This window comes from Diabrotica virgifera, chromosome 1 (assembly GCF_917563875.1).
Source record: "Diabrotica virgifera virgifera chromosome 1, PGI_DIABVI_V3a".
Classification (NCBI taxonomy): domain Eukaryota; kingdom Metazoa; phylum Arthropoda; class Insecta; order Coleoptera; family Chrysomelidae; genus Diabrotica; species Diabrotica virgifera.
Window position 1 is genome coordinate 295,845,160 of NC_065443.1, and position 108,694 is coordinate 295,953,853.

General features: G+C 32.1%; 5 protein-coding genes, 2 long non-coding RNA genes and 1 pseudogene across 9 annotated transcripts; 4 read left to right on the plus strand and 4 right to left on the minus strand.

Moving 5' to 3' along the window:
• Positions 1–11,469: 11,469 nt before the first annotated feature.
• LOC114340355 (39S ribosomal protein L19, mitochondrial) lies at positions 11,470–30,783 on the minus strand. Its single transcript, XM_028291093.2, has 6 exons — positions 30,619–30,783; positions 30,328–30,546; positions 30,103–30,236; positions 18,796–18,955; positions 15,767–15,944; positions 11,470–11,629 (listed from the first exon to the last, which is right to left on the minus strand). Exons 1-6 carry the CDS (start codon positions 30,662–30,664, stop codon positions 11,503–11,505), a joined length of 864 nt encoding a protein of 287 aa, XP_028146894.1. The 5' UTR covers positions 30,665–30,783; the 3' UTR covers positions 11,470–11,502.
• Positions 30,784–31,000: 217 nt separating this feature from the next.
• LOC114340354 (cAMP-dependent protein kinase type I regulatory subunit) lies at positions 31,001–47,978 on the plus strand. Its single transcript, XM_028291092.2, has 2 exons — positions 31,001–31,606; positions 37,417–47,978. Exons 1-2 carry the CDS (start codon positions 31,153–31,155, stop codon positions 38,079–38,081), a joined length of 1,119 nt encoding a protein of 372 aa, XP_028146893.1. The 5' UTR covers positions 31,001–31,152; the 3' UTR covers positions 38,082–47,978.
• On the minus strand, positions 39,402–45,461 carry LOC114340351 (transcription termination factor 2-like; annotated as a pseudogene).
• A 10,409-nt stretch (positions 47,979–58,387) lies between the features above and the next one.
• On the minus strand, positions 58,388–79,515 carry LOC114340352 (histone PARylation factor 1). Of its 2 annotated transcripts, none has more exons than XM_050652147.1 (6): positions 79,317–79,515; positions 78,921–79,233; positions 73,528–73,743; positions 70,678–70,906; positions 67,552–67,752; positions 58,388–58,755 (listed from the first exon to the last, which is right to left on the minus strand). In XM_050652147.1, exons 1-6 carry the CDS (start codon positions 79,434–79,436, stop codon positions 58,416–58,418), a joined length of 1,419 nt encoding a protein of 472 aa, XP_050508104.1. In that variant the 5' UTR covers positions 79,437–79,515; the 3' UTR covers positions 58,388–58,415. The 2 variants fall into 2 exon arrangements, with proteins under 2 accessions (XP_050508104.1, XP_050508097.1); XM_050652140.1 differs by having other exon boundaries at positions 73,528–73,749.
• Positions 79,516–85,888: 6,373 nt separating this feature from the next.
• On the plus strand, positions 85,889–88,589 carry LOC126879296 (uncharacterized). The gene is made up of 3 exons (XR_007696035.1): positions 85,889–86,682; positions 87,309–87,466; positions 88,409–88,589. It is a non-coding gene; the product is annotated as an uncharacterized LOC126879296 (long non-coding RNA).
• Positions 88,590–91,111: 2,522 nt separating this feature from the next.
• On the plus strand, positions 91,112–93,225 carry LOC126879297 (uncharacterized). Its single transcript, XM_050642365.1, has 2 exons — positions 91,112–91,502; positions 91,586–93,225. The coding sequence occupies exon 2, from the start codon at positions 91,870–91,872 to the stop codon at positions 92,770–92,772; it is 903 nt and encodes a 300-aa protein (XP_050498322.1). The 5' UTR covers positions 91,112–91,502; positions 91,586–91,869; the 3' UTR covers positions 92,773–93,225.
• A 469-nt stretch (positions 93,226–93,694) lies between these two features.
• LOC126879298 (uncharacterized) lies at positions 93,695–94,829 on the plus strand. Its single transcript, XM_050642366.1, has one exon. The coding sequence runs from the start codon at positions 93,754–93,756 to the stop codon at positions 94,801–94,803; it is 1,050 nt and encodes a 349-aa protein (XP_050498323.1). The 5' UTR covers positions 93,695–93,753; the 3' UTR covers positions 94,804–94,829.
• A 2,626-nt stretch (positions 94,830–97,455) lies between these two features.
• Positions 97,456–100,155, minus strand: LOC126879299 (uncharacterized). 2 transcript variants are annotated; one of them, XR_007696036.1, is made up of 3 exons: positions 99,376–100,155; positions 98,580–98,737; positions 97,456–97,636 (listed from the first exon to the last, which is right to left on the minus strand). It is a non-coding gene; the product is annotated as an uncharacterized LOC126879299 (long non-coding RNA). The 2 variants fall into 2 exon arrangements; XR_007696037.1 differs by having other exon boundaries at positions 97,456–98,737.
• Positions 100,156–108,694: the final 8,539 nt, after the last annotated feature.

The window sequence follows — 108,694 nt, forward strand, 5'->3', positions numbered from 1 at the left end:
TCTTCGAGTAATTTGTTAAATATGTTTTTTAAATATTTTTTTAGTAAAGAAAAAAATCCGGACATTTCTCATATCCGGACGCCAATCCGGACATGTCTTTCAAATCCGGACTGTCCGGACGAAATCCGGACGTATGGTAATCCTACCTATAGGAACAAAACCTACCTGTTTCCTGCCTAAAGTTCGCGTCCGTTTTTTAATGATTAACAATTTAGTGCAAATATAAATAATTTTTTCGATTTTTTGCACCCCATTCAAAAACTAAACAGTTGACATAAAACTTCAAAATTTAATTTTTTAAAACATTGAAATACCTTCAAAATGCCGATTTTTGAAAGTTAAAAAGTTAATTTGTTGCTACGCAAACTGCAAAATAAGTGAAAATTGTTATTTGTTAACAACTTTTACTAAAACTACTTTAGAACTTTAGGGTTTCACCCAAAGTTGTGTATTATTGGGGTACTTAACAAACCCTTAAAATTTGAGACTGATCCATTAATTAGTTTAAAAGTTATTCTATTTGTTTATCCCAGAGACCTTTATTTTGCAATAACATAAGACAGAAAATAATGAAGATAGAGCAATTCTGCGTATGTCAAATGGAAGTAGAAAAGTGATACTATCAAAATGTATTAAAAAAAAAGATAAAAAAATGTATCTTATATAGTCAAAAATAGTAATGCCAAATTTTTGAAATTTTGTAGTTTATAAACAATTAGAACAACTTTAAAAATATTGTCCATAGAAAAAATCATTTTACATATTCGAAAAGTTGGTATTCTACACGAATTTTTAAAAATGTTCAGTTGGTGACTGTGACTAGTCGTGGTAAGTGAAGGGGGAGCTGGGAGCCGACAAATGCACGAGTTCAAAAACTAAAAAAGGCAACTTAAAACTACTATCATTTTCTATATCTCGGGATCCACTGAATATATTTTGATCTTTTTTTTTTAATTTGTATGTAATTTTTCTGTACATTACAAATATGTAATTTGTCTGTTTGCAATTTGACATTTATTAATTAATAAACAATATAATTTGTTTAAACAATTTTTGAATAAATAATTTTTTTTCCAAAAATCCATGTATTTAATCAGACTATCATTATTAATCATAGAAAAAGTTAAGTTATACTTGAATAAATAAATTATCTTCAATAAATAATTATCTAATAAAAATAATTTATTTATTAAAGTGAACTTTAACGTTTTTTATGATCATTAATGATACTATGATTAAAAAAATAAATTTTGTAAAAAAATATTTTTTCAAGAATTGTTTAAACAAATTAGACTGATTATTAATTAATAAATTTATAAACAAATTGCATATTTGTAATGTACGTAGAAATTACATACAAATTAAAAAAAAAAAGATGAAAATCTATTGAGTTGATCCGGAGATACAGAAAATTGTATTAGTTTGAAATTGCTTTTTCGGTATTTTAACTCGGTGGATTCGTAGGTTCCCCCTAGTAACCGTTTGAACTACAAGTTTGAAAAATCGTAGAGGGTGCTGTGAAGATACAATGTTTATGCAATTTTTTTAACAAAAAATACAAATCCTATTATTTAAAATGGCATCAATGAAATTCCTTAATTATGAATAAATTAGCTGTGAATTAAAAAAAAAAACAAATGGCTAACTTTGTCCCTAAGGAACCCAGGCTAAATTTTTTTATATGAAAATTCGTGTTAAAATACTATCTTTTCGAATATAAAGAAGATTGTTTCTACGGACAATATTTGTCAAGTTATTCTAAATGTTTATCTTCTTCTTCTTAAAGTGCCTATCCGTTCCGGATGTTGGCGATCATCATGGCTATCTTGACTTTGTTTACCGCAGTGCGGAACAGTTCAGTGGTAGTCGTGTTATACCACTTACGTAAATTTTGAAGCCAGGAAATGCGTCTTCTTCCCGGTCCTCTTTTACCATTTACCTTCCCTTGGAGAATCAGTTGGAGAAGGCCGTAACGTTCTTGATTTCTCATTACATGTCCTAGATATTCTAATTTTTTGTTTTGATGGTTATGAGAATTTCACACTCTTTCCCCATTCTACGCAGGACTTCCACATTAGTAATTCGGTCAACCCAGCATATACGTAAGATGCGCCTATAACACCACATTTCGAAAGCTTCGAGCCGATTCATAGATGCAACAGTTAGTGTCCATGCTTCCATTCCGTAGAGCATAACTGAGAATATGTAACATTTCAACATATTGGTATTTTGTTTTTAATGCTATGTCTCGACTGTTGAAAATGGGTCTCATTCTAACGTATGCTGCTTTCTCTTTTATTATTCTCTCTTTAATTTCTGTTGAGTGGTCCCATTGGCTATTTAAATTCGTGCCCAAATATGTATATTGCTCAACTCTTTCGATATTCTGTTGGTTGATTGTAAGTTGAGCGTTTATTATTGGTTTCTTACTAATTGTCATAAATTTGGTCTTCTTTATGTTAAGAGCTAGTCCGTATCTGTTGCTGACTTCAGTTATACGATTTGTTAATATCTGTAAATCGTTGAGATTATCGGTAAAAACTATTGTGTCATCTGCATATCTAATGTTATTCAACCATTTATTAATACTCCTTTGGCACAACCGTCTAAAGCTTCCTTAAATACCCATTCAGAGTAAATATTGAATAGTAGTGGAGATAAAATACAGCCCTGTCGTACTCCACGTTCTATTGCAATTTTATCAGTTAACTGGTCTTCTATTTTGATTTTGGCAGTTTGATTGTAATAAATGTTTCTGATAATTCTTAGATCTTTGTTGTCAATTCCAATTTCTTGCATTAGAGTGTCATGTTTTAGTCTGTCAAATGCTTTCTGGTAATCTATAAAGCATACGTATTGTTGTGATCTCATTTATTTATATGTGATGATATTCTTATATGTAATTTAATTTAATTAATGCATTAATGATAATCTAATTAATCAACCAGATCACATATCAATATGTTTTCAATCTCAGGGCGAATTATAAAATTACTTACTTACTTTCGTGACTTCTAAGTATTTCTCAGTGGTTCCTAATCGGGATAGGAAAAAATAAAATAATACACACATATGGATTACAATTATAAATCAAAATTTTGTTTATTTTATATAAATGGCAATTACTGCTTAATATTTGTTAGATCTTATATTTATTTAATACAAACATTTAAAAATGGGAATCTTATTTCCTTTTGATTTCCAATTTAAAACTTTTATTAATAATGAAACTATTAGGATTTATTAGCAACAAATTGATTTAAGTTTGATGAAAATCTTCTGATATTAGCGATTATGTTCTTCAATTTTTAATGTGGTATTTAATACAAAAACCCATACATTCATGTCTTGACAAATGAGACTGACCTTTATCTGGTGAACTGCGAATGTCCTCACACAAAACCCGTTTCCTCCTACCCTTGGTTGCGATGAAAAACTCGTCCTGGCCTCCAGTAATGTTCTCCTTTGAAAACTACCTCGTATCGCTCGCGTTCCTGCTTTTCTCGTGATGCAGTGTTCTACCTTTTTCGAACCACTTCAATCAGCCACCGGGACACTCTTTGCTCAAGGAGATTCTTTTCTCTCGACTCGGCCTACCTCTCGTTCCGATGGGTACTCAACACTCACGGAACTATACCGGCGTTTTCACTCTTCGTACACTACCGTCCACCACTGGACTTCACCTCTCTACCGCCCAAAACATTCTGATCTCTCATCCTCATTCATTTCCCTACTTTCTAAATATCCCTTCCAGATTCAAAAATCAACATTCCACCACAAATTTTAATTCGCCGTATTCCTCAATACCAACTTTTAATCTTTCTAAATATGTTTAATGGATTTCAAGAAAAAATAATCATTTCCCAATTTAAACTTACTTTCTACTTTTTACAAAACTTAATGACCTATTATCTATTTCACTGAGTCTTATTTAGCGTAGGCTAATGATCGAATCTTCCGCGAACACTATAATGGCCCGCGTCACTCAAACTTGTTTATCTTAGGCGCATTGTTACCGAGTTTCGTACGCTTCTTCGAATCACTTTCTTAAAAACTAAATATAATAATTTGTTGTATACAGGTTGTTCTAAATTTACATGCCCGTGGTTGAGAAAATTGAAGATCTTTTATATTAATTTGAATTTTGCTTATAATTATAAATTTTTAATTCTCCTATCAAATAGGAATATAACAGTATATATCACAGTTTACACCTGCATCTCTGAAATAGCACTTGCACAGCAAAAAGGGCCTCCCGTGTTCCTAGAGCATCACGAAATCCGAATTGTGTTCTTGTTAGTTGTTCCTCGCATTTTGTATATATTCGTTTGTGAATGACCTTTAGAAATGTTTTAAGTAAATGGCTCATAATTCTATAGTCTTCGCACTTTCTCGCATTGGGTTTTTTTGGAAGATTTATAAAAGTTGATTCTAGCCATTTTTGGGGAATTATGCCTGTATCATATATATTGTTAAATATATTTGTCAACCATTTTATGCCGTCGTAGTCCATAAGTTTTAAGAATTCGGAATGAAAATGATCAGGGCCTACTGTTTTACCATCTTTGGTACTTTTAATGGCATACGGCATACGTTACTTCTTCAACTGTAAGTGGAGGTCCAGATTCGCAATTGGTGTTTGTTGTGATGCCAGTGTTACTTCGTATATATTGAAAAGTTTTTTCCACGTATTTAAATGTTTATAAACTACAAAATTTCAAAAATTTTACATTAGGATTTTTGATTATATTAATTAATTTTTTTATCTATTTTTAATACATTTTGATACTATCAGTCTTCTACTTTCGTTTGGCATACTCAGAATTGCCCAATATTTATTATTTTCTGTCTTATGTTATGGCAAAATAAATGTCTCTGGGATAAACAAATAGAATAACTTTTAAACTAATTAATGGATCGGTCTCAAATTTTGATGGTTTGTTACGTACCAAAATGTCCAAAATAGCCAACTTTGGGTGAAACCCTTATAGCGATACGCTTTAATTACTATTTTCGCTAATTTTAATTTTAATATTTTTTCTCAAAAGCGAAACAACTTAGTCATTCGAAGTGCACATTCAAATATAAAAATGTTAAGAGTGACATGGCTTTACTCTGTCACCATCTGTTTTCTCACCCACATAAATTAGTTACCATATCAGACCATTATGTCAACAACTCACTTAATGCATTAGAAATTGTTTTCTTAAAACTGCAAAAGTGTACGCCAGACCTAGTGATTTATTGACAGCTGGTCAGAGTAAAAGGAACACAAACATATTATCGTTTGTGGTTTTTTCTTCAATAACAACTCGGCAGGCATACGTATCGGGTCACACCCCTTGGCCGTCGCTAACATCGACCCTTTCGTCCGAGACCAAAGCGAAACAGATTTTTTGTTACTCCAATAAATAAAATATTTACCGTCGTTTTGTGTACAGTTATTACATTCATTTCAATTAAATTCCAGCAACACACCTACCGGAATACCCTAAAATTCTAAGTTAAATTTAGTAAAAGTTATTAACAAATATCGATTTTCATTTATTTTGCAATTTGTGAAGCAATAAATTAACTTTTTAACTTTAAAAATCGATATTTTGAAGGTTTTTCAAAAAAAATGGAAAAAACTTGGCCCAACGGTGGGAAATTTTATTCTGCGCAGCACCTAGTTAAGTTGGTCGCACTGCTTGTTATGTTAAAACATGTACAGCTGGTTCCTAAAAAAACTGATACGACTCTTAGTAAGATTTGATCAAGTTGAGCAGTGTATTTGGTTGGTTTAACATTATATATTATATTTATTATGATAGACAAATAATAAAATAAACAAACAACTGATTACATATATCTGTGGCTTGGTTCTAAAAGGGCCAATGTCCAATTTTTGTTTTTTTGGACAGCTTTCTTTTGAATTTAATATTGACCAAACAAAATGCAAAAAATTGACTCTGGCCCTTTTATCATTAAGCCACATTATGTGACTTGGTGTTAAAATGGCCAATTTCAATTTTTTGCATTTTGTTTGGTCAATATTAAATTCAAAAGAGTTGTTTTGAATTTAAATGAAAAAAAACACATTTAAACCAAAAATTTAAACAAAAAACACATCAATGAGTGTTGTTTGTCTCGTTAATTTATTGACTAGGTAATATGAGATCTGGTCTATTATGCGCCACTGTTTGGTCTGTGAGCACAGTGCGGTCCCAGTATAGCTTATAGTTGTCATTTTCAAGCATATTCTCAGGAACGTATTGATAATATGGGAGATGGTCCGTTTGGAGAAGTCCCAGTTTTATAGCTATCTCTTGATGAAGGATCTTTCCTACTGAGTCATTCGGTTCCTTGTATTCAGTTGCAGCAAATGCCTGGCAACCCCCGGTAATATGTTGGATGGTTTCTTGGGCTTGACATCCATATCGGCATCTGTCGTTTTGAACCTGCGGGTCTTTGATGATATATTTCAGGTAATTTCTAGTTGGTGTAACCTGATCCTGAATGGCCAGTAATGATCCTTCCTATAGGGTTGTTGTTATTATTTTTATTGTTATTGGAATAAAACAAACGACTTAACTCAACAATATATTAAAGCAAGAATTGTAACCAAATTAAAAGATAACAGGGCACTATCACAGGCAGCAAAACATTTTAACATAAGCAAAAACACAGTTTTTCTATTAATAGAAAATGAAGGGAACAAGAAACTCTCGAAAGAAAGTGAGGGTCTGGAAGACCAAAAATATCTACCGCTCATGAAGATCGTACGCTTTTGGAGAGATTAGAAGAGAATTCTTTTGAAGATGCTAAAAAATTCCAAGAATTATGTCACAGTTTGGAAGACCAAAACTATACTAAATTTAGGTATATAAAAATAAAATTAATATTTTGTAATATCTAATGGTTTAAAGCAAATATAAGTCTTGATTGCTTTTGTTCTGGTATAAAAGCTTGTTTTTGCTGCAGTTCGGTACCTAAGACGCGATGCTTTAATTCTGCGCCAAGTTGTTGTCTTTCTTCCCGGAAACTGTGACATAATTCTTGCAGTTTTCGCATCTTCAAAAGGATTCTCTTCTAATCTCTCCAAAAGTGTACGATCTTCATGAGCGGTAGATATTTTTGGTCATCCAGAACCTTGCTTTCTTTCGAGAGTTGCTTGTTCTCTCCATCTTTTATTAATATTAAAAACTGTTGTTCTGCTTACGTTAAAATGGTTCGCTACGGCAGATAGTGACCAACCATCTTCTAATTTCGTTACAATTCTTGCTTTTAGTTGTTTGCTAGCATGTGGAGCCATTTTTTGAGGTTGAATAGAATAAGTTATCTGACAAATTTTAAGATTTGGCAGTGACAGTGACAGAATATAAATAAAAGTATTTATCCTTAAAAATACACTGCTCAATTTTCTACAAAATACGCTTCAAGAGTCGTATCAGTTTTTTTTTGGAACCAGCTGTACATACAATATTTTACACTGGTAGAGATTTTCAATGTTAGTTGCATATTGTAGCGAAACAGCTGTACTTTTAATTGTGTCCTATGCATTTCACATGTAGAATGTAGATGTAGCAACACAGTCAAATTAATATTTTACATTTTCTACAACCCCTTGGACTACCCCTGTCCGGATTTGGCCTTAATAGATTATGGTAACCATTTTCTTTAGCTTCAATTATACATTTAGCAATTTAGTTTTCATATTTCCTACAGTTCTCACACAATGGTAGAATTATTTTATTTTTAAATTAAATACCCATATTCACATACATAGTGTGACATTATTTATAATATTCCGCTCACAACCTGGCCTATTTCTGATGGAAGAATCTAGTCATCACGAGAGAATACGAGTCCTTACCACGGCATTCGAGACGACCGCTGCCGAAGTATATAAGAAGGGAAATTCCGTCTGGCAGGCCAGTCATTGATCGACGCGTAATATTGTTGTATTCGAATCGAGTGTATTTGAAATGTATTTGTTATCGGAATTATTATGTTTAGTTAGTAAAATCATAAATAGTATTTGTAAATAAATTTGACAGTGTAAAATAAATTAGATATTGTTGTAAAATTATGTGTTAAATTGTAAGTGTTATAAATTAAACAATTTCAAGTAAGTCTTTTATTTATTTGATAATAATTAAAAGTCAATTCGCGTATTAGTTCACAAATAAATAAATCAGTACAGTAATAACCTAACAATAGATTATTCAAGGAAAAATATTGTAAAATAAGCCCACGGTGGCAACTTTTTAAAGACACCTCCAAAAACAAAGAATTTTACGGTAATCAGAACTCGACATTGGATCATGGTAAACAAAAAGGTCAAAAAAATTTTATTAGCTTATGAGTTTCTCGAGGTAACGCTGTCGAGTTTTTAGTTTTATCGACTTTTGACTTTTTGATATCACTCTAGAAGTCAAGACAACCAATTTTTTTTTTTTTCAAAAAGGGTGAAAACCAACATATTTATTATTGTTAAACAAAAAATAAGCATAAAACAAATAACATTTTGATTTTGAAAATGTACAGATTTTAGAAAAAGGACAAAACTATAACAAACGATGTATATTGGAGATGATTCATATAAAGAAAGATCAACGTTGTATAAACAACAAAACTGACACCAAGGATCTCTCCAATATATACACACACCGGCAAAATTAGCCGAACACCTTAAAAATGGGACATGTTTGATGTCTGGAATTTCCTCAACCACTGGTCCGATTTGAGTGATTCTTTTAGTATGTTATAGCCTTATTATTTAAAAATATCGGTGTAATAATATTGTTGCTAGACAGGTAAATATCATTTTATACCGGCTGTAACAATCATACTGTTTTTTTCTTAAAGTTCGGAACACCCTGTGGAATATTGTAGCATATATAAAATATTATAATTAAAACTCGATTGTAGACTTGTGCTTTCTTAACATTTTCTTTTTTGATTCATTTGCTTATGTTGGAAAATAAAAAAGTTATGTTCTTTAACAGCTACAGTCGGAAAAATGAAAGAATACCCATGAACGAACATATAAAACACGTTGTATTTTCCTGTCACCGTGTCACACAAAAAATTGGCCAGCGCAAGTACATGTAATAAATATTGTTACATGTACTTGCACTGGACAATTTTTTGTGTGACACGGTGACAGGAAAATACAACGTGTTTTATATGTTCGTTCATGGGTATTCTTTCATTTTTCCGACTGTAGCCATGTTTTTTATCAATAAATCCTCATATAGTATTTTTACTACAAAAACGTTATTACGTAGGTCAAAATTTTTGACGTAAGAGAACTGTCAAAACATTAGAATGTGACTTTTCATTATTGCCATGTTTATTATAAACATGGCAATAATGAAAAGTCACAATCTAATGTTTTGACAGTTCTCTTACGTCAAAAATTTTTACCTACGTAATAACGTTTTTGTAGTAAAAATACTATAGTAGGGGAGGAAAGTATGCTAAATTTGCAATTACTCGAGCGTTATTGGGTCCTATTTGATTGTGAAGAGTGGGTGCTAAAACCAAAAAAAAGTTAAATTAGGTATTCCATAAAGTGTGGGACTCTCCATTTTTTAATTTAATTTTCCATTTCCACCAATGGTTTTTTCCGATTGTAGCGCCATCTATCCATAATAGGAAAAAATGTTGCGAATAAAAGTTGCTTATTTTTACGTCAATAATCCAAATCTGCAATAAAAATTGGGGACGTCTATTTAATATTTTAAAGTAACCCCCCTCCCCACCTCCGTGTGGATTCGATAGATTTTTGAAAAATATTGAATAGGTGTATTTTGCAGTTTTACGTTCTGATGTTCATTTCCCAAAATATCGCAGGGTTCGTATTTATAATTTTTAATTTACCCCCCACCCTTCTCCGTGGGGTGTCACGAGCCCCCACGGAGGTAGGGTGGGGGGATTTAATTTAAAATCTTAAATAGGAGCCCCCAATTTTTATTGCAGATTTGTATTCTTTACGTAAAAATAAGCAACTTTTTTTATACACATTTTTTCGAATTATGGATAGATAGCGCTATAATCGGAGAAAAATGATTGTTTCAAATGGAAAATTAAATTAAAAAATGAAAAGTCCCCCACTTTATGGAAAACTTAACTTAACCTTTTTCTGATTTTAGCACATACTCTTCGCAATCCAATAGGTCCCCATAACGCTCGAGTTACTGCAAAAGTATACTTTCCTCCCCTACTATGAGGATTTATTGATGAAAAACATGGATAGTTGTTAACGCACATAACTTTTTTATTATCTCACATAAGTAAATGAATCAAAAAGAAAAATATTAAGCAAGCCTAAATCTACAATCGAGTATTAATTTTAATATTTTACATTACCTATAATATTCCACAGGGTGTTCCAAACTTTAAGAAAAAAACACAGTATGATTGGTACACCCGGTATAAAATGATATTTACCTGTCTAGCAACAATATTGTCACAAAGCTATTCTTAAATAATAAGGCTGTAACATACTAAAAGAATCACTCAAATCGGACCACTGGTTTATGAAATACAAGACATCAAACATGTCCCATTTTTAAGGTGTTCGGCTAATTTTGCCGGTGTGTGTATTTTATATCACTTAAAACTTCTTAACTTTTTAAAAAATATTTTATTTTGAAAATACAAAAATTAATGTTACATGAACTAAATCTAAATTATTACGAACAAACATTAACACCGGCAAATGGTTTTATACGATTTACAAAATGCTGAGGTTGTGAGAAAGCTTGAATGCAGTAGTTCTCGCTGACATTGACATTGAAACTGGATGCGTTGGTTCAGATGGCTGACATCAGATATGCTGATGGGAAATAGGTTACTACTTCATTATTAAGGCTAGTTGGTACAAACGGATATAACATATTATATCATAATTTAATAAATTAATTTTATTTTTATAAATGTACCACTGGCAAAAATTGTAAATACGGTCCTTAATGGACGGCAATTTGAATTCTGCCATGTTTTCAAGAGTCAAGCTCGCATTCCCAACAAAACGCCAAGCCAACAAGTGCAATGTAAATTTTAGTGCTCTATTTATGTAATGTTTATTATTATTAATTAAAGTGCTTAGGTATTGAAAATGGCAACTATCCGAAACGTTTAAACCATAACAAAGTGTTTTATTTATAAGACCGAAAAACCCAGGAATAAAAAAGTTTCTATTTAAAACAAATAATGTTACATCATTATAAATTGGCAATAAAATAAACTAGATAGAGTCATCGAAACACATTTATAACCAAAGACCAGATGGAGTGGGGAGAAGAGGCAGGCTCATAGCACGATTTGAGGACCAGGTGGAAGACAACTTTCGAGTGTTAAGAGTATGAAATTGGAAAACCAAGGTGAAGGATAGGAAGAAATGGAAGCTAATTCTAGAACAGGCCAAGACTCAACATGGTAGAGCCACTGATGATAATGAATCAAATAAAACAAAAAATCTTTAAAATCTTAATGAAAAATTTATTTATAACCTTAAGCTAACTTTGTGGGTTTGACAAAGACCCTCTTCTTCATTTTTCTTCCTTGTACTTGGAGTTTCTGGAGTTTGTTATCAATTTCACCAAATATTTCCAGTTGCTCTTCTTCAGGAATTGTACGCCTACAAAAATACATAGAAATATAGTATGATGTCTAATATAGTATAGTAAGTATGGGAAAAATATGGTATACTCGGTTCACTATTCTCAGCCGGAACTGTTTAGTAAATTTATTATTTTTTTTTGCCAAGCTAGTTACATTTTGACAGACTAGAAGTAGCTGGAAATTACTAAATAAATAAGCACATGAGCTTATAGCTAATATTACGAGTAAACAAACAACGAAACAACGAATAATAATTCTAATATCTAATAATATAAACAGCATGAATAATACAATAATAGGGAACTTGCATAAAATTTTAAATTTTAAAAAATGTTATAAATCACAACACAACATAATTTAAAACATGTATCAAAGATAAAAAAGATTTGTTTGGCTTTCGTTTGGCCCCTAAAGACAATTAAAAATTCAAATTATAGAAGCCAGCCCGAAACGCGTAGTGACGTCATCCGTTTATGTGTTTACATTCTTCCAACAAAGTAAACAAAATTTTAAATTAGACATTATAAACGTCAGTAGAAAATACAGTTATGTGACGTTATAAGTGTTTTTGATCGTTTGAGCTATTCATAGAAAACTTGTACTTTTACAAAATGGTTGTATTTTCCGTAGTAAACCTTCTTTCGTTTCCTTCAATAACTAATAACTATATCAAACTCCAATGTCAACAAACTGGTATATATTATTACAATGGCATACGATAAATGTTAATAGAATATAAATATTTTTCCTTTATTCCGCGACGAGGTATACCCAATACTGATGTAACGAATATTCGTATTCGCATTCGCATATATTTGCTTTCCTTCAATAACTAATAACTATATCAAACTCCAATGTCAACAAACTGGTATATATTATTACAATGGCATACGATAAATGTTAATAGAATATAAATATTTTTCCTTTATTCCGCGACGAGGTATACCCAATAGTGATGTAACGAATATTCGTATTTCGCATTCGCATATATTTGCATCCGCATTCGCGAAGCTTGTGCGAATATGAATAACAGAAAAAAAATAATTTGAAGTTAATATTTGGTTAATAGAATCAAAATATAATCACTTCTCGTCTTTTTTTTTTTATCAAGAAAAGGTAATTTAACACATTCACAGACACGCTTCACATGTAGACACGTCTTCTTATGGAGTAAATGACTTCATATGCAGTCGTGTCCGTGAATGTGTTAACCTCAATAATCACATTATCAGCCTTCACTTTTTTTTCTTATTTGATATTATCATTATGTAATGATGGACCAAATCCATAATATAGGTGAAAAGAGAGACATGACTATAAGAGATATGAACAAACACCAATAGAAGTGCGTGGAAAAAATGGATAAGAAGCGGAGCGGAACCCTATATCCGACGCACTGAATGGCACAAAGGATTATGAGAAAGAAGAAGTAATAAAATAAAGCGTAAGATTCGGATTGATTTACACTAAATATCTATTACCTTCTTATTATAAAATTTAGAAAACATTGCAAAATATAAACAAATTTAAAAAAACTGAATATTCGCATTCGGTAGCAGATGTACGCATTCGTATTCGCGAATGTTCAAAAAATGACATTCGTTACATCACTAATACCCAAGTAGGTGGAGGACCCAATAAACTAAAGAAGAAGAATATACCTAATTATAACCATAAACGGAACCATATAGTTAAACTGTGTGACGTCACGGGTCGTTTGAACTATTTTAAAATACAGAAGACTTTAAATTTGTACTTCTAAGTTATTATGAGTCTTTGAAGCGTAAAATTTTGGAAATCTCATTTTATACAAAACTGAACATTATTATGTCATAAAAAAAATGTGCAAGTTCCCTATTACTGTTGTTCTGAAGCTATTTTCTTGTGGCATTTTTATAATCAAGTATATTCAAATGGGAAATAAGCCACAATTTTACCTAAAAATGATTTTATTAACGTTTCGACGCCCAAGTCGGGTGTCGTTGTCAAAATACAAAATAATACTAAATAAATAAAAATGTTGTTGCTTAGTAAAAAATTCTTCTAATAATTTATTTAATCTGACTCATTTATATCGGCAATTCAGACACGTATTATACATTTTAAAGTAGACCACTTTAAAATGATATTGCCAATATTGATGAGTTGCGTTCCTGGGACGACTTTACTAAAAGATAGTTTATTCGATTACATGAAATCAATCCCAACTCAAGAATATCCGCCACAAAAAATTATAGCATGTGATCTGTCTTTAAAAAGACAACCAAATGCAACGGTGGCACTGAAATTCTCGCGTTAGAGATTCCATAGTAAATCACGAGGGAAAACCAGGAAAAACCTCGTGATACTATCCCGACATCGTAAGTATTTGGGTTTACATTTAGTTTACTCTCAAAACTAATACCAAATTCTGACTTGATATTTTAAATTTTAAATATGTACTAACTCGATATGTTACTGATTTACTAATTGTGAAAGAAATAATTACAATAGAAAGAAAATACCACAATTAGTAAATCAGTAACATATCGAGTTAGTACATATTTAAAATTTAAAATATCAAGTCAGAATTTGGTATTAGTTTTGAGAGTAAACTAAATGTAAACCCAAATACTTACGATGTCGGGATAGTATCACGAGGTTTTTCCTGGTTTTCCCTCGTGATTTACTATGGAATCTCTAACGCGAGAATTTCAGTGCCACCGTTGCATTTGGTTGTCTTTTTAAAGACAGATCACATGCTATGATTTTTTGTGGCGGATATTCTTGAGTTGGGATTGATTTCATGTAATCGAATAAACTATCTTTTAGTAAAGTCGTCCCAGGAACGCAACTCATCAATATTGGCAATATCATTTTAAAGTGGTCTACTTTAAAATGTATAATACGTGTCTGAATTGCCGATATAAATGAGTCAGATTAAATAAATTATTAGAAGAATTTTTTACTAAGCAACAACATTTTTATTTATTTAGTATTATTTTGTATTTTGACAACGACACCCGACTTGGGCGTCGAAACGTTAATAAAAGCATTTTTAGGTAAAATTGTGGCTTATTTCCCATTTGAATATACTTGATTCCCTATTACTTACTCTAATATGGTAAATTATAGTATTGAATAATTTTCAATTTTTTTTTTCAATTAGAAGGATGTAATTGCATATTAGAATATAGTCCTTAATTCCAAACAACTTTTCATAATACCAATTTTCAATATTGTGAAAAATAATGCTACTTTTGAGCGAAACTCATATTTTTTGACATACCTCGTATAATATTCATAAAATTTTATATCTGATGGCTGAATATTAGGTTTTAGATTATCCAAAACCTTTTATAAAGAATAACTTTTTTTCGTAAAATTAATAATAAAAAAATTTTCCAAATGGTTACAACTTAAAGGGACATACTGTACTTTCATACTTAATTTGATGTTTTCAAATTTACTCCACTGTTTCAATAAATCTACTAATTGCTGGGTCTATCTAATATTTAAGCTATGCTTTTTCTCATGAGGATCTTTCAGTGCGTCACAGTTTTTCGATTTCTTTCTAACGCATTAAATTGTATGTGACAGAAAAAAACGCACGTCGGTGATTACATTTCGTCGGTGACATTTATAACATTTATTCTAGTTGTCAATAGATGGCGCTATAATCGAAAATAAAATAATTTGCGAATTATATAATATATCTACGAATATAATCTGAACAATTTATAAGACTATACAAATCAAAGAAAATACCATTTTACAAATGCAATAAATACCATTGATTTGTTTTTATGCCAAATAGCAAATAAAATGTGACAGCTATCAGATTTAACTAAAATGTCATGTCACTAAATGTATATTATCACGGACTTACCTTTTTTTCTATTATTTGTGACGCACTGAAAAATGCTCATGAAAAGAAGCATATATGTCTTATTGCCTTTACTAACTCGTAAGTGTCTTCTACATTTTTCTCAGTTGTATTTTCAGCCCTTTAATTTTTTGAGCTTCACAGTTGTTGATTGTATTTGTCAGAGATAATTTGATGTTATATTTCGTGTTTTAGGACAACTATATTTGGTCTTCCAAAAGCTGCTTCAAAAGTAAATTTGCATTTGGGGTAGAACAGTTAAAAAAGAACATAGATTACATTACTTACATATATTCCTTCATTAAATCATATTTCTCCCATGGTGTGGCTAGTTCTTCAGCTCTCTTATAGAACTTTTCAGGTAATCCCAAATCTTGAACACCTTGAAGATTTTGCCTTTCCCACCTTTCTAACCATGGTTTTGGTTTCAACTTCACTTTGGTTGTGTTTACTGGAATTTGAGAACCTAAAAATGTAACAAAAATGCCATTATGTGTCAATAAAACAAATATGTTTTACATTGTAAGAGGAGGATGTAGATATTTTTATGAAGCAAGTATTGAAACACGTACCAGTACAGTTGAATCCATGGTTCTTTACCCATATGTGATCATTTAAAGCATACAAAATAAGTTGGTTTACTCCACGCAACAGCAAGTGACAGAAAGTGGCTACTGCTCCAATCACGGATTATATTAAAAAATTTAACATCAAATAAATAGAATGTAAAATGTTAGTTTTGCTTAATAGAGAACTTGCATAAATTTTTAAATTCGAAAAAAATGTTATAAATCACAACAGAACATAATTTAAAACATGTATCAAAGATAAAAAAGTTTTGTTTGTCTTTCGTTTGGCCCCTAAAGACGATTAAAAATTCAAATTAAAACAGGTGGTCCAAAACGCGTCGTGACGTCACTTGGTTTTACATTTACATTTTTCCAATAAAGTAAACAGAATTTTAAATTAGACGTTATAAACGTCAGTAGAAAATACATTTATGTGACGTTACAAGTGTTTTTGATCGTTAGACCTATTCATAGAAAATTTGTACTTTTACAGAATGGTTTTATTTTCAATAGTAAATCTTCGTTCCTTTCCTTCAAAAACAGTATAAAACTACAATTTTAACAAACTGGTATATATTATTACAATGATATACGATAAATGTCATTAGTATATAAATATTTTTGACTTATTCCACGACGATGAGCTTGCCAAATACCCAAGTAGGTGGAGGCCAATAAACTAAAGAAGGAGAAGAAGAATATACCTAAATATAAGGTTGTGTCTAGGTATACGCTAACGTGTACGCAAATAAAAAAGTTAGAGTGTCAGTGATTTCTTATTTTTTATTTGTTTAGTGTTTGTTTTTAAATTAACTACGGAGTGTGGACAATTATTTAGTTCTTTTAATGGGTTTAAGAACATTTTAAAACAGTACGAAAAAGATAAGAGACTATAAATTAATATATATATATTAATATAAAGTTTTTGTTTAGTTATAAATGAAATAGTATTACCGTAAAAGATTAAAATAAAAGGAAGACCTAAAGCTTTCACAATAATAATTAACTTGTTCTGAAGCTATTATCCTTGTGGCATTTTTGTAATCAACTATTCTAAATGAGAACTAAGCCACAATTTAACTAAAAAATTGATTTTATTAACGTTTCGACTTCTAAACCGGATGTCGTTGTCAAAATACAAAATATTATTAAATTATAATCAAGTATATTCAAATGGGAAATAAGCCACAATTTTACCTAAAAATGATTTTATTAACGTTTCGACGCCCAAGTCGGGTGTCGTTGTCAAAATACAAAATAATACTGAGTATTATTTTGTATTTTGACAACGACACCCGACTTGGGCGTCGAAACGTTAATAAAATCATTTTTAGGTAAAATTGTGGCTTATTTCCCATTTGAATATACTTGATTATAAAAATGCCACAAGAAAATAGCTTTAGAACAACATTATTAAATTAAACAAAAATGTTGTTGCTTAGTAAAAAATTTTTTCTAATAATTTATTTAATCTGACTAATTTTTGTATTTTGACAATGACATCCGATTTGGACGTCTAAACGTTAATAAAATATTTTTTTTAGTTAAATTGTGGCTTATTTCGCATTTAGAATAGTTGATTATAATAATTCACTTACGTATAAAAATTATTTTAACAAAATTTTGTACCTACATGTCATGTAAACTAAATACATATAATTATTTTGCTAACCTAAATATATACTTTTATATATACATTGATTTATTACAATTAAGTTTGAAACATCTAAATAGTTCTGCTTCCCTTCCCTTAACAAATATGTTTCTATCAAACAAACACTAAACATATCAAAATAGCATGTACCAAAATATATAGTCACTGCGCAAGCTAAATAATGACGTCACTGGCTTGATGAAGTTTAATTCGCGTCTACCTAACTTTTTTATTTGCGTACACGTTATCGTGTACCTAGACACAGCGAAATATAACCATAATAAAAACTAATGCAAAACTATGTGACGTCACGGGCCGTTTGAACTACTTTATACCGCAGAAGACTTTAAATATGTATTTCTAAGTTATTACGAGTTTTTGAAGCGTGAAATTTTGGAAATCTCATTTTTAAACAAAACTGAACATTATTATCTAATAAAAAAAATGTGCAAGTTCCCTATTGGTGCATAATTACAGCTACATTAGAAGTAGCTTAATAAATTCTTTTAATATAATAATTAGTGATTAATAAATAAGCAATTTATAAAGAATTCAATAAAATATTTTCTTTTTGTCATTTCTTTCACTTTTGCGGAAACTTAAACAAAACCATTCCTTAGCTGTGTTAATTACGTTAACTTTGTATGTAAATTAATGGCAAAATAAAATCCACTTACCATAAAATTTCAAACTCGAATATAAAATTAGTTGTGAAATCAACTGTTTGTGTAATATACATAACTTCTAGATAAAAAAATCCAACAAATTGACAGCCACAAGTAAACAAATCAGAAATGTCAAAAATTGTACTTAAAATCTGAAAACGTCTCCAAGAGTCTTTTGTGTACCTATCTCTTTTCGACGTACTAAGTCTAGAGCATTCATAAAAATATCATTATTTGTGTCTTTACTTAATATCAGATGGTAGCTGGTTTGTCTTTAGTTTCATGTGTGAAAGACAATGATGCTAGATAAAAAGTATGTTTTTTATCTCGCCAGGTCATCAGATAATATTGATGCACAGGTAAAGAACTATTGAGTCAACTGTAGGTGTAGTTGTGTTTATATATTTATTGAAAATGAAGTATATGTACCTTCTGGTAAAATTTCAGGTTCCATGTTGGGATCGAAAGTGCAATATTCTGGAAGGGCGTCTCTAAGGTAAAGAAGCTTATCATCTAGGCGTTTTTCTAATTTTAATACTTCAACTTTTAGCAATGTTGGATCATACATCTCATATGAGATTTCTATTCCCTAAAAAATACAGAAAAATAAAGCTTTGTTGCCTTATCTCAAAGTGCACACATTAACCGCCCAATTGAAAATGTTTGTTTTGGCTTTCTGATTCCATGTTTAGAATCTCAATGTTATTATGAATTATATTTAACTCACATAACGTCTTATGTGGCGTTTAATGTGTTAAAATGGTGCACCCTATTACTATGATTAAGAGAGTAATAAAAAAATTCATAGGCTTAGAGAAAAAGGTATAACAAATTTAGACACATAAATAAAACTACGGTAATTTCACAAAATGGAGAACACTTACAAATTTCACAACTAAACAAATTACTTATAGGTTTGACCAACAATGTTATAAAATAAAAATGGAACATGCATGTATGAATTAATCTGACGAATAAACATATCTAAAAAAACATAAGGCTACAGAAAATAAGGTATACCCTGTTCACTGAACTGTCCTAATTAATTTTTTGCTCTATTGGTTAAATTTTGACTTCAACTGGTAGTGGATCAAAGTTACTATACAACCAAACTTCTTCTTCACATGCCACATCAGAATTATCCGATGTTGTTGATCACCATGGTGAAGGCTTTCTGATCTAATAGAATAATATCCTGCATTTGATATCCGAGTCCTTTCCAAAATTTTTATTAACCAAGAAACTTACCTTGTTTCCTTCATAAACTTCGAGGTCCTTCTATTTTGCCTTTTAAGGTCAGTTGTAGTATTCTACACTGCGGTGCAAAAAAATCGATCTACTAAAAATTTGGTCACTTTTGAAGTTTCGAAGTTCCTAAACCTGTTGTTCGATTTAAGTGATTTTTTACCACGTTATAGCCTTATTATATATATATATATATATATATATATATATATATATATATATATATATATATATAATCAGGAGCCACTTATACCATCTAATGGTGTGTGGCATTGCCACATTCATTGACAATATCTCTGTAATAATATTTTTGCTAGACAGTCCAACTGTCATTGTATACCGGGTGTACGAATCAAACTGTGTCTTTTTCTCAAAGTTCGCATCACCCTGTGGGCTATTCTAGCATTTATAAAATACTGAAATTAAAATCTAACTATAGCCCCAGGTTTTCTTAACATTTTGTCTTTCGATTCATTCGCTTATATTGGATAATAAAAAAGTTAGGTACTTTAACAACTGGCCATGTTCGTCATCAGTACAGGGTGTTTCTAAATAAGTGTGACAAACTTTAAGGGGTAATTTTACATGAGAAAATAATGACAATTTGCTTGATAATCATATGTCCGCAAACGCTTCGTTTCTGAGATACGGGATGCTCATTTTTTTTTGCAAACTGACGATTTATTTATTGCTTTAAAACCAGTTGAGATATGCAAATCAAATTTGGTGGGTTTTAAGACGTAGTTATTGCACATTTTTTGACATACAATTAAGAATTTGACATTGGCGCGCAAACGGGTGTTATGACCGATAATATTACCCATACGCACGCCAATGGTGAATATAAAATTTTTAATTGTATGTCAAAAAATGTGCAATAACTACGTCTTAAAACCCACCAAATTTGATTTGCATATCTCAACTGGTTTTAAAGCAATAAATAAATCGTCAGTTTGTAAAAACAAGAATGTGTGTGTACTTTGTACGCACGTAAGAAGTTATACTTCTACTACATATTATGTGATTTTTAAAACAATACCAAAAATTTTAAAAAATAAAAGAATAAAACGCACACAAACACATTGAAAAATGCCACAAAGAAAAAATGATTTCTGAACGATAATAATTGTTGGCAAAAATTTTAAATACGCATTTTCTGAAAAAAAAAATTATATAACAAATATACTTACAATCATAACATGCATAAAAAAATAAAAAAAGTAAAACTTGCATCGGGAATTGAACCCTTGAATTTCGTGCCGCTTTGACTCGTAATCGAAGCGTAGACTAACTCGTCCAATCCCACATTATTTATCATGTAGAAAAATACGGTAACTGAACGTTTTACTGTTTGACAGTTGTTTTGAAAATTAAATTATGTAGGTTAAATTTTGTGGAAGAAAATATAAAAATATAACAAAACAGTAAGAAAACAATATATTAGATGAAGATTGGTAGAACTTTTGTTGGTAATCAAATTAAGTATGTAAATCAAAGCATTACATACCTACGAGATAAATAAATCTACGCCAAAAAATCATAATTTAAAAATAAAAATCGAGCCTAATTTGGGATTTCTCTCGAAAATCCCCATTCTTGAGAAAATAAATGTATGTATTTCAACCTAATACAAATGTATAATTACAATATGATTATAATAAAAACTACTTACCAAATTAGAATGAGTTTTCCTTGTCCAAAATAGTCCAAAAGTCCAAAAATATAGGTATATGAAAACTATTTAAAAAGGCAGGATAACTATTAACTAACTTTTGTTTGTTGTTTCTTTTCACACAAATTTTAAAACGCAACAACCATAAATAATCTAACTACAGCTGTGCGACAGCCGCCATATTGAATAATTTTTGACATGTCATTTGAACATCCAATCAGAACAAAGTTATAATGCGCATGCGCCCGGTCGCTAGGTTTTCCCATATAAAAATTTACCCTCTATCGCCGGTAAAGAAGTATAACTTCAAAAAAATTGAACATCCCGTATCTCGGAAACGAAGCGTTTGCGGACATATGATTATTAAGCAAACTGTCAATATTTTCATGTGTAAAATTACCCCTTAAAGTTTGTCGCACTTATTTCAAAAAAACCCTGTACTGATAACGAACATGGCCAGTTGTTAATGTACCTAACTTTTTTATTATCCAACATAAGCGAATGAATCGAAAGACAAAATGTTAAGAAATCCTGAGGCTATAGTTAGGTTTTAATTTCAGTATTTTATAAGTACTAGAATAGTCCACAAGGTGATGCAAACTTTGAGAAAAAGACACAGTTTGATTCGTACACCCGGTAGCATATACGTAAACTGCAGACGCACAAGGCATGGGCGAACGATTCGGCTTTTTCCGATTAGCGGGTAGTAGAGTGCAGACCAGTGGCGGCTTTTGGGGGTAGGCAGGATAGGCCGGGCCTAACCAATAATTTTAACAGCTTTAAAATTGAAAAACATATATTCAAAAATTATGTTAATGCATGTAAGCATTAATAAATGCTTACGTTAATGCATTTAATAAATCCTTATTAAAAACTGAACTGGAGATGATTTTTTCTGCTATTCATCGTGAAAATTTTCACGATAAGAGTTTGTTAGAACTAATTAAAAGTATGTTTGACAACGAAACCAATGAAATTCTTCTTGAAAGCTACAAGTTATTTTGTTTACTTGCTACAATACCTGCAACAAGCGCTTCAGTTGAAAGAACCTTCTCCACTTTAAAGCGAATAAAGTCATCTCTTCTCGGTGTCTCTTCGAAATACAATGACGCAAAATCGGCTTTCATCACTGTCTACTGATTATAGAAAGAGAGAGACAACAGGGGTAAACAAGAGCAATATAAGCAACAGAGAGAAAAAGGAAAGAACAGAAAAAGAGCGGCTGTGCGCGCGAGAGAACGGTCTGGAAAGACGTGCCACGCGCGTAAGCCGAGAGTAGGTTTAGTTGGTAGGCAGGCATTGTAACACGGACGCATCCGGAGACAAGGCCCCCAGAGTGGGAACTGCTTTCGGATGTACTCCGTTTACTCTGAATCCAACACACGCCAGGTACGATTCATCTGGTACGGTCTTTAGAAGATTCCCACTCTCACACAAAAAAATATGTATTACACCCACTGGCGGCTATTTTTTTGGGTGTCATGGATCGTGAGGGTGATTACTTTTCTCTGATGCAAGGTCAGTTTTAGTCTTACCACCAATAGGATAAGTGGGTTTTCAAATATTTGGGGGGGGTCATGACACCGTGACCCCTCCCTCTGGATCCGCCACTGATTACACATAGCTATATGTAATTTGCTGGCTTGGCCTACCCAAAATTTTACCCCACCAGCCGCCACTGGTGCAGACGTACTTAGCCTTTATACGTCTGCTGTTTACTATGATTGATCGTGATGCCAATATACGTCTACAATTATTTAAGCCTGTTTAAAAAATGTAAATAAAACACAGTATATATTCGTATTATCAACGTTTTTAATTATCTTTATGTACAAATATCGAATTTTACGAATTCGGAAAGGAGGAAGACCCAACCCTTCGGTCCTAACTTAACTTTCGGGTATTAGAGTGTAGCGCACTCTACTACCCGCTAATCGGAAAAAGCCGAATCGTTCGCCCATGCCTTGCGCGTCTGCAGTTTACGTATATGCCACCCGGTATACAATGACAGTTTGACTCTATAGCAACAATATTATTACAGCGATATTATCAATGAATAAGGCTATAACGTGGTAAAAAAATCACTTAAATCGAACAACAGGTTTAGGAAATTCGAAACTTCAAAAATGACCAAATTTTTAGTGGATAGATTTTTTTGCTCCGCAGTGTATATTGATGCCTCCCCCACTATGTGTCAGATAAGACATTTTCTAGTGTTTAATAGTCTTTAGCAATTCTCTACCTTTGTTGACCCTCCTTAGTACTTTCTTAACCTTTAACTACCCGCGCATCAAGTTATAACATAACTACACGCGTGGCGTACTTTATACGCCACAAAAAAATACACTTAAAACCAGCGGATTTGTTTTTTTTTAAATACACTTAATTGTTTGTTGTAAACCTTATTCGGCATCAGTGAATACTTGGAGTTCCTTCTCAGTAAGCCAATTGGGATTTATAACTGGAATCATGGAATAACTGGATTCCATGATAAATAAAATTAATAATAAAAAATTTTTTGAAATGTGATTTTTTACAGGAGAAAAAGTATTGATTATAAAGAAAAATATATTGTGTGCCATAATGACTAAAAAACAATTGAAATATGTACTTATATTAGTACTTATATTAATATAATCGTGGCGTATATTGTCCACCACCGGAAACAACAAATAATAAACTGTAAATTACGATCTTCCCAGAACTCCGATTATAACGAAACTAAAACCAAATTGTAAAGCACATTCCACTGATAGGTTAGAGAGATAAACAAGGGCAAAAATTAAATTTTTAAATACATTTGCAGTAGAATTCTTATATCTGGCGTACAAAATACGCCAGCGCGTGTAGTTAAAGGTTAAGGTAGAATTCCGCACCAAGCGACCGAGACAGGAGACCGCGACAGGCGACAGGTAGGCGAGGTCTCCCCACGACTGCTCTCAATGCAATTATATCAGGGTAGTTCTGCAGCCCGCGACCGAGACCAGCGACCAACTATCGCCTATCGCGACCTATCTGTCGCCTGTCGCGGTCTCCTGTCTCGGTCGCTTGGTGCGGAATTCTACCTTTACTGTCCACGGTAATTTCAGCGTTCACCTATGAATCAACATTTCCAATGCTTCAATTCTGTTCATGCTTGATACTTTTAGCATCCAATCTTCTACACCATACAAAACTACAGACCAAATACAGCACTTATCCATTCTTGTTTTGTTTTATTTTTTATTTCCACGGGACAAGCCCAATACAGTTTAGTATACTAAATTTACAATTTTAGTATTTAGTACAATTTAGTATACAATTTTTTAGAAATTTTGGAACAATTTAGTATACTAAATGTGCTTCTTTTCATGAGCATTTTTCAGTGGGTCACAAATGATAGAAAAAAAGGGAAGTCCGTGATAATATACATTTTAGTGACATGACATTTTAGTTAAATCTGACAGGTGTCAGATTTTATTTGCAATTTGGCATAAAATCAAATCAATTGTGTTTATTGCATTTATAAAATGGTGTTTTCTTTGATTTGTATAGTCTTATAAATTGTACAGATTATATTTGTAGATATATTATATTATTCCTAAATAAATGTTAATTCGATTATAGCGCCATCTATTGACAACTAGAATAAATGTTATAAATGTCACCGACGAAATGTAATCACCGACGTGCGTTTTTTTCTGTCACATGCAATTTAATGCGTTAGAAAGAAATCGAAAAACTGTGACGCACTGAAAGATCCTCATGAGAAAAAGCGTATAAGTCATATATATAACACATAAAATATAATAGTTAAAATAGCTCAAAGAAATAAATTACATACAGAACAAATTAGAAACAGACTGGTAAAGGTGGACATAACAAAACAATTAAGAGGCAATATTAATTTGTTGCAAGTCGAGTATAAATTGGTTAGGTGTGGAACTAAAATTACTTCTTTGTCTTATGTCAAGTTATAAACTTAGATGATTATTGCAGTTCAAAATAGTTTAGTCATTACTGTTCTGTGATATATTTCTACGTCTGGATCTAGTTGGTGGTCAATTATGGCAGTTCCCAAATATGTAATTTTGTGAACTTTTTCAACTTGGACTCTATTTAACTATTAAAGCGCTGCATCTGGATGAGGGTAACAACTTAAGGTTAAAAATTTGGTTTTATTTGGGGATTATTTTAATGTCCATTTCATCTTCCATTATTCATGACTATTTTTATTATTCAAACTTCCATTATTAACAATTATTTTTCTTATTTCAATAACAAAAGTCAGCAACATTAAATTTATTTCAACTGTTAACGCCTTGGCTGCGTTTAGAGATATGTATAAACTTATGTTGAGTGCATTACAAGGCATATATGTCCCGTATATCCCATTTACTACTGTGCATTACGACATAGTCGATGCAGCCAACCGTTAATGTAGTATCAGGTCTATTTGTCTCGTAACAGGGCGCGAAGATATATATCATGATATTTATATTACAAATATCGTGATATATATGCCCTATTCCACAAACATACGCCTGTTTTGGATTATTTACAACGAATATTTTACTATGCAAATTATGAAGAACGAAAGTAAATTGCAAATTAAATTGTTGTTTATTGGAATAACTATTAGCGCCATTTACTTTCGTACTTCTTACGTTGCACAGTAAAATATTCGTTGTCGAAGTAATCCAAAACAGGCGTATGTTCGTGGAATGGCCCATATCAGTATTTTATTTCGTACTAATTTTTACATAAGAAGGCATTGTGGCAAATGCTAAGGACTTTCTAGAAATATTGCATCCTGTTCCAGTGGCAGTTGATAGAATTCAACGAGACTCAATGACAATTGCTGTCGCCGTAGAAATTTGGATTCAACTGGAAAAGATCTGAGTGATCAACCAATTCAAATTAAGAACGTTTATTACAAAAGGAGGAATATGGCTCTAGGTTCGCCTCATTTTTTGGCAAACTTACTGGACCATCGCTTTTTGGGAGAAAGACTTACTACTGCCGAACAAAAAGAACAGGCTTATGAATATTTAAATTCAACACAGATTTTGTTCCGTTTGTATTGGCCCTAACTTCGAAGTCTAAACCTTTTCCGTCTTTCATGTATGGTCCAAATTTCAAAAAAAACGTCTTCATTATTATGGTGGAAGTCTGTTCCAGTCGCTGGATCTGCTTGGCCTGATAAAAACATATTTCTCGAACGAATTAACCAATTATTTACAGCAGTAGCCTCAAAGGCAGGCATTGAAAGGGCTTTTAAAGCATTCCAAATTACGAAATAATTTAGGAACAAAAGGGCTGCTAAACTTGTATTCATGTTTAAATATTTAAACAGTTCTTCATTCCAAAAACATGACAATTTGGAATGGATTTGGTCTGAACAAGAAACTGGAAGAAGGGAAAATGAAGAGGCAGAATTAAGTCTTGGGTGCTTTACTGGTTTTGATTCAGACCTTTCCGATGTTGAACCTTCATCTTAATTAATTTTCTAAATGAATTTGTTTTTTAAATGTTCAGAATTTTAAGTTATTTTGGAAAAATAGAAATATGTAAATATATGTTTATGTTAATGTTTTCAATACTTTTAGTTAATTTAGTTGTTACTTGGATATGGCTATCATTTTGTTTTCTGTCTATGTAACATACTACCATACGTACGTTTATATTTTTGCCAAAAATTTTTGTATTTTTTATTTAAGTAAAAATATATCTTTTATACTGTTACATTCTACAATTAGATTCTTATTTTGGTCAATTTAGTTTCTCTATTGAAATGTTTTCCAAAATATCATAAATATCATACAAATATCACATTTTGGATATATATCGGATATATATCATATATAACCGATATTTTGATATTTATAAAAATGTCATGGATATTTTGTGCCCTGTCTCGTAATGCAGCCAATGTGTTAACAAAGATGTGGTAGAATATTTTTGTGTTAAATGTTTTCAACAATGGACATGTTCAGCAGCTGACTTTAAATGGAAAGTGGTTTAGTGGTTGTAACCAGCGGCTAATATCCAATAGACAAAACCCTTCTGAATGCATTGGTTTCTACATGTCATTTCATGTTTAACTTATCTACAAATCTAACCTCAATATTTACATAAATACTTCTACAAAAAAATATTCTTGTTCAGAATTATTGTAAATCCATAGATCAATGGAAATTTTTAATTAAGTTTTAAAAAAATTAAAACTTAATATTACGCACCACATAGACCCGAGCAGTCTCTCTGATGAAGTCTCTTTTTAGAAGTCACAATTTCCCTCTTGTTCACAAAATCTATATCATCAGATGCTATGTATTAAGAATTTCGTCAGTCTATTGTATGACTAATGTTGAGGTTCATGTAGAATAGGCAAGGAATGCGAGATTATTAACAACATCAAAGAGTGCAAACTAGAATATCTTGGCTATGTTATGAGGAATGAACAGAAATATGGCTTGTTGCAACTCATTAATAATAATAATAATAAAATAAAATTTATTACACTTAAATACATAAAGTTTAAACAGAAAAGAAATGTAAAAAGCCAGTCAAAGATACAAGTTTCAAATTATGACATTATGACATAGATAAAAGTAAAAAAAAATAATTAGCAAATGCACTACTTACATAAGTTTATATACATAGGTACATTTAGATATGTTAGTTCCATGTACTATTCATAAAATCGTGTGTTGTATACCGTTCTAATTTACACAAAAAGCTTACAATTTCCCTTTTTATCATGGAGATATCATCAGATATCTTCAGGTGTAGAGGCAGGTGGTTGTAGAATTGTATACCTGCATATAAAGCTCCTTTTTCCAGTAATGTGAGCCTATGGTAAGGGATATTGTAGTTGAACTTGTTTCTGGTATCAAAGTTTGGTCGATATGTTAACTGGCTGAAAGTAGTGCTTCAGGGCAAGGTATTTGCAAAGAGAGGACTAGGGAGAAGAATATATGTGCTTCAAAACCTGAGAAAGTAGTTCAATACATCGACAACCAGACTATTCCGAATAGCAACAAGCAAAGTTAGGATAGCCATGCTGATCGCCAAAATCTAGAACGTATAGGCACTGTAAGAAGACCTGAGCAACCACTGAGTTTATGCTCTGAAAATAACATATGCTTAGAAAATTTAACAGTACCCTGTTATTAAGGTGTGTGAACGCTACTGTTTAGTCAGCTGTCTAGCCACTGAGGTCATCTGAACATACCTTATGCCCATGTCAAAATATTTCCAAGCTTTATCAGAACGACATTGTTATTGCTTTGGAAAACAAGTTACAAGTAGATTCCATCTATACTGACTTTTCTAAAGCATTCAATAAGGTCAATCATAATATCTTACTTGCGAAACTTACAGCATATGGTATTTCTGGAAGTCTCTTTGATTGGATGCAAAGCTATCTGACTAATCGAAGTTTAAGTGTAAAAATAGGATGTTTTCTTTCTAATGCTTTTACAGCTACATCTGGAGTACCGCAAGGTTCCCACTGTGGCCCCCTTCTATTTAATTTGTTCCTGAATGATGTTCACTCTATTTTTAAGGAAGTTAACTTTTTAATGTTTGCTGATGTTGTTAAAATATATGAGTCAATAATGAGGATCAAGTTCATTTTCCAATTAGTATAGAATATCTACTAAGTTGTCATAAAATGGAAATATTTAAATTACTCGTAAACTACTTGAAAGAAACAAATATAGTCATTTGAGTCAGATAGGTGGGAATATAACAAAACTAATAAATTGAGGTAAAAATAAAATAAAAATCTGTGGCTAACGGACCCGCATCCAAGCCATTTTTTCACACACACACACACACAATAATGAGGATGACATTTTTCAGCTTCAATCACAAGGTAATAATTTTTATGAGTGGTGTGGTAGAAATGATATGGAATTTAATATTAATAAATGCTTTTTAATAACTTTTGCTAGATCCCATTCGCGTATTCACCATCAATATTTTATTAATAATACTCCTGTCACAAGTGTGAACGAAATTCAGGATTTAGGTATAATATTTGATTGTAAATTAACATTTTACTCTCACATTGACCATACTGTTTCGAAGGCATTTAAGATGTTGGGTTTTGTATTATATTCATCAAAAGATTTGTCAATTCACACAATAAAAATCTTATATTGCAGTATAGTGAGATCAATTATTGAATATGGTTCTATTGTCTGGTCACCTAGTTGTTATGCATATCAAATCCTAAATATTAAAAAGGCTCAAAACTAATTTTTACGTTTTGCAGCTTTTAAGATGGGTTTAACAGTTAGAAATTATACTTATGACAATATATTAATGAGATTAAATTTACAAACTTTTGAACGCGGAAGTCATGTTGGATATTTGTTATCTTCGCAAAATTATCTCTGGTATTATTAACTCCGAAGAATTGATAAGTCTTGTATACTTTAATATACCTGCTAGATTGACACGAAATCCACAAATATTCAAGGAACAACGGCATGCTACAAATTATGGTCAATATGCACCAATTAATAGATTGACCCTGTATGGAAACAAGTTTAGTCATCTAATAGATCTGTTTGGTTCTTCAATTTCCTCTATTAAACAAAAACTCGGGCGTCTTGAATTTTGAATTTAAAAACAATTAAATAGATTTAACTGTTGTAATTTATTCAGTTGTTTTCATCACTTAAAAATAATTTATATTCTTTTTTACCCTATGTAACGAACTAATGGGCGTTTAACTATTGCGTAACGGAATTTTTAGAAGATTTTTGACCCCCCAACCAGCATTACGTAATACTTGAATGGTCCCTTATAAAATAATTTAAATATACCTGATGATCTATGATATTCCTCAAAATAAATTTAGCACGAAGACCACAGCCTGTCCTTTGAATACATATTCCAACAAATCTGTGGGGTTTTCCTGGCGCATGGGGATCTGATGATTCCACTGCTAAGATCGAACCTGAGAGTAAACAAAAGATAGTACCGGAATTATTTACTATATTCAGCAATAAGTGAATAATTACATATTTTGATTGGACAAACTTATTTACCAACATAAAACTCTGGGATATTAATATGACCTCTCCTGGCTAGCATATCATTTCGTTCTAGTTTTTCTCGAAGCATATTCCTAAACTCGATTTTAGGATCTGGTAGAAATTCTGGATACATGTGCCTGTATTCTAAAATTTCTTTGCGAATACTGTCTTTATTTGACCTATTTGCTTGGGGTGCTGCAGCCTTAACCACTGTGGAATATCTTTTGATGCCTGAAAATGAAGATGATTAGTCCTGTCCTGTAGCCCTTACTGTAGATAAATGAAAATCATTATTTTACTAACCACTGTGCCTTTTTGAAAGTGTAGAAATACAAAATCTACAAAACATTTTTGTTTTACTTTGATAATTTAACCCTAATTGAACATAACCACATTCTTCTCTTTTGGTTAATTACGATTATTGATTTTATTGCCTGACGATATCGTGCAGCTACCGAAAAATTCAATAATTGTTCATTTAAGTAAATTCAGCCCATAGAAGGATACTTTTATTTTTGTACCTATATTAATTATCGTTAGATAACGTAAAGTATTTATAAAATTGTTTATTTTAAGATTTTTTGTTTATTTTCCCTTTTAAGGTAGATAAATAAATCAATTTCAAATGCAATCGAAATGTTTCGTTGCGATCGATTATTTCCTTTGATGAAAATTTTGACATAAATAAATTGACATTGACAAACATAGCCACAGGCAAGTTGATCCTTATGTGAAAAAAGAAAACTTTTATATTTTAAGACGTCTAAATTTGACGTAAATACGCAAGTGATTTTAAAGTGCAGTTATTAAATCAGTACCTTATTGTAAAAATAAAATATGACCACAAATTTCGATGAAGAACAAGCACTGCGTGAATGTGAGGCCTATGTTCAGGCCCACAACATCCAGCAGGTTCTCAAGGATTGCATCGTTCAGTTATGTATCAACCGTCCGTCGAATCCCATTGCGTTTCTCCGCGAACATTTTCAAAAATTGGAACGGGAACAAGCTCTGGACGCTAAACAACAAGCCATGTCTCCCGAGGACACTGAAGACTTGTCTCCTCTACCAGCCCATGCTCAGCAGCCTGCCCGACGTCGTGGAGGAATATCAGCGGAGCCCGTGAGCGAGGAAGACGCCACCAGCTATGTCAAAAAGGTCGTTCCAAAAGACTACAAAACAATGGCTGCTCTCTCCAAAGCCATTGCCAAAAATGTCCTGTTCTCCCATTTGGATGAAAATGAAAGATCTGACATTTTTGATGCTATGTTTCCAGTAAACTGTCTTCCAGGTAATTTTTTCCTTCTTTTGTTTTATATAGGATCATGTATTTCAGCACAGGCTGTGAAAATATAGGTCAAGGTGTTATCATAAGTGTGATCTCAGCATTGACAAAGTGTGCATTTAATTTAATAAAAAAGCATATGTCAGTGAAATCAGGGCTTCCATTCTTTCCAAAATACATTTTTTATGTTAGATAAAGCATAAAATCACATATCATATGCAAACAATCCAATGATATCTCATTTATCATTTAATTATATCTTTAATAGCTGTAAAATTAAGTGAATATTGAGTTATTTTCTAAAACTATTTGCTTGCTCTTCATGGCAATTGCATATAAAAAAATAGTCAAAAAAGTAGTAAGAGAACTTTTTAAAACAATTAATATAAATATTATTAACATATTTTTTCTTTTCTTGAAGGATTTTTAATACCCTTTCATCCATTTGATTGCTTTCAATTTTCATTAATTTTCTTCTTTTTTTAATTGGTTTAACTGTGTTTGGATTTTGATTCTTCCTCTGCATTTTTGTCTTAATTTCTTTCTCTTCTTCTTGATTTTCTATATCAACTGATCTTTCTTGTAACTTGTTCAGTTAACTACAAACTTTGAGATGCCTGCAGTAGTTGCTATTCGCTGCGAGTTTCGCCGATAGCGCTCTCTCGCCATTTGAAACTTGTACGTTTCTGGTAAAATTGTTTGAGTTAAATGCACAAAATTGCCAGTATCAGCACTGGGGAAAACTATTTAATCCCCTCTACTCATCGGCTCATCATCTTTATTTCTCTAATGATCCCTGGAAACAAATCTGTACTTTTACCCATGCTTAAAAAATATTTCTGATTTTGAACAATTTTTTAAATAAAATAGTGTCATTAAATGTAGCAAAAATGACTAAATAACAAATATTACTTACCTGTTAAATATATTGGACACAAAAACCCAGTGAAAAACAATTGTAACCCAGGAGCAGTCGAGCTCACTACTGTCTAGTGATGTAACGAATGTAGTTTTTTGAACATTCACCTATGTAGTTACGTCCTAGTTACCTTTTTTTAATAAAAAAAGATGAGAAAGTGAATAGATTTTGATTTTTTTAATCTGTTATTTTCAAATTATTTTTTTTTCTGATATTCATATTTGCAAAACATTCGCACAAATTTTGCGAATGTGAGCGCGAATGCGAATATGCAAAAACATGCAAATATTCGCGAATGTGAATACGAATATTCGTTACATCACTACTACTGTCACGTAAGAAGTCGCACTTAGAGAAAAAATCTCACAGTACAAATTTAAATACGAATATAAAACAAATTGCTATTTTTTAATATTTTTAATTATTTGTTATGTTAAAAATATTTATTTCTCACAACTTTACAGCTAATAATTGGTTCTTACCAAAGCTATAAATTCCCCAAAAAGAAAATTCCACACATTACTACGATCCTCCTCGAGGCACTTACGAGTGGAAAGCAATGTTGCAAAATTTTTCATCAAGTTATCACGGAAAAGGATAAAATGCGAGATTTTTTCTAACGGCACAACTGCTCCCAGGTTAAAAACAAACTTAAAATAATTTGCAAATATGTTTAAGCCTCACTGCGATAACAGCAGAAGACAAACTGAGATGTAATAGCAATTGAATCGATTATTGTTGAAAACAGGAAGCGATATTTTGTACTTTTCGAGTTACAGTAAAAAACCCTTTCCTCTTTCTTTATCCACGTCATTTGGTGTTGAAAGAAAGCAAGCACTGATGATGAAAATATAATTTAATAACTCCCCTTACCCCAAGTAAAGTAAAGGCGCTACGCCACTGAAATTTTTTTTTCAATTTAATTATAGGTACATATATATAAACACAACATTTGCACTTTAAAAAAAATCGATCATTTTGTGACTGAAACTTCAAAATTAATGTGTACATTAAGGGGTTAAATTTGTCTGTCCATGGTAAGTTTTATGTCCCAGGTAATATATTTTTATGTTTCAACAATTTTTTTCATTAATATTCCCTCTATATAATGCCTATACAGTGTGTCAATTTGAAAAGTTGCCACCCCCTATAATTTGGTCCCTATAGAAAATCTAAAAATATGTAAAAACACGTCAAATTTATTTGTGAGGGGGACATTTTGTAGATCAGTTTTCAACTAAATTACATCAACTCTATAGTGGGGGCGGACACAACCCCCAAAATCTTTAATGGAAAGGGGGGTTGAGTGATACCTCATTTTGAAGGTCATTAAATTACCTGTTCAAAAATACCACCTGCTTTATATTTCTTTTCAGTACTTTTGGAAAAATCTTGGACTCAATACTCTAAAAAATTTTGGAGTTCGGAACTCTATACTTAATATCTTTACGGTTTTACTTGATTTTTCCAAAAATACTTCATAAAAATACTCTAAATACTTCAACACCCCAAAAAAATTGAATTTGGAGTTCACTACTCCAAAAAAAATTTTGGAGTTCTGAACTCGATATTTAATTATTGAAATTAATTTTAAAATTACTGAAAAGAAATATAATGTATGTGGTATTTTTGAAAAGGTAATCGAACGACCTTTAAAATGTGGTATCACTCAACCCCCCTTTCCATTAAAGATTTTGGGGGTTGTGTCCGCCCCCGCTAGAGTGTTAGTGTAATTTAGTTGAAAACTGGTCTATAAAATGTCCCCCTCACAAATAAATTTGACATGTTTTTGTATATTTTTAGATTTTCTATAGGGACCAAATTATAGGGGTGGCAACTTTTTAAATTGACACCCTATATATATTCCGCCTATATTCCTCACTGTAAATCTGCCATTGACAATATATAATATAAATTAAAAAATTCGACTAATTAAAGGATTACACAGGCCAACAAAAAAAAATTTTTATAAAACTTTTCTTACACTTATGAAATCCTATGTATTTTTTGGTGCTAAAAAATAATCTGAAATCAGATTTTACGTATCACCCATAGTTTTCCCACAATATGACACTGGTTTATTATACATTATAATAATTTGAAAAAGACAGAATACCGAAATACATTAAAATGATACATTATTAGAATAAAACTTTTTATCTAATTCTTATTTTGTAATAGTATAGGTCTGTGCAAATCATTTCAGAAGTCAATGCTTTTGTATTTTCTTTCTCTTTTTTATTTAAAACTTCTAATGTAGCTTTTTCTCCTATGCGAGGCACTCTGTTGTTCCCGATGAAGTGACCAACAGTAATCATCTTTCACATTGGTGTTCCAACGTCCCTGGTATCGTTTCTCCATCACCTTGATATCCTAGTGGAATCGGTTGCCTTGTTCTTCACTAACATCACCCAGATTTTCAGGGAAAAAGGCAAGATGGTTATGGAAAAGGGGGATTTTAACGATCATTTGACATCCCAAATCTTAAATCTTATTTAATATTAGGGTCGTAGTTAGGGTCTTTCACATTACCTAAAAACTTGGTTACAACCTGTTTGAATTCAATACAGCTTCTTTTTCCTTAGTAGTCGTCTTGGTTTCAAAGGTAATTATGCAATTTTAAATGTTAAATTGTGCAAGAGTGGTGGGTGATACTACAGCATTTTTAATGCACTTTTCGGACTCAGACTCAATCAATAATTATTTATTTAAACCATTATAATGTATTGATAACAAAAATGAGAAAATTATTTATTGCACAAAATAAAAATATTTTGTAGAAATAAATTCCATAAAATTTTATGGGTTTGGTATACACTCCCACTATTTCTAATAATTCTTCTTTTTTTAGTAAAAGATTAAGTTGATTTGTATGTTTTCTATTCCGAATGTGTCAAAGTGAATCTCGGCCGAGCGAATTCAGTATAACATGAAATCAATAAGATCTTGAGTTGGAGGTTGATTACATAAACATATAAATACTATATCAAAAATAATTTTTATCTTTATTGTGATTTAGGTATTCTTTGAAGATTTTAAGTAATATTAATTTTGTTAAAATGTTATTTGTTTGATAACCGTCCTTTAAAGAGCAATAACAGTCGTTATTGGGTTTACATAGGTCTTTCTGACGCGAATCTCTTTGTTTTTTATTGGCTACAATTTTGTTTTTAATTTTTTCTAAAAAATTGTTTTAAGGTATTCATGATAAACGGTTATAAAACGTGAATTTTTTCAATGAAAAATGCATAGTTTCAATCGCTAATAACTTGGAACGTATCAACTTTGCAAAAAAATTTTATAGAGCAAAATTTACTAAAATTGGTCAATCTATCGACTTCCATAGTTCTTTTGATTGAAAAAATTTTCATCCCCTAGGAGGGGGTTGTTTGCACCCCCAGAGCAAAAGCTCGCTTCGGCGTATGGTAGATTTTGGCAAACGTTACAAATACTACCTAAATCCAAATTTTCAAGGAAATCGACTTTGATTCTCAAAATTCCACAATAAAATGGCTGTTGATTGGACTAAATCGTATTCTAAAAATTCAATTGAATGCGATTTTTAGTCTCTACACCAGGGGTCGGCAACAAGTCGATCGCGATCGACCAGTCGATCTTAACCTTAGTTTGAGTCGCTCGTCGTGCGAATCGAATAAAATAAAAAATATAACATATATAAAGTAGATAGAGAGACCCTTGAATTATCCGAAATTATCCAAAAAATTGTTCAATCCGAAAATTATCCGATGGTCCACGAAATTATCCGAAAATCGGATAATTCAAATGATTTCCGAAGTAAAGTCATTCATTGTGAAACTTGAACTATGGGAAACAAATCTACTGAAAGGAAATTGCATTTTCCTTGTTAAAAGAAGTAATCGAAAAAGAAGTAGTAAACGTTCAACCTTACACAGGAGAGGGGCATATAGAAATGTTGACCAGACTGAGGCATGAATTCGATACCCGATGTAGTGACTTCAACAAAATTGAAGCGATTGCTCAGTTTGTATCTTATCCGTACATGCCCCTCGATGCAGAAAGCTTATCCCAAACCATCGAACAGCATTTCAGCGAAAGCAGACCAGAGACTGAATTAGAAATAGTCACACTGCAGAATGATTTGTGTTTGAAGAGCGTTGCCGGAAAAGAAAATTTTTGGTGTCTAGTGTCCAAACAGAAATACCCAAATCCTAGTCAATGTAGCTTTGAAAATTAGTGCCCTGTTTTGTTCCACCTACCTTTGTGAATCAACATTTTCAAACATGAAGTTCATTAAAAACAAATACAGAAGCCGTCTAACGGATGAACATTTGGACTCGTGTATTAGACTAGGAATAACAAACTACCAACCGGATGTTAAAAAACCATCAGACATGATGGACTGTCAATCCTCCCATTAAAACAAAATATGTGTGTATTTTTTTTCACCATGTTTAGTTTTTACTTCCTGTTCTCTTAAGTGTACGTCTATAATAAAGGTTTTTAAAACAAGGTAGATCTTCGGTGCTTGGGATTTTTTTAGTAGCTCTTTCCTGTAGTGTGGTTGCCGACCCCTGCTCTACACGTTCTTACAGTAAATTCTTACAATTACATCTTCCACCTTCGTCCTGCTTTACACATCATTATTTTATATAATCATGTTCTCTCGGAGAAACTCCTAACACAGCTCCTTCGATGGCCCTTTGTGTTGTTCCTAATCTATAAAACGTTTCTTGTAAATTTGAGAGAGAAATGGTTCAAATAAAAGTCGTATATCATAAAAATTTCTTTTTCTTGTAGTGCCTATCCGTTTCGGGATTCATCCACTAGTATTCGTTTTTCAATTACTTTTTTATGACCTCATATTTTTTAAATGTGTTAGTACAGTCAGAATGTTTAACAACAATTTTCTTTCCAGGTGAATCCATAATTCAACAAGGAGATGAAGGAGACAACTTTTACGTCATAGACCAAGGGGAAGTAGAAGTATACGTAAATAATGAATTAGTTACCACCATAAGCGAAGGAGGCAGCTTCGGAGAGCTCGCGCTTATATACGGCACCCCTAGGGCAGCTACCGTCAAAGCCAAAACGGACGTCAAACTGTGGGGAATCGACAGAGACTCCTACAGAAGGATCCTCATGGGCTCGACGATACGCAAGAGGAAAATGTACGAAGAGTTCCTTTCCAGGGTTTCTATATTAGAAAACCTGGATAAATGGGAACGCCTCACAGTCGCTGACGCGCTCGAACCCGTCAGTTTTGAGGACAACGAGACCATTGTCCGCCAAGGAGAGCCCGGTGATGATTTCTACATTATCGTAGAAGGCACTGCTGTAGTGAAACAGAACAGAATCGAGGGGGAAGAACCCACAGAGGTCGGTAGATTGGGACCAAGCGACTACTTTGGAGAGATTGCTCTTCTGCTGGACAGACCAAGAGCTGCTACCGTGGTCGCATGCTGCCCGCTTAAATGTGTCAAATTAGATAGAGCACGATTCGAGAGAGTGTTGGGACTTTGTGCGGATATATTGAAGAGGAATATCACTCAGTACAACAGTTTCGTGTCACTTTCCGTTTAATGGCAGCTGAGATCGAGGTATTTCTTGTTTAAGATTGTTTGGCGGGCTTAGAATGGCATGACTTAATTATATGTTGCGCACTATAGTCTAATTACATTCAATGTACACTAACGTTTTAATTAGTGTATCATGAATATAAGTTGTCTATAAACCTGACCTTACTAGTCGCCATATGTGCAAAAAAACATTGTCTTTCTTTATATCTGGATCATGTATGAACCATGCATTTTTTATTAACAATTGGTTCTTACACATTGATTTAAATTAAATTATATATTTTTTTACCTGCAGTCCCTGCTCATATTATTAGACTCACTTAGCAAATTCTAATTTTCTTTGTTTCTTAATCAACTAGTATTATAACTATGATAGCTATATATAAGAGGATTATATAAATGATTATATTAATCTTTTTTTATATTTACTGAACAAAAATATTGAGATTACAAAAGAATTTTACGTCTTTTTAAATTCCATCTCCCGAGAAGGTTGGCTATCTTCATCTTTGTCAACAGTCTGGTCAGCACAACAGAGTTACAGGTGTACCATTGTCTCAAATTGTTTAGTCAGGATATGAGTCGTCGAACTATGCTTCTTCTGCCTAATTAATATCTTTGCCTGTATAATTATCTGCAGTAACGCATATCTCTCACCTCTCGTTACGTGACCCATACACTTACTGCAATTTTCTTATTTTAATTGTGTGTAATATCTTTTTCCTAAATTATTTTCCTTAAGAGGAAATAGTAGCGATCAACAGGTAGCAAAAACGCGTTCCAAGATTGCGGCTGTAATTTTGAATATTTTTTCGAGATATTTGGCACACGTATTCGTAATATAATAAAGAATGGCGGTACAGAGCCCAATTTGAAAAATATATTAATATGTGGAAATTACTCTGAGATTAAATACAATACTAAAAAAACGAACCTGTACCGCCATTAAGAAGAACAAAAAAATACACTTTCTTCAAATAAACTTTTTTATCCGATGCCGATTGTGTCATTTTGGAACTACTAAAATTTTTTATTTCATTAGTAGTTCCAAAATGACACAAAATCTAGGCATCGGATAAAGAAGTTTATTTGAAGAAAGTGTATTTTTTTGTTCTTTTTAATGGCGGTACAGGCTCGTTTATTTAATATTGTATTTAATTACAGAGTAATTTCCACATATTAATATATTTTTCAAATTGGGCTCTGTACCGCTATTCTTTATTATATTACGAATACTTGTGCCAAATATCTCGAAAAAATATTCAAAATTACAGCCGCAATCTTGGAACGCGTTTTCGCTACCTGTTGATCGCTACTGTTTCCTCTTAATTATTTCTAAAACGTCGTTGTTCATAACCTTATCGATCCAACTTATTTTTAAAATTCCTCTATAAGCCCACATCTCAAACGCTTCTATTAATTTATTTATATCCTTTTTAGGGTCGATTTCTCATACCTGCGTTAATCTATGGTTCAGTTGACCGAGGTTCACCGGTGAACTTCGGTTTTGTTTGGAATACATTTCTCATTGTTAGTGCATGTTCTACAGCTTTCGAGAAATGCCAATAGATGGCAAAAGGTAAAATACTATCGCCATTTTGTACGACCTTTTTTATGCTGTTTTTGAATAAAGTTAAATTTAAGTATTTATAGTCAAATCTGTTCTGAAATCTTTGAACGGCCGAATTCCAGCGTTCAGGTTGAACGTAGTTTAAACTGCCATCGGTTGAACGTGAGTTGAGAAAGACGATTTTGACTTTAAACTAACGTTCACTAAAAGTTCAGGTTAAACTGGTTTGAACTCGATATGAGAAATTGGCCCTTAGCGTCCAAACCTCCATTCCATATAATAACACAGAAAATACAAACACCGCAGTATCCGTACTTTGAGTTGCAGATTCAAATCATTGCTGCAAAGTACTTTTCTTGCGTTATTATATTTTACTACAATACTAATATTTTGAGATGTTCTCTCTGTCAACTGAACCTTGTTTGTTATTACTTCTCCCGACAATTTCCTTTTTAGACACTCCCAGGCATTTTCGATGGTGTTCATGTCTGATAAATTGCTGGGCCATGGTAACGGAGGAATTCCTTGCCCTATCAAATGCATAAGCATTTGATATGGTAAGAAATTAAGACCATTACCGTGATTGGAACCAGCCATGTCTTCTTCCAATTTACTCGTTATATCTCCATGAGTGACTCTTCCGTGTTTTAGAGCCAAATTCGTTGCCCTCTGGGGGTGGCTCTAAGCTTTCTACCAAACCGACCCTTCTGAACCGACATAACAGGACATTTCTCTTGTAAGTTTTTGACTCAACCTTCAAACTGACGATTGAGATACACCACATTTTCTTGTAATATTGTTATGATTAGAACTTAACCAAATTCAAAATTAACGTTACTATAGAATAATGTCAAAACTAGTGAAAATTTTACAAAAGTTGAACACCAATCGCTAATTTAAGTAAAATCCTGGAGTTACTGCATCTATTGCAGGTCTGTTTGTTGTCTATTGCCATCTGTCAGGTTTGGACAATTCAATAAAAAAATTCCACCATTTTAAAATTATTTATGTAGCATGGGTTATTCACTAATAGTAATTGTTATTTAACCTACTCAGTAGCTCTGTATTACTTTAAATATGCTTGTAAGGCGCTTGAAAGTTAAAAAAGTTGAAATTTCTAGGGCAGGTCTAATAATTTGAACAGGGACTGTAAGTTTGTTATTCTATGAAAGGGCGTATGGATGTATTGTTCTTAATGTAGCAATACGAATTATGTGTAGAATCACTCTTTTCTATTTTACAGCTACAGAATAAAGACGCAATACCTTTTTCAAGTAGAAAGATAAGTTTTGAGTATGTTAGAAGCCACTCAAGTCGTTTTTTCTTTGTCTACTGGACGTGAAAAATATAGTGGTTAATTTTGATTTTACATATTTGATATACTATGAATGCTGTTACTTTTTCTGGGATCGACGCTCTTACTTATTAATTATGAATTCTTATCTTGTTTAATTATGTTTAGATTTAAATCAATCTGTATATTTCACAGTTCCGACTCACTAATCCGGATCATATCCGATTCGCCCATCTCTAAAGAATACATTCCTATAGTACTATGGCCAGGTTAAGCGCGTGCGGACCAGAATGTTGAACATAAATCAGCAACGAAAACTATTTTTATCAAAATTTGTTTGTCAGTTGAGATTAATGGATAAAATATCTAGTAGAATCAAAATATAGGATCATTAACATTAATATGACTTAATATAGAGCCAACTGCTCAAAGACACAGTATTTAACCCTAATGTTTAATTTTAAATCCAAATAAGAAGCTGTTTTTCTTCTAGATTTGAATTTTAAAAAAATACGAGGTCCTAAAATAAAGATGTGTGCGGAAAAGTGGTCAGGAGTATACTAATAACATAATCGTCACAATTTTTACTGTAAAGGTACGTACAGACTAAAGCATTTTCTTACGAACGAGCCGAGCGCGCACAAACAATTAAATGCTCGGGTTATTTCAGTGTTCGTCCGACCATGGTAGCATCAAATCTGGAGTACGCCCGTACCCACTGAGCATCAACGAACAAATGCTCGCTTTTGATCTTTCAACGGTTACCGATACGGTTTCATCTAGTGCTAGTGAATGTGGTGATTTTTAAATCACGCCGTGATCAGTGGCCGTGATTTTTAGATAACGGTGCTTTTAAGCAGTGACTGCGATCGCCGATCTTTTATGTACACTAATAAGTAGTCACAATAACTGTAAACTAAAGTCGATCGCAATACATGTGCAATAACATAAAATACCTACATCGTATTTCACAAAATTTCCTAAAATTCACTGTTGGTAAATCCCCGTGTCAATGTAAATCTCCCCCGAGAATATCGTAATATTTATTATAAGTATTTACTACAGGGTTCTTTAAAATTCACGGTTCATAATAATCAGTACGTCACGTTCGCCGTGAATATCATAATATTTATTCTATAAATAAACTCGTTTTGAGAGACAGTGAATACGAAGTTGATATCTGAGATCTGGTCACCGTTATTGAAGTTACTAAGGAACGGTCGTTACCAGTGATTTTTAATTCACCGTGAATAAATCACCATTAGTGAAATCACGTACCATCACCAGCAACGGTTCCGTGTATTTACTGTGACGACACTCCTTCTAAAATGTACGATTCGGAAGAATTTTGCTCGCAAACACGTACTGACAAGAGCAGTTTGTTACAGTACGCACTGCTCGTCAGTTCGTTAGGAGAAAAATGCTCAAGTCAATACGCACTTTACGAAATTTTCACGTACTTGGTGAAGCCAAAATCAGAGTCTTTATATTCCTGCTGGCAGGTTAACCATTCTGATTTTGACTTCATACAAAACTGGATTTCGGTTGTTATATTATGTTTTGTTGTAATATAAGTTGTTGATAAAAAATATACTATACAAGGTCTAGAGAGATTCTTTCGTTACATTTTGTTGAATGTTGTGGTATGTTAATAAAATACATACTTTGAAGAAAAACAAGAGCTGACGTACCTACCTATTCATCATCAATGTGTCGAGGCTGAAGGATCAAATATCACCTTCTTCTTGCAGTGCTCAATCCTCATTGGACGTTGACCAAGCACTCAAGCCCACATAACCATCACGGCTTCCCTAAATAATACCAACGAAGTTTTTCGATCGAGTGTCTCAAGTTCCTAAGTCACGAAATACGTCGTCTACCTGGTCCACTTTGCCGTGTGTAAAAAGTTGAAGTATGACAATTTTCTTTGTTTTACTTTGTTCTTTGGATAGCGTCACGTTTTGAAAGCTGTTACTTTCTTACTGCTGGCCTCTGACAACGTCCAAACTTCCACGAGAGACAAAAAGGTGGTAACACAGAGTACCTGAACATTCGCAATCTAGTATGTGTATTAAGCGTATGAATTAACCCTTGAAGTCCTGAAATTCTTTATAAAAATACCCTTAATTAATATTCCATCTTCCATATCCTCTAAAGCTTCCAAAGCTTCTCTAAAGAGTAAATTTTGAATAACATCGGTGACAAAACACATCCTTCAAGAGCTCCTCGTAGTATATATATTAATATTAACTGGACTATCAGGAACCGACTGAACACGGCAGGATGCATCAGTTCCATGATATGGAGCTAATCTTATGACAGGTAGTTCTTTCAGGATAACAGACTCGGTAAAACACAAGTTAAAAGTAAAATAAATGTATTCTTGTTATTCATGTAGAAAGTAAAATTAAAATGATAAAATAAAACAATATCCCGTCTTCGCCCCGCCCGCGAAAGAAGCCCCCTTGGCGGACGTCTGCAAAAGAAAAAGAAAATTGTATTTACTAAAATCAGAAGAAAATGCCATTAATCTAATACAAGAAGCAATTACGCACAGACTCATACCTCATTACACTTCAATCCAGTGTAAACACACATATTCTCACAATCAAAATAACAATAACTATACAGATACCCATACAACAACTCCAGATATGGCAGCAACCGTTCACTGCATAGTTACACGGATTTTATTTAATTACGAGCGATGCATCTCTTCTCTACTGAGTTCCTTCGCCCAGATTGGTTTACCAGTTCAGTACACTAGTTAGCCAGGGAGCCTAGACCTTAACGCCGCCAGACTGACTGTTCTTCCTCGGCTCTCTTCTTAAACGCCATTTCGGCGGTCCCTCACCTGGCATTCATCGTTAGTGGAGGGAGTCTAGTGGGAGTGCGTTGGAGTTGATGCGCGCTCGGTACCTTTCCAGTGATCCGCTGAGAGGAACATCCCATCGTTACAATATCTCGATATGAACTACTTTGGGTTTACTTCTAGCTCAAAACTGGATGAGGTAGATTAGATCGTTTATTTTCTGCAGGACGGTATTCGGGCCCTGCCAGTTTCGTTGAAGTTTCGAACAATGTCCTTTTGCTATTTTATACCCCTATTGTGTTATCTCTTTCGAAAGTCACTTTGAAGCTTCAAACTTTTTCGAGCAAACTCGTAGAGTTTTTCCAATTTTTCTTTCTAATTTTAATGTACACCAGGGATGAATGTTTAATAACTTTTAAATTCAATTATAACTAAAAGACTAATTTTTTTTCAATTATAACTGTTTCTTGTTTTGCAAATACTGGATCTGAAGGAGGTAGTACTTTGTTTACGACCTGTTTTAGCATAGTGGCTTCTTTGCTAAGACCTTCAACTGCTTCGGATATACGAAGCTGTTCCGTATCGTCTATGGCTAATTTGTTAAGTTGGTCCAGAAGAACTAGAGCGCCTTCTCTATCAAGTGCATTCTCTTCATTGTCGGCTAACTCTAGATCTTCCTCAAGCATTTGAGTTATAAAAGACGGATGATCACAAATTTGTCTCAACCGAAGCAGTAATTCAAAATCTCGTGTTGTGAAATCTTCAAGTTTATTTAGTTTTAATCACATCTGTCTCATTAAAAAGTATTCTTTGTTAGCTCCATTTGGATCTTCTAAATTGTCCAATTGGTAATCACTTGCTTCTTGATTATTTTCTGCTCTTTGTTGTAGAATTAGGTTAATAAGGTACAAGAAAATATAAGGATTTTGTAGTACACATCTCTCTCATTCTACCTACTGATATAAGTTCCAATTTTCTTTCGAGAATAGTATTTAAAAGACCTTTTTTAATTAATTCCGGCTTGGTTATTAATGTAAGATACGAGTTAACCGGGTGAGACCGTTTTTTTCCTTCTGTCCTTCCTCTTATCTCCAACGCATTTCTTCCAAATAGATAAGTAATCCAAAGGTGTACAACTTAAAAACTTTAATAGACAAACCATATTCAATTCTTTATTGTGAACTGTTGTTCCTGTTAAAGTCCACCTGGATTTTGCAGACAATCTGCAAGCAGCATCAGGCGTCTTAGTTTTGTGAGTTCTGATTAAGTGTGTTTCATCGATGATAGTACGTCTCCATTTTACTTGGAAGACCGTACCTTTTTTCGCATTCGTTTTTGACGATATTGTAAGATGTAACCACCATATGTCGTGTTTAGCTAATTTTTCGTCTTTATTTTACCGTTCAGGGCCATGGTAAATAACACAAGAAACTAGTCCTCTTGTTGTTCTTCTTTTCACTTCCTTGTAGCATTTGTTTAAGAGACTAACAGAACATACAATTAAGGTGCCCCCATTACATTTTTTAACTGCTCCCCCCATCTTCTTCATTTTTTTATCGTTGTGTTTTTCAGTCTAGTTGCATTATAACATTAGCGAAATCATTGAAAGGGTTTTTCCCAGTCCCATTTCGTCAGCTAGTATGCCTCCTGATGGCTTTTGGTTCTCTCGCCACGCTAGTCAAGAAAGTGTACTACGTTGCTGGGACATAAGTTCTTCTTAAGGTGCCGAGACCGCTTGTCGATCGTTGGCTCTCGTGTTGCTCAGCATATTAACAATCATTGTCTTATTTACAGCCGCACGAAATAGTCCAGTGCTATTTTTCCCAAACCATTGGCATTGACGCAGTGTATGACCAAAGTATTCCAATTTACGCCTTTTAACCGTGTTCACTACTTAACAACTTTTATTCAAACGTTGCAAAACCCTTTCGTCTGTGATTCTTTCTACCCAACTGTGGTAACAAGATACAGCCTTGTAAAACTCCACGCTTGATTTTTACTTCTTCAAAGCACTGATTCCCAACCCTAACACATGCAGCCTGGCTCCAATACAAATTTGCGATGATTCTAATGTCCTTATCGCCCAGACCAGAAGTCGTCAGAATATGTAGCATTTTTTCATGGCGAACTTTATCAAAAGCCTTGTCAAAATCAATCTTGCACATGAAAACGTCACGATTTACATCTTTGGATTAAAACGGTTGCAAATAGTGTATCACGCTTTACAAGGCCACAGCGAAAACCGAATTGAGAGAAAAATTTTCAAAACATGACTTATTAGGCTGATGGTGCGATGAAATATCTACTTAAGGACATATAGTGCAGTCACCAATGGTGGATATGAGCTATTACCTCCGATTTCGTTGAACCCCCATCGATTTTCATGAAAATTGGTGAGTGGTTAGAGGATACATCAGGGAACAAAAGTGACACGGTGCCAACTTCGCTGTTGCGAAATTTTAAAACTCACAAAACTACGATAGATAATTATGAATCTTTCGTGGTGCACTATGTCAATTGCCTTTTCAAAATCCAAGAAGCAAGCAAAAACGTTACTGTTCACATCCTTAGCTCTTTGAATCGGTACCTGTATTAGTCTTAGATTACTGTGGATCAGTACCTAATATTCACCTTGTATGAGAATGTTCTCTGATGTATTCTTTTTTTTTTGTAAGTAACTGAACAGAATCAATCCAATGCACATGTTTCTTTTATTTTTTTGTTTGGCCTATAGATAATTTAATGCAATGATTCTGTTTTGGTCCTTATTGGACCTAAATTACATCGAAGATAGAGAAACTATGCAATCTATAAACACAGAATATTGGTTTTTGTTTGAAACAATTCATTTGATATGTATCATTATATAAAAAATCATTATGTGTGATAGAAAAAAAATTATTGTGATTTTTACCACCATTTTAAAATTCCATATTCAAATTGGCGAGTATGAGATTCATTTGTAACGAATAATGTAATGCATAGATTGATAATGTAATAATGCTATATTTAATGCTGATATCCGTGTATGGTTGGAACAGTCTAAATATCGTTGCACGTCATTTTCTACGTCAGAGATCTGTTGACATTGTTGCCAAATTACAAGAGAATTCCTGAATTAATTTTAAATCAAGTAGTATATCATGACATAATCATTGCAGAAGTGGATTATACAACGAAACAAATTAATATTCACTGTAAATAAATAAAAACATTAGAAATAGAAAACAAGAATTAAGTTATAATCTTACGTTAAAGTAAATAATAAAAACAAATCTGAAGTGTCAACACCGCAACTGTCAAATAAGTGTAACCAATTTATGCAAAAAGTCACCTTCGTTCGATCGCAGTTAAAGTGTGATCCGGACAACTGTGCTTCATAAAAACGTTTTATTTTATAATCCATACAAATTAAATGAAACAAGTTATGGTATATTTCTTTAAGTTTACATTAATAGAAATCTTCTAATATTATTTCTACGCTTATGTAATAAAATATGTCGAGTGGCTGTAATTCCAGTGTACTAAACGAATCTAAAAAGGAACAAACCTACGACTTAATTATTTTGTGTTGGTATCGTGTGACGTCACTTGCTATGACGCGGATGACATGCAACGGAATTTATAATGTACAAACCATACCATTTATGAAAAATTAAGGATTTTTAGTTAGCAAATATCATGAATAATTATAGGTCTATGAGTAGTTTTATTAAATGATAACTGCAAAGAAAATGGTGCAAAATTTCTATTGATATTTTTTAGATAAACAATAAGTTGTACTAACACATACATATATCTAATAAAGTTGTTACAAATGTAAATGTTCAAATAATAATACATTCTGTCTCATCGAAATTTTGAGTGGTATTACCCATTCCAAGCCCACCAAGCAGTCTGCCAAGACTGGCTTGAGCCCAAAATTGAACATCTGTTTGTCGAATAAGATGATTGAAGCTTTTATTAACTTATTGCCTTGCTTTGATGAGAAAGTACCATCAGCAATCTGAAATATATATACATATATATTTTTCTACGAGTCGCCGTCTTTTATCTGCTCTGTCGATGTTGATGGTACTTTCTGGAAGGCTTTTAACTGCTAAAGGAAATGTTTAATAAAATATTGTATATACTTAACAATATCTTCCAATATAGAAGTAACTGTTAATCCTGATTTTTGTCTATATGCATTTTGTTTTTAATTAGATAAATATTTATAAACGAATTTAACAATGTTGTTTTATTGAATCTACCTCCACAAAAATATCTTCACGATTTAGAAACATCTGGAACCATACACGGCTAATCTATTTAATAGTTATACTGATCTATTTAGTTAGATTTTAATTGTAAAATGCATCGAGTATAACATACCACTGGTTCTTGCGTTTGTTGATTAGGAGAAGGCCTTTGGTTCTGCAGAGTTTGGAACAGTACTGGACGCTCTAAAGCAAAGCCGAATAGACTACAGGTACGAGTCACTAATCAAAAACATCTATGAGAACGCTACATCAAATATACGAAGACACAGAAAAATTCAGGTTGGGTCGAGGAGTAAGACAAGGAGGCAATATTTCACCAAAATTGTTCACGACAGCTCCAGAGTCAATATTTAAGAACACTCAATGGCAAGATATGGGCAGAACACTAAGGTAAAAAAAGAAACAATATCTATAACATCAAAGTGAAAAGATAAAAGGAGAACATAGACACAATCAAAGTAAAACATTATACAGAGAAGTAAGACAACATAAGAGAGGCTCTTATTCAGGGTGTCACCACTAACGCGACGGAAGATTACAGGGAAATGGTAAAAGATTTGAAAAAAATTTAAATTGTATACTTTGTATGTTGATAAAAGCTACATTTTAAAATATACAGGATGTCCCAATAAATGGCGGCGTATCAAAGTTATATTTTTTCTTATGGAACAGCCTGTATTTCATTGCATTTTTTAATTGTCCGCAAAAAAGAAGGTATAGTTTCATAAAGCTTCCCTATACCTATGTACAGAGTGTTCTGAGTTATGTTGACTTTTCTTAAAATATACAGTTTTAAAAGAAGGCTTATTCTCAAGTTATTTACGAAATTATAAAAACATTACTTTTACATCTAAATAGTTGGATATTGGTTGAATGTATTCCATGATTAATTATTACACATTTGTCTACAGGGTGTTCAAAATTTACAGTTTTATTAGTGGAGTATTCAATGTGTCATATGATGCTTATTTTAAATGGAACACCATGTATATTAATTAATAATTATACTAAAGAGATTTACCTCTTTCGAATGGTATATGGATGTCCTATACCTAGGTGTCATAGTCTTTGCGTAGTTTACAATTATTTAAATTCTTAATCTGTAAATCGATTTTAAAACAAAAGATGAAGTTAATTAATGTCATTGTATGATATTGTTATTTTATGACAATACGGTCTGGTAACTATCTTATAATTAATGCATTCCATCCTTGATTATTACACATTTATTTACAGGGTGTTCAAAATTTACAGTTTCATTATTGGATTATTCAATGTAGCATAATATGATGGTTATTTTATTAGAACACCATGTATATTAATCAAGGATTATACTAAACACAGCTTGTTCCTCTTTCGAATGGTATATGTTCTATAACTAGGAGTCATAGTTTTTGCGTAATTTACAATTTTCTTAAACGGTACATCGATATTAAAAATATTTATGTCACTCTCGATTTTTAAACCCATCATCTTGGCATAGTTGTTATAGAGTGTAATTGTAAATAAATATGTAGATATATTTTTATTTGCTGATTTGTAAAATAAATTTTTTCGTTATTAAGTAATAATATTAAGAAAATAACTAAATACAAAATGAACCACAACTTACTATAAGTAAAAAATTATCGGTTATGTAATACATGTTCAAAATGTTTATACAACGACCGATTTTAAATGATTTGTTTACATTATTTAACATAGCTGGTGTTATAGATGCAAAAGCGTTCGAAATTCTTAATTTCATAATAATAATAATAATATCTTATGGCATTTTTGCCGGGGAGATCCTTTCGGATTGTTCCGGCACCATTTACATCTTTAACCCTGTTTCAAGTAACTAGTGTCGATGTACACTAGCCCAGGGGGACCGACAGCTTAACGTGCACTCCGAGGCACGGTGAGACGGCTCGTATCATTTTTTAGAAATGAAAAATTGGATGTCTTTGGCAGGGCTCGAACCCACGTGCACTGGCGTATGAGACCAGCGATTATGCTGTGTCGCTACGGCCGCTCTTAATTTCATAAAAATATCATCTGAAGTAGTAGGGTAGGAAGTGGAGCATTTACAATATTTTTAATATAACCCCATTTAAAAAAATTCATCTTGGTCAATCCTGGTGACCTGGGTGGCCAAATATATGGACCGAATCTATCTATCCATTTACTTCTAAATTTTATGTTGAGGTTGTTCTTAACACCACGTCAAAAATAAGCAGGAGCTCCGTCCAATTGGAGCCAAATGTTTGTTTGCACGCTAAGTGGAAAGTTTTAAGAAGGATCCAAAAAAATTATTTTAAGAAATTTAAGAAAGCTGCTCTATTCAGATTTTCGTCAAAAAAATATGGATCGATAACGTACTCTCTCAGAATACTGCCTAAAACATTAACACTTCATCGGTGTTGGTGAGCAACAGTAAAATGTTTGTTTATTGTATCGTAATAAAATGAACTATGTCTATTAACTAGACGATTATTATGAAAAGTAGGTAGATTCGTATGTACACAATACATTCTTTAAAAAAATCAGAATCTTCTCCAAATTCTTAAGTCTATAAACGAAAAGTTAAACGTTCCTGTTCTGTCTAATGCTGGTGTAGTTGAGTTTTATACGGATGATAGTGGTTTTTCTTATGTATTCTACATACAGCTGTTTGACTGATTTCCAATTGACTCGAAATTTTTCACGTACTAGTATATGGGTTTTCCGTACAGAAAGCAGGACATCAAAGTTCGTTGACGTCATTAAAAATAAATGGTTTAAAAAAAAAATTTTAAAACCATTTATTTTTTTTACGTTTTTAAAAAAAAACGTAATTTTTTGGGTGTCTTCTATCAGGATACCTTTAAGCGTAAACTTTAGAAGCTAAGATACAATTTTAAAAATATTTCCCAATGAAAAGTAGCATGTCTACTCTTTCATAGATATCGTGATTATTCATTTTTAGGAACAATTAAATTTGAATGTAATTGGCTCTGCCAAAGCCATTTTTAAGTAAAAAAAATTTGAATATCATACACCGATGTTTATAGTTTTGATAATTACCAGACCGTACTGTCATAAACTGACAATGTCATACAATGACATTAATTAACTACATCTTTTGTTTTAAAATCGATTTACAGATTAAGAATTTAAATAATTGTAAATTACGCAAAAACTATGACACCTAGGTATAGGACATCCATATACCATTCGAAAGAGGTAAATTTGTTTAGTATAATTATTTATTAATATACATGGTGTTCCATTTAAAATAAGCATCATATGACACATTGAATACTCCACTAATGAAACTGTAAATTTTGAACACCCCGTAGACAAATGTGTAATAATTAATCATGGAATACATTCAACGAATATCCAACTATTTAGATGTAAAAGTAATGTTTTTATAATTTCGTAAATAACTTGAGAATAAGCCTTTTAAGAAAAGTCAACCTAACTCAGAACACTCTGTACATAGGTATAGGGAAGCCTTATAAAACTATACTTTATTTTTTGCGGACAATTAAAAAATTCAATAAAATACAGGGTGTTCCATAAGAAAAAATATAACTTTGATACGCCATTTATTGGGACACCCTGTATATTTCAAAATAATTTTAAAATGTAGCTTTTATCAACTTACAAACTATTCAATTTAATTTTTTTTCAAATCGTTTACCATTTCGCTGTAATCTTCCGTCGCGTTAGTGGTGACTCACCCTGTATAAAGACACCCAATTTCGTGAGAGATAAAAATTATGAAATACTCATCACCGAAAATAAAGTAATCGTAAGTGGGCTGATTATTTTGAATAACTGAACGTTCAGAATGTCACTGATGGAAACAACGCAAAAAATAAGTATCAAACGAGTTAAAATTATGTCAATATTTATGAGTTGCGTTCCTGCGACGACTTTATTGGAGGATAGTTTATTCGATTACATGAAATCAAGTGTAACTTAGGAATATCCATCATAAAAATCATAGCATGTGATTTGTCTTTAATTAAAAAGAAAACCATATGCAATGGTGACAGTAAAATTCTCCTGGTAGTGATCCCTTAGTAAATCATAAGAAAAAAACTTGATGATACTGTCGCAACATGGTAAGTATTTGGTCTTACATTTAATTTACTCTCAAAATTAATACCAAACTCTGATTTAATATGTACCTATGTTATATTAAATCATACATGATGTGTTCTCGATGTGTTGTTGACTTACTGATAGTAGTATTTTCTTTCTATTGATTTCCTCCTTTAATATGGTTAATTTTTGCTGGAATAACTTAAGGATATACTTATTTTGTATCAATAATCCCGATATACGCCAGTCACAAACCTTATGCTTAATTGTTTTGCTTTTTGCGCCCATATTTTTGCCTATTCCTCGCTCTTACAAAAAAATAATAGAAGTTATTTTTACAACAAACATTAAATTTTCAATTTTGAGGTAGTCAAATATGTGAAATTGAAAAACGAAACTTTTACCTTCTATATTTTTTTGGATGAGAAATATCTCCCAAATTCTGGGCGCAAAAAGAAAATATTTCCGTTTTTTTCAGATTTTATTAAATAAATTTTTAAGTACAATGTTTGCAACTGGCGCATACCGTGATAATTGATACTAGGTACAGCTGCGGCCATTGAATGGTTTAGGTACACCTTTACATAATTATCTAGTAGCCGATTTTTTGAATTTTTACAGATTGACTTTTAAGGGACAATATGTATTTACTCCATTATTTTTAATCTCCTCATGGTAGAGGAGCCCAAGCGGGGATTTTTGCAGTTACTCGAGCGCATCAGATTATAATACAGGGAGAAACCTTGTACCCTGTAAATGTTCCCCTAAAATATTTTGGATCTTAATACAGGGGCATTCGTTAAGGGGGACAAGAAAAAAAATTTCTATCCTTAAAAATCCTTGAAATCGTCAGATTAAGATTGGGTACGTTAAGTACATGCAGAACAGGGTATATTTAAAAAATCTGACGGTTTGAGCGGGGCGTAAGGAAATGGGTGAGTCACAAATTTTCACAAGAAAAAAGCAAATATTTCGAAAAATACGTTTTCAATATTTTTCAAAAATCTATCTAATGATACTAAACACGACCCTCTACGGAGGGGGGTGGGAGAGAAATTTAAAATTTTAAATAGGAACACCAACATATTTCGCGAAATGAACATCAGATCGAAAAACTGCAAAATACACGTATTCAATATTTTTGAAAAATTGATTGAATGATACCAAACACGACTCCCCAAGGACGGGGTGGAGGGTAACTTTAAAATCTTAAATAGGAGCCCCAATTTTTATTGCAGATTTGGATTCCTTACGTAAAAATAAAAAACTTTTATTTGAAACATTTTTCCAATTATTTGTTATATGACGCTATAATAAAAAAAAAACGATTATTTTTGAAAATGGAAAACTAAATTAAAAAATGAAAAGTCCCCTCTTAAATGGAAAACTTTACTTAACTTTTTTTGGTTTTAGGACCTACTCGTCATAACCCAATAGGTCCTGAAAGCGCTAGAGTGACTGCACATTTAGCATACTTTCCTCCCCTACTATCAGGTTTTATAGGTATTTAATAAAACGGGTAATAATAATAATAATTATTTATTATCATAATTTCAATCGTAACCTCATTTGTGAAAGTTTATAATATCCATAAAGTTTATTTTATAAGTAAAATAGGAACAAAAAATTGCATTTCTGGCACTCAAAGAATGGTTATTTTAAGCAACAGACACCCGTCATCCGGCTAAAATTAGAAATATTCTATAAATAAATTTCCTCGATAAATAATAGTAAATCGGTTAAGATATTCACATTTTTCCTGATTCGTAAAAACACGTGAGAACGTACAGGGTTATTCACTATATTTTGACCCCCCTATCAACTGATTTATTTACAGAATTAGAAAAAAATGTAAAATACAAAAGTTACACGATTTTTTATGTAGTTTTTGAAAATTATAATCGAAAAATAAAGAAGGTGCAAACAAAATGGCCGCAGATGTTAACTTTGTTAATTTAAATGGAACACCTTGTATATATGGTTACACACATTTGAATAAAACGTTCTGTAACGAATATTTCCATATTGTATTTGATGGGCCTATCTGGAAAATAAGCGAGATACTAGATAAGGGTGCATCTTCAATCAGCATGGATAGGTACTTATAAGGACTAAGATAAAGCTAAACTTTTGCATAGCTATTTATGTTCTTTTTCTATTTTCACAAGATAGTGTTTTATTATAGCTCTAGAAGATACGTTTGAACTATATATAATAGGCAAATAAAGAAGTGACGATAGACGGCAAAAAACAACCATCTGAGATTTGCCGAGGATGTTGAAGTAATAGCAAACTGCCATTAGACCTAAATATATGATTAAAAGTAAATCTAGCAAAAACTAAATATCTAACAAACGAATTTCTACTCTGGGCAATAGCAATAGAAAAAGTTGAGTCGTATATATACTTCGGACAAAAAATTCGAACTATTCAAAGCTTAACTTAAGGTCTAATTTAAATATATGTTCCTTAGCACTAGGTTGATTATAGTTACTTTCGAGTATTCGTTACAAATCGTTACTTTTGTATAAAGTAATCATTTACAGTAATCGTTACTTTGATTACTTTTGTATTTGAGTACTGGTAATCATATCGAGAATCATATTTCTCAGTAGGTAGGTATTTTGTATAGGTATTCCGATATAACAACGACCTTCACCGATCTGTTTAAGGGATAAAAATGATTTGATTACTATGATTACTTTTGTATTTGAGTACCGGTAATATCAAGAATCGTATTTCTCAGTAGGTATATATTTTGTGTAGGTATAGATATAGATCTAGATAAAAATAGAGGGTTCTCGCATTCGATATTTGTTAATGACATACATTACATATTTTACCTCCATTATACCTCCCTTTGTTTCATCTTCTATCTTCTCCTCACCCTTACACCCTTAAAACGCTTCATACAGATAACGATAATCGATAACACTGGTAAAATACCGGTCCCGTCCGTTACTCGCTGGGATACGATTGGTAGAAAGTAATCAAGTGTACTGACATATCTCAGGAACCGTTTATAGTACAGCTTTGAGAAAAAATATATAACAAAAGTTGCCTCGGGAAAAGCCTGGAAATTATTTTCATAATTGTAGGTCCACCGCTAGAGGGCGTAATTGAATATCAAAAATTAAAAAATCAAAATTTTCCAAAATTTACCTAACGAAAGGGCACTGGAAATCCAATCATCGTATTCTTCATACAATTCTGCGCATATTTGATTTCACAAGTTTAAGTCTACCTTTGCAAATATGAGGTGGGGTGAGTGGGAACCTTCTTATGAAAAAATGGCTGTAAGTCCGGTTCTGCTAAATCAAATTTTGCATACTTAGTCTTGTTGAAAACAGCTCTGTTTCGTCAATGTAAGTGTCTTATTTTCGAAATAGCCTAATAAGTAATATGCAAGCTAGGAGACGTTATTTAATTATTTTCAGAAATCTAGCTTTCTTTGGAAAATATTAAATACAAGTATGCATTTTTAATCTTGGTATTACAAAATAAGACCAAATTAGCAACATAATACCGAAAACCGCATGTCGGTACCTTTTTTCTATCTCAAGATATCTTAAGAAACGTGTAAATTTTAAACATAACTGTTACGGTCACCGGTAAACGAGGTTAAGGAAAAGTAGTGTGCTATGGAAAAAACAAATAAACATTTTCCAGATGTAAACGTATATGATTAATTAAAACAACAATAAGACAAACAACACTATAAAATATAACAAAAATAAAAGCAACTACTTACTTAGTCTTAGTGTTTTCTTAGTCTTGTTTTTGCTGCTAGGCCCACTACTCGAGAAAACATGATCTAGAATCTAGAGAATACGAAACGCCATTCAAATGCTTGCATCGAAAATGATGGCCAACAATTTGAACATTTAGGTCGTCACTAAGAAAGTAGTTGCTTTTTTTTCTTTGTTATATTTTATAGTGTTGTTTGTTTTAATTAATTATATACGTTTACATCTGGTAAATGTTTATTTGTTTTCATCGGTAAAGTTCGTTTACCGGTGACATTAACAGTTGTTTAAAATTTACACGTTTCTTAAGATATCTCGAGATAGAAAAAAGGTATCGACATGCGGTTTTCGGTATTATGTTGATAATTTGGTCTAATTTTGTAATACAGGATTAAAATGCATACTTGTATTTAATATTCTCCAAAGAAAACTAGATTTCCGAAAATAAATAAATAACGTCTACTAGCTGGCATACTACTTATTAGGCTATTTCGAAAATAAGACTCTTAGGCAGTCCGCACGTGGGTCGATCGAAGACACGTCTCGAAGTTCGCGCGTCTTGCTCGTCTTGTACGAACCCTGCGGCTGCGGCACAAGCGATTGTTCTCCGCACACTAGTCGATTCAGTTTGCTCACATCTTCCAACCAAGAAGAACGCATTTTTTATATATCAACCAAAACGACTATTTCGATCTATGAAAAGTACGGTATTGTTACATTTTTAGTATAATTTGAATACAATGAGCATTATATTGAGGACATTTTTCTACTTCCCTAACGAATTTTATATTATATTACACACCTAGAAACAAAAGTTCAATGTTTTCTGAATTTTATATTACAAACAATATATTTCCACAAAGTTGGTAGGTAGTATGTCACTTCGCGTCAAAAAAAACTGGTACAACTCATAGAGTTATATATTAGCATAGAGAGAGTGTCATTCAAAGCGAAGTGACGACACCATCTTTTTTATTTGGATTAGTGCTGTTTCACTCTTACGCATAGTAAAGCTGCTACAGTTGTCCTCCTCTTCCGTGCCTATATTCACACTGAATGTCATCATAGATTTTCGATACAATGTGTTAGAAAGAGATGCAGCAAACCAGTCCATGAGATCTTGTCGTCAGGAAGCGCGGAAGGTAGGCTCCCTCTATGTTAATATATACCTCTATGGTACAACTCTTATAACCGAAAATCGTGTTTTTCAAGTTGTGTAAGTTGATCTTGTCACAAGTGTCATTCTAATTTCTAGGGCAACGTTGCCAGTTCAACGAAAATATTATATCAAACTAGGTAAAAACGGGGCTGAGCGACAGACCTCATTTTTTAATATACTAAAAACTAAAACAATGGTAATTTTCCGTCATCTCAATTAAGTATCCATACATTGATTCATGTTTTATTAAAATTTATGAAAATATTTCAATTCAAAAATAATGACAGATATAAATCTTGACATGACTTTAAATTATTATGTTTAATGTCAAATCGAGAGGTGTGATTGCTTTCTCGTAAATTGTAGGACAAAACTGCATTAAGTTGTGTAGAATAAATAAAACACACTGGAAAAATTAAAAATTTAATTTGAAATTAATACAAAATGAAAAACTTTTACGGTGAACAAGTATGGAATTTAAATATATATGTATTACAATTCGAAATATACATTTTAAACGTTATTTTTTTGTATTTAGATTTAGTGCAATTCCGTTATCTGTGCAACGAAGTGATTCACGAACAATAATTGTCAGTCTGAACCCAGGTTTACATTGGGAAAAAAAAGTGTATCAGTTTTATATGACGCGAAGTGTACTACAATCAACGAACATAAGATGCATCGATTTTTAAATAAAAGTAAATTTCATTGAGCGCAAAAGACAACAAAAAACGAAGGAAACAAGTAAAATAAACTACCTATTATGACTGGAAACGTGCGTCTCACTCGAACTTTCTCGTGCACTACGGATCGCAAGCGACGAGAGTCGTACAAGACGAGGAGATTTGCAATCCTAAACGCTTCGTGTACGGAGCTCAATGCCACAACGAAGGAACTGGACGAAGGAAAAAGAGCTGTTTTTAACAAGACCAAGTATGCAAAATTCGATTTAGCAGAACCGGACTTACAGCCATTTTTTCATAAGAAGGTTCCCACTCACCCCACCTCTTATTTACAAAGGTAGACTTAAACTTGTGAAATCAAATATGCGCGGAATTGTATGAAGAATACGATGATTGGATTTCCAGTGCCCTTTTATTAGGTAAATTTTGGAAAATTTTGATTTTTTAATTTTTGATATTCAATTACGCCCTCTAGCGGTGGACCTACAATTATGAAAATAATTTCCAGGCTTTTCCCGAGGCAACTTTTTTTATAAATATTTTTTTTTTTCTCAAAACGGTACTATAAACGGTTCCTGAGATATGGCCGAGGGCCATTCTTATTGGGACACCCGATACATCTAAAATTACAATCGAATACTATGCTAACCATAGGTCTACTTAGTCTACAAATATTTACAAATAAAATCATTTTTAATAAAAACAAAGAATTTTTACATATATTTTTATTTTACAAAATCATATAATACTCAATTTATTTCCCTTTCGCCTATTTTTCATGTGCGCCTCTGCTATCTTTGCAAAAGCTTCCATGTTGAACAACCTGTAATTGGAAGCCAAGAACCGTCCAGCAGTTGCATTCAAACGGTCCGTACCATGACTGATAATATTCCAGCCCAGCTCAATACCCGTACCAAAGTCACATTCATCAGAGGCAATGCTGGTATAGGTGAATACTGGCTGTAGGTCAGAGAAGCATTTGTCTTGTTCTGCTTTAGTCTTTGCTTGGTCTAGTCTATTTAGGTTTGCTTCTAGTTCTTTATTCGTTTGGGCCAGTTCTCTATACCCCACCTGTGACCTAAAAGTTAATAAGTTTTTTTTTAAATCTAAAGAAGGTCCGGTCCTGGAAATCGAAAGCGAACAACGTGAAAAATTTAGCTCTCATAAAAATTAAAAATTAAGTGGTATAAACAAATAATAAAATATTAAAAATAAGATAAATAGTTAAAGAAAAATGCAGAGTAAGATATAACGCAAAAGTCTTCAAAAAAATTGTAAGTTAATGCATGCCTAGATTAATATTTATAAAATCAAAAATCCAGTAATAATCAAAAACTAATTAAAATAAACCACGAACAAAAAACTTGTCGAGAATAGATTAAGACCAGCCATTTAGCAAAATTAAATATAAAAGTCAGGGACGGCTTTGGAAAATTTAATCAGGTGGAAGATAAATTAAATTAAAGTTGGTAGGTAGTGTTTTCTCTTAACCGCCGAGGTGGAAGGCACTGCCTAACGCCAACTTTAAATAAAGTAAGGTTACGGGTATAGTCCCACTAGAATGAACAATAAAAGGAGCAAACCGGAGCATGATAATTCGTTTGACAAAGAGGAAGTATTTAAGAAAAGTAAGTCAACAATAAGAACACCACCCCAAAAAGACGACAAAGAAAAACAAGAAATGAATGAAATAAAGAAAATATTAGCAGAACTGAAACAGGATATTAAAACAGAAATAAATAACTTAAAAACAGAAATGAAGGAAGAAAATAAGGAGACCAGAAGTGATATAAAAGAACTAAAAGAAGAGATAAAACAAAATAATGAAGAAATAATAGTTATTTATGATATAAGTGTTAAAAGTACACGTTTAAGGCACGCATGTGAAAGTTTGCAGAATGAGCGAAAGCGAGTTCTGCAATTCACATGAGTGCCTTAAAAATGTACTTTTTAACACGCATATCATACAATATTTTTTCTACAAACGTAATTACAGAACAATATATACAAAAACTTTTACTTGAACTTGACTGACATTCCAATTTTACATTTTTTTACATTACATCAAAATTGCATATACGGTCAATACGAACTGCAGTGCCTTAAAATTTTTTTAAAGCACTAGTAACTTAAAGTAGCATTCTTAACGCACGTATGGAGTGCTAAAATTGGCATTTTTAACACGGTTGTAGAAAAATAATATAAAACTAGAAATCAAAAAAATGAAAACTGAATGGACTTAAAAAAGACAAGACTAGAAGAAAATGAATTGATTAAAAAAGAAAATAAAAAGATAACAGAAGATATAAAGGAACTCCAACGAACAATAGAAATAATAGATAAAGACAAAAAGAAAAATAATTTAATTATTAGTGGGTTAGAAATATATACTGACGATTGGCACGACACAGCACTGAAAGAAAGAGCAACCAATATGATTGGAAAGCATTTAGGACTAAATATTAATATTAAAAGAGCATGTAAGATTGGAATTAGAACATGCTTAATAGAACTAGGAAACGGAGAAGAAAAAACAGCCATTCTACGAAATAGGAACATACTAAAGAATGTTGAACCCAAGAAAATATGGATAACAGAGGACCTTACAAAAAAAGAGAGAGAAAAAATGAAATCGCTAAGATACAAAGCAAGGGAGATAAGAGATAAAGGAAAAACAGTGAAAATTGGGTACAACAAAATTACAGTGGATGGTAAGGAATGGAGATGGAACTACAATGAGGAAAAAGTAGTGGAGGAAGCGAGTCCAAAAAACTAGCAGAGCGACAGAGAAGAGATGAAGTAGAGGCCAGACAAGGATCAGAAAACAAGGAAATTACGAATACACTGGACAATGAAAATAAAAGTATAGACTTGATTAGTGATAAGATTAGGTTTATGAATTCAAATGTTAAACATAATAATAGAAATAGGATGGGTGGTGGAAATATTGGTAGTATAGGTTGTATAAATAGTAGTAGTAATAGTAATAACAATAATGAAAAATCAAATACTAAACCCAAATCCGACACCTGAAAGGGTATAAGGAAGGGGAGAAAGAAAGAAAGAAAGAAAGAGAAAGAAATCTAAGGAAAGACAGCTTTAGATTTAATTCGATTCAGATGCCGCCACCATCGGTTGACATGTTTCATCTTTTTTTAGAGTCATCAGAACCGCCTGTGATGTACCCCAGCGTTTCTCAACGTTTTACCATTTGCGCCCCAATTTTCCATAATTATTTTCACCGGGCCCCCCTCGTTCAATAACAATATATCTATGCAATAATAATATATCTTGAGCAGCATGAAACCTAATAAACTAAAAAGACATTGGGAAACGCTTCATAGTGAGTACATCAACAAACCCCGAGAATAATTCTTCGAGTTAAAATTAAAACTTTGACTGTGAATGAAATAGTTTTACTTGCCTCTTATAAAGTCTCATATTAAATAGCCAGATCTAAAAAGCCTAACACTATTGGTGAAGATCTTATATTACCAAATGCAATCAAAATTGTAGAAACTGTGTTTGGAGATAATTTTGCTAAAAAATTGGAGTTTATACCTCTATCAAATGATACTGTTGCCCGCCGAATTGATGATATAGCTGAATATGTACAGGATCAGCTAATCAGGAAGTTGCGGGAAAAGCTGTTTTCGATTCAGCTTGATGAGGCAACAGTAGCAATAAATATGCTCATTTTGTTGCCTACGTTCGATTTTGTGATGGCAGATCAGTAGTAGAACTACTTTTCTGCAAACCAATAGAATTGATAGCAAAGTCGCTTGCATTATTTGCTATGTTAAATGATTATATAAATGAAGCAAAAATGGAGTGGAAGAATTGCGTTTTAATATGCACCGATGGTGCTCGTACTATGTCCGGTAAGTCTACACCCGCTTGTGAAACAAAAGTCTCCAATGTGTATATGGACACACTGTATGATCAACAGAGAAGCTCTGGCTTGAATATTGTGCTAACTACGGTTGTAACAATAGTTAACTATCTACATAAAAATGAGACCTTTAAAAACTAGAATCTTTTCTGTACTTTGCAAAGACATGGATGCGGTACATTCAGCATTATTATTTTATTGTGAGGCAAGCTGGTTATTACGTGGGAAATTGTTACAACGTGTTTTGAATTAAGACATGAAATCGCCATTTTTCTAGAAGAAGAAAAGAAGGCGCAAGCCAAGATGTTTCACGATGGTTTATTTTTGATGAAATTGAGTTACTTGGTTGATATATTCGAGAAACTAAATATTTTGAACTTACAACTTCAAGGGGCCAATACACATATTTGATACGAATGATAAAGTTAACGCTTTCTGTAAAAAATTGAAATTGTGGAGCAGACATTTAAAGCAAAAAACCTAGAAATATTTGAAAATGTGGATGAATGTTTTAAAACTTACCAGGTTGAAGAACAACACGTGAAAGTTGTTTTTGTAACCATTGAAAATCATTTAGCAATGCTGACAAAAAAATTTTAAGATACTTTTTTGCCGACGACCAATTAATACGTATTACCTAATAGTTATGAGTGGGTCGGGAATCCGTCTCAAATTACACCCGAAGAGCTCTCTACTGCAGAAGAATAAACCTTCATAGACTTCACAGCAAATGCCGAAATCAAGAAACAGTTTAATATTAGATCCCTCTTTGAATTTTAGGCAGGTTTAAATGATGAGTTTTCTGCACTGAAAACCAGAGCGTTCCGTATACTATTACCGTTTTCACCATCCTACCTTTGCGAAACAGGATTTTCCGCGATGGCTGATTTAAAGACCAAATATAGATCGCAGCTAAATATAGAGAAATTACTGAGAGCGTCTATTTCTAATATTACACCCTGTTTCGATAAGCTTTGCTCTGCAAAACAGGCCCAAGGAAGTCACTAATTTACGTTACTTGTAACTTGTTGATTTAGTATTCAGTGCTCATAACTATGTATAGCTCCTTGTTCATGGGTATTTTATTTTTTTGTTTGTCAAAATTTTGTTTTGCTTTGATTTTAGTAAATTAGTCAATGTTTTAGGTATTTTTTTTTTGATATTTTCACGCCCCCTATTGCTAAAAGCGCGCCCCCCTAGGGGGGCGCGCCCCACAGGTTGAGAATCACTGGTGTACCGTGTACCCTGAAGCGAGATAAATCTGGCTATCTACTAATAAACAATTATTTGCTCCTGAACGCATTAACGACATCTATTTAAACAAAAGAGAAAATTCTCTTTTAGGTTGGAATGCAGAATCCTACAGCTACCTACATATTATGCAACGACAAAACGTGGGTGATTGAAAAATCAGAAAAAGACCTTTTAGAAAGATGGGAGAGGAAAAAAGAGAAAGATATGGAGGCGTCAAAATAGATGGTCAATGGAGAAGAAGGAATAATAAAGAACTTACTAAAGAAGTAAAACTTCTCTTGTAGGTAGATGGTATATAAATTTTTAATAATAATAGTCTCCCGTTTTATACCGCTCACGTGGCTTTGGGAGTATAGCAGGGTAGTCTGCTATATCTAGGGCCTACGGTATACAAGGAAGGTAACAGGGCCAGTGCTACGCTTCAACCGCCTATTATTACCCCTGGTTTTACCCAAGGTACTCATTTTATTCAGGCTGAGTCGACCTGGGGCCTATAAACATTTTAAAAATGTCTAGTTGTTCTTGCCGGCGGTAGGATTTGAACTCCGGACCACCGGCACGCTAGCCTAGCACACTACCACTCGGCTACGCCGGCCCTATATAAATTTATTAAAATCTTTATTCTAAAAAGATCTAATGTTGTTCTGAAACTATTTCCTTGTGGCATTTTTATAATCAACTATTTATATTGGGAAATAAGCCACAATTTTACCAAAAAAAGATTTTATTAACGTTTCGAAGCCCAAATCGGGTTTGTTGCTAAGTAAAAAAACTAAGTAAAAAAACAGGAACGCAACTCATAAATATTGACGATATCATTTTAAAGTCTTCTACTTTAAAATGTATAATATACGTCTGAATTGCCAATATAAATGAGTCAGATTAAATAAATTATTAGAAAAATTTTTTTACTTAGCAACAACATTTTTGTTTATTTTAGTAGTATTTTGTATTATGACAATGAAACCCGATTTGGGCTTCGAAACGTTAATAAAATCTTTTTTTTTTTGGTAAAATTGTGGATTATTTCCCATTATAAATAGTTGATTAAAAAGATCCAAATTGGATTAAAGTGGGTACATCACTAGTACAAAACAACAAACGTTTTCGGACTAATCAGTCCATCATCAAATTGAATATAGTCTGTCTAATTGTATTCTATTAACAACGACTTATTGTCGACATTGTTGTAGCCGAAATGGCTTAATTTCTGTAATGTTAAGGTCATTCGACCCAACTGTGTAGCTAGTTCCAACTACTTTGGATCTGAATTTTCAACCTGATGATGGACTGATTAGGCCGAAAACGTTTGTTGTTTTGTACTAGTGATGTACCCACTTTAATCCAATTTGGATCTTTTTAGAATAAAAAGGGCCTAGCCGGGTAAGATGATGAAAACTGCCCCCAACTCGATTCGAATTCCATATAGGTCACCGTTTAGCATATATAGTGCAACTAACTTTCTGAAATTTTTAGCCCCCTAGGTGGTCATGTGACCCACCTAGAGCCTAATTAGAGTTTTTATTTTTTATCTCAGCCGCATCGAGAACTAGCGAAAAACTTTAAATAAAAAAGTTGTAAGCTTTAAAAAGTTATGTCCGAAAAAAATCCGTTTTTTTTTAATTTTTGGAGGGAAATTAAATTTTAGAACGATTTTAAAATTTTAAATGAGTATAAAAAAATAACTAAGACATTCGTTTTCACGAAAAAAATATATACATAACGTGTATTTTTGCATAATATTTCACCCTGAATTTTTTCAAATTTTTAAAATTTAAAATAAAAAACCAGTTTTTTCGGTTTTTTTTTTTCGTTTTTTGATACAATTTTATACATATTTTTCAAAAAAGGTCACACCGTCACTAGCATAGGTAAAAAACTGAAAAATAATTGGGGTTTGCTTAATAAAAATTTTTTGTAATGCCATCCATTTTCAAGATACAGGGCGTTGAAGAAAATAAAATTTTACACATTTTTTACGATTTTGACGAAACTACTGGCAACATTGTAATAAAATTTGGCGAGTTTTAAGAGGTAGTTGTTGTGCATTTTTTGACATACAATTAAGAATTTTATATTTATCATTGGCGCGCATAGGGGTAATGGTCTGAACTTTTTAAAGAAAAAAGATAGTACGCCACTGACATATTTCAAATTAACAATCGTTTTTGAATTCCTCGTTCAATTTGTGACAAAAAATCTATCTTTCTATTTTTTCATACGACGTGCCATTTTTATTCAAAAAATAAAACATCTTAACCCTTACAAAGTATTCGAACTTCTAGTAGTTTTTACATCTACATACATACAATAAACGCGTACATCCATTATAAAGACTAATTCGAATACTTTGGAAGCGTTAAGATATTTCATTTTTTGCAGCAAAACGGCGAGTCGTTTGAAAAAATAAGAAGATAATTTTTTTATCGCAAAACTATTTTTTTCTTTGAAAAGTTCAGACCATTACCCCTATGCGCGCCAATAATGAATATCAAATCCTTAATTGTATGTCAAAATATGCAGAATAACTACCTTTTAAAACCCTCCAAGTTTTATTACAATGTTGCCAGTAGTTTCGGCAAAATCGTAAAAAATGTGTAAAATTTTGATTTCTTCAACGCCCTGTATCTTGAAAATGAATGGCGTTACAAAAAATTTTTATTAAGCAAACCCCAATTATTTTTCAGTTTTTTACCTATTTTAGTGACGGTGTTACCTTTTTTGAAAAACATGTATAAAATTGTATCAAAAACGAAAAAAAAAACGAAAAAATGCGGTTTTTTATTTTTAAAGGTGCGTTTCACCAATTTTAAAAATTTGAACAAATTTAGGGTGAAATATTATGCAAAAATACACGTTATATATTTTTTTGGTGAAAACGAATGTCTTAGTTATTTTTTTATGCTCATTTAAAATTTTAAAATTGTTCTAAAATTTAAATTTCCCGCCAAAAATTAAAAAAAATTTTTGGAGATAACTTTTTAAAGCTTACAACTTTTTTATTTAAAGTTTTTCGCTAGTTCTCGATGCAGCTGAGATAAAAAAATAAAAACATAAAAACCCTAATTAGGCTCTAGGTGGATCACATGACCACCTAGGGGGCTAAAAATTTCAGAAAGTGAGTTTCACTATATATGCTAAACGGTGACCTATATGGAATTCGAATCGAGTTGGGGGCAGTTTTCATTATCTTACCCGGCTAGGCCTTTTTAATAAATTTATATACCATCTACCTACAAGAGAAGTTTTACTTCCTTAGTAAGTATTTTTATTATGGTATACAGCCAATGAGAGGAATCGTTTCCTTTTTATTTTATTTGAATAATAAAGAACTTGAAGAACAATATAATGAACACATTGAAAGAATGGGAAAAGGAGGAATGCCAAAAATGATACTATCACGAAAGCCAATACAAAAAAGAAGTTAATGTAGGCCAAGAAAGATAAAAGGACAGCCTATATGAAGACTTACAAAAAATGAATATTGAGAAGTGAACAGAAAACTTTTCATAAATCAATGGAAGGAAGCAGTTAAGAAATCTATGGAAAGACTATAAGAAATATTAAATGTATTTTATATAAATAAATGTGAATAGTAATTGTAATGGAAAATTAAACTTTTCAGCCCTAGGCTTGTTCAGCTTTATAAATAAAGAAATGTAACAATGAATAATATTGAATATGTTATGGAATATAATAAATATTGTTTTTACTCAAGTAAAATCAGATACTTTCCACATAAAAGATGCATTCTCATTAAAAATATTACCAAAATACAGGAAATTATTATAACACAGAAGTACCATATGGGAAAAGACATTTTAAAGAAAATTAAAATTAAACATTTTCTATTTTATTAAACTCAGACAAAATTATCTCTAAAGCAAAAATGCTTGGAGTATTTCGGACATGTAATGAGATAGGTCTGGATCCCGCTTATGAAAAAAAAAATTGATTATCAGCAAGCGGAAATTTTTTTAATATCTTAAGGGTGTCTAGTCGGACAAACTTTGATGTATGGGAACACTGAAACAAGGGAAGTTTTAATTGTGGAACAGGTTAACAATTTGGAACGTCAGACTACGAAAATGTCCCATGTATTTTGTCAGACAAAACTTCCAATTGATTTGTTACCTTTTCATTAAACTCTCATGCAAAAATCAGACTGCTATTTATTACCAACTGGGCATTTTAATAAGTCCGACGCGTAGGACATGTCAAATGAGAGGAATTATGACAGGTGATAAATAGCAGCCTGATTTTTGCATGATAGTTTAATGAAAGGGTAACAAATCAATTGGAAGTTCTGCCTGACAAAATACATGGGACGTTTTTGTAGTCTGACGTTCCAAATTTTTAACCTGTTCCACAATTAAAACTTCCGCTATTCCAGTGTTCCCATACATCAAAGTTTGTCCAACTAGACACCGTTAAGCTATTAACAAATTTTCAGCTAGCTATTGATCAACTTTTTTTTCATACGCGGGATCCAGATCTAAGAGGTCCCAAAAATATAAGTTGCTACAAAATATTATGCAAGTGAAAATAGCAGGCAAAGGCAGTCCAGGACGAAGAAGGACTCCATGATTGAAAAACTTGCGAGATTGGTATGGTATTGATACAAGCATGTTATTTAGGGTGGCAGTGAATAAAATTAAGATAGCCTTGATAGTAACCAACGTTCTGAAAGGACATGGTACATGAAGAAGTGAAGAAAAGAAAACTTACTTTTTATTATAAGGAACACACAGACCAATTTTATTGAAGCTTCTAGTAACTATTTTCTTCTCTCTTGCAACAATGGCTTTGGTTTTTCTTGACAAATCAATACCCAATCGTTGAGCTTCTTTTGTTAGAGCTGTTTGTATGCCACCAACTGCCATTTTCCTGAATGGATTCCCGCTTTTCTTCAGATCTTCCAAGTACAAACTGAAAAAGATATATGTATGTAAAAGGTTATACATATTAATATTTAAGAATATACAAGAAGAAATCTTTTCTATTCATGAATAACTATTTAGTGGGAAATAAGCCACAATTAAATTGAAAAAATAATTTTATTAACGTTTCGAAGCCCAAATCGGGTTTCGTTGTCAAAATACAAAATACTACTAAAATAAAGAAAAATGTTGTTGCTAAGTAAAAAAATTCTTGTAATAATTTATTTAATCTGACTCATTTATATTGGCAATTCAGACGTATATTATACATTTTAAAGTAGAAGACTTTAAAATGATATCGCCAATATTTATGAGTTGCGTTCCTGGGATGACTTTACTAAAAGATAGTTCATTCGATTACATGAAATCAATCCCAACTCAAGAATATCCGTCACAAAAAAATCATAGCATGTGATTTGTCTTTAAAAAGACAAACAAATGCAACGATGACAGTAAAATTCTCGCGTTAGAGACTCCATAGTAAATCACGAGGGAAAACCAGGAAAAAACCTCGTGATACTATCCCGACATCGTAAGTATTTGGTCTTACATTTAATTTACTTTCAAAAAACTAATACCAAATTCTGACTTTAATATGTTTAAATTATAAATAATATTAATAATACATAGATATACAATAAGTAATACTAAAATATAAAATTTTTACTAACTCGATATGTTATTGACTTACTAATCGTGGTATTTTCTTTCTATTGACTTCCTCTTTCAGTATGGGTAACCACATCCTACTGCTTTCTACCGAGGAATTTGCGACACAATTGGTTTCATTTAGCATAATTAGAGCCGCTTCTTTGATTTTTCTCTTTTTACTATCTGATTCTTTCAGATTTTATTCTGATTTATTTACAAATGTGCCATTAGATAAAACTTTAAACATAATCAAAACGAAATTAGAGAATGATAATACATTGACAACTAGGATAAGACTAAATGTATCAGCTATAATGGAGTTATTGATGTACTAATAATACCTATTTTCAACTAAATAATGAATTCTATAAACAAAATTTTGGTTTAGCAATGGGCTCTTCTTTATCTCCATTATTGGCTAATATATTTATGGACGATTTCGAAACTAATATCATTTCTAAACAAAATTTAAAACCCACAGTATGGTTGAGATATGCAGATGATATGTTTTCAATATGGCCTCATAGATCAGAATTGTTGGATACATTCCTGAATATTATAAACGATCAAGAAGAGACAATAAAATTTACAATGGAAAAGGAATACACTAACACTTTGCCTTTCCTCGATGTTTTAGTCTCAAAGAAGGATACTGGATATGAGACTCAAGTGTATAGAAAACCAACACACACCAACAGATATCTCAATTACAAATCAAATCACAACATCAACATTAAAAAGGGAATCATTAAATCCTTATATGATAGAGCCAAAATTACTTGTTCTAACGAAAATTCATTTTTAGAAGAAAAACAATTGTTAACATCTGTTTTATTAAAAAATGATTATCCTTTATCGTTTATAAATAAGGAATTATCAAGATTGGATCGAATGGAACAGAACAACTTAGAACGGGATCCTACAAGATTCACAACAAATAATACGAGGAAAATATCAATACCATATATAAAAGGACTATCCGAGAAACTTAAAACAATAGGAAATAAATTCAACATTTCAACAACATTCAAAACAACAAACACATTGAGATCTATTCTATCTAAAAGTAAACCTAACAATGAACAAGAAAGAACAAAGAATTGCATTTATAAAATACCTTGTGAATGCGAACAATTTTATTTAGGTGAAACATCAAGACCATTAAACGTTAGAATAAGTGAACATCAGTCTTATATTAAAAATAGAGAATTTGATAGATCTCAAATATGTCAACACGCATGGGGTAATGAACATACAGTTCAGTGGAGAGATTCAAGTATAGTCCTGAAAGAATCAGATAGTAAAAAGAGAAAAATCAAAGAAGTGGCTCTAATTATGCTAAATGAAACCAATTGTGTAGCAAATTCCTCGGTAGAATGCAGTAGGATGTGGTTACTCATACTGAAAGAGGAAGTCAATAGAAAGAAAATACCACGATTAGTAAGTCAATAACATGTCGAGTTAGTACAAATTTTATATTTTAGTATTACTTATTGTATATCTATGTATTATTAATATTATTTATAATTTAAACATATTAAAGTCAGAATTTGGTATTAGTTTTTTGAAAGTAAATTAAATGTAAGACTAAATACTTACGATGTCGGGATAGTACCACGAGGTTTTTTCCTGGTTTTCCCTCGTGATTTACTATGGAGTCTCTAACGCGAGAATTTTATTGTCATCGTTGCATTTGTTGGTCTTTTTAAAGACAAATCATATGCTATGATTTTTTTGTGATGGATATTCTTGAATTGGGATTGATTTCATGTAATCGAATGAACTATCTTTTAGTAAAGTCGTCCCAGGAACGCAACTCATAAATATTGGCGATATCATTTTAAAGTCTTCTTCTTTAAAATGTATAATATACGTCTGAATTGCCAATATAAATGAGTCGATTAAATAAATTATTAGAAGAATTTTTTTTACTTAACAACAACATTTTTGTTTATTTTAGTAGTATTTTGTATTTTGACAACGAAACCCGATTTGGGCTTCGAAACGTTAATAAAATTATATTTTCAATTTAATTGTGGCTTATTTCCCACTAAATAGTTATTCATAAAAATGCCACAAGGAAATAGCTTCAGAACAACATTTTCTATTCATTTTTTCTAAAAAACTCAACCCATTTACTTTTTTTCTTTCTACTTTTTCTAATTGGTATATTCCACCTAAATAAACTTAAAGAAATTGCAAAGTACCACATCGACAATCTTAAAAGGAACTAAGACAATACATCTCACAAATTCTCACTTACTTAACGGCTGCGAAGATATTTCCACCCATAGGAGTTAAAATTCCATTCTTTTGTGGAGCATTTGAGACCAAGAGGACTGGAGTTTTGTCTGGAGCATCCCGAAAATATCCTATATGATATCCATTTGCATCATCACTCCTTAATACTGTTTGTAGCTCTGGTGGATCTCTGTAATATCTCCAGTGGATTAAATAATCTTCTGGTGGTTTGTCAACTTTTGAAAATTTGCCTTAAATAATATAAAGTAAATTAGTTACTTTATCTATGTCATTGATACTAGAAATTTGTGTGAGATATATGAAAATAAAATTAAGTAATTAATATCTCTTAATAAGAAGTCAGATCCCAAATATTATTTATAGTCGAGGCATTGAAGCACAAAAATAGGCCTTACTGTCGATTTTTGGCGCAGTAAGACGGATTTTAATGCAGTTTGGTGCGTTGGATTCGTGAGAATGTCAGGAAACTTTGTAATGTAATGAATAAGAAATCTCAAATTGCATTTGTGCATAAGAAAAATGCATTTCGGTAAATAGTGGGAAAAATTGACTCAATTTTCTTACTCGGGGGTTTTTGGGGTCGCTGAAGACGAATATGAGGTCGGCGAGAGTGTACAAACTACCTGGTGCCTACAGCGGGTGTAATAAACGTCTTCCTCTGGAGTATTGTGGTAATTTATCATATAATTGGCTTAAACTCATTACTCGGTGGTTTTTGGGGTCGCTGAAAATGAATATGAGGTCGGCGAGAGTGTGCAAACTACCTGGTGCCTGCAGCGGGTGTAATAAACGTCTTCCTCTGGAGTATTGTGGTAATTTATCATATAATTGGCTTAAACTTATTACTCGGGGGTTCTTGGGGTCGCTGAAAATGAATATGAGGTCGGCGTGAGTGTGCAAACTACCTGGTGCCTGCAGCAGGTGTAATAAACGTCTTCCTCTGGACTATTATGGTAATTTGTTAAATAATTGGCCCAAACTTGTTACTCGGGAGTCTTTGCGGTCGCTGAAAATAAATATCGCAACGACTAAATTCTAATTTCTATCATTTAAAGCAGTTTGAATTAAGGCGCAAGTGAATGATGTGGTTTTGCTTTGAGAGAAAATTACTAGATACATAATGTACTTAATGGCTATTGCCAAAAATAAAAAGACTGTTGTTGAAAAAATTATTTTTTGTATTGTCAGCATTTAAAAAGGGTATATTTACAAACACAAATTTGGCTGCATGGAGAGGACAGTAACATGAACCCAACCGATTGGGGATGGGAATTACAAAATAATGTACTAATTCCAGTTAGAATGACTCAGCCACCTGGTCCTCCATACATTTTAAATTTAATATTTTGTAGTTGTAAGTCAGACTGCGGCAACATATGCGGGTGCAGGAAGCATGGGTTAGTTTGTAATTTAGCCTGCAAAAATTATGCAGGCTCTGATTGCACAAATATTGCATTGGACTCGAGAGAGGAAGGCAATAATGAAGAAGAAGATGATAATGATGAAGAAAATGAATTTTAAAGATAAATTACGATAAATTTTGTATAATGAACTTTTTTAATCATAAATATATTATAATAATAAAAATTTATGTTTATTTATAATAAAAATACCACCCTTTTCGATCACTATAGTTACATCGAAGAAAATAGATTACCCCAAAAAACCCCGAGTAACGAGTTTAAACTAATTATATGATAAATTACCATAATACTCCAGAGGAAGACGTTTATTACACCCGCTGCAGGCACCAGGTAGTTTGCACACTCTCGGCGACCTCATATTCGTTTTCAGCGACCCCAAAAACCCCCCGAGTAATGAGTTTAAGCCAATTATATGATAAATTACCATAATACTCCAGAGGAAGACATTTATTACACCCGCTGCAGGCACCAGGTACTTTGCACACTCTCGCCGACCTCATATTCATTTTCAGCGACCCCAAAAAACCCCGAGTAATGAGTTTAAGCCAATTATATGATAAATTACCACAATACTCCAGAGGAAGACGTTTATTAAACCCGCTGCAGGCACCAGGTAGATTGCACACTCTCGCCGACCTCATATTCGTTTTCAGCGACCCCAAAAACCCCCGAGTAAGAAAATTGAGTCAATTTTTCCCACTATTTACCGAAATGCATTTTTGAAATGCACTTCTCTTATGCACAAATGCAATTTGAGATTTCTTATTCATTACATTAGTTCACAAAATTTCCTGACATTCTCACGAATCCAACGCACCAATCCGCATTAAAATCCGTCTTACTGCAAAAAAATCGACACTTCAATCCTTCAATGCCTCGACTATTATTTGTCAACTAGCAATTGGCAATTTAAATACAATATTTATATTTTTTTGCCCCAAGAAACGAAGCACTTAAAAGTTTTCAAGAGCTTTTCCAGCTTTGCTTCCTGGGGTAAAAAAGGATTTGCCAAAGACTTAAGAACAAGAAACATACAGTACATACTTGATGCTTTTAAAGTTAGGGTAAATCCAAGATGCAAGCTGGTAGTCAGATTCAGATTCCAACTAGTATGATATGGCCATTATGAATGCTGGTTTTTGCGCCGATAGTATAGAGCACTGACTGATCAGTGTAGCATGGAATATTTATCGGCGTCAGGTACCTGAAACCAGAATGGAAGGCACATTCTGGTAAACATTTGAGTCAGATTACTAGCGCGCAGGTGTATTTTGGCCAGACCTGCCTAAATACAATTAATTTTCTCTCTCTCTCTCTATTATTCGCACATCAACTCTGTGCAGGTTTAACTCCGAAAACCAGTGCTCATTTTGGATGTACCCTAATACAAGAATTATATGTACATTTATGTAAAAATATTCATCTACCTGCTAGTACATCATATGGTCCAACTAAAAATATACCAACTTTACTCAAAGCTTCCGAAGGACTTTTGGGGGCTTGTTTCTCACAAAAATCCCAGAATTGAAAGAAATCTGGAGGCATGTCTACCAGAAATTTGTCTTTTATTATACTGTTCCATTCTTTTTCTTTACTTGAATATGTTTTGTCCTTAGTGTCTTCACTATCATCATTATCGGTGCCTACAACTACATACATATAAAAAAAATAGAATCTCTTAGTCTATATGATAAATTAAATATTTCATTTCATAAGATGAAGCCCTGAGATAATGGAAGAAGAAGTGCAACGACTTTGAACTACTAATAGGAGATACAATGAACTATGTAGATGACCAAATGGACAGGATTCTACAGAAAGGATCCAAACCACACTTTGTTAAAACTGAGATACAGTGGAACCTCGATTATCCGTCTCTCCATTAACCGTCACCTCTGTTAACTGTCAGGGTACATACAAACGTTGTATTGATTACGTAAGGAAAAATTTTAATGAAAAAAAAGTTAAGTTGATTTGTGATGAGGACACAAACGGCTATCCATTGCTGACAGATAAAGAAATCGTTGAAATGGCAACAAAGGCGGACCAAACAGATTCGGAAGCTGACACAGACTTGGAATTTGACTGTAGATTGATGAACCTATTGTAACTGACAAAGATTTGCGTAAATAATCTAGAAAAGCTGCATCGCACATGCAATAATTCATCGAGTGGTATTCTCAACAAGAAGAAGCCAATAAAGTACATACAGTCGGAAAAATGAAAGAATACCCATGAACGAACATATAAAACACGCTGTGTTTTCCTGTCACCGTGTCACAAAGAAAATTGCCCAGCATAAGTACATGTAATAATAATTATTACATGTACTTGCGCTGGCCAATTTTTTGTATGACACAGTGACAGGAAAATACAGCGTGTTTTATATGTTCCTTCATGGGTATTCTTTCATTTTTCCTACTGTAGATTGTATGATCTTATGCTGATTAAGAAATTCAGCAGTCGCAAAATGTGAAGCAACAGTAAAACAAACAAGGATTTCAGAATATTTTAAATTGATTAGATTGTACGAACACAAATCCCTCTTATATTGTCAAACAAAACATACAAATGAAATTTGAGAGTTATACCTACTATGAAATTTTAATTTTTTTTAATGTTCTGTTAACTGTCTTTTCGGTTATCCGTCATACCCTTGGTCCAGTGCCCTGACGGATAATCGAGGTTCTACTGTATTAGCCAAACACTTTACGATAAAATTTAAAATTCTCTATTAAAAATATTCATGGTTTAACATTAAAATCGTAAATATATGCATTAGATTTGATTTCACACATACTGTTTGATTCAAGAAAACAGTTGTTGTTGTAAAAAAAAATCCATTTTTGTGGGTTGGTTCCCTTCTGCAAAATAACTTAAGTGAATTCAAAGTTAACAAACATTTATTTTCCATTGTTGAGCTACATAATCAGGCGTATAATATAAAAAAATGTTAATATGAAATTAATGGGATTTAATAATTTGTTCGATTTCAAAATCTAGAAGTCCTGTGAATTCAAGAAAACAGTCGTTTAAAAAAAATCCACTTTTGTGGCTTGGTTCCGTTCTGCATGACAACTAAGTGAAGTCAAGGTTAACAAACATTTATTTTCCATTATTGAGTTACATAATCAAGCGTATAATCTAAGAAATTACTGGGATTTAATAATTTGTTCTTAGTCTAGGCACCAAATAGACGTCACCGTGTCATTTTCAATTCTGATGGACAAACTCAACAGTTTCTTATAGATTTTTGGCTGCTGATTACGAATTTCGAGGGGGGATTTCGATACGAGTGGTCAAAAAATTGTTATAAACAATTTAATTGTTTATAAATTGTTTAGGCTCATAAACTAAAAAATATACAAAAAAATGTTTCAAATAAAATTTGTTTCTTAATAAAAAACGAAGAAATAACCGTTTACTAAACTTAAATCCGACGATTAGAGCTCAAGATATTGTAAAATTAGTGCACAATGCAAATTGCAAAATAAGTATTTTTCGAAGCTTTATCGATCGTAACTCGGCTTCTACGCATGTAAATGAGCCTTATAAGGTGTCCTTTTAAAGCTTAATTAAGAGACTTCCAAACAAAGTTTGTTAAATTATTTGATCTTCATTTGTTTTAAAGTTATACCCGTTTGAAGTTATAATTTTCTTAAAAATATTGTACATTCATTTGTTATAAGGGTTTCAAGCAAATTTGAGCTATAAACATTTATACTTTAATTAACAATAATGATAGAAAAACTCAAAAGGAACAATTTGAGCTTATGAAACTGTTCGTAAGTTTATTTTTGGCTAAGATGTCAATATTTTAATGGCACGCTATGAGGCGCAAGATTGGCTCACAGCGTAAAGGTTCACACGCTAAGATCTCGATGCAAATTATAATTTCTATGTATATATGTATACGTTATCTTCATTTTTCATTTTTGAAGATCCTAATAAAATTTTATCATATACTTCTTATAATTAAATCATCATACTGTATCTCGTATCTCCTTTCATTCTATTTAATTTGTCTTCAATTTTTTGTACTAAATGAGAAAAAAAAACACATTAAAAACTAATATTTCAGAAATATAACTAAAAAGTGAGTTGATATTATTTATTATTACTATTTTTACAAACATTTTCTTTCATACATCTGCATCGAGATATACAGGGAATCTCAGCTTTTTTACATCTGCATAAATTCTTCGAGCAATTTTTACAGACACATGGTGGTACTAAATCTGATTTTGAAGGCATTAAAATTAAAACTTTTTGGGGCTTCAGAATTTCATTATCTATAAGATATCCATATACAAGTGGATCAAGTTCTTTTGCAGAATCTTCGAGGCACATTAATTGTGTGTACACCACATAAAATGCTCGTGTGGATTGAGTTTGTTGTTGGTGGCATATCTTTAACAAAAGAAACGCCTCCTTCAACAAAAGAAAACAAGAGAAAAATCTTTACGAACATTTGCTGTTTCAATTATACGTGCACAACCGTTCTCAGTAGAAGACACTTTGATGTTGATATTTTTTTGACATATAATACATAATTTATTATTAACTAAATTATTCATTATTGCAACGAATCAATATCACATTACACTATTAAGAGACAATGACTTTGTTGTAATAAATAGACAGAATTGACAGTAGTATATTATATTATTGTAGACATTGATAGACATATTAAGAATAGTCAAGGCTTCCTGAGCAAAATAGTGTAACACGAGAGCAGTCGATCGGTATATTTACCATGATATTTATTACTTGACTGTGAGTTGATCTTGAGCCTCAGAGCGTGCTATTATATTATCAATATCTTGGCCAAAAATAAACCTACGAACACTTTCCTAAACTCAAAATACACCTTCTTAGTTTTTCTATTATTAGTTTTAATTAAAGTATAAATGTTTATTGCTCAAATTTACTAAAAACCCTTATACAAAAATTAATGTACAAATTATTTAAGAAAATTATAACTTCAAACGAGTATAACTTTAGAACAAATGAAGATAAAGTAATTTGACAACTTTGTTTGGAAGTCTATTAATTAAGCTTTAAAATGAGACCATGAAAAGCTCATTTTACTGAGTAGAAGCCGAGTTACGATCGATAAAGCGTCGAAAAATACTTAATTGACTGTAAGCCGATCTTCCGCCTCATAGCGCGCCATTAAAATATCGACAACTTGGCCAAAAGTAAGCTTATGAACATTTTCGTAACCTCAAATTGTTCCTTTTGAATTTTTCTATCATTATTGTTCATTAAAGTATAAATGTTTATAGCTCAAATTTGCTTGAAACCCTTATAAACAAATGAATGTACAATATTTTTAAGAAAATTGTAACTTCAAACGGGTATAACTTTAAAACAAATTAAGATCAAGTAATTTAACAAACTTTGTTTGGAAGCCTGTTAATTAAGCTTTAAAACGACACCTTCTAAGGCTCATTTGCATGCATAGAAGCCGAGTTACGATCGATAAAGCTTCGAAAAATACTTATTTTGCAATTTGCAATTTGCATTGTGCACTAATTTTACAATATCTTGAGTTCCAATTGTTAGATTTAAGTTTAGTAAACGGTTATTTATTCGTTTTTTATTAAGGTACAAATTTTATTTGAAACATTTTTTTATCACTTTTAGTTTATGAGCCAGAGCCTTATAAACAATTTATAAACAATTAAATTGTTTATAACAATTTTTTGACCACTCGGATCGAAATCCCCCTCGAAATTCGTAATGAGCAGCCAAAAATCCATAAGAAACCGTTGAGTTTGTCCATCAGAATTTAATATGACACAGTGACCCCTCTGGCGCCTAGACTATCTGGAAGTCCCGTGAATTAAAAACAGTTGTTTAAAAAAAAATCCACTTTTGTAGCTTGGTTTCTTTCTGCAAAATAACTTAAGTGAATTTGGATAAAGGAACCAACCCACATGGATCTTTTCTGCAGAACGCTGTCATGCTGCAACGATAATGTTGGTTGGTTCTTTCGCTCATAGAGGATGGTATATATCGTGTGTGGCTTGGTTTTTTTCTGAACAAGTATCTACGGGGTATTTTACAACCTATGAAACTGTAAATAGGAAAAATACATATTTGTGGTTTGGTTCCTTTCTGCAGAATCCCGTCCAAATGTAATTACACAGGACAAGGAAGATCTTGAATATATGGCAATGGCAACGTAACTAATAGAGGGATATAGAATAGTCTTGAGGTAAATACCAAAATAAACACAATATCTATGCATAGGAAGGGAAGAAACGGAGAACAGGAGACAATTGCAAGCTGCAATGAATATGTATATGTAGGAATAAAACTAAGGAGTACAGGACAAATCAAAGAATATATTAAAAGAAGAATAGTAAAGGGAAGACAGGTGATAGGAGCTCTGAATTTGATGCTGTGGCAAAAAATATAGGAAGTACAAAGCTAAGATACTAGCCTTTGAGATGGAGGAGGCCAGCAATAAAATCTACACTAGAACACATAAGAAATGAAATTATTAAAAAAAACATTAAAAACACATTAGACAGTGTATGTTATGATAGCTAGTATGTTTCGGGTATGTAAGACACATGGAGGAAAGAAGAACCTTCAAAAAAGTTTTAGAACGGACCCAAAAAAACGAAACAAGGAAGACCAGCAACCACATGGATGAAGGGCATCTCCAAGGTGATGTAAAGAAATTTAAGAGATGAAGACTGCCATACTATGTAGAAAGGAGTGGAGATTAGGAACGGAAAGGTGTAGAACACTATAAAAGCAGCTTAATACATATAAAATATATCATAAAAATATTGTCTTTAAGTACCATTTTTAGTGTTATTGTCTATCAAATTTTCTTCTTTGTCACTATCTGCAGTGTTTGTATCCTGCGTACTAGAGTCTTCTTCCATTTTGTTACCATTGTCTTCAGTTTCACTATGATTACTTTCAGAATCATCATCAGAGTCAGTGTCTGAAACATCGTGATTTACCTTCACACTAGTTGGTTTTGGAATACTCTCTGAACTTGTATTTGAATCATCCTCAATATTGTAGTCTTCAGCATCGGAGTCTACTTTTGATGGCTCTACTTTATCCGTTTTTATTTTTTTAAGTGCCTGTTGCGGAGATCGTGGAGACTAAAACAAAAGAATTTTTATATAAGATATAATAATAGCCAGGTAAATTTTACAAAATTTGTTTTTTTTTTGTTCGAGGTTACCTTTCTTTTTGGCGGGTGTTTATATTTCTCATGATGCGCTGGATTTTTTTGATAACATTTGTCGCCGTATTTGCAAACAATTCTTTTATCTAGTTGGTCTTTTTTGTCTTTCTTGTCCATGCTTCTTTATGTTTTTTTTTAATTTAAAATTTTAATTTCACTACTTGTTGACTTGTTTCCTTCTTCTTCTTGTAGTTTCATGGCCTCCACCTCTTAGGTACTTGGCCAGTCCTCGTATTTAGACTAACTGGAAGGGAATCCTCTTTTCAAAGGGTCTGGATTTTTCCATATTCCCTTCTTTAAATTCATTGTGATATGATTTTCAAATAACTATTTTTATTTTATATTTTAATTTGAAATATTGTTAAAAATTGATTGATCTTTCTTAAGGTTTGGTCATTAATATTATGTAAGAGATTTTGTATTGAAATAGGGGTTGGACTTCCTATATTAACTAGTTCCTGATAAAGGTCAAATTGATTTGTTTTGTTAATTGGGCATTCAAGTAACATATGAGTTATACTTCCTATCTGTCCACATTCACAAAAAGGAGTATCACTACAATTAATTTTAAACAAATGGTCTGGTGTGTGACAATGGCCCGTTCGCATTCTAATAATAGATGTTAAGTGCCTTCGATCCACAAACGTGAATTTGTGGAACCAAGGGTTTATAGAAAAATCACTTTGGCATTGTTGATACCATTTCCCTTTAGTTTTAAACTGCTTTGTCCATTCAACTTTAAACTCGTTTACAATTTTTTGTTTAATAAAAGGCAAAAAGTCAAATTTATCTATTTTAATGTCTGCAGGAACATTTAAAGTCTTGCCTATATTTGCCAATTTATCAGCCTCTGTATTCCCCTTTACTCCAGTATGGCCTGGAATCCAAGCTAAGATTATATTAAATCCTGCTTCCATTGACTCAATAATAAGTCTTTTAGTTAGGTTTACAATATGGTTGTTTGTCCCCCAGGTGGTGTTATGTAATTTTTGGATAGCACTTTTAGCATCTGAAAAAATTATTGCTTCTTTAATATTTTTTTCAATACAAACAGATACTGCCTTGTTAATTGCAATAATTTCTGCAGTGCATATTTGAGTGTGCTCATGTAATCTGGATGCATAGTTATAATTGATTGAAGGTATGTGTACCCCAAAACCTACTGTCCTCGACTCGGGATCTAAAGAACCATCTGTAAATACCCATGTATAATTTCCATATGAAGCTGAAAATTCATTAAGAAATTCCTGATGAGTATAGATTTCCATTTTTTTGTGGGTTGAGAAAATTGTCTGAAATGTTCCCGTAAGATAATTCAGTTCGATCTGAAAGCAGGATTTAATATTCTCTTTATATAGATTAATGAGGTATTTGTCAAAATTATTTTTGATTTCAATCAAATATGGTGGCTCTTGTGATTTCCAAAATCCTATTTTATAATTTACTTTGGTTCCCAACTCTGACAGGATTTCGTTCAGTGGATTTTTCAGATCAGCTAGGATTTTCAGATAGAACTTAGCGCACAGTATTTTCCTTCTTGCATCTAATGAAATTTCTCCACTTTCTGCTAGCAAAGCATTAGTGGGGGTAGATCTCATACAGCCCGTGATGATTCGTAAAGCTTTAAACTGAATTTTATCTAATATTAAGAGTGGGGACTTACTACAGGGTTTTAATATTGCACATGAATAATCCAAATGGGGTCTTACGATTCCTTTATAAATTAATGAGACTGTATGGGGGTTTGCTCCCCACCAGGTTCCACATATTGCCCTCATTATATTCAAACCTTTTTGAGCTTGTGTTTCGATACGTTTAATATTTTCAATCCAGTTAAGTCGATTATTGAATATTGTCCCTAAATATTTAATTGATTCTCTAATAGGAATTATCTCTCCCTCTATTTTTAACGGAATATTATTGGTGATGTTTTTCTTTTTGTTAAAGATTACTGCAGAGGATTTACCATGGGACAAGGGTAGTTTATTTTCTGTTAGCCATTGAGTTATGTGAGTAAGACATATATTAGTTAATCTTATAAGATTATTTATATCTTCACCAACTGTTATGAGGGCTAGATCATCTGCATATTGAATTAGCCTGAAATTAGATGGAATAATGTCATGTAGCGCTTTGGTATATATGTTGAATAGTAGTGGGCTCAGGGGTGATCCCTGAGCCAGCCCTTTATCAGTGATGTTGGGTCCAATTATTTGGTATTCCCTATCTCGGATATAAATATTTCTGTTATTTAAGAATTCAAAAATTAGGTTATTATATGTATATGGTATTTTTAAATCCGCCATTTTTCTATATAAAAGGTAGATATCTATATTATCATAAGCAGCTTTTAGATCAAGGAAGACCGTTAAAACCGCTTTTCTCTCAGTAAAAGCATTAAGTACTATGTGGGAAAGCGCTACATGCGCATTACTACATCCACTTTCTTTGCGAAAGCCCAGCTGATAGCTGGGCAAAATACTATTATGCTCTACGAACCATTCTATTCTATTTTTAATTATGTTTTCTAAAATTTTACCTACACATGACGTTAAGGCGATTGATCGGTAACTTTCTGGACTGTTTGGACATTTAGTAGATTTTAGGAAAGGTAATATTAGTGTTTGTTTCCACTGCCATGGTATCTTACTTATTTTTAATATATTATTGAAAATTTTTATCAAATGGGATTCTGCTATTGTGGGTATGTTTTTTAACATCGAATATGATACCTTATCCATACCAGTGGCCTTATCTTTTTTTGAGTATATTATATTAGTGTACTCAGTGTAGGTTATTTCCTCAACAGTTTCATTGCTAGGGCTCAGAAGTTTAAACCAGGGATCTACATTGCATGAAGTTAAATTATTTAGAATTTTTATCGAGGTTTCGTTATTGGGAAAAGTTACATGGCTATTAGAAAAATGAGTTTTAAATTTTTTAATTGTGCTCCAAATTTTTTTAACTGGAGTTTCCCTCGTAAGTGATCCACAAAATCGTCTAAAACTAGATTTTTTTTTAATTTGTAATTGTTTTTTAACGAAAGCTTTAATTCTATTACAGTTTATGTAATTTTCCACGGTTTGGTTATCTACATAGGTTTTGATTGCTTTTCGTCTATTGTTTATTAACTCATCGCATTCGTTGTCCCACCATGGTGCCCCCTTAGTTTTATCTCTAACTGTTATGTAAGGGATATTATCTTCTGCACTAGAATTGACAATATTATGCCATTCATTATAATCCACGTCATGTCGATCAGACAGCTTAGTTTCTATAGTGCCCATGTATTTTGGCCAATTTGCTTTTTTGAAATTTCTTCTGGTACCTAATATGCTGCCTCCATTTGAGGATTGTGTTTGGATAATTTCACATATAGTTGGGAAATGGTCACTTTGTCCACTATCTGGGTGTACCCACCAATGACACTTAGATGCTAAATCTTGAGTTACTATGGTAAGATCAACTGCTGATGGATTCTGCCCTGGTTGTACCATTCTGGTGGAGGTACCATCATTCATTATAACTAATTGTTCTTCATCAACGAATTCCATTATTATTTTCCCATTATGGTTGTTACCAGCACATCCCCATACCTGATCATGTGCATTTAAGTCTCCCATGATTATATAAGGTTTGTGAAAATCTTTTTTAATATTATTCCATGTCGATTGTTTTATTTGCTGACCTGAAGGGTTGTAGATATTAATTATATTTAGGTCAAATTTTGGTAAGTTTATACCTATCACCTGCATATTTGATGTTCTGTCAGAGTTGCTCACTCGTATACTAGTGTGTTCAAAACTATCTTTAATTAGGATCATAATGCCACCATATCCATCATATCTATCTTCCCTGTATATGAAATAGTTTTTTATATTTAATATATACGTGTTATTTGTCCATGTTTCATTTAATAAGATTACATCTGGTTTAAGTTCTTTAATGAAGATTTTTAAATTATCATAATTTGGTTTAATACTTCTAATGTTCCACTGCATGAGAGTGAAACAGCCTTGCATTTGGAATTTTTTATTTTTATTTTGATCCATAAAATGATGGGGGTGATGAGTTAATATCTAAATAGCCTGTGTCAAACGTAGGTGAGCCTATGCTTTTAAAATTACAAATTTGTGCAATAAAATTGAGAACATGTTCTCTGTCTGAATTATTTAATTTACTAGCCATATTCATAATATCTTGAAGGGACTGAGAGCTTTCTCTGAAAACGTTTTCAGAGGTTTGTTTATTGGTTTTATTAAAATTTGGTGAATTTGGGTTACTATATGCCATGGAGGAAGTGGATGGCAACCTACCATTGGGGTTTAATATATTCTCGTTGTGTAGATCTTTATCGTATGTCCCATTATCTTGTGCTCGCCTTTTATTTCCTTTAAGTGTGACACTATAAGTGCTGGATTTTTGTTGATTACTGACGTGTGTCGTTCGTCTAGAGTTTAATGGGATACTTTGTGGTTCCAGGTTTTTAGTGCCTTGAAAGGCAGGGAAATCACTCGGATGGTTAATGAAATTATTATTTTTTGTTTTTGGAATTTTTTCAGAAGCCTCAAAAAAAGATAGATTTTCTAAAGACATCATCTCTCTAATTTTTTTTTGTCTCATAAATTCGGGACATTGATGGCTTGTGCTATTATGCTCAATACTGTTACAGTGAACACATTTCATAACACACGTTTCATTTGGTTCATGTATTTTAGTACAATTAATGCATTTACTATTTTTTGTTTTGCACATATTTTTGGTGTGCCCGTAATTTAAGCAGTTATAACACTGTATCACTGGCATTATATATGGCAAGACTCTATGTTCTATACCGCAGATCAATACTCCCCTCGGTAAAGTAGTCCCTGTAAAGGTATAACAAACAGTTCCAGTTGGGAGAAGTGTAACCACCTCCTCACTTTGGCTGCCCTGTTGAGATATCTCATCCATTTTTTGCTTAATTCTTCTATTAAAACGTTTGACATGAATAATTTTACAATTTTTTGTATTGGGTTCTGAGTATTTCAACAGGGTATCCTCTGTGAAGTCTCTATTGATAAATTTTACAATACCTTTACAGGTTACATTCTTATTAGGGATGAACAAGTCATATCCTTTATCTTTTAACGTATTTGAATCCAAAAAATCATTTGCCGCTTTTCTGTTTTTAAATTCCACACTAATTCTATTTATCCCCTTTTTATGAGTTTTAAAGATTTCGTTTAATTTTAGATCATAGATTTCTCTAGCTATGGCCAAATAGTTATATTTCCCGATATTCAAATTTTCATTATTGGATTCTATATAGACTTCAAACGGACCTTTATCATAAATATCATATCTAGATGGGATGTTATTTAAATTTATACTTTCTTTTTTATCAGTAACAATTATTTGTTTTTTGTTGTTTCTTAAATTATTATTATTACTTAGATTGCCTATATAACTCGTATTTGTAGTCATTGGAACATCAAAGTTATCATTTTTTTCGACTAAATTTAAATCTGGGGGCTTATCACCCCCAGACGTGTCCCCCATTTTTAAAACTAGTTTGCTTTATTTATTTAATTTTTTTTTAATTATTCTATTAAAGTGTTTTAATTTAGGCTATTAGAATTATAATTTATAAAAGATTTTATTAAAATACCTGACTTTCAAAAGCCGACAGCAATTCAAATTTTGACACACTACCTTGTCAAAAAATCAATCAAACTTTAAATTCCAAATTATTAGCTATTTTTATCCAAATTTTCTCAGAATTAACTTCGGAATATAGTTCTTGCAGCTACGTGACAAAAATTATTGCAGTATTACTTTTTCTGTCTCAACTAAACTGCTTTTTCAGAGAACTCTGATATAAGTATCATTGACTTGTTTTTTTGTTTAAAACGAATTTGTCACTTGTTGGTTGTCACTGTCACAATTTGTAATAATCTGGTCTTGGTGTGTTCCGATATTCAGCTAGGGACCTTTTTAATAAAAAATATTTATCTATAGATTGTACTACATATTTATGATTCAGAAATAAAATGATTCAAAATACGTTCTTTTAAAATAATTTATTTTTTTTTATAAATTCTACTTGAGATTAAATACATATATAAAATATTGATTTAATAAGTACTCTATATAGGCAACCAATAATATGAGTACGTGAAACTATGCTTGCCTACAAGAATACAGTTGAGTCCGGGAAGCATATTTACAGATGCTTGCGTGTGTAGACACCAGGGTGTTGAAATCAGTTAGGGTTTGGAAAAACAGTACATTTACACATGCTAGCGTGTGTTGACACCACGGTGTTGAAATCAGTTAGGGTTTGGAAAAACAGTACGTTTACAGACGCTAGCGTGTGTTGACACTAGGGTGTTGAAATCAGTTAGGGTTTGGAAAAACAGTACAGTTACAAATACTAGCAGATTTGGACACCAGAGTGTTGAATCCAGCTAGCTTTTTTAGTAATTAATATACACGCATAAATGCTAACGGCTATTGACTTTGATTTTATATACCTACTGCTGCGGAAAAATATTTAAGTGATTTAGGTATTAGTAAATAATTAAACCCCTAACAACACACAACATTCCAGGAATGTACTACCAAAGTTCTATCAATATTTGAATGTCCTGGACATTTAGGGAACATTCGGTGAACATCTGTTTAAATTATTCCTGGAATGTTACCATAAGACATTCTGTGAACATACTACCAATGTTCCTATATTTTAAGTTGCGAAATAATACATACGTGTAAGAGATACAACATTACTTATAACATACCAGACAAACTAAGTGACATTTTAGGCCTACAGTGCAATAATATGTCAAATTTAAAGAGTTTCCCAAGATTATAAACATACAAATGTAATAAAAATTATTGTTCGCGAATATTCAATTTGGAATGCGATTTTGTTAATAAAAAAAATACTTATAACTTATGCAAAACCCAAGAGAGGCATTTATATTTATTTCTTTTGCGTTCATTTTCAAATTCGCCGTGCATATATTTTTGTGCATGGCGCTTGAGAGGGCATCACGTGACTAAAAACGACCAACCAACGACCTCGCTTCGGCCATCTTGGCATCTTCATCTTGGCGACCTCTATGTTGGCGACCTTGCCTTGCCGTGGATTGTTTTTAGTTGTTTGTATTATTTGTGCTTTTTAAGAATATTTTTTTAATTCGGATACTTTTATAATAGCTTTAATAGTATTATTAACATAGTGCATAAAATGGTGTCCTGTTTTTAACGCAGTTGGAGTAGCAGAAACAAATGTAGATAAAAAAATCTGCAGGAATAACGTTTCAATTATGACAGAAGCTCAAAACAAATGACTGTGAATGAAAAGCCCTATTAAAAGGTTAGTATGCAAATATGTAAACGAAAGCATGCCCTGTATTTCAGAAAATAAATTAATACTATTAATACCCTATTCATAAAAAATCTTTTAAGTAACGTAGATATAACAAAGTGAATAAAAGGCATAAATCAGAAGAATTATTATTTTATTTTATAAGTTAATAATTGGTCATATCCATTTATTATTTTAATAATAATTGTGAATAAGCCACAAACTTCGCTTATTCCTAACTAAAATAGTAAATAGAGATAGGTAATAACAAAAGGATTTGTAAAACTAAAATAATTCTTTTTGCGTTTTTGCTAGTGTATGCGTTTATAAATAGGATGGTAGACCACACACTATAATATGCAGTACCAACTAATGAATACACAGAATATTATAGTCGATTTGCTAAACTCAGTCTCAGTACTAATTACTGTAATTTTGGCAAAATTGGCCAAAAACAAAAAAAATTACCTACTAAAATCACTAGCCAGTTGTGTCTGAGTTTGGGGAACCGACTATACTAATAAACAATTTCTAAGCTGTTTTATAATAATTTTGTGAGTTCATTAATCATATTTTTTATTTAAAACTAAAATTTGTTAATAATGCTTAGTAATGCATATATTTTGTATTTTTAGCTTTCCAGAAGATCCTGCGAAGAAGACATGAAGTATAGATCAGATTTGTTAATAGAGGAGTATGTTCAAAACACTTTTTAGAAAAAGATATTGACAGAACTTCACTTTCATCTGTTCGTTTGAGAGACTGTGCTGTTCCAATAGCTTATGTCACACAGGTATATGCATAACCTAATTAATAATACAGTCCGTACAATATAGATACTGTTGTAATTCATTATCTACATCGGAGATCTAAGTTGACATTGTTGCCCAACTACAAAAAATTTTTGAATTCATTTTAAGTCAAATATATCACATAATTATTGCGAAGTAGATTATACAACAAAACAGATTAATATTCAATGTAAATAAATAAAAACATCAGAAATCGAAAACAAGAATTAAGGTATAATCTTATGTTACAGTTATTAAGGTACCAAGGGTATTATAGGGATATACGTTGACCGAAAGCGTTATTATTATAATACCTGTGGTGCCTTCAACGTTTAATGCCTGACTAAATTATTCTTTATATGCGAAAAATTTGAATGAATTTTGAATTGATTAGTTTTTAAATAAGTACATTTACCAGTAACAGTAGTAACGTAATTGTGGTAACCATAGTTTTACTTAGGTTGATATTTGTCAACTTGACAGTATCTAAGTCGTTATTTAAATTTAATGCCCAAGGGCGTTATATCGTACTTAACAGACTTCGAAATGTCATTATTTGTCAAATAATGTACCAGTAGGACATTAAAGTAAATAATAAAAACAATAAATATAATGAATACTAAATACTTATTTGTTTGTGAAAAATCTATTTCTTTGTGGCTTTTTTGTAATTAATTATTCTAATGGGGAAATAAGCCACAATTTACTTGAAAAAATAATTTTATTAAGGTTTCTACTTCCACATCGGATGTCGTTGTCAAAATACAAAATGTTCATTATTATTATTTTATTTATTAAATATTATTTATTATTTATTTAAATATTATTTAATATTTATTTTTTTATTATTATTATTTATGCATATTATTACCTGTAAATAATATTTCTTCTGATTGTTAATTGTAAAGGATAGAAAAATTACCTTTTATTTTATTTTCTTTTAGAATCAGCTGAGAGAAGTGGTCTACAAAAAACCAGAAAGGAAACGGAATATGTGGTTACGAAAAGCAAAAGAAAGGTTTACAAAGCAAATGTAACACATTTTTTTATAATATTTAGGAATGTCAGCAAATTACATTAAAAAATGTATGTAAAGATTTTTTGCAATAAAAATGTTTATATTTATCAAGGATGTATTATTTGGTATGGCCATATATCGTCAGTGATGTGACAGTACCTCCTATCTGTTTTTTTCAAGAGATTTGTAAGATAGACTAAAAACTTGTTTCGGCCACCTCCTGTTTTCATATATTTTTTGACTTGTTTTGCAGTAAATTCAACTATCTATTTACTACAAAAAAAGTCAGAATACGTACGAAACCAGAAAGTGACCTTAAAAAATGTTTTTCGTCTCCTGCAAACCTCATAAAAAAACATATAGGAGGTATTGTCACATTACTGACGATATATTTCAGTGAATGTCTAAAAAATATACTGTGAATGTTCAAAGAACGTTCGTAGACATTCATGGAATGTTCTAACAAGACATTCAGTCTAAAAATATACTGTGAATGTCCAAAGAACATTCATGGAATGTTCCAACAAGACATTCAGTCTAAAAAATAGACTGTGAATGTCCAAAGAACATTCGTAGACATTCATGGAATGTTCCAACAGAACATTCTAAGAATATTTAAAATGCTGACACAGCACTTTCCTGGTACTTTCCAGGGACATTCGTGTGCATTTGGGGACATTCCAGGAATGTTTTCAATGTCCTGTGTGTACATTCTAGGAACATTCATGGAATGTTTTGTGTTATTAGGGACGTTGTTGGGATATAAACAATAATATATTAACACAAAAGAACAACATAAAAAATAATGTTGCTCTGAAGCTATTTGCTTGTGGAATTTTTATAGTTAACTATTTAGATGGGAAATAAGCCACAATTAAATTGGACAAAATAATCTTGATTGGGTGTCGTCAAAATAAAAAATACTACTACAGGGTGTTTGGTAAAGAATGGGCCATACCTTAACCTCAGGTTCCTGAGGTTAAAATAGGCCGATTTAAGCTAACTTACTTTAGTACAAAGTTTATAATAACCGAGATACAGGGTGTCAAATTTAAACTTTTTTTTATTTATTATTGAATATTTCCTGACAGCCATGAGATATCAACACAAAATTTGGTATTTGGGGGTTTTTCTGGACGAGAAAACTAAATTCCCTACCAAAAGTTATGTGTTGCCCAGAGGGCGCCAAATACGCCTTTCAGCACTCATTTAATACGTTCAATTTTGTTTATCCGTCACTCCGTATAATTTTGACATTAAAATTTGTATTCCCCTATTAGTTTTACTTAAAAAAGGTATACCTCTTTCACAGGGCCCCCGCTACCATATGTGCAAAGTGTGCAATGCACACGGGCGCCATCCTATAGGGGCGCCAAAACCCGGGCTCAAAAGTTGCAAAAAAACAAAAATTAATTTTAAAATAAAAGTTGAGAAAGTAAATAGGATTAGGTATAAATAGGAGAAAAAGAGGAGAAAAACAAAATATTTCGGCATAATAATTAAAGGACCTAAATACCATCTACTACGCATTATATTACGTATAAGGAAAAGTGGAGGGAAAGACATGGATTGGTCGAAAGAAACTGTCATGGTTGCGTAATATTAGACAATGGTGTGGAACCACAGTAGAATAATTATTTCGAGCAGCAGCCGATAGAGAAAGGTTTTAGGAACTTGTAAACATGATGACGGCCAATATCTGAACACGGACACGCACCCAAAGAAGAAGATGGTATAAAAAGACACGACATTTTATTAGTACATATTATATAATCCAGTTACTGTCGACTCCTATTTGCGAGAACAAGTAGAAGTCATGCATGAAGTCATAATTTTATTCTGTTTGTTTCATTTTGATATTTTAATCTACAAATAATAGTCCATTTACTCACGGTTTTTGTTGGGGATTTTAAAGAGCCGCTTGGATTGAGATGAAATTTAGAATACACATAGCTAACATGTCAAAGGAAAAAAGTGATATTGTGCTGATGTGTGCTATGCCCTAGGGGTGAGTTACACTCCTTCTCAGGGGTAAAAAAAACACACGTTCAGAATTAATCAGGAATTTGATAAACTGATTAACTCTAAGCAACTTTTGTTCTAGAATTTTTTTACTAAGTCAATATTTTTTGGGTTATTTGCGAGTAAATATGTTCATTTTCAACAAAAAATCTTCTTTTTTGACGGTTTTTCGCAAATAACTCAAAAAATAAGTATTCTATCGAAAAAAATGTTCTTAGCAAAAATATTTACAACAAAGTGAAAAAAACGATTTATATAATATGAAGTCTGTGAACTCAGTAGAAGCATAGTTGTAAATAATGAAAAGTAGGTTCTTATTACTCGCGTCTAGAAATTATAAAATATTTTGGCTCCTTGGCTTCCACAAGGTCAAAGTGGTGACAGTTCTATGAGAATGTAAAATAAAATGCCGCGAAATTCAAATATGTTTAATAAGGTTATGTTTCAACTGTTGACATTATTTGAAATATTGATGTAATATTTGTGCTGATTAAATTTGTATGTATTATTAGTAAATAATATTTGTGCTGAATTAATGTTACAAGACATTCATAATATAAATTGCTGTCAGAGTAATCTAGTAGATGTTCTTAAACTATAAGGCCTACAATATTTTGAGATTATTATTTACTATAAATCTACATATTATTTTAAAACTATTTCGGCTAAAATAGGAATATATAATGGAACATATATGCACGGAGTGTACGCTCACATTCTCAAAACATTCTAATTTAAGAAGTCACCTGAAAATGTTTCATCCTGGTAAGTTGTTTTTGATTAATAACAATCCACTGGATATCTATGCAATCTACAAACTTGATGACTTCTCGTTGTTATATCTACAATTTGATGATTCCTAATTCTTGTAATTTTAGATAAACTGGACATAATTGCACCCAACAAAACATTTAAGTCTATTGTACTTTGTAACAAATGTCCCAAAAGGTTCTCTAAATATTCCAATTTAAAAAGGCATGTCACTAAGTTTCATCCAGGTGAGGACAAAACTTCTATTTAGTGCTTTTTGGCTATTATTGTATACAGGAATCAATAGCGAACATATTTTATTTTATTTCAGAAAATATCAACGAGCTGACTTCATCTAAGATTTGCCCATATCAATGCAGTGAATGCCAGAAAAAGTTTTCACATTTACAAAATCTTAGAAAACATAAAAAAATTCATGCAAAAGACAGTGATATTGGAAAAAAGCAACAAAACTTCAAGTGCAGTTTGTGTAACTACGAAAATTCTATAAAATCCAATTTAATTCTTCATTTCGAAGAATATCATGCCATTAAAATAGAGCAACAAGATCTTCACTTTTCTAGTGAACTAGAATTTCAAAAATGGAAAACTGACATGGAAAGAAAAGAATTTTCTTCATATGTCACATACAGTCATCCATATACGACTGCAGAGGGCATTAAGAAACATAGTTATATTTGCCATCGTTCAGGTTTTTATGTGAAAAAGGGTAAGGATATGCGATATTTAAAAACCAAAGGAAGCAGAAAAATTAATGGAATATGTCCTTCTCAATTGAAAGTTTGTATTTTACCAGAAAATGGCAATGTTAAAATTAATTTTATACAAACTCACATTGGTCATGACAATGACTTGGGTCATTTGAATATTACTAAAAATGAAAAAATAGAAATAGCTAGTAAAATTGCTTCGAAAATTCCTCTTGTTTCCATATTAGATGAGATTAGAGATTCTGTAACTAATAATAAGTTGGAAAGGATGCATATCTTAACAAGAAAAGATCTTCATAATATATCACAAACTTTTAATTTAAATTCTGATGGAATTCGCCATAAAAATGAAGTTATAAGTATTGAATCCTGGATTGAAGAAGCCAAGAATAGTGGAATAATTTTATATTACAAGCCACAAGGGGCTTTATGTAATGATTTTCCTTGTTTAAAAAATGAAGATTTTCTTTTAATTGTTATGCATCCTGGTCAACTGGAAGTGTTAGACAAATACTCAGAAGATGTAATTTGTATCGACGGAACACATGGGCTTAATGCTCATGATTTTGAACTTACTACATTGTTAATATTGGATGATATGAGGGAGGGATTTCCTTGTTGTTTTATGATTGGAAATCGGTCTGATGAGGAAATAATGACTATTTTTTTCATGAAGATAAAAGAAAATTTAGGAAGAGTAATCAAACCCATGGTTTTCATGTCAGACATGGCCCAATATTACTATAATGCATGGCTCCAAATTATGACTCCAGCTAAATTCAGGTAGAAAACTATGCAATATATTCTTATTTTTAAACGCATTTATTTAGTTCAATAGTTTTCGTCAAATCTTTAGACGTTAATTTGACTGTCTTTTCTCCAATGCAAATGAATGAAAATTTGCAGACATATGCATTTGCGGGAACAATACACGAATAGTCAATAAAAAATTTTTTTGTTTATTAATTGTTTAAATAAAAAAAACGATTTTAATGGAAAATACTTAAATTCTCTTGTTTTTTACGATGTAAAAACTTGGAACTTTTACGGATTGTAGCTAATGATATGAACCATACATAATTTCACTTTTTGCGTTAATTGTTTACATTATGCTTCATAAATAAACAACAAAGTTTCAAATTTTTTGCCCATTCCAACTACTTTTCATGTTAGTAGATACATCATATGTTTTATACATATTTTAATAAACATGACAATATATTTTAATGTTTGAAAAGTGTAAGACTAAAAAGTACAAAATAAAAAAATTGAAAAAAAATTTTTAAGAAACGCTTTTCTTTAGTTACGAGTGACTAAAATTAAATATATAAAAAAATCAACTAAAAAGCAAAAAATAAAAATGAAAAAATCTAACACATTCGTTAAATAAAAGCGTGGGGCGAAAACCATTTATTCGATGAAGACGTGCCATGCTTTTTTTGACGAATGTGTTAGATTTTTTTCAATTTTTTTTTGTTGATTTTTTATAATATTTTTAATTTTAGTCACTCGTTATTAAAGAAAAGCGTTTCTTAAAAAATTTTTTTATTAAATCTATATTATGGATATTAAATTTTAGGTTATTTTGTTCCTGGCACGTAGATAAAGCGTGGCGGAAAAATCTAAATAAAATTGATGGTCAAGAGCAAAAGGTAACTTAAATATTTATTTTTTTTGCCCACTCATCATATCATTCGTCTTTTAGGTTATCGTATACAAACAGTTACGTACCTTATTACAAGAGACCGATGTTACTTCATTTAGGGATATGATACAAAATTTTCAAATTTCTCTTCTATCTTCTGGTAATACCCAAGAATTTGGTCAATATTTTCAAAAATGTTATCTGCACAATATGGAATCCTGGGCGTACTGTTATCGCTTGCATGCAGGAATAAATACAAATATGAGCATAGAACGAATGCATCAAACGATTAAATATTTGTATTTAAATGGAAGACAAGTACGAAGGCTGGATAAAACTATCAATATCTTGATTAAATTAATTAAAGACAAATTGTTTGAACGGCTTATTACGTTGAATAAAGGTAAAATATCCAGCAAATTACGAGAGTTACGGAAAAGGCACAAAACAAGTCTTAATTTAGATATGGACACCATTGTCATGTCTGAAATGGGCTGGGAGATACCATCAAGTTCAACCAATGATATCTATTTAGTTCAGAAAAACAAACCCAGTTGTGACTGCCGATTAGTCTGTGATTTGTGCCAATCCTGTCTACATTCATATTCCTGTACATGCTTGGATAACAGTATAAGATGGAATATGTGCAAACACATACATCTTGTGTGTCAATTTATGAAAGGCCATCAAATTCAAGATACTAATGCAGATGAAGAACATATAATAAATACAGATGAGGTAAAAATTAAACAAGCTACAGAGCAAGCTAAATTTGTGGAATTTGTGAGTAAGTCTTGTAATATCAATCAAGAAAAAACGTCCAAACAACTGGAAGTTGAAAAACAGAAATTGATAGAAATACAAACCCAAATAATTCAAAATATAACAACTTTTGAACAACTTGAGGCATTTAAAAGTATTACAGCACCCTTGGTGCCTACATTAAGGACATTAGCAGAACATTCTGGAAATGAACTTAATATTGTGGCACTATCTCATGGCACACAAAACATTCCACACAATAAAAAAGTAGTTGCTCAAAAACGTTTATTTTCCACCAAGAAAAAAACTACAAAGTCAAAAAAAAAGCTGTTATCAAAACCTGATGCTGAAGAAACAAATTTGATAGCAAATCAATTAATGCTACAAGTAAATAATGTGCTGTTTAATTAGAATAAAATCTTTATTTGTATACATTATTAATTTGTTTGATTTTCTCACCTATTCTAATTCATTTTTTTTAATTCATATTGAAAATATTGTAGGCATTAATACTTTAAAAACATTTACTAACGTACCTACTCTGAAAGCAATTTATGATATTATGTCTGTCTTGTAACATTAATTCGTAATTTCATCAGCACCAATAATATTTATTAATACATAATATAATAATTTGAAATTCAAATAAAAATAAAACATAACCTTATAATATTATTGTTTGCATTTTTATTTGACATTTCAATCGAATGACCTTGAGAAAGCCAAGGAGCAAAAATATTTTATAATTTCTAGACGCGAGTGGTTCTTATTAGTCAAATTTAAAATCCAATATTTGACGTGAAATAACCAAAAAATTTAGGACTTTTGCGGGGAAAACTGATTACAACTTCTCTGAAGTGTTTAAAAAAAGATTTATTCTTGTTGTTTTAAAAAAGTTTCTAGCATCAAAGGTAAGTAAGTTACGCCCAAAATAAAGTTGGTCCCATTTTTTGGTAAAAAAGATCGTAAAAATCACCCCTTAATTAGCATCCTAAATTAAATTAATCGTTACCGCTTTACCATTTATTTTATATGTATTGTATGTATTGTTTATATGATCTGTAAGTTTCATCGGTGCTTGAAAGTGCGCATTTAAAAAAAATGGTTTTAAAGTGAAATTATTGTTAATCTTGAAAAAATTCCATTTTTTTTAAATAACTTAAAAATTATTAGTGATACCAAAAATATCAAGCAGTAAGAAAATGTAAGTTTTGCTTTTCTGAATATTTTGGATGTTTTGTTTTCCTGTAAGACAAAAATTGGTTAATATAAGGCTGTTCAAAATTTGCATACACTCGTGATTAGTGACTCGTTCTAGCTCTCTTAACTACAGCCTTTTTAAAAATAAGCACTTTGAACAGATGAAACTAGACGTCATATAAACTAGGGATGGGAAAAACCTACCGGTTTAAACCTAAAACCGGTTTTTTTACTTCGCAATAACCGGTTTTACCGGTTGTTTTTTTGTCACGGTTATAACCGGTTTCTTCTTTTTAAAGTAAAAACCGGTTATTAGGTTTTTACGGTGATTAGGATTAGGTTAGCTATTATTTTGGATCCCAATCATAATTATTATTCTCAAGTAATTATTCCAAACAAAACCATAATTCAAATTTTATTTTGTTTAATAAAATACAGAAAAGCAAACTGAAAGTGCAATCTCACATCAGCCAGAAACAATTATTAAGTTTTATTATAATATTTCCTTGAAAAGGTATTTGTAATCACAATATTTACATAAGAAGTGATGTGCTTGAATTAGACGCAAACATCATCTATTTTTCACACTTAACTTTTGACATTGAAAGTGGGTGAATGACTTTTTCTGATTACCAAAAATAATGCTCTGACTATGAATATCGAATTACTGATTACGAATACGAATCTCCAAGAATTTCGCTACGTTTTCAAAACGATACACTCATACTTACAGGAAGTATTAAATGAGTTAAAATGTACCTATTCTACAAATATACAAACGTGTTAAAAGTAATACATGTTCTTTCGATAGTATTACTAATTTTGATCATATTGATATCGAGTCAAATGGAGTATCGCAAACTAAAGTGTATTGTAAATGTAACTTTGTAACCTATTGGATTAAAAAACCGAAAAGCGGTTTTTCCAAAAACCGTTTTTTTTGGCCGGTTATAACCGTCAGGTTAAACCGTAAGCAAAAAAAACCGGTATAACCGAAAACCGGTGTTTTGTCAAAAACCGCCATCCCTAATATAAACAATGCATAAGTAAAGTAACTTGTGGTGAAGCGGTGACGATTAATTTCATTTGGTAAGCTAATTAAGGGGCGATTTTTACAATTTTTTCTAATAAAAAATTAGTTTGAGCGTAACTTACTTACTAATGATGTTAGAAACTTAGAAACAAAAAAAAAATAAAGCTTCTTTTAAACACTTTAATTTACCCTAATAACACAAAACATTCCATGAATGTTCCTAGAATGTACACACAGGACATTGAAAACATTCCTGGAATGTCCCCAAATGCACACGAATGTCCCTGGAAAGTACCAGGAAAGTGCTGTGTCAGCATTTTAAATATTCTTAGAATGTTCTGTTGGAACATTCCATGAATGTCTACGAATGTTCTTTGGACATTCACAGTCTATTTTTTAGACTGAATGTCTTGTTGGAACATTCCATGAATGTTCTTTGGACATTCACAGTATATTTTTAGACTGAATGTCTTGTTAGAACATTCCATGAATGTCTACGAACGTTCTTTGAACATTCACAGTATATTTTTTAGACATTCACTGAAATATATCGTCAGTAATGTGACAATACCTCCTATATGTTTTTTCATGAGGTTTGCACGAGACGAAAAACATTTTTTAAGGTCACTTTCTGGTTTCGTACGTATTCTGACTTTTTTTGTAGTAAATAGATAGTTGAATTTACTGCAAAACAAGTCAAAAAATATATGAAAACAGGAGGTGGCCGAAACAAGTTTTTAGTCTATCTTACAAATCTCTTGAAAAAAACAGATAGGAGGTACTGTCACATCACTGACGATATATGGCCATACCAAATAATACATCCTTGATAAATATAAACATTTTTATTGCAAAAAATCTTTACATACATTTTTTAATGTAATTTGCTGACATTCCTAAATATTATAAAAAAATGTGTCACATTTGCTTTGTAAACCTTTCTTTTGCTTTTCGTAGCCACATATTCCGTTTCCTTTCTGGTTTTTTGTAGACCACTTCTCTCAGCTGATTCTAAAAGAAAATAAAATAAAAGGTAATTTTTCTATCCTTTACAATTAACAATCAGAAGAAATATTATTTACAGGTAATAATATGCATAAATAATAATAATAAAAAAATAAATATTAAATAATATTTAAATAAATAATAAATAATATTTAATAAATAAAATAATAATAATGAACATTTTGTATTTTGACAACGACATCCGATGTGGAAGTAGAAACCTTAATAAAATTATTTTTTCAAGTAAATTGTGGCTTATTTCCCCATTAGAATAATTAATTACAAAAAAGCCACAAAGAAATAGATTTTTCACAAACAAATAAGTATTTAGTATTCATTATATTTATTGTTTTTATTATTTACTTTAATGTCCTACTGGTACATTATTTGACAAATAATGACATTTCGAAGTCTGTTAAGTACGATATAACGCCCTTGGGCATTAAATTTAAATAACGACTTAGATACTGTCAAGTTGACAAATATCAACCTAAGTAAAACTATGGTTACCACAATTACGTTACTACTGTTACTGGTAAATGTACTTATTTAAAAACTAATCAATTCAAAATTCATTCAAATTTTTCGCATATAAAGAATAATTTAGTCGGGCATTAAACGTTGCAAGGCACCACAGGTATTATAATAATAACGCTTTCGGTCAATGTATATCCCTATAATACCCTTGGTACCTTAATAACTGTAACATAAGATTATACCTTAATTCTTGTTTTCGATTTCTGATGTTTTTATTTATTTACATTGAATATTAATCTGTTTTGTTGTATAATCTACTTCGCAATAATTATGTGATATATTTGACTTAAAATGAATTCAAAAATTTTTTGTAGTTGGGCAACAATGTCAACTTAGATCTCCGATGTAGATAATGAATTACAACAGTATCTATATTGTACGGACTGTATTATTAATTAGGTTATGCATATACCTGTGTGACATAAGCTATTGGAACAGCACAGTCTCTCAAACGAACAGATGAAAGTGAAGTTCTGTCAATATCTTTTTCTAAAAAGTGTTTTGAACATACTCCTCTATTAACAAATCTGATCTATACTTCATGTCTTCTTCGCAGGATCTTCTGGAAAGCTAAAAATACAAAATATATGCATTACTAAGCATTATTAACAAATTTTAGTTTTAAATAAAAAATATGATTAATGAACTCACAAAATTATTATAAAACAGCTTAGAAATTGTTTATTAGTATAGTCGGTTCCCCAAACTCAGACACAACTGGCTAGTGATTTTAGTAGGTAATTTTTTTTGTTTTTGGCCAATTTTGCCAAAATTACAGTAATAATTAGTAATGAGACTGAGTTTAGCAAATCGACTATAATATTCTGTGTATTCATTAGTTGGTACTGCATATTATAGTGTGTGGTCTACCATCCTATTTATAAACGCATACACTAGCAAAAACGCAAAAAGAATTATTTTAGTTTTACAAATCCTTTTGTTATTACCTATCTCTATTTACTATTTTAGTTAGGAATAAGCGAAGTTTGTGGCTTATTCACAATTATTATTAAAATAATAAATGGATATGACCAATTATTAACTTATAAAATAAAATAATAATTCTTCTGATTTATGCCTTTTATTCACTTTGTTATATCTACATTACTTAAAAGATTTTTTATGAATAGTATTATTAGGGTATTAATAGTATTAATTTATTTTCTGAAATACAGGGCATGCTTTCGTTTACATATTTGCATACTAACCTTTTAATAGGGCTTTTCATTCACAGTCATTTGTTTTGAGCTTCTGTCATAATTGAAACGTTATTCCTGCAGATTTTTTTATCTACATTTGTTTCTGCTACTCCAACTGCGTTAAAAACAGGACACCATTTTATGCACTATGTTAATAATACTATTAAAGCTATTATAAAAGTATCCGAATTAAAAAAATATTCTTAAAAAGCACAAATAATACAAACAACAAAAAACAATCCACGGCAAGGCAAGGTCGCCAAGATGAAGATGCCAAGATGGCCGAAGCGAGGTCGTTGGTTGGTCGTTTTTAGTCACGTGATGCCCTCTCAAGCGCCATGCACAAAAATATATGCACGGCGAATTTGAAAATGAACGCAAAAGAAATAAATATAAATGCCTCTCTTGGGTTTTGCATAAGTTATAAGTATTTTTTTTATTAACAAAATCGCATTCCAAATTGAATATTCGCGAACAATAATTTTTATTACATTTGTATGTTTATAATCTTGGGAAACTCTTTAAATTTGACATATTATTGCACTGTAGGCCTAAAATGTCACTTAGTTTGTCTGGTATGTTATAAGTAATGTTGTATCTCTTACACGTATGTATTATTTCGCAACTTAAAATATAGGAACATTGGTAGTATGTTCACAGAATGTCTTATGGTAACATTCCAGGAATAATTTAAACAGATGTTCACCGAATGTTCCCTAAATGTCCAGGACATTCAAATATTGATAGAACTTTGGTAGTACATTCCTGGAATGTTGTGTGTTGTTAGGGTATAAGGAGCTTTCCTCGATAAGATTGTTATTTTACGTTGAAATATTCGATTTTGAATTTGACGAACCAGAACCTACTTTTCATTAGCTACAACTTGCTTCTACCTGGTCTACAGACTACAAATATACACCATATTTTTCACTTTATTATAAGATCTATTTTTGATAAGAATATTTTTTTTTCGATAAAATACTTACTTTTTGAGTTATTTGAGAAAAACCGTGTTTTTTTTAATTATTTACATATTTACTCGAAAATAACGCTAAAAGTATTGACTTAGTGAAAAAACTCTATAGAACAAAAGTTGCTTAAAATTAGTCATTTTATCCAATTTTGGACTTTTTTGAACTTATGTTTTTTCACCAGAGGTGAAACTAACATCCAGGGCAAAAGGACACATCGACACAATATCACTTTTTTCTTTGACATGTTAGCTATATGTATGCCAAATGTCATGCTAATCCAAGAGGTTCTTTAAAATTCGGAGGTTTTGCAATATTTTACCGTGAGTGAATGGACTATATATGACTTCTAATGTTCAGTTTTTTGCTTTATTTTAAGCAAATACCTACCTACCTACCTCAAAAAAAAAAATTAAAAAACATCCAAAATGCCTTAAGGGGCGCCAAAATCCTTTTTTGCACACAGGCGCCAATAACCCTTACGGGGGCCCTGCTCTTTCATCTCCCTAAACTCAACCGTTTACGAGATAAACGCATTTTAAATCTGCGGTGCAACATAATTTTTAGCATAATATCATTGTAGTTACACCAGAAAAATAACTTAAAACCATAAAATTATCCAAAAATGTATCGCAAATTTCTTCAAATGGAATTTGCGATGCAATGCCATAAATTTGAGAACTGGCACAATTATTATGGTTTTAAGTTATTTTTCGGGTGTAACTACAATGATATTATGCTAAAAATGATGGTGTATCGCAGATTTAAAATGCGTTTATCTCGAAAATGGTTGAGTTTAGAGAGATGAAAGAAGTATAGCTTTTTTAAGTAAAACTAATAGGAAAATAAAAATTTTAATGTCAAAATTATACAGAGTGAGGGATAAAAAAATTTAACGTAATGAATAAGTGCTGAAAGGCGTATGTGGCGCCCTCTGGGCAATACATAATTTTTGGTAGGGAATTTAGTTTTCTCGACCCAAGAAAACCCCACGTACCAAATTTCATGTTGTTATCTCATATCTGTCAGGAAATATTCAATAATAAATAAAAAAAAAAGTTTAACTTTGACACCCTGTATCTCGGTTATTATAAACTTTCTACTAAGGTAAGTTAGCTTAAATCGGCCCCTTTTAACCTCAGGAACCTTAGGTTAACCTATGGCCCATTCTTTACCAAACACCCTGTATATTAAACAAAAATGTTGTTGCTTAGTAAAAAATTCTACTAATAATTTTTTTAATCTGACTCATTTATATTGGCAATTCATACATATATTATACATTTTAAAGTATTTTTTACTAAACAACAACATTTTTGTTTAATTTAGTAGTACGTATTTTGTATTTTGACAACGACACCCGATTTGGGCGTCGAAACGTTAGTAAAATTATTTTTTTTTATTTAATTGTGGCTTATTTCCCATCTAAATAGTTAATTATAAAAATGCCACAAGCACATAGCTTCAAAACAACATTATTATTTATGTTGTTTTTTGTATTAATATATTATTGTTTATATCCCAACAACGTTTAATTATTTATTAATACCTAAATCACTTAAATATTTTTCCACAACAGTAGGTATATAAAATCAAAGTCAATAGCCGTTAGCATCTATGCACGTATAACCACTAAAAAAGCTAGCTGGTTTCAACACTCTGGTGTCCAAATCTGTTAGTATTTGTAAATGTACTGTTTTTACAAACCCTAACTGATTTCAACACCCTAGTGTCAACACACGCTAGCGTCTGTAAACATACTGTTTTTACAAACCCTAACTGATTTCAACACCCTAGTGTCAACACACGCTAGCGTCTGTAAACGTACTGTTTTTCCAAACCCTAACTGATTTCAACACCCTGGTGTCTACACACGCAAGCATCTGTAAATATGCGTCCGGGAATCTTTACCAGTGCGTCATCATTTAAAGTTTAAAGCATAGGAAATAAGTCGAAAGTCGATGATAAGTAGGAAATTGAAATTTACTAAACACAACAGTAAGTGACTTGCTGTTGCGTTTAGTAAATTTCAATTTCTTACTTATCACCTACTTATCGGCACTGACTGTGGTCACAGAATTACTTGCGATTATTAATTCTGTGCTGTGGTTTTGGTGGAGTGTAGTTTTCAGAGTCACCACCGAGTTGCATGAAAGTTGAAAGTTTGGAACAGTCAGATTCTACGGGATTCTAACTCGATGGCTTCTAAGTTGGAATTGTGCCGTTAGTTGCTTTCACTTGGGGGGTGAAAGTCACCCCTTCTCGGGGGTGAAAAAATATACGTTTAAAATAAGTCCGGAAATGGATCAATTGACTATTCTAAGCAATTTTTGTTCTATAGTTTTTTAACTAAATCAACACTTTTTGAGTTATTTGCGAGTGAAAATGTTTATTTTTCAACAAAAAAAAACACGTTTTGATGCGGTTTTTCGCAAGTAACTCAAAAACTAAGTATTTTATGGGGAAAAGTATTCTTATCAAAAATGTAGCTTATAAACAAATGAAAACATGGTGTATTCATGAAGACTATAGACGTAGTTAGAGATTGCAATTGCTGGATCCAGCATCCAGCAATCCAGCGTTTTTTTTTACATGCTGGATGCAGCAAACTGTGCTGGATCCAGTAGCGCGGATCCGCAAACGTATAAAATTCTAAATAAGTTACTTAATGTCTTCATTAGCCTCTTTATTCAAAGCCGTTAGTCGGTACCTTGCCATTCTATCGCGCTAGCAGTAGCTCAGTATGCTAGAAAGTTTCTATAGCTTAAAAATTTGAATCGATAAAGCGTTGATATACATTGATTCTGCGATAAAATTCACTGTTGGCGAGTGGTCAATAAGCAATGAGTTAATCGCCACTTTTAACCGGCTGTAGAAGCTCTTGGCAGTATAAAGTCCACTTTGTTAACGGCCGACACAACCGTGAAATTTGTCTTAGACAAACTAAATAGCCAAGACTCTAGCCTTAATGCCGATCTATCGGAAGCACTACGCAACAGAATCACGGAACGGCGCTTCTCTGAGATTACAGGTACCTACATTAGTGTATTGACAAAATCAAAAAAAGTATGACGAAGGACTAAACAATCCTGGATACTTTCGAAAAAGAATGCAATGCGACAAGAGATGAAACATTTGTTGATTCGTATAAATAAACAAGTAACTGCGGAACCAGTGCCAAAGATAATGAAAGAAGATGGGCCAACTAATCCGGAGCCCGTGAATTTTACTTTGGAACAAGAACTTGAGATTGAATCGAAACGAGAAAGAGAAAACATTTATAGCCAAAAAACCGGGTCTCAAAAAGATTACGAAAAGATTTTAGAAAAGGAAATGGCGGTTTATGAGACCGAAGGAGTAAAAAGCGATCGTTTGTCAGTGGCCTATGACTATTTGATGACCTTAAAACCGACCAGCACAGAGGGCGGAAGGACTTTCTCCGCAACCGGCTATATATGTGCAGTTCTGTGTAAGGCATCTGTTTTTAAGGTATTACTTTCAAAAAACTAAATAATTCATGTTTCTGTTGTTTAAAAATTTAGCATACATAAAAAAACATTAAAATTGTGTTTTTATTTTGATTCCACATTTTACTGGATCCAGCTGGATTCAGGCCAATCTTTCAAAAATCCAGCTGGATTGAAAATGCTGCTGGATTGCAATCACTAGACGTAGTAAAAGCAAAGTTGGAGCTAATGCGAAAATACGTTCTTATTCGTCAAATTTCAAATCGACCACCTGCATCCGAATATTTTCAATATTTCCGAATAAGATGACAGTGTTATTCGCATCTAATATTGTTAATGGGAACTCCACTTACCTTTATTCCAGCTGTTTCACCCTTAAGAGCTTTTTTCAGGATCTCTTCCGAGTAGAGATTAGGAGGAATTGGCGACAATACGTATCCCTGTCTCACCCCATCTCTAATTTCAATTTCCTCTGACAGCTGTTCGTTAACACGTACTTTTGCTCGCTGTTTAGTATACATTCGATATGATTATCTTATATTTTCTTTGATTTCAGGACATTCATTAATTGTTACTAATAACAGCAGAAATAAAGAGACGAACGAAGTTAGCGTGGGCCTCGTTTGGTAAGCTCAGCTTCATATTGAAGAATAAAAAATAGGTACCCTCAATATCTAAAAACGAAAATCTACGACCAATGTATTCTTCCGGTCCTTACGACATATGGATGTCAAACATGGACGTTCTCAAAAGCGAATATGGACAGAATTGCGAAAACACAAAGAGCAATGGAAAGACAAATGATCAACGTAAGACTGTCAGATAGAAAAAGGAATTCCTGGGTAAGAAATATCACAAAAGTTAAAGATGCTACTCGTCAAACAGCTAAACTAAAATGGAAATTCGCCGGTCATACGATTAGACAAAAAGACGAAAGATGGAATAAAATTATTACAGAGTGGGGACCATGGACATATAAACGAAAGAGAGGAAGACAACAGATGAGATGGGTAGATGACCTAAAACACCAAGCAGGCTCGAAATGGATGCACATGGCTCAGGATAGAGAAAGATGGAGGAGCGAAGGGGAGGCCTATGTCCAATATTGGATGTAGCAAGGCTAATAGATAGATAGATAGAGATAGATGTCATACTTTATCGAATGCTTTATTATAGCCCAGACACCTTTGTATCAGTACCTATATTAAGTGAAAAAAGAGCTTCACGCGCAGGGCCGTAACTGCGATGTTGGGGGCCCCGGGGCAAACGTCATCTGGGGGCCCTCTACCGGGGGTCTGGGGGGTTTACCGCCAGCGGAAGGGGAAGATTCCGGAAAAATGTTTGACATTTAACCCCTTGAAAACGCATTTTAATGCATTCCAGGACTGAAATTTCTTGTACCTTTATATTACTATTTTAGACCAACACAATAGTATATTAAGTATAGAGAACGGTAAGGGTTTTATACCGATCGAAGACAATTGTTTGGAGGAGGAGCGGAACGACGACTCCAATTATTGTCCGAGATCGGTTACCCTTAACGTTCGACAAGCTTATAACGTTTTTTGCACGATTGATACCATTATAAATTATAAAATTAAACATTTTCGTCATATTGACTAGTTTCATTCATTTTATCAAGATAGATACTTTGGTTGTTAGGTAGTAACTAATAGGGTGCATAACAACAATGAAGAATTGAGTTTTTATTTAGTTGTCAATAATTTTAAGTACAATTTTGATTATTATAAATTAAAATATGAGCGAAAGTGAATTTGAAGAAATTGAACGGGCTTGGGAAGAAGGGTGTTCCGCAATTATTCCCGAAAAATCCAAAATCCGTTATCAAAATACCTAACAAAGTTTTAAAAAATGGTGCGAAGGCAAGAATTTAAGAATCGAAGAAAAGACTCTATTGGCATATTTCGTTCAAAGACATATGCAGTTGAAAGCTCCTGGAAGCCTTTGGGCAGAATATTCAATGATTAAATCCACCGTTTTTCTTTATGATGGCATTGATATTTCCAAGTTTTCAACTTTGATCGCGTATTTGAAGAGAAAAAATGTTGGCTATAGGCCTAAGAAAGCGAGCATTTTTACACGGGAGCAATTTGAAAAATTTCTGATGGAAGCACCGGATGAAGAATTTCTAGTTCACAAGGTAATATAAGTAAGCTAGTTTAGGTAAAAGAAATACTCTAATGAAGATTTTTTCATAATTTGTAGGTCGCAATGATATTGGGAATATCTGGTGCCTGTAGAAGAGAAGAATTATATAATATTACTATGAATGACATCCAACAAACAGATGGTTTAATGATTGTAAAAGTACCCAATACAAAAACGAACATCCAGCGTACTTTTACAGTCGTTAATAAACCAGACGATAAAATTCCATATTTAGAAATTCTGCAAAAGTATATAAAACTTCGTCCATTACAAGTAAAATCAAATCATTTGTTCTTAAGATACGCGAAAGGAAAATGTTGTGCTCAAGTAATAGGGAAAGGGACAATCGGGGGCTGGCCTTCTCAAATTGCCAAATTCTTAAATTTGCCTAATCCCGAGAACTATACTGGCCATTCGTTCAGGAGGACATCAGCAACGCTTTTGGCTAATAAAGGTGTTGATGTCCTCGGATTAAAGCGTCATGGAGGTTGGCGTTCATCGACAGTGGCAGAAAGCTATGTAGAAGATTCTCTTCAAAATAAAATAGATTTTGCCGAAAAAATATTGTGCAATATAATGTATGCGATTCTGCAGGAGTTTCTGTTAGAAGTGAAACCACAGCCCAAACAAGTGGGATTTCATTAAATAATTTAACAAATTGTACCATAAGTTTCAATATTAATAAATAATTCGTTAGTTTTCTTTATTCTTTCAAAAAATAAATTAAAATTAAGAGATTTTTTAAACCGACGGTAAGTGAATTACTTACCGTCGAGTTGGAGTACTTACCGTCGAGTTGGATTACTTACCGTCGCGTCGAGTTGCTAGTAAATGTCACCTACTGACGTAAAATCTGTCACGGTAAACAGTCAAAAATGATCAATCGTGCAAAAAAAATTTTGAAATCACCTTATTTTAAGCTAAATAATTTTGCAAGTACCATCAATATAACGTCTTTTCTGTTTTCATAAAAAAATATACTATAATATTAATTACATTGTTCGTCTACAATGTTCTTACATCTGTTGGCAAATCTAAAACAAAAATGTTTTATGGCATGGGCGATTAAATAGGTACTCCCCTGAGGCATCCCTTCCTGGACTTGTTGTAGCTTAACCCGGGTCCCCTCTTCTAATGGCATTTTAGGTTTTATTACGCGGAAATAACTATAATTTCCTAAGTAATAATTTAAATTTTTATGTTACGGTCTCAGGGGCCCCAGCTTCGCCCAGGCTTCAGGGGCACCTGTTCTGTTCCAATTGCATTTTAGTCAAAAATACTAATTTTCCCAGCGAAAAATTAAAACTTTATGTTGCGGTCTAGGGTGCCCCTGTAAGATATTTTTAAAATTGTGTCCGTTGAAAATATTTCGTTGGGATCGGCTTTTAAAATACATATTTTTATATTCCTCGTTAAAATTTATGCATGGCCAAAGAAAAAGGGGCCCCCCTTGGCTGGGGGCCCCAATGGTAGTTACGGCCCTGTTCACGTGTTCGTAGGCCTTTGCTAAACCCAAATTGTGTATAATTAATGTCTATGTCCAATTTATGACATAGATATTCGGTTATGGATGACTGAGTAGTAACTTAAGCACATGGGAATCAATCTGTTGTGTTTTTCTTCTTAGTGAGACAAATAAGGATTGACGTTAACTAGTCTAAACCTGTATTATAAACTTAATTGAAGAGTGTCACTAAAACATAAATCGCACATCCCGAACAAAACTGTTGTAAATCAAAAATAGTTAGTTTTACAGGAGCAGCAAAAGAAAATTTTACGGTATTTTATTTGGAGTTAACACCTATAATAGAAAATTTAAATTTATTTCTTTGTAAATTGAAGCCAATATTAATTATATAAGCCCCATTAACGTCGATGGTGAAAATCATGAATTTTGTGCAAATTTTAATTAAATTAATGATTATTTTTTTGAGATGATACGTTTTTACTCGGAAAATTTTTAATTAAAACGCAAAACGGTAATAACTCGAAAAATGTCTCTATTGTACAGATATACTAAACACTTTTGTTTACAAATTTCCGTGCAAAAGTGTAATCTCGACTCGTGTGTTCAACTCGAAATATTACTTTATTGACCGGAACCATACCACTATCAAACAACACTTAATTCCGATAAATTCCAGATGATTCACTTTTGTCGGATCAATGAATATCATAATCGTCCATGCAAAATATGAGTATCACGAAATACTGCACTTTTGTTCGAATTTACGCAACGATTACTGAACGTTAATCGGAAATAATACGCTTTTGCTCGGAACGAGTGGTGTTTCACCTACGCATCACGAATTGATACCATTTTTAACGGAAAATTTCCTGAAACATCTTCTGAGCAAAATAGCTTTTAGCGCCATCTGTGAGGTAATTTTTAAAGTAACTTTGCTACGGTTTTGTTGGTTAGTAGATTTGATATCATGTATCATAATTCCGTAAATAAGTGCGGTTTGAAAAAATTTTGAGTTATGACACTTTTGTTCGAGATGTGCGAAATGTGCTTCTCATCTATAATTTGTAATTTTTCCACTCCAAGTCCAGGTCTTTTCCCACTCTCCATTGTTTTTGATACGTGTAATAAGTATTTCTCCTTTTGTAATATTTGGACCTATTTATTCTGAAGTGTTCCAGATCCCCTGTTTCATCATCGAACAGTTCGTATTTCTAAAGAAAGTGCACTTTCTTTAACTTTTTTGTGTATATTAC

Coding starts and splice junctions, on each gene's coding strand:
- LOC126879297 (XM_050642365.1), top strand. CDS start 91,870: ATGGAAAGAAAAGAATTTTCTTCATATGTCACATACAGTCATCCATAT.
- LOC126879298 (XM_050642366.1), top strand. CDS start 93,754: ATGATACAAAATTTTCAAATTTCTCTTCTATCTTCTGGTAATACCCAA.
- LOC114340354 (XM_028291092.2), top strand. CDS start 31,153: ATGACCACAAATTTCGATGAAGAACAAGCACTGCGTGAATGTGAGGCC. Junction 31,607..37,416: donor TCCAGTAAACTGTCTTCCAG/GTAATTTTTTCC, acceptor TTTTCTTTCCAG/GTGAATCCATAATTCAACAA.
- LOC114340352 (XM_050652140.1), bottom strand. CDS start 79,436: ATGGACAAGAAAGACAAAAAAGACCAACTAGATAAAAGAATTGTTTGC. Junction 73,750..78,920: donor AGACAATAACACTAAAAATG/GTACTTAAAGAC, acceptor ATATGTATGTAG/TTGTAGGCACCGATAATGAT. Junction 70,907..73,527: donor ACCATATGATGTACTAGCAG/GTAGATGAATAT, acceptor ATATTATTTAAG/GCAAATTTTCAAAAGTTGAC.
- LOC114340355 (XM_028291093.2), bottom strand. CDS start 30,664: ATGTTTTGTAGATTTTGTATTTCTACACTTTCAAAAAGGCACAGTG. Junction 18,956..30,102: donor GGAATATCATAGATCATCAG/GTATATTTAAAT, acceptor TGTATTTTTTAG/GGAATAGAAATCTCATATGA. Junction 15,945..18,795: donor ACCTGAAATTTTACCAGAAG/GTACATATACTT, acceptor TTACATTTTTAG/GTTCTCAAATTCCAGTAAAC.